Source organism: Chiroxiphia lanceolata, chromosome 7 (assembly GCF_009829145.1).
Source record: "Chiroxiphia lanceolata isolate bChiLan1 chromosome 7, bChiLan1.pri, whole genome shotgun sequence".
Lineage (NCBI taxonomy): Eukaryota > Metazoa > Chordata > Aves > Passeriformes > Pipridae > Chiroxiphia > Chiroxiphia lanceolata.
Window position 1 is genome coordinate 39368661 of NC_045643.1, and position 121896 is coordinate 39490556.

Here is a 121896-nt window from a genome sequence, read left to right on the forward strand (position 1 = left end):
GGACAGGGACACCTTCCACTAGACCATGTGCCATGGGAACACAACCATTCCCGGTGGCACCAGGCAGGCAGCTGAACCCACACTCACACCTGTGGGTGAATCCCCACCTTTGCCCCATCCGTGACACTCCACCAGCTCTCTCAGTGCCACTCCATGGGCCAGCCTGGTTCACCCACCCCCACGTCTCCCCCACACCGTTGGGTGCCCGGGGGGCTCAGTGGGGGTTGGCTGGGGTTTGGTACCAGCTGGGCACTCCGAGAGGACACAGGGGTGTTCCCTGAGGCTGACCAAGGGCACTGTGGCACTTTTAGAGACCTTGGGCTTGGTAGGCTGTTTGTCAGCCAGGGTTTGGTCTCTTTTCTGTCCAAGCTGCTGCTGAAGTGTTTAACAGGAATTCCCTTCTCCTCCTCCAGCGTGCCCACAGCTGCCAGAGTTGCTCCTCATTGCCAGGGTGGCCCAGGGGTGCCAGGAGTGGCACTGCATGACCTCGTGGGCCCCTTCCAACCCAGGATATCCCATGATTCCAGGATTTACGGGCTGCACAGTCGGGCCAGGTGTCCTGAACACTCACCCAGTGTGTGCTGGGCAGAGCCCAGCCCTGGGAGGGCAGTGGGGAGGGGGGTGGGACCCCGGAATTGCTCCAGCCCAGGACTGGGGTGTCCCCTCAGCCCGGCTCAGGCTGCCCAGGGGCACCCAACCTGCTGCTTCTCTGTACTGGGCCACCAGAGCTGGGATGTTCTGCTCAAGGTTGTCCATCTGTGCAAACTGGAACTGCCTACTGGAAAGTGTCTCTGCCCATGGCAGGGGGTGGAATGAGATGATCTTCAAAGTCCCTTCCAACTCCACCCATTCTGGGATTGTATGATTGCTGTAAATTTGGGAAAAAGAGGGAGAGTATGGTGCGTGACAAGCAGGTCACCAGTCACTTTTTTTTTTTGTGATCTTAATAAATACATTTTTAAAAAAAATTTATGAGCTTTAACAAATATTTTCCTCCTTGTATACATAAAAAAATAAGAAAATATACAGAGGAAAAACTGTAGTGAGGTAGCTTGCATTGTATGGAACACATAATGGTTCCTGCTATTGATGACATTTATCCTTACTCATTAGGGAAGACACAATAACAGGAATTAACAGATCCCTCCTCACTCATGAAGAATAACACCATAAAGTACCCACAAATGGAGGGGTTGAGGATTAACCCCCTCACTGTTGGAGCCAGCAATCCCTTACCTTTCCATGTTTTTGGTGATCCAAGGCAAGGAGCCAGCCCGGAGTGGCAGGACCACAATTCCATGGGAGCTTCAAGCTGATCCAAGTGCTGGAGTTTTCACACATGATTCTCTTTGATCTTCAAATGCACATTACATTCTTGAAAATTACTGACGTAGGTAAACAAGCATTTCCCCAACAACAGCATTCCTGGAGGATGAGTCTAAATACCCTTTCCTCAACTTTGTGTTTGCACAGAGTTATACAGGGGAAATGAGCCTTCGGAGAATTATTAGAGGGCAAACGAGAAGCAGCCAAGTTTATGAAAAACTAGCACACGAATGACTGAGAGGATAGAGATCTATATCCTAAGTCAACTCCAGCTCCAGCTCATTTTTTTCTGAAGGAGCAGCAGTGGCAGGTGTGATTTACTCCGTATTTTCTAGCAGGATGTCATTGAGGAGGGGACCTGCTCCCCCATTCCCCTGAAGTAACTCACCAGGGGCTCTCACTGCTCCCAGTAACAACCAAACTGGAGAGGAGAGGTGACCCCTGGCTGTGGCACGTTAAGGGGCCCAGGGTGGGCAGCACCCCAGCCCTCATTCCCCTGTGTTGAACCTCCCTGCTCTCTCAGCATCCTTTTTCCCCTTTCTACAGGGGATAGGCTCATGGATAATATTTGGTACAAAATTTGCCTGGTGCTTGCACACCTGTATGTGCCACAGCAGCAGCTGCTGTGGGAACCCCATCACCCTCCTCCTCCTCCACTCCCCCAGCTCAGCATCCTGGCACCTCGGCACCCCAGCTCAGCCCCAGCAATAAATGCAGTCCCATCCCACACTCCTCATCTAAGGGTCTTGAGGAGACTCCACAAGAGCTGCATTTGGAATTGCAGTCAAGATTTCCCTGGCAGAGCCATTTTCCTGAAGTCAAGCTCAGGTACTCTGCAATACCAGTGTATAACTATCAAACACCCACCAGTTTTCCACTGAAAGGATGGGAATTCAGGGAAATGGAGGCTAAATGTATGTAGGATTTAATTCAGAACCAATTCTTGGTCAGTCGCGTTCAAATGGATCCTGAAACACCTCCCTTGAAGATGCAGCGAGGAGCAGCAGCACTTTGTTCAGCAAGATCCCTGGAGCTGCAGCAGGGCTGCTCAGGCCTTTTATTCCAAATATTCCCATCATGGGCTCAGGCTGTGCAAATGAGGGCAGGTGGGTTTGTTCAGTGGGAGAAACTAATTCAAATCCAGCAAAATCAATAGGAAAATTCATGAGCAACTCTCCCTCCAGTCATTTGCTTCTGCTTTTTCCACGGTTGCTCCCGAAGTTAACACAGGCACCGTGGCCACCTGGTGCTCAGCAGCTTGGGCACAGGGCCATGCAGTGGGGGCAATGCCCCGGGACTGTGCCCAGCACTGCTGCCCACCAGGGATGTGCCAGGACACAATCCCAGCACTGCTGCCCACCGGGGATGTGCCAGGACACAACCCCAGCACCACTGCCCACCAGGGATGTACCCAGAGAGCACTGCCTGCAAGGTAAGCCCCAAACCCCCAAATTCTGGTGAAAACACCGGTGGAGTTTCCTGTTGTCAGCCCCGAATGCACGTGATCCTGCTGGAGCATCCTCCCGGCTTGCTCCGTGCCTCGAGGAGACACCTCTGCTCCCGACAGAATCCCAGCCGGACATCGCTAAGGAAGAATGATTTATCAACAGATATAAATCAAACTGACTGTTAGCAGCACTGATTAGCTGGAAATGAGAGCTTCTGGAAGCAGGGCCGCCTCCAAACCTGCCAGCCCTGCCTCTGCAGCACGGCACATCTCATTTAGTCCCTGCGCCCGTCCGCGTGTGCCCTTTCGTCCCTCCGAAGAGTCAGAAATTGGGAAGGAAAGATTTTTATTTCATAATAAGGATAATCCTATTTTGTATGCAACAAATCTACGGTCCTGCCAGTGCAATTTGGGATCGCACCACTGGACACAGGCAATCCATCACCGTGGTGCCCACGGCGCAGCCAGCGTGTGCCACGGCGGGTGCCAGCCTTTGCAGGGTTACCTGGCATCCCTCCCCATCCTTCCCTAAAGGTAATAAACAACTGGACTGGGTGTGCAGTGGCAGAGAGAAAGAGGAGAGCACGGATCCCAAAGGCACAGAGCAGTGTTTGAGTGAGCAGCACGGAGCTGGCACTGGTCTCCGTTTGGGTGCCTGGTCAGAGTGACCCATCCCTTGGTGCTGTGCAGCACCCGGAGCAGCAGCTGCTGGATCCCTGCTTCCCCCGGGAGTCATGGGAGCCGCAGGCAGGAGGACACTGTCCCTGGAGCATGGGATCACCCTGCACCCAGTAGGGTGCCACTCAATTGCCACAGGTGGGGACAGCTGAGCAATTTGCTGCTGCACACTCAGCTCGAGTACCGGGGAATGGGCAAAGCTCTGTCAGGAGCAGCGTTATTATTATTATTATTATTATTATTATGACTATTTAAAGAGCATCCTGGATGTGCAGGGCACTTTACAGACAAAAATAATGGATGGGCCTTGCCCCCTGAAGCTGAAATAGCACAAGCCCAGCCCCAGCCAACAAAGAGAGCGGCTGCGGAGAGAAGCAGAGCGGTGGCTCACAAAGAGCAGGGGCTGCACCTGCTCTCACCTCTGCTCCTGCACTGACCTGCTCCCACTGCCACATGGAGAGAGCTTCTCCCTGACTTTCACTGAACAGCCACTGGCAAGGATGGGAGAGTGGGTTGAATTATTTTCTCTCTCTCTGAAGCTGAAGATGGAGGGGATGGAGGAGACAGATCCATCAGCAGTGACAGAGAGGGGAAATCGCTTCCCGCTGGAGAGGACAGGGTTAGATGGGATACTGGGGAGAACATCTTCCCTGTGAGGGTGGGGAGGCCCTGGCACAGGTTGCCCAGAGAAACTGTGACTGCTCCATCCCTGGAAGTGTTCAGGGACAGGTTGGATGGGGCTTGGAGCAACCTGGGCTAGTGGAAGGTGTCCCTGCCCACGGCAGGGGTGGCACTGGGCTTTGAGGTCCCTTCCCCCCCAAACCAGTCTGGGGTTCTGTGCAATTGCTCTATGAAGAGGTGTCTGATGGGGATGGGGGTCAGCAGAGGCAAGAGCTCAAGGAGCCCCCCCAGGATAACCACATCCTACCACCCTTTCAGGCTGCACACTGGCTGTGCCCTGCCTGAGGCCACACATCAGGGCACGGGCACCTCTCCACACCAGGACCTCACACACCCTGGTGGTGTCAGACCAGTTGGGGTGGCAGAACCTGCTCTGTGCAGCACCAGGATTGGGACCCAAAAACCCAATGCAAGCCTGGAGCACATGTGAGGAAAAAGCTTCCTACAGCTTTTAACAAGTTCTGGATCAGATGCCAGGTCATTCCAGTGCTGTTTTGTGAAATTACTTAGATTTATATCCGGCTATTTAATATCAGCCTGGGAAAAAAAAAAACCAACCTGCATCTCCTGGGCTCGGTGTAACAGTGTCACTGCTGCTGAGTCCAACCAAAGATTCTAATTTTTTATCTTGTTCATTTTTTCCCCCTTCGCACTGATTATTTTTTTTCTAATTTGGTGATCACAGCGAGATGTTTGGGATGCACTTGACAGAGCACAATATATCACCTGTCGAGACATCCCGGCCTTAAAAAAGTGGGAAAATTACTGGTATAATTGCAGAGTAAACACTTGTCTGGGGAAGGGGAACTCCTTGGAGCTGGGGTGCTCCAGGAGATGTTCCCTCCACCGGTGCAGGTCCAGCCAGTGCCGGGTGCTGACAGGAGCCCAGCAGGGACACACTAAACCTGGGCTGCCCCACGGCTCTGAGACACTCCATAACTGGCTGTTTTAATACCAAAGTGACACCAAAGGGGGTCAAGTAAATAAATATGCATGCCTCACCAGTGCAAAATAATAAAATTCCAATGTGTGCAAGCCTGCTTGTTGAACATATGTTTGCAGCACGGCTAAGCCATCTGGCTCAATGTCAAGCATTTACACCAACTGCAGTCTTACACTACCTGACAGCAGAAAAGCTTTATTCCCCTGGTGTTTGGGCACAAATGGAGAAATATTATTGAAATGATTATCTGCATCAAGACTCAGATTTGGTTTGACATTTAGCTGGCTCTGTTTAATCCAAAGGGTTGTCTGAATGAATAAAGAGAAGGGTTCCTCCAGAAGATGCTGTGAGCAGCCAGGGAAAGCCAAATGATTAATGAGACTGAAAGGCTGGGTGGACCCTGCCCACCTCCACCCAGACCTCGGTGCCAAGAACTGCATGGGAAATCAGGCTGAGGCTTCTGGAGCTTGTCAGGAGGATGCTCACGGCTGAGGGTTCTATTTTTGGACCTTAAGAAAACAAAAGAAATAAGTGCCTTGCTCCCAGGCGGGAAGGAAAGGTCCGTGTCCTAATTAAAACCACCCCTAGGAGTCGCGGGTCACCATCGCTCCCGGCGAGTGAGATGCGCTCGGACCCCGACACGGTGGGGACGGAGATGCCTGGGCTGGGGCAGCCCCTCCTCCCACAGCCACCACCCCAGCACGGAGGGCTGAGGCACATTCGTCCCAAAGACGAGCCCTTTCTTCAGAGAAGTGTCCTATAACACAGCATTGAAGGGAAAAACAACCCTCAGAGCTTGGGGTGAGCTGACAGGAGCCGAGTGGGAGCAGGAGCTGTTTGAACTCACGGGGTTGCTGAAGGCCCTGTCTGACAGAGACAAATTCATCCCAGAAATCAGACATACTGTATTTTAAAATAAAATGGGATGGAGCTGCCAGGCAGGGGCTCTGAGCAGCATCAAGGTCCAGAAAATCACTCCTTGGGAGCACCAAAGGGCAGCCTCTTCCTGTACCACAGCAGAACAGCCTGCCCGGGGTTTTCCCCCTTTTTCTTTATATCTCCACTTCTGATTGTTGATTTGGATTTAAAATTAATTTGGTGATTTGAGTTTAATAAGAATGTTAGACATTATTTCCTTCTCACTCTTACTTTTAATTAACTTTTTAATTGAGATTTAAATGAATTCTAATGAACAGAATTGGTAGCCTAATTGATTTGTTGCAGCAGCATGGTGAGGGATCAGCATGCTGGCAGCATTTTGATATATTGCTCTGGGACGTCAAACAGTTTACAGGTTAATTTTTTGGCAGAGGTTACTTAATGGCAGCAGAAAACAATAATTTACTTTGGATTGATTAGTAAACAGCTCCTGGTAGGAGCTGGTTAAACACACTCCTGGTCATGCCTTTGCCACCTTGGTATCTCCTTGGGAACTTGTTCGGGCTTTGCCCAAGAACAGTTTTTTGCCCAGATGTGTCCAGATGCAAACTAGGAGTGGCTTTGGAGCAGCTGTTTTCCTAAATAAATCCATAATATCTTTATTTTTGTAAATAAATGAGAAAATACACTCTTATCACCCAGAAAACAATGAGCAATGAGGAGCTGGAGAGGAGAGAGCAGGATATGGGCTCTGACCTCAGGCCACACAAGTCTCAGTTTGCCCCTATTATGATCCAGACATCCCAGTGCCAGGGAAGAGGAAGGGGAAGAGGAAGGGGAAAGGGAAGGGGAAAGGGAAGGGAAAAGGGAAGGGGAAGGGGAAGGGGAGAGGGAAGGGGAAGGACCAGCACATGATTAATTGCCAGCTCCCAGATTTTGCAGCTTCGAGAGCGAATCAGCTGCTCAGAAGTGCTATCTTGCTAAAATATAAACAAATTTTAGTCTCTAAATATTAAAATATGATCCATCTCCACCCTTCATTAGGAAAGCTCACTAAAGGCTGTGGCTGGTACGAGGGGACAGAGCCAGGATCGGGCCCCTGCACACCCCCAGGCTGGGGGGATGGGCTCAAAGGGCTCAAAGGGCTCAGTTCTCTCCCCGTCTGGGGTATAAATCAGAGCAATTCTGGGCCATCCTGGGTGTAAATGCAAAGCTTTGGAGACATTACTGCAGTCAGAGGGCAAAGCAGGATGGATGGAAAAGGAGAGCGGGGACAGTTCGGGAAAATGGGATGAGAGAGAGAAATATTACCAGCAACGTCCAAAATGCCTTGAAATATAGACTGCTCCCAGATTCAAAGGATTCGGGTTTAAAAGCTTCATTTTATGATTTGTAAGGAATTTATGTGAAAATAATATTCAAAGACTGGCACTTTTTTTCCATAATACCAAGCTGTTAGGCAGGAAGAGAGATCCACGGAGAACAGTAAAATCCCTCCATGCTCCTAAACAGAGGTGGGCAGAGCTGCTGCCTGCTGGGCCCCCCCAGGACCATGGCCCTGGTGGCCCTGGTTCACTCTGGGGGTCCTGCTGAGTCCCCCACACCAGGACACGTGCAGGGGCTGCTGCTCACGATGGCAGCTCTTGGGTTGGAAGGGACCTTTAAACTCATCCTGTTCCACCCCCTGCTCTGGGCAGGGACATCTTCCACCAGCCCAGGTTGCTCCAAGCCCCATCCAACCTGGCCTTGGACACTTCCAGGGATTCAGGGGCAGCCACAGCTTCTCTGGGCAGCCTGTGCTCTGTCCCCACAGGGTCATGGTGGCATCGCTGAGGGCTCTGCCGACCCCCAGGGTGGGGGGGTGAGTGAACCAGTGTGTCCCCACTCTGTGGAGGCTGCAACCTGTGTCTCGTGTTGTCAGGAAAGAACAAAGTGCCAAGTGGAAGTGGGAAAAAAAATTGTTAGTATCCCTTCTCATCCCTCTCCCAGATATCGTGGCTCTTCAAACATGAAAAAACCAGAATTCATCATTTGCTTCATTCTGCTCCACTCAGGGTATTTGGTACATCACAAGCTCAAGATTAAAGGCAGAGCCTTTCTCAAATGCAGATTAATTTTGTTTTTCAACTTCATAAGCTTCTGTTAACACCTTTTCTGCAATCAGTACAGTATCTTTTAAGTTAATTAGTTCTGGAAAGAATTACCAGTGTAATTTGTGCTGAGCCCTCCCTCCCTTTCACTCACCAGACAGAGCAGCCTCTGATGGAGATAAAAGGGACACTGGAGGCTCCTCCAGTGACAAGAGGTGTTATAGAGGAACTCTGATAGCATCTTCAAACCATTTATCCCCTTTCAGCTCCATAAATGGGGAGAGGGAAGGTCTGACTGGAGTGAAGTGTATACTTCCATAATGTTTGGAGTTTTCTCCTGAATTATTTAGACCCCTAAAGGACCCCACATCCTGAGCAGGGAGCACTCACAGCTCGCTGGAGCCCACTGTGGGTCCCCCACAACTGGTCACTCCTGGCCCGACCGTTCCTTCTTCTTGTGCCCGTGGAAATCCCTTGTCTGACCAACGATGCTGCACAAAGCTCTGTGAGGCCTCCTGCGAAGCTGAGCTGAATTCTGGGCTCCACACGGACCTTGGACATCTAAAATTAGTGATGTGCATCATTGTTTTGCTGAGCAGGGCTGACTGGCAGCAAAGCCAAAGCTCCCACACCACATCTCACCTTGTCTCAAAGGCTGGGGAATGGGCCTGGAGGGGCTGAAGCCACAGCTCTCATCCCGTCTCATCCCACTCCAGGTGTTTCTGTGTCCATGTATTGTCACAAACCACAACTACCCACCTGAGCTTTCACAACCCCTCTTTGACTCTCTGTCAAGATCAGTAACATCAGAGATCAACTGGCAGTGCATAAATTTACCTTCAGAGCAGCCCAAAAGCTGACACAGACAGGTGCTGGTGTCCTCCTCTGGAGTGGGGCTGTGTCTCCTCATGGAGAGCAGCAGTGACAGCTGAGATTTCCTGTGCTCCCAGCCTGGGGAAAGCCAGGGACAAACCTGGTCATGGGAGCAACTCACACGGTGCAGCCACTGCAGGTGAAGGTGGGGCAGGGCAGGGAGGAGGGAGGAGCAGAGCTGTGTCCTGGGGGCTCCCACAGCATCCAGGGGCTTCCCTGACTCTCATGGATAATATATATATTTCAGGGAAGCTAATCCTCTTAGGAACATACACAACAGTAACGACGATATTGGCTTCCACTATTAATACTTCACATTAAAATCAATTAATTAAATCCAAATGGAAAATATTTATATAAAAAACTGTTCATTGAAGCCTGGTTTTTTCCCTATAAACCCCAAGCACAGCAGTGCCCAATCTGTGCCTTTCTGGAGTTTGCATTCAGAAGTGGGATCACTATCAACTTCCCTGCTTTCAATGGGAGGAGGTTTATTCATAATTTGCAACAGGAAAAGACACATTATTCAGCTGATTCTGACTTAGTTAAGCTAAATTAGCCAATAAGCTGGGAGAAACTTCACCACAGCTGAAAAAAACGCAGTGTTGAGTGGGAACTGGCTACTGGCTGCTTTAATGAAAACAAAAGCTCTGTTAACCCATAATTGAACAAACAATCTAATATTGCCTTACACTGTCATCCAACTTTTCAGCCCCCCCATGTCTCTGTAAATGCTGCTGACAGTGAAGGATGGGCTGCATTGATCCCTGTGTGCAGGCAGTTGAGGATTTGACCCCAGTCCCTGGGAGTCCCTTAACCTGCCAGGGTCAGGGCTCTGTCGACGTTACAGTGCAAGGTTGAAGCCAGGAGAGCAATGAGACAAGGGGGGAAACCCTGTGGATTCCTGCTGCCATTGGGACAATTGTACTGGTTGGAAAGAAGGGACCAGTGTGGGGCTGCCCGGTCAAGGCAACTCCTCCTCTCTACATCCAATTCTTTCTCTTTTAATGGAACTACCTACCCTGTTTTAGTTGCCAATTCCTCTATTTTTTTTTCAAGCTGTCTTTAGGCCTGAATCGCTTTTCAGGACTGGTTGGAGCTTTTTTGCATATTTGATTGTGTTTAATTTTGAAGTCGGCAGGACTGAACGTCTGGGGGCTGCTGCAGCTCACAGCTTCACTAATGAAAACAGCTCTTGTATGAGGAGACCCCGGTGCCACCACCACCTACAGTTTGTGCAACGAGGCCCTTGAAATGTATCCACCAAGCTGTGTGTGGCCCAATTCCTCCTGTAAACGCTTCAGCAGAACGTTCAGAGGTGAAGGTGAGCCATGGTATCACCTGGTTCCCAGCTGAGGGCCTGGCCCAGCTGGCACTGGGAGCATTGGCAGCAGCAAGGGGCTCTCCCCACTTCCCTCCCACCTCCCCAGCCCCCAGACTGACTGGTTGGGTGGGCCAGCACCCCAGCTCTCCCCAAAATAGCAGTGAGGGTGTCCTCATCCTGTTCCCTGCTGTCCCTCGGCTGGACTGCCGGACCCCCGCCACCACTGGGCCACCCAGCGCTCCCGGTGCTGTGTGAACCCCCCAGCTCAGCATGGTGTGTGATCATTAGAGAGGAGTTATTTAATTTATTTTTTACATAGTGCAGTTAATTACACCGTCTCTGATTGTGCTGATCATTTCTGCTCCTCCTCAGCCTGGCAATCAACAGCCACTCGCAGGTCTCGTGGCAGTGCCGGCACGCGGGGCACGGTGCCTTGATTTGTGCTTGGTGTGAAACCAACCCAGGCAGCTTCTTTGGGGCTTGTCACCTGGATTCCCTGCCCCAGCAAGAGGTTGTGGTGTTCCCATTTGTCCCATGACCACAGAGATACCTGGTGCCAGATTCCAGAGGTGGCCAAGCCCCTGCCAGGCTGGCACAGCACGGAGGTGATGCTGCTCCTGCTCCATCACACCCTCCAAGGCTGGAGCCACTGGCACCCAGGGCTGCCATATGCAGTCTGGGACATTGTTTTTACATGCTTTTGCCAAGGCATGAGCACTAGAAACTGAGAAATGCCAGGGAGAAGTGAGGCTGGAAAGGAAGCAGAGTCAGACAGCCTCTCTAAGTGCCTGTTCTTAACTTCAGGGACACAGAACCAAGGATGTGCCTCCCAGATTCCTGCAGCTCCTGTGGGGGTGGGAGTTACCTACCAGGAGGGTTTCCTCCTGCACTCATGGCTGCTTTTTTCCTCTTCTAAATGATGCTTTGAGTAACTGCCTCTATGATATCATCTGCCCAGGCCTTTCAAATTCCTGCTTTGCATTAAAGACAAAGAATTCTCCACAATTAATGTGCTTTGAGGGTTTCCTGTCACAAGGAACGTAATTAACTCTTTGCTGGCCTGACTAATTTCTGCATTTTAAAAAGTAGCCTGATAATGACAAAAGTGGAGCACTCAATCCACAGGATAGCCATTAGCTGAGCTCTGGCATTGTGCTGGCTCCATTCAGCCCACAATTACTGTCAGGGAATGGCACTGGAAGCTGCTCCTTGTACGCAAACAAGAACCCTGTTCATTAAAGGCCACTTCCAATAAAGCACAATCTATATTTGTAATGAATATTTGAGAAAGAAAATACAATCCTGGACTCCCAAACCTGTGATAGAGTTATTATTCTTTTAATAACAGACTTTCTTGAGCACAGGGACTGACATGTCAGCACAGGGGCAGATATGGCTGGTGTAGGAGCTTTGAATCACGGGATGAACAGCCAGGCTCAGAGTACCAGTGGATGAAAAGCTGGACTGAGGGAAAGCTTAGCTCATGTTAAATGGGAGAGAGCTGGGAGTGTTCACCTGGAGAAGAGAAGGCTCCAGGGAGACCTTACAACACCTTCCAGTGCCTAAACAGGCTCCAGGAGAGCTGGAGAGGGACCTGGGACAAGGGATGGAGGGACAGGACAAGGGGAAAGGGCTTTCCACTGCCAGAGGGCAGGGTTAGATGGGATAGTGGGAAGGAATTCTTCTCTATGAGGGTGGGGAGGCCCTGGCACAGGTTGCCCAGAGAAGCTGTGGGATCCACTGGATCCCTGGAAGTGTCCAAGGCCAGGTTGGACGGGGCTTGGAGCAACCTGGGCTGGTGGAAGATGTCCCTGCCCATGGCAGGGGGTGGGACTGGATGAGCTTTAAGGTCCCTTCCCAGCCCAAATCATTCCAGGATTCTGTTCTGTGATAAATTCGGCCCTGCCATGAGCACCCACAGCCGGGTCGGCTCCCCCACGGCCGCTGTCCTTGTCCCGGGCTGGGACGGGGGCCTGGACCCTTCCCTGCCCGGCGAGCAGGGACAGGCGATGACAGGGCCCTGGGACAGGGAGCGATGGAACCCCGGGACAGGGAGCGATGCAGCCCCAGGACAGGGAACGATGGAGCCCCGGGACAGGGAGTGAAGGAGTCCCGGGTGCCCCATCCCTGGTCCGGCTCGGCGCTTCCGCACGGCAACAGTGCCCTCTGTCGGGACACCGGGACACCTTGGAATACCGGGACACCTCGGAATACCGGGACACCCCCCGCACGGGGACACTCCGAAATATCGGGACACCTCCGGCACGGAGACACCCCCGGAATAACGGGGACACGCGGAATACGGGGACACCCGGAATACGGGGACACTCCTGGAATAACGGTGACACCCCGACACGGGGACACGGGGACACCCAGGGACACGAGGACACCCTGGAATAACGGGAACACCCCCGGAATAGGGGGACAGTCCCCGTCATCACGGGCACAGCACGGGGAACCCCTCTTGGAATACAGGGAACCCCTTGGAATACCAGGACCCACCCCCAAGCACAGAGACCACTCCAGTATAGGGACCCCTCGGGAATATATAGACACCACCCGCCAGCACGGGCACAGAACAGGGATTTCCCCCCCACCTCAGCACGGCGACAGCCCCCCGGCAGCACAGAGCCTCCCCGGGATATGGGAACACCCTCCAGGACATGGGGACATCCCCCGGAATATGGGGACACCCTCTGGAATATGGGGACCCCCATGGGCAGCACGGACACTGCAGCACTATGGGGACCTCCCCAGTATATGGAGACCCCCGGCAGCACTGGGACCCCCCCTGAAACACAGGGACCCCCTGGCAGCACGGGGATCCCCTCCCCGGGGAGCACACACACACACCCCAGGATACTGGTTTCTTTAAAAGCTGGATTTGGGAAAGGTTTCAGAAAAACACCTGATTCATCATGACATTTGCTGGGGTCAAACTTGGCTCTGTTGATCCTGAGGTTTTCATGCACAAGAAAATTCCAAAGAACTCCATATTTTAAGGAAAACATTGAATTTTAAGGGAAGAAGAAATCCCCTAACTGAGAAGCCAGAGTATTTTGCACAAGTATGCCCTGGCAATGTGTAGTGGTGTGATCACCAACCTTGCAGGGATTACTGTATTATTTTTGAAATATATAACTATATAAATAGATAAAATCACTAAAATATAAATATACAAATAGATACTGACTACAACTCCCTGACAGGAGGGGGGAGCTGGGGGGGTTGGGCTCTGCTCCCAGGGAACAAGGGACAGGAGGAGAAGAAATGGCCTTAAATTGCACCAAGGGAGGTTTAGGTTGGATCTTAGGGAAAATTTCTCCTCTGAAAGGGTTGCCCAGCCCTGGCACAGCTGCCCAGGGCAGTGCTGGAGTCCCCATCCCTGGAGGGATGAGGATCCCTGTGGATGTGGCACTTGGGGACATGGGTTAGTGCTGGGGAATGGTTGGACTTGATGGTCTCAGAGGGCTTTTCTAACCCAAATGATTCTGTGATTCTATGATAATGTTTCCTCTTTGCACTTTACCCTGTGTTTTCTAGGAGTTGAACACAGCCACTAATCAGCAGCCCTGCAGCATTATCCATTCTTTTTTTTCTGCTAAAGTGTGTGGGAACAGATAAAACAACGTAAAATCACTACATAATCACATATTTACTGACTTTATAATCTGACTGCAGTTGAATATGATACCTGCTCTTTTAAAATAATATATTTATTTTTATTTATTTTATGTTTTTAAGCACCAGAAGTATTTTGTGCAATGCCTTCACTGCCCAACGGCTGTTTTGAATTCAGTGACAGTCACTGTTGGCTCTTTCAGGTTTGCCAAAATCTCATCTCTTCTTCCCTCTCAGCAGTTCAGGGCTGCCAGGCCCCTCTCCAGCTGGGACTGAAGTGAGATCCTGGCTCCAGCCTTCGAGAAGAGCAGTGAGGGGGCCCTGGCATTGCTTGGCAATTCTGTGGATACAGAGCTGGTTTTTTAAATTCCCCTTGTGCACATCCAACTTGTAACCAGAAGACTTTCAAAAAAGGTAAAGCAAGCAAAGTAAAACAGGAGCGGGTGAGGGATGTGGGTGAGGGATATGAGTGAGGGATGTGGGTGAGGGATGTGGGTGAGGGATGTGGGTGAGGGATGTGGGTGAGGGATGTGAGTGAGGGATGTGGGTGAGGGATGGGGCACAGCAGCACAAACTCAGCACAGACTCTGCACAACACCTGGACCCTGAGTTTTACAGCCCTGGGTGGGTTCCCTGTCCTGAGCTGCTGTGCTGGGTGGACTTGGCAGTGCTGGTTTAATGGTTGGAGTTGATGATCTGAAAGGACTTTGTCAGCCTGGAGGATGGTGTGGTTCTGTGACCCAGGGCGGGGCAGTGCCAGGGAGGGCCCGGGCACACGGCAGGTGTCAGTGCTGAGGTATATGGACTGACCTGTTTAATGGGATTTATTTTAGAAACTGCTGCTGTTGTGGGTATGCCCAGCCATCAGCAGCACCAAATGGTTCTCCTCTTCACATCCTGGGGTCCACTCTTCTACACGTGCAGCATTCCCAGCCCCGTGCCAGCCTCTGCCAGGCACTGCTGACTCCAGTGTGACGCCCAGAGACCCACCCTGGATATTCCAAGGGGCTTCCGAGGCCATCACACCGTGCCTTAGACCTGCATGAACTCAGCTGTTATGTGACTTCCTGAGGTCACAGAGAAATTCCAGCCCGGGGAGGGAATTGGTACCATGGCAGGAGGAGGGCCTGCAGGATGGAGGAGCTTTCCCTGCTACAGGAGGAATTCCCAAAATAACTTCTGTTTGTCCAATATCAAAACTATATTTAGTTGAGATTTTACAAACTGAAATCTTCATAATCATGAAAAAGAGAAATAAAAATGTTGTTGACAGTGTTAAATCCTAACATGTCTATTTAACTTAATGGCACCACACATGCTGATAAATCCCAAGGGATCTCTCCCCCTTTCTCCCTAGTGGGATAAACATGGTGTGTCACACTGAGAGAACACTCTGTAGTGCAGGAATAATCAGACCATATTGTTGGGTCCAATTTTCTATCATTTACTTTTTGCTGTCAAACAAAAGTAGAGCCCAGTACACAATTTAGTCATGGGTAGAAGGAGAATTAGTCCTATAATCCGAACAACTTTCGGAGGTAAAAGTTGAGGGGCTGGAGGCTGCATTAATTCCCATTGTTCGCTGCCCTCACGGACACCATGAAAGGATTTTGATTTTCATTATTATGTACTTTGCGTGTTGCTTGTATTAAATCAATGGGCTGCTTCCCTCCTTGTTTTTCCTGCAGCTGATCTAAAGGGCCTTTTGAAAGGAAACTGGCCCGGCGCAGACAAAGACTGATTCTTCATCCCCTGACATGTCACGCCACCAAACGGGGTTTTGTGCACTCTGTCAGTGTCTTAATCAGAGCCAGCCCCCAGCCCCTGCCCGGCTCCCGGGGCCCCCACAGCACTGCATCCTTCAGCCCGGGTGCCTTGGACAGACCTCCCGATGGGGGCCGGGAACAGCCGAGATCCACGTGCTCCTGTCACCGCCCGGGTTTGTCACACCCATCACAGGGGACAGCAGCCGGCTGTGCTCTGGCCCTCCAAGCCTCTCTGCTGGGGGGTTTCCCGTGCTGGCCAGGGCTGGCACTCAGGGATGGAGGGAGCTCTGCCTGCTAACTGGGGAAGGAGGGACCTGTGAGCAATCCTGGGCCCCCTCAGCCCCCTGCCCACACGGGATGGGCACCCGCAGCTGGGAGGGGAGGCAGGGGCCAGCACTGGGCTCAGGGAGGGAAGGCTGTGCCAGTGCTGAGCCCCCACAGCCCAGGGTGTCCCTGCTCCCCCCGCCCTGGGCTGTGCTCTCTGTCACTCCATCTGGGCAGCAGCACCACCGTGTGCCCCCAAACACAGGGAGGGTTGGTAACGAGTGAGATGGATCCACAGGGAGGGTTGGTAACGTGTGAGATGGATCCACAGGGAAGGTTGGTAACATGTGAGACAGATCCACAGTGGGAGAAAATGCTCCTTTGGGACACCCTCGGGCCACCTCTCAGGCACCTCCTGGGCAGCACTTGGTGGCCCCACTTCTTAGTCCCTGAAACACTCTGCTCCCGGGCACAAGGCCCCTGCTCCCTGCACAGGTTGGGGCACATCAGGAGGCCCCCGGGTCCCCCAGGAGGGTTCCTTTCCTTGGAGCCTCAGTGGGGACAAGCCTTGGCTGAGGTTCTGCTGGAGCTCCGTGAGAGGAGCTCCCCTTCCCTCCTTCAGGAACAAACACTTCCAGCCACAGGAGTGAGGGCTGGAGCTGTGCAGGGCAGCCCTTCACCTGCCCCAGAGCCCAGAGAGAACAAAAGGAGAAGAGGAAGAGGAAGAGGAAAAGGAAAAGGAAAAGGAAAAGGAAAAGGAAAAGGAAAAGGAAAAGGAAAAGGAAAAGGAAAAGGAAAAGGAAAAGGAAAAGGAAAAGGAAAAGGAAAAGGAAAAGGAGGAAAGGAGGAAAGGAGGAAAGGAGGAAAGGAGAAAAGGAGGAAAGGAGGAAAGGAGAAAAGGAGGAAAGGAGGAAAGGAGGAGAGGAGGAAAGGAGGAAAGGAGGAAAGGAGGAAAGAGAATGGCAATGGGAATGAGAAAAAGAATGGGAAAGGGAAAAATAAAGGAAAAGGAAAAGGTTAAAAAAGGAACAAGATAAGAGTAAGGGCAAGGATAAATACAGAATAGAATCACAGAAACATTAAGGCTGAAAAAGACCTCCAAGATCATCGAGTCCAATCTGTGACTGATCACCACCTTGTCACCCAGACCAGAGCACTGGGTGCCATGTCCAGTCATTAAACGATACAGACAAAGATAAGGAAGGAAAGGAAGAGCAGAAAAAAGAAAGGGGAAAAAAAGGAAAAGGAAAAGGAGGAAAGGAAAAGGAGGAAATGCACTGGGGACAAGCTCTACCCTATTGATCTCCACCTCTGCCACTGTGTTCTTGCAGCCACACATGGTGCCCCTCACTGGGGTTTGCTGGCACCACCCAGGGCACTGTTTTGGGTCCAATACAAATAGAAATTGTGACACAAGGGGGTTTTGGCAAAACAGAGGCAAAGCTGGTTCTCTCCCTGTCCCTAAATGCCACTTGGACCAACCCAAAACATTTTGTTCAGCCAAAAAGCTCCCACCTGACAGTCCTGGCCATTGTGCACGGCCATGGGGACATGTGGCCACTGACCATGGGGGTTTGCTTGGGGTATCGGGGCCTCTCACCCCCATTAGTGTGGGCCTGCCTGCTTCTGGCAGCAATTCCAGTCCTCCCGGGAAAAAATCCCAACATATTCATAAACCTTAAATCAAGCACCTGGAGTTCAAGGAGTGTCCAGGAAAATGTCACCTTCAGGTGGCCCAGCCCTGGCATGTGGTGTCCACACCACACCTGAGTGTGGATTGCCAGGTCAGATGGACACAGACATCCACTGGGACTGGGAAAACAAACCAAACAAAACACTAGGGGAGACAATCCTCACGTCTGAGCTCATGGGATGTGTTTTGCAGCATCTTCAGGGTGCTGGGTAGAGCAAACAGCCACTAACTCAGCTTTTATTCCTTTATGAGAATTCCACCAAACTCCCGTTGGGGTATTGCCTGTCCTGTGTCCCAGCAGCCCCTCAGCACCTCCTGGATCATTGTCTCCCGAAATGCGGAGGCACAGCCGGCTCTGTGCCCACACAGTGCCGGAGCCGCTGCTCCTTGTCCGGGATCCAGTTTGTCTGGCATCCAGTTTGTCTGGCATCTGACATTCACAGTGCCCAGGGCTCCCCGCTCTGTGCCACCACATCACTCATCCTGACCAGCAGCCAAAAACCTGAGCAGGGAATGCCAAGGGGGGCCAGCAGCTTCGGAGCCAACAGGGCTGCTGCCCGGAGAAATGGGATATGCTAATCCAAAGGCTTTAGAAATGGGAATGCTGAGGAAAAAGTGTTCTGGACAGGCTAAGATATAAAGGAGAAGGTTTCAGGCTTGTCCCAGCCCGACTCCCAAATGCCAGAGTGCCGGCAGTGCAGGCTCTGTGCTGAACCACACTTGGAAATGATGTAAAATGACACCTGGAAAAGGTATAAAATGACACCTGAAAAAGGTGTAATTCGGGGCAGAACAAAGCACAGCATCAGTTCTGCAGAACTGCAACGCTTACATGTGATCACCCCAACACGTATTTTAAAGTACATTATGCAATACATAAAAAATAATGATTTTGAGACAAATTAAGCTGTAACAGCCTCAAATCAGTTTGTCTACACAGTTAATATGTTGATTAATGTCCTGTTAGGACTGAGACACTCATTTTTATCTCATTATTCAACTCAGTGTTTTCCCATAGCTATTGAATAAAAATGCAATTATTGCTCTAAATTATCATAGAACACAGGATGGTTTGAGTTGGAGGAACCTTAAAGATCATCCAGTGCCACCCCCTGCCATGGGCAGGGACACCTTCCACCAGCCCAGGTTGCTCCAAACCCCATCCAACCTGGCCTTGGACACTTCCAGGGGTCCAGGGCAACCACAGCTTCTCTGCCCAACCTGTGCCAGGGCCTCCCCACCCTCCCAGCCAGGAATTCCTTCCCGATATCCCATCTCTCCCTGCCCTCTGGCAGTGGGAAGCCATTCCCTGTGTCCTGTCCCTCCATGCCTTGTCCCCAGTCCCTCTCCAGCTCTCCTGGAGCCCCTTTAGGCCCTGGAAGGGGCTCTCAGCTCTCCCTGGAGCCTTCTCTTCTTCAGAGGAACCCCCGCAGCTCTCCCAGCCTGCCCAGGTCCCTCTGGAAGCCGCCCCTTCCCTCTGGATGCCATCCCTTCTCTCCAGCATGGTGACCACACAGCACACTTGGTGTACCAGCAAACCTGTGAGGGTGCCCTGGCACACACAGCTCAGCTCCCAGGGGGATCTGCTCCAGGATCTTGCCTGGCACACAGGTGAGACTGATCAGCCTGCAGCTCCCAGGATCTTCCTTACTTCCTTGTTCGAAACCAGGGGTTACATATCCCTGTTCCAGTCAGTGGGAACCTCCCCAGACTGCCACGACTCCTCCAGTGTGATGGATAGTGGCTGAACCACCTCCTCCAGCAGCTCCCTCAGGACCATAATTACGTTGTTATTAACTTTCACGTGGGGTTTCACGACAAACAGCGACACAAACAGGGGCTGCTGGTGGGGAGGAGGAATAAAAAATACTTAAATAAATAGCACTGTTCATTAGCACGACTTTTCCTGCTGAAATTCTATGATTCTACGAACTGCATGAAGAGCACAGACTGAATCTCACCTCCAGGAGCACCTTTGTCTGGGTGCTCATTTGAAGGACCGTGGAAAAGGGAAAAACATTATATTCCCGAGAGAAGTGTATCCAGGGGGAGCATAAAAACTCCAAGAACTTCTCAGACACTCACTACATTTTCCTACCAAGTGTCTGCCAGGGACTCTCCAAATCACAGGACACCTCCAGCACCCAGAACAGGTGAGGGGAGAATGGAGGGTACCCAGGACACTCCCAGCACTGCTCAGAGCTGGACCCTGGGGTTGGGCTAGGACCATCACCAGCATCAGCATCACCACCAGCACCGTGAAGAATCCGCCCTGGAACTGCCTCCTGCCCCTCATCCTAGTGCAGGCAGAGCAGTGGGTGCACAGCCACTGTGGAGGAGGTATCAGGGCTGCTTAGCTTGATTGAGAAAGGTTAATTACATGTGAAATGAGACTGGGATTCAGACTGTGTTTGCTCTAGATTTTGTGTAATGTTATATCAACACTGGGATTCTCTGTTATTCTATTAACAAAATAAATTCATTTTGTTTGGTTTCATTTTACTGTTGTTTTAATCCCACTGAACATTTATACTGTTATTTAATTTTACTAAACATGTGTGGATAGTAAAATACCTACAGAATTAAACTACCCAAGGATATTAAAGTGATCCAGTTCTCATGGAGATTTGATCTGCTAATTAGCCACACCAATTTTATGGATCATTGCAGCGCACTTAAAATGTATTGTTATATGTTCATAATCTTTCCTTAATGAGCTTTTATTGAGAGCACAGGCCAGCGCGGCGGCTGCTCGGCACAGGGGCTGCTCCAGCCCTGAGTGCCTGTGCCTGGCTCAGCCCAGCCCAGCTCCTGCCCACAGGGTGGCTGGAATGTGAGCTGGCATGATTTGGGGTCAGCAGAGCGGGGACAGGGGTCTGCTGTCCCTCGGGGTGAAGGGACAGCTCAGCCGGGGCAGAGGGACAGCACCCAGCACTGTGCAAGTCCCAGCAGCCCCCCCGGGCTTGTGGGAGGGAGAAAAACACTTTTAAATCCAGTAAATCAGGAGCACCTGGGAAGAAGCAGCGCTCTGGCCCCTTCCCACCATCCCAGCCCCAGGGTCAGTTGCAGCAAGCACAGGGTACAGCCCTGCTGGGCTCTGAGCATCCTCTGGAGCCTCTGTCGGTGCTCCACGGCACAACGAAGGGGAACATCTCCAAAAGTGGAGCAAATCCTTCTGCAAACCTGCTTCTGCTCATACAGTGCTGCAGCTCCAGAGCTGTGGGACAGGATGGGATGACTGGGGCTCCAGGAGAGCCAGGGATGCTTTTGTCCCAGGGTGCTCTGGGAATCATGGATCTGCACACCAGGATGTGGGCCTGTCTCCATGGCCGGGTCCCTCAGCTGGCATCAGTGGAGTAGGAATCCAGGCCCAGCCCCTCAGCAGGAAGAACTGGAACCAGATGTAACCTTTGTTACCCCCACGGGTTGTGTTTGGCCTGAACATGCACAGATTAGAGTTGGGAAGATGCTGAAGGTTTGTCATCCCTCACTAAGGAGGGAGTGGAGTGAATGGGGCTCATTTTTGGCTGGCACAACTCACAGTTCCCCTGTCCTGGAGCCCTGTGGGTGGTGAGCCATGGTCCATGGGCTGTCTGACCCCACTTTGGGTGCCCAACAGCTTCATGCAGATTATATCCTAAAGCCAGACCTAACAGGGTCTCTTTTTCACGCAATGAGGTTCTGAGCAAATGTGGGGGTCCCTGAGAGAGCTGAGGGCAACATCCCCCATCCAATGAATTGTTGATGTGTCCTCTGCATACATTCTGTGTGTGTCTGCCTAGTTTGGGTGGTCTTCAGCTTTTCTGCAGCATGGAAGAGACCAGGGACAATGGTGCCTTGGCAGGAGACCATAGAATCATGGAATGGTTTGGATTAGAAAAGCCCTCTAAGACCACTGAGTCCAACGATTCCTCAGCACTGCCAAGGCCACCTCTAACCCATGTCCCCAAGTGTCACATCCACATGGTTTTTAAATCCCTCCAGGGTTGGGGACTCCACCTCTTCCCTGGGCAGCTGTGCCAGGGCTGGACAGCCTTTTCCTTGAAGAATTTTTCCCCAATATCCAACCTAAACCTCCCGCAGCTCCGCAGTGATGCCCTGAGCTCAGCTTTGTGCCAGGGCAAGACAGGACACCAAAGTGTCAGGGAGGGGTGACATCTGGGCCAACACGACCCACAGCCACTCCCGGGGGTCCCGGCATCCCACCCTGCCCCAGCCCGGGGGCTTCCACAGTCCTCGTCCCCGCTGCCGCTGCGGAGTTGCTACTTAATTAATCAGAGAGGAAGGCCCGGCGGGCGGAGAGTGAATCGCGGATCAGGAGTGTGCTGTTTGGCGCTGGCACGGGCTCGTTTAACAATTCAAGGGTCACTACCTGCAAAAGTGAGGACAGCGCTTACAAGCGCGCCGATCCCGCCAGCTACAATGTGCGCGTCGGGATAATGGACTTAAAACAATCGTAATTAGCGGGCCGAGACAAAGGATTAAAATTAAACCTGAATGGCGCGGTGCGCGCGGGCCGCTTGTAGAACAGCGCTAAGCCAACTTAATCCATTTTAATTCCGCGCGGGCCGGGCTGCGGCGGCGCCGGGCCGGGGTCGGCGGCTGGGGAGCCGCGATACACGGGCTGGGGAGCCGCGATCCATCGGCTGGGGAGCCGCGATACACGGGCCGGCCGCGCTCCCCGGCGCGATAACGCCCGGAGCGTCCCCGGGGAGCGGGTGTCAGCGAGCCCGCGGGCCGGGGGCGAGCGGGGCGCCCCGGCATTGTGCCGCCGTTGTCATTGACTGATCAGGCCCTTTGAGCGCGCTTTCAGAGTCAATGGGCCCACCTGAATAGATGAAAGGCAGACGGCTCCTGACAAACAAGGGGCTGCGGAATATTCATTGTGCATCTGCGAGGGAAAGATTAATGTATTAGAAATTAAAATGGGCCCGGGCCGTATGATCTTGCTCTAACACTTGGCCAGACCTGTGTCACCCACCGCGAGCGCCTGAAGTCGGCAGACAATCCTGCCAAGGTAGTGGGAATCATTAAGCAACCGGCTATTGTGCGCGGTGAATAATAAAACTTTCCCCCTATTCTTTGCCCGGAGCTGACAATGAATAATTCCGGAGCTATTTGCCATGTTAACAGCACCTATCTTGCCCATCCATTCCTTCACGATAAGGATGGAAATATGCATTTCAACAGTCTGCACAGATAGCGATTCACAGGCGCTTCAAAGGACACCTGCCACTCAAGCGAAGGGCTGTCAGTCTCCCGCCGCCGCCGCTGCCAGCAAAATGGCGAAAAAGATTATCTGCACTTTATTCCTTTTCTCCTCCGATTATAACACCGGTACGTTTGCCATCGACTGACAAGTGATTTACACTCGCTACTGTAATGTGGTTAAGCTAGGAAAAGCTATTCTCTTAGGCAGCCCTTATTCCTTCAAGGTTTACAACTGTATCCAATACCCTATCGCGGGTGTGATCGCGGCCGTACAGAATGCCATTAGGGGAGATATTAGGAGCGTTTCATCTGCTTGCTGACATAAAGGTGACAGTGATAAAGTCCTGTCTCTGACGTCAGGACCCCCCCAGGTCAGCTGACTTTTACAGACCAGGAGAGGGGCAGCAGTTCTGGGGGGGCTGACTGGAGGGGCTCTGGAGTTCACCAGGACAGGTCATGGGCACAGTCATGGGGACTCTTTCGGTCTGGAAGAGGGGTAAACTGTGAATGTCCCATCCCTGGAAGTGCTCAGGGTTGGATGGGGCTTGGAACTGTGCAGCTCCTGGGAAGCCACAGGCCCTTCCAGCGGTGCAGCAGCTGCTCCTGCTCCATTCTGGATGCTCCCACGGCAAAAACAAACAAAGCCCCACTGCGCTGTTTCCATTTATCTGAAATATTTTCCAGATTATTTGCTCGGAATTCTTCCCCACAATCTTCCCATTGTGCTGGTCAGGGGGACTCCCCGAGCAGCCGGGCTCTGCCCCATCAATGTCCACTTTCTTTCGGCACCAGCAGCCAGAACAGCAGGAGTGACTCAGAGCGGCAGCAGTTGTGCTCCAGCTCTTTGCAGTGGAAAACAGCTTTAGTTGGAGAAGAAGTGCCACAGTTCTGTGTGCCCCGGTGGCACCATTCCCACTGAGCGCTGGGCGAGGGCTTGGAGACACAAGACTCCCCCAAATCTGCCCTGATCCCTCCGTTGGCAGCACGTCTGTGTCAGCAGAGCCTTGGGTGCATCGGGCAGTGCCCCGCGGGCTGGGCAGCATTCTGGGTCCCACCACTGCCAACCGGACGTCCCATAGAACTCAGCTATGCTGTCTGGGAGCTGGGAGCCCAGGGATAATGGATTAGGGGTTAATTAACAGGCTACTGTGATCCCAGTAAATGGGACAACTTGGAAACAAGGTCCTGCAGATCCCAGTAAATGGGACAACTTGGAAACAAGGTCCTGCAGATCCCAGTAAATGGGACAACTTGGAAACAAGGTCCCACAGATCCCAGTAAATGGGACAACTTGGAAACAAGGTCCTGCAGATCCCAGTAAATGGGACAACTTGGAAACAAGGTCCCACAGATCCCAGTAAATGGGACAACTTGGAAACAAGGTCCCGCAGATCCCGGCAGCTTGCAAGAGCTTAATGGGAGCAGGAGCTGTGCCTGTGCCCCAGGAACTCTGCCTGGCAGGGCAGGGACCAGGAACCAGGAATGCTGGAGGCAGGGCAGGGACGAGGGCCCCCAGCACATCCCTGCAGACCCCTCCTCTCTGCACGGGCACTGTCCCCTTGCGAGCCCCGGCTGTCCCCATGCCAGAAAAAGTGGGCACTCTCTGCCCGGCTCCGCAGTGCGGCACTGCTGGCGATGCCACGCTGGAATTCCTGACTCCCAGGCTCAGTCTGTGGGGATGTTCGTGCCTCATCACCCCACTGGGCACTGGGGTCCCCCCGGCAGCCCCACCCTGCCCTATAGCCCCCTGTCCTCTCCAAACCCCGCTGAACATCCGGGCTCTGTCTGAAAACTGCACACACAGATTTTCCCAAGTTTCCTCCAGTGTGGGAGTGGGGCTGGGAGAGGATCTCCGGAGCTGGGGGCATAGCAAGGCCACGTGGAAATCAGCTAATACCAACCCAAGTCCCTTCCCTCCTGTTCCTTGGTTTTAGGATGCACTGGGAATACAATTAAATAGCATGTGTGAGGTTAGCATTAAATGTACATTTAATAATATGTAAATGTTCAGCCTGGAAAAGAGGCTGCAGGGAGACCTTAGAGCCCCTTCCAGTGCCTAAAGGGGGCTCCAAGAGAGCTGGAGAGGGACCTGGGACAAGGACCTGGAGAGACAGGAGAAGAGGGAATGGCTTCTCACTGTCAGAGGGCAAGGATAGATGGGATACTGGGAAGGAATTCTTCTCTGTGAGGATGGAGAGGCCCTGGTCAGAGAAGCTGTGGCTGCTCCTGGATCCCTGGAATTGTCCAAGGCCAGGTTGGACAGGGCTCTGAGCAGCCTGGTCTAGTGGAAGGTGTCCCTGCCCATGGCAGGAGTTTGGAATGAGACGGGCTTTGAGGTCCCTTCCAAGCCAAACCATTCTGTGATTCTGAACAGCCTCACACAGGCTGCAGCAGGCCCCTCTCTGCTGATGGCAGACATTCCCAGTGGGGACTGGAGGGAACTATTAAGATATGTGTGAAAACACAGTGTCAGTCTGACGTGTGGGCTTTCCCAGAGCTGGGTCACGCTCTTGATGCACAGGCAGCAGCATTCCCAGCTGTGTGGGTGACCAGAGCTGTGAAAATACTTGGTATTTTAATTTCTGTTATCACATGTGAGGGAAGCCCTGGCAGAAGGTGGGGCAGCCATGGAATCCCAGATTCACAGCAGAGCTTCCCCTGCTCCAGCAGTTCCCCAGCTCCATCCCTTCCAACTTACCCACTCTCATGCCAGGACCATGGGCTTGCCCTGGCTCCTCTGTTTTGGTGCCCTGTCATTGTCACTGCACTTTGACCAGCTCCATGAGGCCCCACCAGGACACTGTTGGTCTTTTGGGTCGTGGTTCCATGTCCCTCCCACAGAGCACCCTATAATCAGTGCTGATGTTAAGCAGAACCAAAAGGAAAAAACGATGGACCAGGAGCCAACGGGTGTGAACAGCATGGATTTGTTCCAAGGAAGTGATGGTTTTAAGACCATCTCTTTGACCTGCACACAGAGATTCTGGAACACAGAGAGGGGCTTTTGCAGACCCCCTGTGCTGGCCAGGTCCCTATGGAATGTGGAAGGTTCTAGTGTCCACTGGCACATTCCCTGTGATCCCCAGCACTGGTCCCTGTGGATGTGGGTCCCTGTGGATTCCGGTCCCTGTGGATGTGGCACCACACAAGTGTCTGCAGCCGACCCTCAGCAGCATCTTGTTTACACAAATACTTGCAGCAACACGTGCTGTAGGTTCTGGAAGCACACAGGATCCCCATTCCAGCTGAGGCATTCCCTGGAGTGAGGGAGGAAGTGATGTGGTTTATGCCAGTAGGTCTTAAGCTTAATAGAAGAGTGAATTCAGCCTCCATCCCACTAAATTATCCAGTGAGGGCTGAACCCTATTTTTCTTTTGAAGAAGAACAAGGGCCTTGAAATAATTTGTGGATCTGGGTTCCTGATCTTAAATAATTCTTACCATTTAAAACAGTTTTTGCAGGAAATATTTTATAGTTAGAGAAATAGTTTTTGACATTTTGGGGGGGAAAAGAACAATGGACCGTTTACAGGTCTACACAGTAGATTAATGAATCTAATTGAGTCTGTAGGGAAATGCTTCAGTTTAACTACTGGAACTAATTTATACATTCACTACATCGTAATAAGTCAATTTAAGTTTCTGGAAATAAAACTGGATATCCTGGGTATAGATTTGAACTATAAATTTCTGCAAGAAAGGAGTCTGTGTGTTCATTATACATTGTAAAATTACCATATGGACCTGTCAACACTTCTTAGCACAGCTTTGTAATAATGTCATTTAGTTTAACATTGTAATGTGCCAGCTGAATTAATGTGTGTGGCACAATGAACACCTCCCACCGCCGGTTCGGGGGGGGGGGGGGCAAATTTTAAAGGGGGTTTCTTGTGCAGAAGAGTTTTGCCTGTGTTTGCAGAGCCAATATCAGGCCTCTGATCGGGTGTTCTGAGCATTAATAAGTGCCCAGGACCATTCAACTCCCAGCAATTGCTGCTGGAGTCCCAGGAATGGGATCAGGAGCTGCAAACCAGCAGAATCCTGAGTGACGTGGAGGGACACGGTGCAGGGCCCTCAGCCAGGCTGCATCAGAAATCACCTGCTTTTCCTCTCACTGTCACTGCGAATTTCTCCTCCTCCCACTGTTATTTATGGCCCCACATCTGCTACCGCTGTGTGGGCCAAGGGACAGGCACCCCTTGTTCCAAATCCTTCCATTCTTGCTACACTTCCCACTCCCCACTTTCTACGATGTGGGGACGTGGGGACACCCTTTTCACTCATCCAGCCAAAAAACAAAAGCCCTCAGCAGTAAACGGAGTCAGAGACAGAAGTAGCAACATTCCCATTCTTTCCTTCTGGCGAGTTACTGGGGACACTGGTGCAGAGACACGTTTCAAATCAGCCTCTGGACTTGCTGCCTGGACCTGTGTCCAGCTCACAGCTCCCCTGAGAGCACCCAAGCCCCCCTGTGGCAGAGCTGCCAGTCGAGCCCCCTTTTTGCTGTCCCCCCTCGCCATCCCGGACCCTGGCTCTGCAGGTTGGGGGTTCACAGCTCCCTGACAGCAACACTGGGTGCAGGGAGGGGGTTCCCTGCACATCCAGACATATGTCCCAGTTTTTCTTCTGTAGGACACCCCAGTAGCATGCTTGAGTCCTGGAGGCCTGGTAAGAGCAGCACCAGCCCACAGGGTGTGTGCCAGCCAGGGCTTCTGCAGGACAAACCTGGCACAGTGGAAAGGCTGGAGCTCCCTGTGTGTCCTAGACCTGAGTCCAGCTCCAGCCCTGCCAAAGAGTTCCCGTGGCAGATTTTACAACGGGAACGCACACCCAAACCCCATAAATGGGCTGCAATGGTGCAAGGATCCGAGGGAAACACCTTTTGCAATCGGAGGACTGATCCCACAGCACCAACCATTCCTGCCGCCGGAGCCGTGGGGAGTTCCTCCTCTCCACATAAATCAAGTAGCATTTTGCCCTTTGCCCTTTATTTATCTACTTCTTTGCTTTCCTCTCCTCACCCTCCTCTCTCAGCAGCCTTGGGAAGTGCCACTGGAGGTTCCTCAAAACTACGGCATGTGGCCGGAGGAGGGAAGGGGAGGTGAGCTGCTCCTTAAAGGGGGGAATCCACTCGCTAATCTCCCTGTAATCGGGCTGTGGGCAGCCAGGTGTGAAGCTTTCCCTGTCTTTGCCTGTGCCGTGTGCCCGAGCAGCAGCAGCAGCAGCAGCAGCCCCGCGTACCTGCCGGCGGAGCGGTGCCGGCTGCCGGAGCGCACAAGCTGCAGAGATGCTGCCTGATTTCCCCCAGGGCGCAGCCGGAAAGACTAGTCGAATAGCTAAAAATCCTACCTCGGCGAATTAGCTGAAAGGCTAATCCCCGCAAAGAGACAGGATTTAGGATTAGATTGCCGGGTTTTTATCCATCTGCACCGCCGTGCGCGGCCCCGGCCGCGCCGGAGCCCCCGAGCCGCGGGGAGGGTGCAGGACGCCGGGTCAGCGCGGAGCCAGCGGCTCCGCCGGCGTCAGACGGACCGGAGGGCTCGGCCTGGGGATCAGTGTGGGGAAACAGACCCATTTTTGGTAATTAAATACTGTAACTGAGGTTTGGCAGCGCTAATTACGTATTAAAATCCAGCCGTTATTTACATATCTGCGCTCGGATTCCTACTGGAAGCTGACAGTTAATGCCAGCACTTCTGCGAACCTGATGGCATCTGCCTATAAAAGGATGATTATAAAAGCTTAGCGCCTTACCTATAAATTCATCTCGCTAATAAGCAACATGCTCATGACTGAAAGTCAAAGAGACTTTGGAAAGTAGTTGGGTGTTTTATTTCCTTTACGAAAGTGTATCTGGTGGCAATGAAGCGAGTGCTCGAGAACAGAGTGGGTGTCACGAGTGCCAGCGCCGTGATCCCGGGCAGGGTGATAAATAGCAGCTCCTCAATTACATCTTTGCTTTATTCCCCGAGTGACTTGTATTTGGGTTGATATACAGGCAGTGTGATTGCACTTGTTTCCCAAAGCAAGGAAAATGCCCTTCATGAAAACAGTATTAATTAGGCAGAGCTGTGGCTGTGGGGGATGCTGTGGGAGCAGTGGGCAGCTCTGCCGTGCCCAGGTAGCACATCCCCGCTGCTGGCAGAGCACTCCCACACCTTCATCCCAGTGGGACAGCTCGGCTGGAGCTCCAGGGGCACAGCACCGAAAGCACTTTGGCTCGTTCAGGAAACACCGTCTCCCTGTGTCCATAAACCATTTTTTCCATTTATCGTTCTGCCCTTGTTTCCCTTTAATAAACCTGTAATTGTACATGCTCACGGGTATTTGCTGTGCCTCACGCCTTGACATCTCCTGCCGGAACCTTATCCAGGTTAAGAGAGGTCACGAGTCAGTAATGATTTCCCAAGAGTCCCAACCCAGAATCTATTTTTTTATTTGGAATATCTTTTATTTAATTAACCACCAAACCAGGCAGGCAGTGTTCCCTGCACAACCTGCCGGTACAGGGAATATCTCAGTGAATTTCCAGCAAGAGGATTTTTCCTCTATGTCGTGGGCAGTGCCCATAGCACCAGGCTCTGGGCTCCTGCTTCCTTTTCCTCCTCTTTCCCTCTCTCTCCTTTTAATTATGAAAATCAAGGAACCCATAATTCCCATGACAGCTGTGACTACATACAGACTTAACCATAAACTGTGCAGCAAATGCTTGGTTTGTGGAAAATCATGTTCTCTGACATATGTTTCTCATTATGGGGTAAATTTGCAAAGGAATAGGGCTGGTTTCTCCTGCAGGTGCAAAGCAGAGCCCTGCATTTCCTGCACCCCGCTCCACACCTGCAGCACGGAGGGACAAGGACCGAGGCTTTGCCTTACCCTTGCAATGCAACCAGAGGAGCAGTCCCTGTGTGCCTGTCACGTGCACTGAGGGACACCTGGAATGCACTGGGATACGCGGCAGCACCGTGGCTGTGCTGGCAGTAACCCGGTCAGGCGGAAGGTGTCCCCGCCCATGGCAGGGGGAGGAACAAGGTGAGCTTTAAGGTCCCTTCCAACCCAAACCATTCTGGGACTCCGTGATTTGTTGGTGACAGAGAAGACACTGCATAGGAACGCTCCATGGAAACACTGGGGGCAGTGGGAGATGGGGGTTTCTGTGCTCACCCCCATCCTCCCAGGGCTCACCTGCACCCACTCAGCAGGTCCCTGCGAGGTGTTTCCCCCAAAGCTCTTTCTAAAGCTACCAGGTGAAATCCTGCCTTGGCTTCAGCAAGGGGGAGGTTTAGGTTGGATCTCAGGGAAAGGTTCTTCCCCCAGAGGGTGGTGGGCACTGCCCAGGCTCCCCAGGGCAGTGGGCACGGCCCCAAGGCTGCCAGAGCTCCAGGAGGGTTTGGACAACGCTCTCAGGGACAGGGTGGGATTGTTGGGGTGTCTGTGCAGGGCCAGGGGTTGGACTCGATCCTGCTGGGTCCCTTCCAATTCAGCATATTCTGTGATCCTATAATTCTAAGGCTGCCCAGGTCTCTCAGGATCTCTCTCGAGTTCCAGGTCTGTCCTGCAGGATCTGGGTTGTTGCAGCAGGACCTGTCTCTTGGCAAGTCCCTGAAGAACCAGGGCTGCAGCAGGGACAGCCCTGCAGTGGCCAAGCAGGACCCAGAAGGCAGGAGTGGGGCCAGGAGAGGTTCATCTTCATTTGAGCAGTCGGAGGTGCTGACGGCCCTAGGAAGCTGTTGGAATACAATCCCGATTCCTCAGCACGGAGCAGCTCATCCCTCCACCCCACACCCCAGAGATCCTGCTGCTCCTGCTGTGCTGGGCTCAGCCACAGAGTCCTCCTCCCAAGTAAAGAACACTTCCTCCCCCTCCTGGCTGTTCTGATTCCATCCTTCCATGGCATTGACTGTGCATTCTTGCTCTCCCATCATCAAACATTTTCGTTTCAGCTCCTTTCCCGCATCCTGTGTCCACCCGTCTCCATCCAAAATTCCTCGCATCACAAAAAGTTCAAAAACTTCAGCAGCAGCACGTTGCAAACAGAACAGAGAATTTCATGTTAATCCAAGCAGGGGTTCGGGGGTTGGCAAATCCACCAGCCCAGAACAAGGAAAGTTTCTATTTCCTTTGGAGCCATCAATCCCACCGAAGGAAACACTGCTTGGAGAGGGATTTCACAGCTCAGCCCCAGTGTGGGAGGGGCAGGCCTACCTTCATCCCCAGCCATCATCTTCCTCACACCCTTCTCCCCTGCTGACACCACAGCCAGGCTCCTCCTGTGCTCCCAGGGAGGGCAGGCAGGCAGGGGCACAGGCTCTGCCAGGCATTGCCCCGTTTCCCAAAGTTGAGCACCCCAAACACTAGAGCACCATGGCCATGGACCTTCCTCCTCACACCGGGTGCTCTCACTGGAGGGATGCTTTCACTCCGTGGCTTTTGGCCACGTGGAAACTTTGTCTCCCCTTTCAGCTTTGCTGCAGATAATTCTGTGGGTAAATTTGTTGAAAAAAAAAAAAGTTTGGTCATGGTCTTAGAGGTGGTGCCTCTAAGACCTTGCCCAATGTGACGGCCCTGTCTCCTCACCAGCAGAGCAAGACTCGAACTCCCTGGCAAGGACCTCTTGGCATAGCAGATTTGATCCTCATCACTCCATTTTTTCAGCTGAGATCTACGCAAACTGGGATTAGAAATAAAGAAAAAGAAAGGAAAGCCTGAGCTGTACAGAGGAATGTTCTCCTGTGTGTATTACACAGTTCTTCCTGGGCTGTGAGAGTGGAGTTGCCATTGCGTATTAACTAGACAGGTATTAGCAATAGCCCATGTCACTGTGTTAAAGGAAATCAATAGACAACACAAATGCAAAATCAAAAGGTTCTTCCCCTGACGGGATCATCTTGCCAGCACTGAGCAAATAAACCCAGGGCACCTTTCACTGCTCCCCAGCCCTCTGACCAGACCAGGCTGGCCTGGGGGTCCCAGGACATGTGGGTCAGAGATCAGCACAGAGAACGGGCAGTGAGGTGCAGCGCTCAGCCTGCAGGTGGATGGGCTCTGGCAGAGTCAGCCAGGACCCCCCTGGCACTGGCTGTGCCCACCAGCTGTGGGCTTTGGACACATGGAGCAGCACGAGCACCTCGGTCTGGTCCCCGTGACATGGCCCTGCACGGTCACAGGGAGGTTTTGCTAAGATCACCCCTAAGGATAAGTGGCTTTCCTGGTGTCACAGGACACATGGGAGCAGGGCATTTATTTATCTGCTTCTCAGAGGGTGGATGGAGCAACCCCAACAGCTGAAAGAGCCAAGCCCTGTGCCTGTTGTATGTTCTACAGCAGCTCTGTACAGGGGCATGGGGGGACTGAGATGCCCCCCGCTGCTCCTGCAGGAGCACATCCATGTGGAGCATCAGCCAGGACAGGTCTGAACAGGGAACAGTGGAGTACAAGGCCATGTGTTGGCCGTGCCCAGTGTCCAGCACCCAGTTGAGCTAGGGCAGATCCCCTGGGTGGCCGTGGGATCCGGCTGGAGTGACTGAGCCCAGGGGAGTGCTGCCTCCCCTGGGAGCAGCTCCATATGTTTAATTACGCTCACTGCAAGGAAATCACATTTTCTTTCAAGGCTGAATTTCTCTAACCTCAACTTCCAGGCGCAACTTCAAGTGAAGGATGAAGATTATATTTTTAGGAAGTGTGATCGTTTGCTGGGAGAAGGCATATAGAACACATAACATATCATGAGAAGTTGCCTCATTAGGTTAATTAACTTGTGCAGGCAAAGCCTCACATGCCAGCTCTGGAAGGAGCGAGAGCCTCAGCTGCCGTTGCTTCCCGGGGAGGGGAAGCGCCCGATGCCACAGGAATGTTCCGCTTCTCAGGGGCTTGCAAGGGCAAAATCCAAAATCCACGACCCTTGTCTGCAATATAAATGGATATATCACTTCACCCTCAGTCCACCTAGAACACACATAGAAAATACAGAGGGAAACACACAGAAAATAAAGAAGTCTGGGTGACAGGGCAAGGGGGGGGAGGATTCTGCCCCTCTGCTCTGCTCAGGTGAGACCCCACCCGCAGAGCTGCCTCCCCCTGGGCAGAACAAGTGCCTGGCAAGCAGGGGGTGCAGCATCCCTCGTGCCATGGGCTGCCAAGTCAGGGCCCACTTCCCCAGCTCTGTCCCACCTTCCCGCTCCGCACAGCCCGCTCCCTCCCATCCACCAGCCCTATAATTCAATGTCAAGGGGGCTTATGTAATATTTAGGCATGTATTACACTAAATTAATCTTAACATGAAAAATCTTTTGATTACATAGTGTGTTTTTGTCATTGATTGATTAATTCATTTATTCATATAGTAATGCTATGTCCAACTTCTATTTATATTCAGTTGTAAGAGAAAGTTCCTATTCATGTCAGAGGAGATGAATTAAAATAGTTATCACTGGTATTTGCCAGCCGACTGTTTCAGAAGGTCCCTTTACAATATGTACTTTCATTCTTGTACAAGCTGCCTACCAGGAATCCCTACAATTCTCATTTTCCCCATGGCAGCCAAAGGGTCTGGAGCTGCTGATCTCTTCCAGAACAGAGGACTGGGAAGCCAGGGGAGCCCTCGATGCCCAGGAGGGGGTTTCCCCTGCCACTGAGGGGAAACCCCATCACCAGGGAGCAGGGGCTGGCACACCTCCAGGGAGAGGAGAAGGCCAAAGGCAGGGTGGCACCGTGTGACCAATGAGACCGTGCCACCAGCACCCTGGCATAGCCATGCCCTGGCATTGCCGTGCCACCCACCACTGGAACTGCAAAGTCATTCCTGGGAAGCAGCATTGCAGGACTGAACCACGGGAAAGGCTTGGTTGCCATGGCATGAGGCTGCCCTGATGCAGGAAAGATTCCTCTGGGTTTAAAAATAGTGCTTAATTAGCTGTGATTCTTTTATGGGCTCCACGATGCCACTCAGGCAGAGCACCCATGGGCCCCACAAGGCTGTCGTGACTGTGACATGTGTGTCCCCTCAGCCCCCAGCCCCGGCCCCACAACCCCTCACCCTCCTTGCCGGACACAGAGAGCGTGGAGGGAGTGACCAGCACTGGGAGGCACCTCCCACCCTCCATCCACAGCAGAACTTGGGGGCCTGGCCCCAGGCATTGCCCTCTGTCCCCAGCCAGTGCCCCTCATCCCTGTGTCTGCACAGAGATGAGGCTCAGGAGACACAGCAGCTCTGGCCTTGTTCCCCAACGATCCAACAGGATGAAATCACCACCAATACGTTCTGTTCCTCTCACACACAACAAGGAAGCCACGGGGAAGTGGTTGTGTACACACGGGAGGTACCTTCTGCTATTTATATGTGTTTTTCTAAATTAAAGGGAATATAAAACCGGTGAGAAATCAACTTGGAAACATTCCTCTTTTGAGGAGAACAACATTTCAAGCCAAGCAATATTAGCAAGGAGAGTAGAACCACCACGGAGCAGCTCCATGTCCCTGGCCACCACTGCAGTGGCAGCAGGACAGCAAGGTCTGGCAGCCAGAGCCCTGGATGCCCCATCAGGGCAACAGCATGACAGCAGCACCAGACCCCAGGCTCCGGGCACATGGGGTCCACTGCTGCCCTCTGGGCACTGGAGTATCCTGGAAAACAGCACCTGGATTGGCTGGATGCCTGGAAAAGAGGGGAGGTGTTGCAGGGCTGGAATCTCTGAGGGCTGGGGTGTTATGGAATCCAGAATATTCTGGCAGTGTCAGGGAATTCCAAAGGTACTTTAGCACCTCTGGGAGTGAAACTTTTCTTTCTTCCATCAGACTAAAAGCTTTGGACCAGCAGCAAATGCCAGACTGGTGGCACATACACGAGTTTATTATGTAGAGATAATTAATGATAATTAACACCTGGAACAACATCCCTGGGGGTGTGAACGAGCTCCATCAGGAAGGGCAGGGGCTTCTTCCAAGGCAATCCCGTCTCTGCAGCAGACCTACAGCCTGCTGCAAGACAAAAGCTCTGCTGCAGTGGATCCCCACCAGGAGGAGGGGGTCCCTCTGTGGGGCCCTGGGGCAGAAGGACATGCATCCAGGGGCCCGGTGAGGATGTGGATGGAGCTGTCCCACACCTGGCTGGTGGCAGTGTGCTCAGTGCAGGGCTCGGGGGACACCAGGGTCTCAACTGGCACCTGCTGATTAGCACCTGCTGATTAATTAGCCCCCACAATTAGAGCCTCCCAGGGCAGCCCCTCCCACTACAGGGCTGGTCTTTGTGCTGTCTCACCCTGATCTCTGCCAGCTCCTCGGGCTGGGGGGTTCAGGCTTCACTTCTCCTCCCCGAGCCCAGCCTGGGAGCTGGTGCCCAGCCCGGCACTGGGACAGCAGCTGGAGGCACTGGGGACTGCAGGAGGGGCACGGTGCGAGTGGAGACTGATTGGAACAGCGTTACACTGACCCCTCGTCCCGGCCCTCTCTGCCTGAGTCTGTGCCTCTTGCACAGACACAAATCAGGGATGTGCGTGGGGCCATCGCTGCACGACCTGCAGTGCCCACCTGGCACCTCAGCGTGCCGGGCCTGGGCACAGCAATCGAGGAGCTGCAGTCGAGGCGGTGCAGTGCTCCTGGGACAGGATGTTGAGATTCCTGGGATGAGGCATCCAGGCAGTGCAGGGCTCCTGGGAATTACCTTCGGCACAGTGCAGCACTCCCAGGACACGATGTCGCTCCTGGATTTCCCTCACTGCCTTCCCCTGCTCCGGGCATCCTGCAGCCCTCGGGATGTGGCACAGAAGACAGGCAGCAATTAGTGCACTTACCAGCCCAATCCCGAGCTGACTGGCAGGCGAGAGCTGTTGCAACTTCCCGGTGAATTTCTGTGCCAGGAAAAGGAACCGGCTGACGAGGGCCTGGCTGCCAGCGTCTTCTCCTGCTCTCTTCCCATGGAGGGGACACCCAGGTTCAGAGCAGCTCTGCCATGGTCCCTCAGGAAGCCAGTGCCATGGGCTTTGCACTCATACCCTCGATTCTCTTCATCAATATTTCGCATACACAGGTGTAGGGGATCTTCGTTTTCATGCAAATCCCCCTGCAGCCAGGCAGGTGCATTTCCTGATCTCTATTCATCATCCAGAAATCCAATAACTTGGCTGTGTGCTTGCAGCTGGTTAGGGGCTGACCCGATGTGCACTTGAGCATGGATTTGGGGTCTGAGCAGCAGGGAAATCGCTTATTTTCCCCCTGGCCTTCATAAAATCAAATGCAAACCCCTCCGTGTCTGTGTTGCAAGACTGAGCATTTAAAAGTCAGGAAATTCCATAACCTGAGGTTGCTCCAGCAATGCTAAGTTGAGGCATCACCCATCCTATGTATACTTTTTGTGTACTTAATGATAATTAATAATCAATAACAGAGCAAATAAATAAGCAATATTAAAATATGACAGTACTTCAGAATACCGAAACAAAGGGAATTGTGGCAGGAAAACCTCTGTGCATGCTCAGAGCCCTTGGAGATGTCCTTGCTTAGTGTTACAGACAGGCTGTGAACAGGTCCCTGGAGCTGTGACAGAGCAGCGTGTTTGGGGTCAGGTATTTCCTCACCGGGGTCATTTGGCATCTTTATTGCAGGAGAACAGCTCAAACCCAGAGACTTTGGGAAGTGGGTGGAGGCTGCTGCCCCCTGATGTGGCTGAGGCAGCCCGGGAACTTCTCCATCCCCCAGAGTGAGTGTCCCTGCTGCCCCCAGGGGACACCAGCTGCAGGGGATTCCCAAACAGAGGGATTCTCTTTCCTCCTACTAACGGGCAAAAAAAATAAAACCTGACGTTTTCCATGAGGGAAAAGCCCTGGGCTGTTTTCCTGTTGCCAGAGCTGCTGTGGCTCAGTGCTGTTGGTGGCAGGAAGGGCTCCCAATCTCTGCCCTGTGATGGGTTTGTGAACCAAACCTGCTCCAGGAAGGGAAAGGCTCTGTCCCCCCCTCTGCCAGTCCTCAAACACTGGGATGATCCCGCTGCCGCTGCTCCTTCAGAGACTATGGATTGGGTTTGCTTGTTTCAAGAAGGAAAAATATTTGTTTCTTTTTTTATCTTGGAAATAGAAAAAAAAATAGTGGGGTTTGTTTTGGTTTGGTTTGTTTTTGTGGGGTTTGTTTGTTTGTTTGTTTTGTTTTTTTCTGGAAAACAGATAATCGAAAGGGCATGTAACCTTTGGGAACAGGCCAGAAATTAATTCCTTTGACCTAAGAGAGACTTGGAGCAATCTGGAGTAATGGAAGATGTCCCTGCACGTGGCAGGGGGTTGGACTAGACAATTTTTAAGGTCCTTTACAACCCAAACTATTCCTTGAATTCTGTGATTTTGGCCATTCACTGAGGGAAAATCCCATTATAAGGGGATAAGACAAAATCCTACTGGGGTGAATTCCCCTTCCCAAACGAGGGGCCACTGCCCTCTGCCTCCCATGGCCATGGAACCAGCTGCCCTGGCTGGGGAGCTGCCAAGGATGCAGCCTCTGTGTTTAAACCCCAGAGCAGAGGTACCAGCGTGTCCCTCACGTTATTCCTGCCCGGCTGCTGCAGCTGCTGCGCTTCCATTCCGAAATAATATTTTCTCAAATGAAGTAGCAGAAAACAGCTTTACATTTTTGTTATCCCTTGCAGCACAAAATGAAAAATGCCTGTGCTGCCAGTACCTGATTCAATCAAGTGGAGCACGTTGGATACCCACGGGCTACGCGTGCTGGAAAGAGCTGACTTGTATTTTAATTAATAATGCGATCCAGCGGCTCCAGACCCGGCCTCTGGCAACGCGCTCGTCTGGCTTCATTATTTGCTGTAAACAATTTCCAAGCAATGTGTAGACAACCCTATTCTTTAATTTCTGCTAATTCATAACACCAGCAAAAGGCAGGATTTTTCTTGTGCAATAAAGCAAGTGATTCAACCTCCTTCCCAGCTCATGGAGGATTTCAGGCTGGTTCTGACTTCAGACTAAAAAACTCCGCAGCTGCTCAGCAAGGCTCCCATGGGGTCTGGCAGGTCTCTGGGTGATGCTGGCAGGAGGTTGGTTTGGGGGAATGAGAAACAGCACCAGCGTAGGATGTGGGAGTCACTCCCCTCTCCGAGAGACGGGTTCAGACTCCGAGGTGGAGAGGGAATGGGATGTAAATGGCCACACTGTGCTTGCAGGTTGTCCAAAGGTCTGTGCCATTGGCCACACCATCAGTTAGGGATTGCTCAGAGCAAGCTGGGGACTCTGGATGGCAGCACACGTCGGCAGCATCTGGCTGGTGCTGTTCTGCTGCTGCCTGTTGGTGTGTTTGATGGGTCCTGGCAGTCCCCAGCCTGTGGTTTGGTCCCAACAGTGCTCCCAGGTGTGTGGAGCCCCAAACCTCAGCCAGTGGCTCCTGGTGCCTCCTCCATTGTTCCCACAGGCACCTCCACTCTGCCCCTCTCTCCATGGGGACTGTGCGCAGACAGGGTGAGCAGAGGGCTTGGGGAAAGAGCTGTGCAGCCACAGTGACGTTTTTCTCACGGAGAATAACTTGGATACGGGATGCTCTGGGATGTGGCTGTGCACTGCCTCAGTGGTGTTCGCTGCTCTTCAGCAGGCAAGGGCGGCCCCTCCAGTCCTCACTGCTCTACAAACCCTCCTCAGGAGCACAAATGGCAGCAGAGCCCTGTGTTAATTAGTGCCATCCCTGGGCCATCTGGTCAGCCGAGACCAGGCTCATCCTCCCACCAGCCACACGTGTCCCTTGGGCAGAGACAGAGGGGACATGCAGGCAAGAGGGGTGGCTGGGACTGGGTCACCACCTCAGCCACTGCTGCTGCCCATCCAGTGTGCTCCCTGTGCATGGCAGGGCTGTGAGGGAAGCATGAGCCTTCACCCACGTCCCTGCTGAGCCCCGTGGGTGCCCAGTGCCATCCCCTCGGGAGCAGGACACGATCCACCCCCACACACCCTCCCCAGCGGGAATCGCCTCCTCTCCAGGCTTCCTCCTCTCCACTTGGCAGCAGCTCACTGCTCCACACAACCAGGTGAGAGGCAATTGGTCAGAGCACGAAGTAAAATGTCACCCAAATGTCACAGCAATTTCCTAAGTGTCCACAAAATGGCAGATGCTCCTTTTCAACGGCACGTCAGCCTCTCCTCGGAGCAGCAGCACCTCGCTGCTGTCCCCTGTCCCTCGTGCTGGCATGTGCTGCTGGGGGACACGGCTGCCACTGGGCTGTGAGGAGAGACACCACAGCAGGAGAGGAGACCTTTCCTGGCCATTGGAGCAGGGATTCCGTCCATCCTCACCGTTCCCAGGCTGGCTGGGGCAGAGCTGGTGTCCTGTCAGCAGCCGAGGCAGGCGCTGCCCAGGGGCACACGTGGCTGTGAGCCCCTCATATCCCACAGTGGTCACTGCTGGGCTCAACAGTGTGACCACAGCAGTATCCTGGGCCATGCTAAGCACATGGCAGCCACTCCCTCCTGGCAGCACACCTTTGTGGACAGGACCTCATGTGGCTGAGCAGATGTGGCAGCAGGAACACCTCTCCCTCTCCCCAGCTTGTCACCAGTGGGTGCGTGGTGCAGCACAACAGTGACACACTCACCACGAGGGCCAGGGACAGCGAGCTCTGACTGCCCTGGTGAACAGGTAAAAATATCACCAAGAGCCACGGAGGAAAATGGACCAGAAATAAGAATGGATACTCCAAAATGGCTCACCATCTGCTGCGGGAACAAACCTTCCACAACCACGGCCAGCCCACGGGTGTGTGGGGATGGAGCCAAGGCTCGTTCTCCAGCTGAGCTGAAAGGTGGCATGTACAGGCTGAGTCAGAGGGTGGGATGTACAGTTTGCACATTGACAGGTGCAGGGACCATTGTTTTGCCTGTGATCACGCTGCTATTTTCACAGAATCACAGAATCATCAAGGTTGGAAGAGACCTTCAAGATCATCTAATCCAACTGTCAACAATTAATTCACCTGATCCCTTCATGTTGCACATTTAGTTCCAGCAACTCCAGGACCAGTTTTGCAAATATGCATATAAATGCACGCAGAAATAGCTGTACTTTCTATTCCCCTGCTTAGTGCATTAAGGACTCAACACCCCTTCAAATGCCTTGCCAGACACCTCCAAAATGTGTCCCAGCCTCCCGGCTCGTTTGATGAGCTGCAGTTTGATCCTGGCTCCTGATGAAAGCCCCCAACACCACAAATACAGGAAATTAGGGTGTTAGAGAATGCGCAGCCCCACGTGGCTGTGCTGTAATTACACAACTTCTAACAATTAAGTGCTCACTGATTATGTGTTGAAAGGAAGCCGAACACCATCAGATCGCATCATGGCTGATTTATTGAGTTATTATTGGCCACATCCTGAAGCTCTAACTGTCTTTTCTTGATCAAAACTCCTCATTTACCTGGATAAAGATGAAGAATTTTGCCCTGCAGTGTTTCAGGCCAGAGTGTGTAATCTCCAAACCTTTTCAAATGCTATTTATAATCCCAAAGCATATTGTTTTATGCTTGTTGAGTTTTATAAACAGCTATTCTTCCTGCAAGGATAAAAATAAAGTCAGCCAATGGCTTCTGCATGGAAGTCAGGTCACCACAAAGTGCAATAGGCAGGATTTTGAAAGGTCTGGTTTTACAATTTATTGAAGGCAAAAGAAAAGACTCCTGAAAGCTTCCCAATTCTGTGTGCACTGCAGTACATTAGGTATAAAATAAGGTCATGGATGCATTATCTCCATGCTAGACATCAGGCACGGGATGAAACAAAGCTGACAAGCCATTTACTGCGTGTTTTCTTTATTAATATCGCAAACTTAATTCAGCCGCGAGAAGACTTTTTGCACAGAGCATGTCATTGACAAAAAGGTACTAGACAGCCGAAAAGAGAACAAGGTAAGCGATCTTCATCATGATTATTATTATTTATTCCGTCTCTTCCCTTTTCCCCCATTAAGCATTTCATTTGGAAATTCACTGGGGAAAAAGAACGGGAGGAAACGCGTTCTGCCTTCCCATCTGAATATCCTTAAGTCACATATGTTATAATATATTTGCATTTTTAAATAAATACCCCTCGCAAAAAAACAAATTAGAAATGGTTATTTATGTCTTCTGAATCTCGGTTACCCCGCAGTGCTGTCAAAAGGTCAACCATTGCCTCTAACTTCGCTGCTCACACGGTGACCTGGAAGTACCGTCGATAACGACCCCATGGCTGCGAGTCTTGAAGACTTAATCATCTGACACGCAGGAGCCCCGCGGCGCCCGTGCCTGGCATTTGCCTTATTGAAATGTACACAGACAATATGCATTTTAAACAATTCCGAGCTGCCTGCCGAAAATAGTCATCGGGGCCACCGATCCCTGGCTGGAAGGGGCTCCTCACTCTCTCGGCTCTCTCGCCCTGATGAGCAAGGCAGCAAACGAAACGAGCCGGTGCAGCTGGAGCTCGGAACTGGCTGCATTTATTATTGGCATTTGCTCCATATTGCGAGGGAAAGTTATCATCTGCGTCATCTGGAGCTTAATTAGGATCTGCCACCAGCCAAATTTGATTTTAAGCCTCTCTTAGAGAGAGTTCCTAAAACGCAACAACAAAAAGGGGGGAAATTCTGCGTTCAGAAAGAAACCCACGCAAATCCAAGTGCCCCTGCAGAAGCAGCTGCCCCTGGGAGCCCTATCTGGCTGTGGTGCTCGGTCAGCAGGGGCTGTCTGCTGAGCCAGTGCTCTGCCATCAGTCTAAAATGGTCCAAAAAAGCCAATTCAGAGGAAGCAAGTCTTCCTCTGGTCTGACGGAGCAAACCCAAACCATGGAGGGAGATGAGAACTGCCCCGAGCAGGAAAGCCGAAGTCAGCTTTAAGGGTGGACAGGATTCAATGATCCTCGGCTCAGGAACATTCCTGCAAGATCACCATTTGTTCCCAGGTGGGACATTCCTGGCAGGAGCTGTGGGCAGGCTCTGGGAGCGGGTGTGCTCTCTGGGAGCACCCAGGACACACAGCCCTGAGAGGCTCCTGGGACACACAGCCCTGAGAGGTTCCTGGGACACACAGCCCTGAGAGGCTCCTGGGACACACAGCCCTAAGAGGCTCCTGGGACACACAGTCCTGAGAGGTTCCTGGGACACACAGCCCTGAGAGGCTCCTGGGACACACAGCCCTGAGAGGCTCCTGGGACACACAGCCCTGAGAGGCACCTGCTCCGTGCCCCCCACGAGCTAACAGCCACCCTCCTTCCCCCTAATTCCAATCTCCTCTTGCAGAAGCCAAACCCACAGAGACTTGTGGCCATCTCTGGGCAACAGTGACCCTCAGGGTCTGTGGGAAGCTGACAGTTATCCAGTGACACCTGTATGATCCTCCTGGAATGGTGTCCTGTGCCCCCCATCCCTGGAAAGGAGGGACAGGGTGGTGGGTAGGGATGGATGTCCCCAACAAGATCTGGTTGAGGGGCTGGGAATAACTGTGCACTGGCTCTGCCCACTCTGCCATAGAGCAGGTCTGCTCCAAGGGGGAATTTTTGAGGATTTTGGAGCTCCTGGAGCAGTGCCAATGGGGCAGAAGAGACAAATGGTTTTGAGATGGTACCCAGCTGGTGATGGGTGGGTTGGACAAGGTGGGATGTCCCCACATATCCCAGAGTGACCCTGTTGGTGGGAGAAGCCCATGCAAGGGCTGTGGGTCCCTGTGAGCCCCCCAGGCTGCTCTCCCCGGTGAGCAGGACTAGGCTGGGTGTTCCTGGCTGGCAGTGCACACCCACAGCTTCACACGGGCAGGAAGGGCTGTAACTGTGCCAAGGGGACAGTTGTGTCAGGACACTGTGGTGCCCACAGCCAAGCCCACCCTGGCAGCCCCTGGGCCAGACCCTTGGTCCCTGATGTGCCACAGGAGAGCGTGGAGATGCAGTGGCTGCTTGGGAGAGGAGGCAACATATGTTAGTGGAGCTGTGGCTGTTTCCTCAGCGAGTTTACCCTCCCACATATCTTCCCAGAGGCTCAAAGGAATTATGCTGGATACAGAAAAGGGAAAAAAGCTCAGGAAAAAAATCTTCCCTTTTCTCCCTGCCCTTGGCAAAGATGCCCAGGTGATGTCTCTTCCTGGTGTTTCACAGGGCTGGGGGTCAGGAGAACCAGCCCCTGCACTTGCCATGTGTTCTGTGTTAATGAAGTGCCCATCAGTGCTGAGTGCCAGCGCCAGCCCCTGGCAATCCATGGCACCAGGTTCCCTTTGAACACACATCGAGTGGCAGTGCCAGCCCCTGGCAATCCATGGCACCAGGTTCCCTTTGAACACACATCGAGTGGCAGTGCCAGCCCCTGGCAATCCATGGCACCAGGTTCCCTTTGAACACACGTCACCAGCAGGAGCAGCAGGGCAGCAGCTGTGCCTCTGCTGAGGAACAGCCACGATGGCTTCACATCTGCACTTTCATTGAAAACATTTATTCAATCAAAGGGAAAAATAAATGTGGTCCCTCCGCTCTGTCAAGTATAAACTGTTATTGATCCCCTAAATGAAATTTGTCCATGCTGGTCGATCAAACACATTATCCTTTTTCCCCAGTCCATTACCAGCAATTGGAAACTCTCAAGCATCAATAGCAGCTTGACCACACACAGCTGCACATCCAGCCTGTGTGCTCCCCAAATCTGAGTCATTCCTGTCCCCCTTCTTTCCCTGCAAACACTGGGATCTCTCCATTTTAACTACATTTTTCCCAAGCTGAAGGGTAGAAAAAGTTAAATTTCATAAAATGCTGGGAATCAGTTGTGTCATGTTAAACTCCAAAGGCTGTGTGATAGTGTAGGAACAGCACCAGCACCCACCTGGGCTCTCCAGTGGAGTCTTTGGGATGTGTCCTCACATCAGTCCATGGCATCCTGGCTGGCCATGTCCACTGCAGCAAACCAATGGATTTTAGTATTTCCTAGTACTGCATCTTTGACAAACCCAGAGCAAGAGAAGAGGGAAGGCCGGGTTGGACAGGGCTTGGAGCCACCTGGGATAGTGGAAGATGTCCCTGCCCAGGGCAGAGGGGAGAAATTGGTCGATCTAAAGGTCCCTTCCAACACAAAGCACTACATTATTCCAAGTTGTGGCGTGAGCATCCAGGGCTTGGCAGAGCCCAATCCTCAAAAAGAACTTAATTTCAGGTTGGCTGAGGAAAAAAAGGTAATGCTTGTCTGTTAATAGCCATCCTGAGGGGCTCGCTCCGTTGCTGTCAATAGCTCATATGTTTGTTTTCTGTCTTGCTGATGGATAATAATTTTCCGAGCAAGCTTAGGGAGCAGTGACTCTTTATTAAAACTAATAAGGAAGGGAGTCACGGGCTTTTAAAAATCACTCAGGAAATTATTACTGACAAGTCTTTCTTGCCTCACCCCGCAGAAGGAAAGCAGTGAGGAGCTGGGATGCTCTGTGTGATGACAGCTCAGGGTTTGCTGCCATGTGCACTCAGGACCCCCAGGCTTTACAGTGTGGGGGCTTACAGTGGCTTACCCTGCAAATCATCCTGCAGCCTCACCAGGGGAAATAGGAGCTCCAAGTGTGAGTTGTTTCAAATGTCCAATTCAGTGACACAAATCATTGAAATAATCGATTATTATTGTGAGGCCAAAATTTGTGTTTTAAACTGTGGAAACACAAATCCTGAGAAGAAGTTATGAAAGGCAGCTGTGCCCCTGTGAAGAGGGAAGAGCCAAGAACTGGCCCTGCCCATGGACACCTCATGCAGAGGTGGGTGCCTGGGGTCCCCCTTCTTCTGTGTGTGTGACAAGGACAGAGCAGAGTGAGGTAAAGCCAGAGACCCTCTGCCCTGGGACAAACCCCCTGCCCAGCCATCCCTCTGCCCCAGGCAGCTGCATCCTGCAGGAGAGAAGCTGGTGTCTGCAGCCTGTGCTCTCTGCTCCCTCCCGGGCTGTGGGGAACCAGGATCTAACAGAGCCAGAGGTTTCCTGCAACCACACCAAAACCCTCACTCATCTGTATCACGATTGTATCTCCTGACTCACATATCTTTCTATAAACACCCCTTATCTCAGCACAGCACCCTGTCCCTGGGTGGTTTGTCCTGATGGTTCACCGCCTGCACAAATCTGGACCATATTCCAGGCTGAATTCACCCGGTGTCCACTCCCCACTGCTGCTCTTCCAGCCCCGTTCCCTTCCAGGCTGGAGGGACAGCATCCTGCCCCTCCCAAGCCCCACTGTGCCCCTGCCCCATCCCCCTGGACTGGCCGGGTCCTTGCCCCTCACTGAGCCCCAGATCCCCAGCCAGGAGCCGCCTCGCTGGGAGCTCATTTTGGGCATATTTGGCTCCCTCCTCCTGTTCCAGACCTGAGGAACAGCCCGTGTGCCCGGAGCCTCCATCTGCAGCCACTCAAGTGGGTCTAATCACGGGCTGACCTCTGCCCACACGGCACAGATGAGCCCAGGGAAGTTGCTTGTATCCATCATGCTTTTAACCTAATAAAGGAGATGACGGGGAAATGACAGACAGACCCGTTTCTGGCCAATATTGTTGCATTTCGCACTGTTATAACAATCTTCTGAGAAAAAAAGAACACGGCCGTGTGTGGCCACATCCATTTCCACCCCGAGACGTGTCGGCAGCAGCGCTGCCCTGCTCCCCCCGGGCTCTGCCGGCCGCGGGGAGCCATCCCTCTCCTCACTGCCAGGGCTCGCCCCGTCCTCTGCCGAGCTCCTCCTGCTTTGCCCCATCCCGGGACTTCCCCCCTGTGCTGCTCCACAGACGGATTGTCACAAAGGCAGCCGTGTGATTTCCACTTCATCACCCGGGAAAAGGGAAAGATACAGCCGTTTTCCCAGAAAATTTAGAAACATTGGTGGTGTGGTGGGAGAGGAGCTCAGAAACGGGCTGTGGCAAGGGCACAGTGTGGGCATCACCCAGGAGCGGTGCCACCACACCCTGCACTGCATCCTGCCGGGGGGGACCCTCCAGGCAGGGCAAGGGGACAGCTGGGGTCCCACGGGAGAGGACATAGCAGCAGGAAGGCTCCTGCCATGGGCACCAGCTGCTCAGAGCCAGGAAATTCCTCTGCACCCACTCCAAACCAAAAATAGTTACTTGTTTGGCAAAGCAACCGGAATTTGGGGATTCCAAATTAATAGTGATTAATAAAAGAGGAAAAGGAAGGGAAGGGAAGGGAAGGGAAGGGAAGGGAAGGGAAGGGAAGGGAAGGGAAGGGAAGGGAAGGGAAGGGAAGGGAAGGGAAGGGAAGGGAAGGGAAGGGAAGGGAAATGGGATAAAATAGAAAAGAATAAAAACTAAGAAATAAATAAAAATCAAGAAATAGAATAAAAAATAAGATAATAAAAACTAAGAGAGAAAGTAAAAACTAAGAAATAGAATAAAAGCTAAGAAATAGATTAAAATCTTGAACTTCAAGCCAAAAAGTTAACTTCTAATATGCCTCTTTTTTCTCCCAGCTTGTCCATCTAGCTAAACCCAGCTGATTTCATTATGCTCCAGTGCCTCTTCTGCCATGACCCCTTTGGCTCTTAACAGAAGGTGTCAAAATGTGGATGTTTTTCCCCAAAACACTCATTTTCTCCTTTACCTGAATTTTCACGGCCTATGCCATTCTGTGTGTGAGTTATAAATCCTCCTGCTCTAAAGACCCAGGCAGAAGACACCCTCTTCACACAAGGCCATGCAGCTGCAGTGCCACAGATGCTCCTGAACCCTCAGGCACTGCCAGGCATAGTTCATAGAGAAAATAAGTTTGAACATGTTTTTTTGTTAATCCCAAGCACGGTGAGATAGGGAGCAGCCCCTGAGCACCCCCCAGGCTGCCGGGATTATCCCCTGTGTGTGCTCAGGATCATCCCCTGGCACACTCCAACAGTGGGAGAACTGACAGAACTCAGCCAGAGCCTCAGAGCCCTGGAAAACCAGCCTGACCACCAAGAAACGGGGCTGCAGGAGGCTCCTGCACCTCCTCGTCCAATAAGTGTAATTACACTGGCCAATTTTTCTCTTTAATCACGGGATGAGCTTTTCAAAGGAAAACAACCAAGTCCGGCAGGTTCTCGCTGTGATATTTGGTGGGAGATAATTCAATTATTGTAGAAAATTATTTTAAACATTAAGATGCACAAAGTTCAGTTTTCCCCCTTTCTGTGACTATCGCCCAAGCTATTGATAAGATGTCTAAATTTATTGCAGAATAATTCTGCAGGAAAAGAGATAAAAGGTTCCTGAATAAAATATGAGGCGAGAGCTGTAAATTGTAGCAATGCATATCATTTCATTCAAATGTAGGAAGCAATTACCATCTGCTATACTCATCAGTTCCCTCCTTTATGACTTAATTATATGTTTAATGCTATCAGATCAAGGAAAGGGCACAATAGATGAATGAGTGAAAGAAATAGAAAAGATTCAGCAACAAGACAAAAGGCAGATGAAAAGTAACCCAAGAACAGAATTGATTTCATTTGTTGGGAGAGGAGTTAATTTAAATAGTATATTCTATCATCTCCTGTGCTGTGCTGAGATAATATAAATCATGTGTTTGTGAATTTGCTTCATACAATTTTAACAAAAGCATTCAAGTTTCTGAAAACCCAGGGTCTGCAGGTTTTGATTTATTTATGAAATGAGTAACATTTACAAAGAAAGAGCAGTGACTGACACCAAAGCATTTGAAAGATTATTAACAGCACTTTGCTGTACAAGTACAAGATGACAGAGGGGAAGCTGGCGAGCTCTGCTCGGGCCCCTCCTGTCCGGGTTCCAGTGCCTGTGGGATCAGCTCCCGTGGCTGGGAGGGGTGAAGGGGCCTGGCTACCACAGCTAGGGCTGCCACAGCCACAGCCACCACAGCCACAGCCACCACAGCCACGGCCACCACAGCACCTGAGCCAGAGGGCCAGGGAGGACGAGGGGGGCTGGCAGCCCCAGGATCCCTCAGGTCCCCCCATGGAATGTGAGGAGCTACCTTCCCACCAGCTGTTCTGATTTGTCAGCTCTGGATGTGCCCTGGCAGAGCTGCTGATAATCTGCACCTATAGCTGTATCCTGCACCCCTGCGTCCTGAACCCTGCACCTCTGCACCCTGCATCCCTGCATCCTGCACCCCTGCATCCTGAACCCTGCACCTCTGCACCCTGCATCCCTGCATCCTGCACCCCTGTATCCTGAATCCTGCACCTCTGCACCCTGCATCCCTGCATCCTGCACCCCTGCATCCTGAACCCTGCACCTCTGCACCCTGCATCCCTACATCCTGCACCTGGCATCCTGCATCCTGCACCCTTCTGACCACATGTGTCCATGGAGGAGAATAATCACAGAATAATGCAATTTGCTTAAGTATCACATGGTGGGGTTAGAGCACAAAAAAGTATGTGATCTCCTGACAGATCTTTGGGTGCCTTTAACTCCCCCCTGGTTTCAGCAGTGTGCACAAGCCATGAATGGTGGGGCTGGAGGAAATACAGCAGCCTTCCCAGGGATCCAGGCACAGCTGGAATTAGAGCCCAGCCGGGCAGGTACAGCTGAGTGACATTCCCACTGTCTGGAACTGCACATGGAGGGTTAAACACGATGGGCACCAAGTGCTCCTCTGAAAGAGTAAAACAAATCAAGCCTTAGCACTTCTCACTTGGGGTCTGAATCCAGGTTACACTCAGGTGGCAACAGCCCAGCGTGTTCTGGAGCTCAGACAGGGCTGAGCCTGTTTCACCCACAGGCACGAAACACAACCTCTTCTAGTGTCTGATGGCACCAAGAAGGCTCCAGGCAGCCACTGGACCCCTTCCTAAATTAAAATAAAGATGTGCTTTGAGTCCCCAGCAGCCCTGAAGGGGCTGAGGAGCAGCCGAGGCAGGTCAGCCGAGCCCGAGCCAGCCCTGCTCCGTGTGAGTGCTGGGCTTGGGCAGCCAGCAGGGCAGGGCACACACAGCAGGCAGGTGAGGGCAGCCAGCAGGGCAGGGCACACACAGCAGGCAGGTGAGGGCAGCCAGCAGGGCAGGGCACACACAGCAGGCAGGTGAGGGCAGCCAGCAGGGCAGGGCACACACAGCAGGCAGGTGAGGGCAGCCAGCAGGGCAGGGCACACACAGCAGGCAGGTGAGGGCAGCCAGCAGGGCAGGGCACACACAGCCGGTAGGGAGGAGAAACCAAACGGGTCGTTACCTGGGGGCCATGAAATTCCAGCAGGGATGATCTGGCTCCAGAGCTGGGTCAGAACATGCAGAGCCAGAGGTGGGAGGTGAGATGTAGTGATGGGATCTCAATTTGGGACCATCCCAGCAGCTTTACATGCCTGCATTCCTGTATAAAAGAGAGGGAGAACAACTTACACCCGCAGAGAGGGAGAGGGAAAAGGAGAAAGGTTTTAAACTAAAAGAGGAGAGATTTAGATTAGATATTAGCAGGAAATTCCTGTCTGTGAGAGTAGGGAGGCCCTGGCACAGGTTGCCCAGAGAAGCTGTGGCTGCCCCATCCCTGGAAGTGTCCAAGGCCAGGCTGGATGGAGCTTGGAACAACCTGGGCTAGTGGAGGCTGCCCCTGCCCATGGCAGGGGAAATGAGCTTTTGGGCTCTTCCAACCCAAACCATCCTGTGAGTCTGATCCCCGAGGCACAGCAGGGACTCACTGAGGGTGCACACTAAGGCTGTGCCTCATCCCCTTCCAGCAGTGAAGCTGCTGGAGGGCTGGATCTGCGTCCCTTTGTGGGCACAGTGACACTGGTGCCTGTGAGCACCCTCACTGACTGTGCATGTGTGCAGAGATGTGCTGGGAAGCTTCAGAGAAAGAAAGCAGTTTTATACTAATTCCCTTAATTTATTCACGTCAAATGTCAGTGCAGTGTCATATAAAAGTCTTTAATGATTTTAAAACAAATGGTCCCCGAGGCAGGAAAATAGTTATAGTGCCATTTCTAAAATTAATTTAATTCCTGCAGAATAGAAATAAAAAGAAGTGCCTGCTCGGTTGCATATGTATCACAAATAGCACTAGAAAATACCTGGAGAGGCTTTTCAGCTGAACTCACCCAGGGTTTCCCAGCTTTTTCTGCCACCCCACAGAGCTGGAAACCCTGTGCTGGGCAGTGTGAGGGCAGTCCTGCCCCCTTCTCATCACCTCCCCACCAGAGAGAGCCCCCACGGTAATTAGAACCTGCTGCTTTCTTTACACAGCAGCAGAACCTATTTTTATCACATTTCTCAGTGACTCATTATGGCCTGTCTTCCCTGCCATATGCACACAGGAAGGCACTGCACTGATATTCCAGGCCTGGAATCCTCCCTCACCAGCTCTGGTTTGATCATACACCAGTCCCACCTCACTGCCTGAGCTCTTGTACCTACTCACCATGTGGCACACTGGTCTCACACTGGGATGGGCTGGCAGTGACTCCCATGGACAGACAGTGCCAGCTCTGTGCCAGGGCCTCCCCACCCTCACAGGGAAGGATTTCTCCCTAAATCTACCTAAATCTCCCCTTGTTCAGTTTAAAGCCATTCCCCCTTGTGCTATCAAAAGCCCTGCTAAAGGTTTGTCTCCATCTTTCTTTGCCTCCCACAGACACCAGTACCTGTGCTGGTGCCCAAGGGTAGAGCTGGGGGAGCACAAAGGTGGGAGATTTCCTAAAAACTGCCGGTACGGATAATTAAAATAAATCCCAACCACATGGGCCTCTGTTCAGTGACTCAGTCCACACACTCCCCCACTGCTCCCACACACCTGCTGATGCTTGGACAAAAATCAAGCACTTATGGATTTTCATGTTTCGTACTTTGGGCTCCGCATTTTCTCTCTCCTTCTGCTCATCCAAGGCTACCCCCAGCATGACAGGGGGCTTGGGAAGCTACTGGAGATGCCTCCAGCTGCCATGGCCAACCCAAAACCCTTTTAGGGAGAGAACTCAGGGCACCACAGACACATTTTGATGACAATTATTTAACATTCCTTATAGTATTAAAGTATCCAATGGGCACAGGCTTCTTTAGACAACTGAGAGGTCATTTAATTACTGGGTTCAGGGTTCAGAGCAGAGCAGGAATTTATTGGGAACTATGCTCATTATTATTTTGGTGGACTTCTGCAGGATAACTGTGTATCCATTTTTCAGCCCTTCTCCCACCTGTGCAGCGGGAGCAGCTCACAGATTCCCCAGGTTTGTGTGGTCTGGGTCTGAACTGTTGGTTGGTGGGGCTGTTCCCCAGGAGTCTTCTCCTGGTTCCCTCGGAATCGCCAGGAGATCACCGGCAGTGCAGTCTAGGTCCTCCCCCGGCACACGGACCAGCCTTTGGTGACTCCTCCAGGAGTGTGGGTGGGCTAAAAGTCAGGAAGCCGGAGGCAGGGCGAAAGAGGGAAATGCTCTTAAACCCCTCTGTGTGATTCCAGCTCCACTCAATCCATGGCTGTACAGGCGGTCCCTGCCATGGAGTTTGCTGTGCTGAGTGAAAACATTTCCAAAGGCACGAGGAGGAGCTCGGTGCCTAAACCCGGTTCGCTCTAATTAAGGCAGAGGTAAACAAATCTGTTAAAATGTGTCTAAAAGCTCTGCTGTCAGCGATTCCCTGCCCTGCTCCCAGCCTGCCGGGAAGCGCGTGGAACACGGGCTCTGAGGCGGTGCCTGTGCCGAGCTGAGGTGCCAGGCTCTAATGAGGAACAGACCCCAGAGCACCCACATGGCAGCAGGTGACATTTCAGACGAAGGGTTGACTCACTGATTTCAGCGGTGCCTTTACATTTCTCCAGGTGGGAACCAGGGGGAGTGACCCCCTCCCCAGAGCCCATCCAGCCCCGTGTTCAGCCTGGCACTCCTCTCCTGGTCTACAAACCGAGCCAAAGGCACACGCACTCCCGAAAATCCCCCTTCCCAGGCAGCTGGAGTGCTTTATGTCACCCAAATCACTTTCAGGTCTCTGGGAAATCTGTAGAATGGGGCTTGCCAAGGGCCCCGTGGCTGAGAGCCACAAACTCTCCTGGCTCTGAACCCCAACATCACTCCCACATGAACTGGCTGCAAGGCCATGGAATCGCATTAGTTGCTGTTTGAACAGACGCCTTCCTGGGGCCATTTGCACAGGGAGCAGTTCCCTCTCCCCTCTGCACCCCATCCTTTCCAAGGAGCAGGTCTGGGGGCAGTGGGGCCCCCCCTCTCCACTGAGGCCAAAGGCTGGGTGCCAGGGGGTGATGTGGCAGACAAAGGCACCACCCTGCCGTGGGGAACGTGGCCCTTCTCCCCACCACGCACGGAACAAGAGGGGTGTCCCAGCTGCACAGGGACCCCTGCACCCCTCAGACCCTGAGATCCTCCCCCAGACTCCTCCATGTCCTGCGAGGGAAGCCAGGCTGGTGCATCCTGTCACTGTGGGGGGAGCGGTGTGTGCAGCCCAGCCCTTGTCTAGGGCTCGGGAGGCTCTGCCTAAGCAGAGTAACCAGCTGCCAGACTTTTCTATCCTGGCTCCTGGACCATAGGAAGGAAATCCCAGGGTTGTGTCAAGAGAAGGAACAAACCCAGCAGTGTGCCATGGGCTGGAGGAAGCAGCTGCAAACCCATTTGCTTCGGTATCACCAGGTGCTGTACAGCTGAGCTGGGTGTTCCCACACCCACCACAGCTTTTCACCACCCCTGACCTGGGGAGACCAAACCCACAAGAGCTGCCAACCCCAGAGCTGTCCCTGAGCAGCCCTGGGGACACTGCCAGGGCATGGCAAGGCTGTGTGGAAACGATGCCCTTCAAGGCCATGAGGAAGAGGAGGAGGATGTGGAGACTGACGTGGGATGCAGGTGAGTGAGGCAAGGTCGAGGGCTGCAGGAGGGCCTGGCACTGGAGCCAGGGGAGGACATCCAGAGCTGGGCCCTGCTCCAAACATCCCAGTGCTCGGCCGACAACTTGATAAATTTAGTTTAACTGTTTTGATGTAATAATGTAATTAGGTAAAAGGGTTCAGCAACCAATTGCATTTCACTAATTTCAACCATCTGCTTCGACACTTGTTCTATGTGCGCCAGACTTCAGTGTCTTTCTCTAATAGTAATTAATGAAACTGTTAATAAGCTACATATATCATATTATGCTGCAATAATTTATCAGAGGATAATGTTATGAGGCAAATTCTATGTAACAATTACAGAAAATGGCTTGCGTTACTAAATGCTGAACACTGCTCACGAGTTTCTTTACTCTTCCCTTCTTAATGAATTCCCTAATTAATTTAAGGCATACTTTATGCATAATTTGAAATTTAAAAACATCTCTGGGTCAGGTTTTAACCATCCTCTTTTGCATGCTGTCTGCTTCTACAAGACACATATTAGCAAAACATGACCTCTATGCAAATCAGGGTGCCCACTGCTATTCCCATTCCCGGCCCTGGTGACAGCACTCCGGAGCACTCCGGAGCACTCCCTCTGTGCCGGAGCACATGGAATGCTGGCGGATTCACCGGAGCCACAGTCAGTCAGGGTCACTCTTTGTAACAAAACCCACTCGTGAACAGCTATTCTAGTCTTCGATGACGTAACCAGCCCCATTTTGGGGAGGGTTGCTCTCACTCCCGGAGGGCAGCTCTGTGCACACCGACACCGAGCACGGGGCAGCGCTGCCCTCACCCGCCCCGGGTAATGAGGGCGGCTTAAAAATCCAGAAACCTTTCAAAAGAGAAATGCGAACTTTAGTTTCTTCGTCCTCAGATTTTTTTAAGCACACCATTGCCCAGTATTCCCCAGTTTTCTGCCTCTACAGCTTTGTGGTTTTCCTGCAGAACGCAACCACAAACTTTTCTTCCAAAGGCAAAGTTTCCATTTTCATTCCCGTCTGATTGGGTGGAGGCTTCCAAAACACCCCCAAATACCCAATTGGAGAGCAAACTTCCAGGGTACTCCAAGTCCAGTGTTTCCTAGTGTTTTATTGGCTGAATTTCCATAGTAAGAGAAATCAGATATCCCCCCTGGAAGTTACAGTCAGTAATGTACGAGGTGGGCTGGCAGTGGAGGTGAAACTCCTCTGCCTGAGAGTTACACAGGAACCAGGTCTTGATTCAAATTTTGGGGCTTATCTGTGATTTGTCAACACATTGTAGGACACATCTGTGTTTACACAGTGCACAGACCTACTCCTTACAGAGAGCACACACCTACTCCTTCATCCCACTAGCAGCGTGCACCTGGGAAGTGATTTAAGGGAAATGGGGAGCCGTGTGGAGGAACAGGCTCCTGGCCACGCAGAGCCAGGCCTTGTTTCTGCAGCACAGACACTTGCTGCCACACCAGTCATGGACTCTGCCCACACTGCAGGGAAAGCAGAACACTGGGGAACTCCAGAGGTTTGGGTTCCTGGCACCTGCAGTGCTGCCTGGGAGGCAAATCTGTGCCCCGTCATCCAGGATGTGGGGATGGCTTTGTGCTGGCCAAGGATTGCAAGGCCTGAGACCTTCTGTGCTGCTGCCCATAAACACAACCTCATCTCCAGCATCAAATGGACAAAGAAAATTCTTCCCAGTGATAATAAATACCTGGTATGAAGAATTAAGAAAATACACTACAATGTGCAGGTAATTAAGTAACCAAGCAATTAAGATACAGCAGAAGCTGCCCTGTGGCAAGAGGAAGAGTGGGATGATTTTCACTGTTTTCTGCTATTTTCAGCCAAAAGAGCCCTTGTATTCTGTGTGGTGGGATCAGCCACATGTGTCTGATCCTGCCCTTTGTGAACCACAGCATTGTCTTCAACTCTATGCAGCCTCTCATTCTGGGAACAGGTCGCCCAGAGAAGCTGTGGCTGCTCCATCCCTGGTAGTGTCCAAGGACAGGTTAGACAGGGCTTGAAGCAACCTGGGATAGTGGAAGGTTTCCCTGCCAATGGCAGGATGGTGGACTGGATGATCTTTAAGGTCTCTTTCAACCCAAACCACTCTGATTTTATGATTCTTATGCTCCAGAGAAGAAATACAATTTACCAAGTCAGCCAGGCTTTACAAAGAGGTAATTCCTTCACAAATTATCTTTGGACAAGATATTATTTACATTACTAAAATATTACATGGAGACCTAGAGTGAAGTATTATACCGTTGCCTCATCTTCTGGGACACTTCTGGCTGGAAAAAGTGTTAGTTTTCATCTTTAAGCAAGCTTGCTTCTGTGCTTTTCCATCTGACATGTCAGATTATTTTAATGATGGAGTACTTGATTAAATTAATTCCTCCCTACAAAAGCAGCTGTCTTGTGTCACAGAATCTGTTCAGCTATCTGGAACATTTGTACTTGCCAGGGAGGAGAGCCAAGGCTCAGAGTGAGCAGAGGGAATGCCTGACCAGACCAAAACGGGGATGACTTTGTCACAGCGCGTGAGAGCGAAGCTGAAGCTCAGGGGGACGTCTCAGGTCTGTCCCCGCCCCGGCACAGCTGAACCTTGCACCCAGAGATTAGGGAAGATGCTGCTGCCTTGGCCATCAGCAGAGGACACATTTCCAGCAGCTCCTGGGGAGCCAGGTCGGGAGGGCTCAGTGCCAGGTACTGCAGGGTCCCCTGGGCTGGCTCTGGGGGTCACACGGAGCCAACCCCAGAGCATAGCCCTCGGGTGTGATGGCAGAGGGGACCCCAGCCAGGCCTAAGCACTCCTGCTACCACAGGGATGGTTGCATTGGCATGGGGAAAAAAAAGGAAGAGCGGTGCCAGTGTGGTGAATGAACCACAGGCATTACATGTCTAAAATTTTTATTTCTAAACTAAAGGATATGTTCCATTTAAGTGCAGCCCTGACTCTGAGCTTTCTCTCAAGCTGCTGCTCACTTTTCCCCCTTCAGACAGTTTTTGCAATCATATTATCTTTCCCTCTCTCTTACTTAGAGTCTTCAAGCACCATCCACACACACAAATCCTGTTGAAATCAGAACTGCCTCCCAAGTCTGAGGGAGTTTGCTTGGCAAAGAAAGGCCTTGGAAGAACAACAGAATGGCCATTTCCTTTATTTTCCATCACTCAATGTAACCATAGGCTGGGCTTTGATATCACTATGTTTTTACAGTATGAATATGAATGTAATTTTTTCCACTTATTTCTTTTCAGTGTTCCTATGTGCTGCAGTGGGTTGGAGCCCTTTATTTAACAAAATCTCCTGCTTTGGGGTTTAGGATACAGCACATTGCTATTACATTTATTATTACCAGAGAGCTTTAAGGGAGTTTAAGTTTAATAAAGCTGCAAAACACCATCTCAGGCTTTTTTCTCTTTCACTTCAGTGCCCGTACCCTGAGTTTTCAGAACTTTTCCCCACACATTACAACTGATCCTAAAGCTCCTTCACCTGGCCGTGTCAGCAGGTGCTTTGGCTGATAGCATGGCTGTGTAAGGTGTCCCCAGTGGCTGCCACCACAGCTGTGCGAGGTGTCCCCACTGTCGGACTGCACAGCCCTCGCGTGCCAGCACAGCCAGAACATATAACCCAGTCTGGACAGCTGGCACAGCCAGGACAGCGGGTACAGCCAGCACTGCCAGCAAAGCCTGCCACGTTCCAGCCTGCGGTCCGGGGCCGGAGCAGGAGGGTGGTTCCTCGGTGGTTCTTTTCTCGGCGTTCTCCGGCTCAGCCCACCGGAGGCTGCCGGGCTTCGCCAGCGTGGCTCCCGTGCCCTGTAATTGAGCGGGATGTGAAACACACCCACGTCCTCGGCAGCGGCTCAACCCACCGACCGCCGCGCCAGCTGCCACGTGGAGCACGGACACGCACAGCCCCCCGAGCCACAGCCCCCCGAGCCACAGCCCCCCGAGCCACAGCCCCGCTCCCCCGGCAGGGACCCCCGAGCCACAGCCCCGTTCCCCGGGCAGGGATCCCCGAGCCACATCACCGGTCCCCGGGCAGGGATCCCCGAGCCACATCACCGGTCCCCGGCGTGTCCCCCCCCGGGCCACAGCCCCGCTGCCCCCCCCGTCGGCCGCGATGCCCCGCCCGGCCCGGGGGTGCGGGCTGGGGCCGGGCGGTCCCCGGGCTCGGGTTACAGCGCGGGCGGGTCCCGGCGCGGGTGGGGCGGGGGCAGCCCCGTCCCGGCCCCATCTCGGCCCCATCCCCATCCCGCCTCCCGCTCCGCTGGCCCGGCGGCTCCCGCGCCCGCCCGGGATGAGCGGGCTGCGGCGGCTGTTCCGCGGCAGCGGGCGGGCCCTGGCCTTCGTATTCGCCGCCTCGGTCGCCTGGGTGCTGCTCGACATGGCCGCGCTCCGCCTCTCCCTCGGCGAGGCGGGCGGGCGGCTGCTGCGGGAGGCGGCGGGGCGCGGGCAGGGGCCGGGGCGCGGGCAGGGGCCGGGGCGCGGGCAGGGGCAGGGGCAGGGGTTAGGGCAGGGGCCGGGGCAGGGGTTAGGGCAGGGGCAGGGGCCGGGGCAGGGGTTAGGGCAGGGGCAGGGGCCGGGGCAGAAGCAGGGGCAGGAGCCGGGACAGGGTCTAGGGCAGGGGCAGAAGCAGGGGCAGGAGCGGGCGCGGCCCCGGCGCGGCCCCGAGGCGCCGCCGGGCACGGTCCAGCTGCCCCCGAGCCCCCCACTCGCCGCCCCCGCGGGCAGGGGCGCCGGGGGGGCACCGGCAGCGCCCGGGGCGCCGGCGAAGGCAGCGAGGGAGCCGGGACCGGGACCAGCCCCCGCCGGGCACGGGGCCGAGGTGCGGGGGGCATCGCCGCCTCCCCGCCGGCCCCCGGCCCCCGCGCACAGCGAGCCCCCGCGGCCGGCCGGGCTCGGGGGGACGGGCACGGGGACACTCGGACACGCCGCCGACGGCAGCGAGCGGCGTCCCCCCGGTACGGCGGCACAGCCCGGCCTGGCAGCCCGGGCACCGGGAGCGGGCGCCCAGCCTGGACCAGAGGAAACAGACACGGGACAGAAGGAAACTTCCTCCAGAACTCGCTCCATCCTCATTAGCAAAGAGGGGAAGAACTCCGCCAGCCCCGCAGTCCCGCCTCGCCGACCCCACTCTCCGGGGAACGCCACAGCGAGACGGGAAAAGCACAAACAACTTTTTAACGAGAACAGTGATGGTGCCCACGCTGCGACTGCCACTGCCGGGGCCACCGCGCGGGGTGACCGGAACCGGGAGCTGGGTGCGGCACCAGGAGCAGCTCCCGGGGCGGCTGGCACTGAACAGAATGGGCAGGAGCAGGCGGGAGCAGCTCTCAGAACGGCTGGCACGGGCCAGGACGGACAGGAGCAGGCGGGAGCAGCTCTCGGGGCGGTTGGCACTGGCCAGGACGGGCAGGAGCAGGCGGGTGGCAACCCGGGGATGCACAGGGTCCTGTCTGTGGATGCAACGCTTGCCCCGAGAGACCCCCGAGCTCCCGGCCAGTTTGGACATGCTGTTGCAGTCCCCAACGATAAACAAGAAGAAGCAAAAAGTAGATGGAAAGAAGGAAACTTTAATGTCTACCTCAGCGATCTGATCCCCGTGGACAGAGCCATCGCGGACACCAGGCCTGCCGGGTAAGATCCACTCCCCTTGCACAGATCCCTGCCTCACCCCCTGGGAATGGGCCAGGTGGTTCTGGGAAGGGCTGCTGGGGGCACCAAGCCCTCTGCTTCGGCCGTGCTACCTGTCAGACACCTCTTGCCTGTCCAAGTCAGAGCACTTTGTTGTTAAAATGTAAAACTGGTAACATTTGCAGGTTGTAACCCACTGAACCCCAAAGAATCAGGGCACACAGGGCAGGTGATGGGGCTCAGGCCTCTCTGTGCCTTAGAACACTGTACCCACTGTGTCAGGTGCAGCTCAGAGCTGGGTTTGGAAAACTCCCACACGGTTACAGCTGTCCCTATGAAATGTATGGTTGATTCTGCAGATGTCAGGATTGCACTTCAAAAAAGTCACTCCCTCCCATAGTGCCAATAGAGAAGAGCAAGACAAGGCATGGGCAGCACCTCCCTGATGGAAGGGCAAGGGGCCAGGGGGCTCCATCCTGAGCTGCCATGCCAGGTGGGCTTGGCAGTGTGGGGTTGATGCCAGGACTTGATGATCTTAAAGGTCTTTTCCAACCTAAGCCATTCTGTGGCTCTGTGGCAGCTGCAGGGAGGGCTGGGGAAGGTGCCAGCTCAGGTGAGTGACCGGTTCATCTCTCACATTCTGCCTGTCCTGCCACAGATGTCTCTCAGCCCCTGTGCACGTGGGAGACCTGCCTTGTGCAGAGCCCCTCCCGTGTCCCTCCTCCTGTGCTCACAGACCGTGGGTACGGTGGGGTGGGAATTGTGCCGTGATTGTCCCCATCCCGCAGGACAGTGCAGACATTCCCACCGTGTCGTTGGTGCCTGCTGAGCTGAGACCCTGCACAGGAAGAATTGGAGCAGGGAAGGAGGGAGATAGCTGGGGCTGCTTCCTCATACCACCTGTGCACAGGACCAGAGCCGTGGTGGCTCAAAGGCAGCCCTGGGGTTGGCCTGGACAGCAGAGCCTTGGAGCTGTGGGGCAGGAAGCAGCTCCGGGGAGTGACGCACCTGCCCAGGAGCAGAGGCGTTGCCGTCACGGGCACACCTTGGCCAAACAGAGCACGTTCCTGGGGGGGGGGGGTGCTGCTGCATCAGGGACCTGTGCAGGCTCTGCTCCCAGCTCAGTGGCTTGGGCAGGTACTGCGTTGTGAGGGCCAGCTCGTGGCAGTGGCGGTTGGCAGCTCTCGGGAATCAAACAACACGTTACTTTTTTACTGGTGTATTCCAGTCTCTCCCAGTTTAGACTCCAGTTCCTCTTGTGATTCTTGCTGGAGTACTGGACTAGACCACTGAAATCTGGCCACCAGGAAACCATGGCCGTTCCTTTGTTGGTGACACTGGTGCTCGCCAGGCACCGTGTCCCTGCAGCAGGGCTGTGGGGGGAGAACCTGAGGAGGAGAGAGATGGGCAGGAGGCTTGTGGGGAGTGCTCCCTGCAGAGCCTGGGTCAGTAGTCCTGGGGCTGAGAGAGTTAGGGAAGAGAAGGCTCCAGGGAGACCTTAGAGCCCTTTCCAGTGCCTAACAGGGCTACAAGAGAGCAGGACAAGGATTGTGACAGAGTAATTCTGGGGTGATTTTCATTTACCCAGAGCACTTCTGTGAAGTCCTGAAATACCTCTGAACTTTCTTCAGAATCGGTCCCAGTCAGAAATGAGTGAGCACATCCCGTCCTGCTGGGCTGCCCACGAGAGGGGCACTGGGGCTGTGGAAGGGTTTCCCCCCTCACCCCTCTGTTCCCTCTCCCAACATTGCAGAGCTTTGCCTCTGTATTCCACGTTTGGCTTCCCCCCCTCCCTGTGCATTTTCCCAGAAGCCCCCGAGCCTGGATATTTTCAGGAGTGTGGCCCGTGAGCCCGTGTTGCCGTTGCAGGTGCTCCGAGCAGCGTGTCCACGACGACCTCCCGACCACCACCATCATCATGTGCTTCGTGGATGAAGTGTGGTCCACCCTGCTCCGCTCCGTGCACAGCGTCCTCAGCAGGTCCCCTCCACACCTGATTGAGGAAGTCATTTTGGTGGATGACTTCAGCACTAAGGGTAGGTGAAGCTTCTTCTGCCTTTATGAAACTAATATAACTTCAGGGCAAAATGCAATTTGTTCTCTGTAATTCAATTCTGAATAGGAGAGAGAAATCTCATTTTCTCCTCGGGCTGTATTGAAGTGCAGCCTGTGCTGGGGGCTGAGGGGGATCAGAGGCCGGGCGGCCACTGGGGATGGCTGTGGGGAATCAAGGCAGAGGCTGCTGGAGGCACCAGGCTCCGGGAGCACCAGGGAGCTGAGTCCTGCCCAGCCCACCCATCTTCAGGGTGTCCCTGGCTCAAGGGCTTGTGCACCCCTCTCTGTGCAGCTCCCAGACGAGCCCCCATGTTCCCAGTGCAGGGGACACACTGCCCAGTGCCTCAGAGGACAGGGAGCTGTGGTGGGAGTGGTGGTGAGCCGGGATCTGCCGTACCAGTGCCTTTCACTGGCATTTCAGGTGATACCAAACCTCTGAGTTGTGATGCCTCAGCTCTCTGCTGACTTCAGCCCTTAAAAATTTAGGAATGATGTAATTTCCCCACTGCTGATTCTTCAGGGGAAGTGCTGTCTCAGATGGACTTCAGAGCTCATGCCATGCACACAGCAAGCCATCAATGCAACAAAAGGCAACACAGAGGAAAAAGATTCAGTTTGCTGATTTTTAATATAACCATTATAACACATTCCTACCATTTCCCCTCAAAAGCATCTTTTCAAGTTCTCTTTACCTTCTCCCGAAGGTTTTGCCTTGTATGTGCTTGTTAGCCAGGGAACATCTGAAATGTGGGGTTTGCACCCAAAACCTGGGGAGTGCAGGTGACCCAGCTCAGCACTGCTGGAACCCCCGGAGCAGCAGCAGTGGCCCACAGCAAACCTGTCACTAATGCTTCAACCTTGGAGCCTTTCAAAGCTTTTCAACTAGCTTTTGGAATGCAAACAAGCCTATTCTCCTGGAAGAAAACCAGGGAACACCAAGAAAGCCCATGGGTGAGGGAGGTCTGTGTCCAGACCGAGTGCTTGGAGCAGCTGCAGCCCTGTGGCAGAGCATTCGGATCTTGTGCACCTGACCAGGGCTGCCTGGCACTCCCACCTTCCTCACACCCTCTTTTTCCTGAGAGTTGGCCATGAGCTGCCTCCACAGCCATGGGAAACCATGACAAAAGCACCTGAAAAGTAGAGATGAGGCACAGCAAACCCTTGTGCAGTTTAAACCCTGGATGTGGTGCTTAATATCGAGAAGTTTGTAGGGCACAAAAAGTTAGGTTTTAATTGCAATTGTAGTGCATGAAGAAAAAAACCCCTAATTTTGGAGTCTTTGAACAGCCGGGTTTGGATCATGAACTACCCAAGTGAGGCCACAAAGCAGCACACCCATCACTGAGCACTGGCACACAGGAGATCTCCCACAGAGATTTTCAGGCTCATCACTTCAGCCTAAAGCAGCTGGCACTGAAGCAACTGGCTGTTTCCCTGGAGAGCAGGCTGGCACCACAACACTGTGCACCAGAAGCCCTGCAGCTGTGCCCAGATGTTCACACCCCAGTGCTGAGGATCCCGGTGTGTCTGGAGATGCTTCCAGGGAAAACCTGCCTGCTGCTTTTCACCCTGGAAGTGGGTGGAAATGGGTAAGTCAGCCTTGTGCTCTCCTCCTCCTGTGCAGAGTACCTGAAGGAGCAGCTGGACACGTACATGGCGCGGTTCCCAAAAGTGAAGATCCTGCGGCTCAGGGAGAGGCACGGGCTGATCCGGGCCAGGCTGGCGGGAGCAGAGATCGCCAAAGGTAGGACAAGAGCTGTGTTCCAGCTGGTTGGGACCCCCCAGAGGTGCAGGGGAGGTGTCTCCAGCACTGGGTATTAGTCCTTCCCGAGGCACCACGGGTGTCCTTTCATCAGGATTTCCAGCCAAGCCACCCCGGATTCACCACCTGCCCTGGCCAGGCCATGTCAGCACCAAAGTGGCCGTTTCTGTTGGAACCTGCCATGTGAAAACATGCTCTGGGCTGTGGCTGGGAGGGTCTGGGGAGCCAAGGGGGCTTGTGGCACCACTGGCAGCACCCTGAGCCTGCGGGGTGCCCGGGGAGGTTGGTCAGCACGGGTTGGGGTCGGGGTGCCCGAGGCCTGATGCTGCCCCGGCCTCTGCACAGGCACCGTCCTGACGTTCCTGGACTCACACGTGGAGTGCAACGTGGGCTGGCTGGAGCCACTGCTGGAGCGGGTCCGACTGCGCCGCACCAAGGTCGCCTGCCCCGTCATCGAGGTCATCAGCGACAAGGACATGAGGTGGGGCATCCCTGGGAATCCCCAAATCCATGCTGGAAGCTCGAGTGAAATCCCTTACTGGGACCACCAGTGTGCTCATCACAGGCAGACACAACTTCAGACCTCCTAACTGGCCTCCAGCAGCGTTCCACAGGGGACATGGAACATTGCTGTACACCAGAAATTAGCATTAGCTGTGAACATGGCCCCTGTGATTATCACACACACCTTTTCCCTTTCTCATGACTTTTAGTACATGAAGAGGATTCCTGATGAAATTTGTTAAAATCCTGGTTTAATTACATACAGATATTCATCTTCACTCATTAAGGGTGACATTTCAATCAGGAATGTGACTCAGAATTAGTCATCCCGATCTTTTCTCCATTTAGTTACATGACCGTGGACAACTTCCAGCGTGGGATTTTTACTTGGCCAATGAATTTTGGATGGAGGCAGATTCCACAAGAGGTCATCGAGGCAAATAAAATCAAGGAGACTGATATAATAAGGTAAAAAACACAAATGTGAAAGCTTTGCAAACCAGCCTGTTCCTTTGGTAATAATTTAACAGCAAAGGCTCCTTTGAGGCCAAGTGTTGTTCCTTTGCTTGCCAGGGCAGCAGAGGCACAGATACACTGTGGGCAATCCCACCAGGCACGGGCAAAGCCCAGGAAGCCTTTCCCCCCACTCACAGCACTGCTGGCGTGTCAGTGATGCTCCCAGGGCTGGGAGAACATTCCACTGCCTTTCTCATGCCCTGTTGCAGTTTCAGGCTGGGTAAAGCCACCCAAATACCCCCTCTGTCACAGCCACTGGCACACCACGTGCCTCTCTGTTCCCAGGTGCCCCGTCATGGCAGGTGGCCTGTTCTCCATCGATAAGAAGTATTTTTTTGAGCTGGGAATGTACGACCCAGGACTGGATGTTTGGGGAGGGGAAAATATGGAGATTTCATTCAAGGTAGGTCACTGTCAGTGTCCCTGCACCCCTTCCCACCTGGGTGGGTGATGAGGCTTAGGCAGGGGCTCCCCAGGGGCAGCTCCGTGCTGGAGACCCCATCTCCCCTGGCACCTGACTTAGCTTTCTGCTTCTCTCCTGGCCTGTACAAAGCCAGCACCCGTCATCTGCCCGTGTTTCTACCAGTGACTTCTGTTTCTCAGGTCTGGATGTGCGGAGGAGAGATCGAGATTGTTCCCTGCTCCAGAGTTGGGCACATTTTCAGGAATGACAATCCTTATTCCTTCCCGAAAGACCGGGTGAGAACAGTGGAGCGGAACCTGGCCCGTGTGGCAGAGGTCTGGCTGGACGAGTACAAGGAGCTCTTCTACGGCCACGCTTACCACTTGGTCTTGAAAAACGTGGATGTTGGAGACCTGACTCAACAAATCCAGCTGCGAAAGAAGCTCCAGTGCAAAAGTTTCCGGTGGTACCTGGAGAACGTCTACCCAGACCTGGAAGCTCCCCTGGTTAAAGCCAGCGGGCTGGTACGTACCCAAGGACCCGCTGTCCTTCCTTCACACGGGCTCTCAGGGGCTGGCTGGGCCCTGGGCAGCACCCCAGCACGCTGCTGCTGCACGGCTTCGCTGGCCTGGGGCAGCGTTTGGGATATCTGATGCAGCACAGAGGCTGGATTCCACCATGGCTTTGTAAAGAAACAGGTCACGGATACAAGGGGGAATTTCCCGCTGGAGAACCGGTTTGGTGTTTGACCAAACAGTGAGTGGAGCAGCAGTGGAGCTGCTCTCGAGGCAGTGCTGGGACAGGATGTGCCTCTGGGCAAGATGAGCCTCCGGGGGCAGAACGTGCCGCAGGGCGGGATGTGCTCCCGGGGCGGGATGTGCCTGCGGCGCAGGATATACCCGCGGGGCAGGATGTGTCCCCGGGGCAGGATCTTCCCGGGGGCGGGATGTGCCTGTGGTGCGGGACGTGCCCCCGGGCGGGATGTGCCCCGGGGGCGAGAAGTCTCTCCTTGGCGGGAGGTCCCGCACCGCCCGGTGGTCCCGGGGGATCCCTCCCTGCCTCCCTCTGTGCCCGCCCCCTCGGGCGCGGGTGTGCCCGGCGGGTGTGCCCCGCAGGTCTGCCCCGCAGGTCTGCAGCGCAGCCCGCAGCCGGCAGAGCGCAGCAGCCGCCCGCCTTACCGGGGCCGCGCGGGGCGCCGGGCCAGTCGGCACCGCTCTGGGCTCGGAACCTGCACCTCGGGGAGGGGGGGGAAGGGGCGGAAAACACCTTAAAGGCCGTTCTGGATTCAGTCCTGCCTCCACAAGCCCCTTGCTGGGCAGCTGGTAGGCAGAACAAGGTCAGGTTCCCTTTCTACACCACAGAATCCCGGAATGGTTTGGGTGGGAAGGGGCATTAAAGCTCATCTCATTCCCTCCCCCTGCCATGGGCAGGGGCACCTTCCACTGGCCCAAGTTGCTCCAAGCCCCGTCCAGCCTGGCCTTGGACACTCTTCTCTGCCTGGCATAGTGACATGGGCAGTTATTAATGAGAGTCCTGTGAATGCAGCAGGTTAAGTGCAGTGTAACAGCCTGTCCCCTTCCTTGGGAATTTATGTCTACATCTGCATTTTGTTGCTGTTTTCCAGCTCGTTAACATGGCCCTGGCAGGATGTGTCACTGTGGAAGGCCCCGCTCTGGCTTTTGAGGAGTGTGATGTGAACAACACGGTAAGGACCCCCTGCACAGGACTGTGTCACACTGCTTGTAGCACACGGCATAGAGTCCCTTTGCCTCCTGTGGTGACCTGCTCCCTCCCCGGGAGCTGACACAGCCCTTCCCACCTGGGAACATGACCAGGCAATACCTGGGAGCAGCAAGGGGCAGGAATTGCCTGTTGGCACAGCCTGTAGCCACCAACAACCCCCAAGCCAGCAAATTCAGCTGGAACAGGAAAGTCTGATAAATCCATGAGCCTGCACATGAAACATTTAAATATCAGCTTGTGCTTTGTGTGCTGCTGCAAAACATCCAGCTGCACTCTGGGCTAGATGGGAAGCACCCACTGTGGCCAGTCTTTCCAATCCTTAGAGCCCCTTCCACTGTGTAAAGGGGCTCCAAGAGAGCTGGACAAGGGCCTAGGGGGACAGGACACAGGGAATGGCTTCCCACTGCCAGAGGGCAGGGATGGATGGGATATTGGGAAGGAATTCCTAGTTGTGAGGGTGGTGAGACCCTGGCCCAGGTTACCCAGAGAAGCTGTGGCTGCCCCTGGATCCCTGGAAGTGTCCAAGGCCAGGTTGGACGGGGCTTGGAGCAACCTGGGCTGGTGGAAGGTGTCCCTGCCCATGGCAGGGGGGTGGAATGAAATGAGCTTTGGGGTCCCTTTCAGTCTCATCTGGGATTCTGTCATTCCTTCCTAGACAGTGTTTTTAGGCAATTTCTGGCTGATTGCTCCCTGCTCTGGCACAGGCCAGCATGGGGGGGGGGGGGAGCATCTCATCTGGGGATGTATCCCTTTGTGCCCCAGTGCTGGGAGCAGCCAGGGGAGGTGGCAGGGCAGAGGGGCAGGCAGCAATGGGGATGGGGGGTCTGTGTGGCTGCAGCAGGAGTCACTCCCAGAGCTGATGCTGGGGCTGTCCTGATCTCTTTAGCCCTGCCCATCCACAGGACAGGTGTTCCCATGGCTCATGGCTTTCCTCAGCCCTGGTCCTGGGCGAGGGCAGGGCAGGCGAGCAGCGGCTCTCCCGGCTCTGGCTGTGCCCTTGGGGGGCCTGGCGGGGTCTCAGCTCTGCCCGCTCTCTCCCCACAGAACCAGCACTTCAACTACACCTGGCTGAGGCTGATCCAGCACGGGGAGCTCTGCCTCGCCCCCTCGGGCGTCCTGGGGGCCCTGGGCCTGCGCCGCTGCCAGGGCAGGAGCCGCAGCCTGGCCTGGCTCCACAGGTCCCTGGCCACCGTCCGGCCGGGGCTGGTGAGTGACACGCTGTCCTGGGGCGGGTCACTGAGCCGGGCATGGTGATGGGCACTGACAGCCCAGCATGGGGGGCACCCTGGCCCTCTGGTCCCTGCTTTGCCAAAGCCGCCTCTCCCCCTGAGCTGGTCCCTGGCACCCCTGCCATTCCTCGGGCCCCTGTGCCAGTCCAAGGGATGAGCACCCCCACACTGTGTGCTGGGCTGGGGGCACGCTGGCACTGCCTCCACAGCAGTAACAAAATGTCCTGGTTTTACATGGAAACTGTCGATAGCACTTACAGGGAGATGACTCAGTATTGATTGGCTCTCAGCTCACGGTGGGTTTTAAAGAAAGCATCTATGGAACGGAAAAGAATGGATCTTGTGTTAATTGCCTGCACTGCACAAAGAGTCACGGCTGTGTCTCTGTCAGGAGTTGTCCGAAATGCTCTGAAATGACATAGTTTATAGTTAAGAAAGAAACACTCTTCATTTAAGAAAGAAAAACTGTAGCTGAGTTACACAAGGTATCGACAAGTTCCTGTGTTCAAAGCCAGAATGTCACAGGCTCACCTTAGGTGTTTGGGGAAAAATACAGGAAAATTGTCATCCACTTACTGAAAATTGTGAAATTGTCATTTCGCTTTGTGAAAAATATGCGAACATGTCCAGGCAGCTGCATGGGGCACAGACAGGACTTGTCTCCTGTTCCAGCCTGGGTTCACCTCGAGCCATGGGTGAGATGGATTTGGTGGTCCCATTTTAGTCGTGCCAGCGATAGGAGCCTCAGGGGAGCTCAGTGGCTGCTGGCTGAAGGAGTCTCAGTGCTTTACCCTCTCCTGACACCAGCCATTGTGTTGTTTAATGATGTGAAGTGCAGTTACTGTCTGCACAAAGATCCAGCTTCTGCTCAGATCCCACTCGTCATGTCAGGAGTGTTTCATTTAGGTGTTAATGAGCTGATCCTGAGTGTCACTGCAGTGCCAGGCAGTGACAGTGTCCCTTGCCTGTGGCAGCACCTACAGCATCATTTGGCTGGCCATGGGGGTAAGTAGGTAAATCCAAGTAGATGTGAAGAACTAAAGGATGGAGATCACTCAGACTCTTAATTCTTTCACAATCCAATGTACTGCCCCAGCATTTGAATTACCTGACAACTTTTTCAGCACAGTAACTGTGCTCTGAGTTCATCAGCTAACAAACTGCACAATACAAAAATCCACCTCCTGCTGTACATTCCCCGTGTAACAAATGCCATCAGAGTAATTCCCTTTGGCACGCTGACAGTGAGAGAGCTCATCTCTCCACTCCCAGTGAAGGAAAAGCCAGAAAGCACAGCAGGTGTGCTGTGATCCTGGCTCAGCAACAGGTGCAGGAGTGGGTCCCGCCCCAAAGTCTCTGTAAGTCAGCAGAGGTCTCACATATTAGTAACATGCCAAAAAAGGGCACACCATAAGGAATAGGTTGGACTCGATGATCTCAGAGGTCTTTTCCAACTTAATTGATTCTGTGATTCTGTAAACCAAGCTTTCTTGGTAAGAAAATTGAGCTGCTGCTGCGGGGCACTGGAGCCTGAGCCCCCCTAAGCCTTGTCTCTCTCCCCTGCAGAGCGACCACATCATCTCCGAGCACCAGCACCTCCCGCAGCCCTCTTGCTTGGAAGTGGATCCCTCTTACAAAGCCCTGAGGGTGAAGGCCTGTGACTCCACAAACCCTTATCAGAAGTGGCAGTTTGGCAATTACCATGTGGACTGAAGGGAGCCCAGTTGCACCAGGACTGCTGTGGTTCCAGCTGTGAGCTCAGCGAGGGCACACAGCTACCAAAGGGTGACAGTGGAAATCCGTGATTTAATGCCAGCATTTGGAGGGAGCAGAACACCAAGAGCAGCACCTCGAGTTTGACAGTGCCTGAACAGATCGACCCAGTGCTCCCTCACTGTGGGAGACTTTGGCAAAAACTCACTTTCTGTATTATTAAATGGAAATGTTTTTTTGAAGTCCCCATCCTACCGTGAGCAAACATCCCTCAGTTCCCCCTGACAGCAGCATAAGCTGCAGAAATACTTCCAGGTAAGTCCGTAAGCAGCAAAGTGGGCTGCTTATTCCTCCCCAGAAAATGGAAGTTCATTGACCAGCACATCAAAGGAATCCATCGTGGTGCCTGCGCTGGGTCCGGCCATGGGCTCCCGTCCTGAGGACCTGCTGGCTGACAGATGAGGACCAGAGCTCTGTGAGGAATGGATGGTGTATCCATAAAGCCACTTTTAATAGCGGGAGGTGAAGGTTGATGGGGTTACCCAGGGCTGTGGCAGAAGCTTGGAGCAGGCCCTGCCTGTGCCATGGGGACAGTGAGGGCACACGTGCCCGGCTCTGCTTGGCAGAGGGAGGAGCTGCTGGAGGGGGGATCCAAAGGTTTATCCTGCTTCTTGCCAGTGGCACACAGCAGTGGCCAGCCAGGGAGCTCCTCACTCCAGGGAAGCCAGGCTGTCCCACCCTGGGGCTGCCAGCACCACAGTCATGTCCCCAAGCCCCTGTGGCTTTTTGGGGGCTCCCCACGAGCACTGCCACTTCCCTCAGCCCGAGCTGCCTGGCATTGCCAGGATCTGCACACCAAACTGCCTCTGAACCCACTGTCACAGGCAGGTTTTGTCCTTACTGTGAGACTCTTGATCTCCAAAAACCATCACCAGTCATTGATGGGACAGATTTGAGGGGAGAATAAATTCTGTGTGCCAGGGCAGTGAGATCCAGGGTATGTAACACCCAGGCATCCCAGGCAGGGTTTCTCCCCCTGTTCCCATTGGGAATTCGTGCTGTGGGAGGCTGCTCCCTGTACTGCTGTGGGGTCATGGGGGGAGGCAGCACTCCTCCTCCTGCCCCCCTGCCCTGTGCTGAGGTGAGGGGCTGCTCCAGCACTAGCCTCAGGGTACCCAGGGCTGAGCATCACTCTGGCTGCTCACAGCACTGTGACCATGGCCTCTGCTGTCCCACCTCACACACCCCCGTACCTCTCCTTTGGTTTTTCAGAAGGCCATGGCATATTGTTGCCTCTGATGTGGTGGATCAGTGCTGACAGCATCTGACAGGCTCAGTCTGCCAAAATATTGACTGGCCCAACAGATTTTCCCAGTTGACTCCTATTGCAACTGTCTCCCCGATTTTCTCTCCCTCCTTCAGCACAGCTAGCCCGCAGTCACTATCAGAAAAATGACACAGACGATGTTTGGGCAGTCAGCTCGTATCAGGAGCATGAATTTCATCAGATTCTGTTTGCTGACATTCAATCACTTGTCACCGAGCAGGCACCAGGCAGTCGTATGTCACGGTCACATCCCATCGCCAGCCCTGTCACTCGCGCGCCGGGGCCCCGCTCCTGGAAATGCTCACTTCCATGCTGGATCTGTGCTCCAGGACTGGAGGGTGCCTCGGGGCTGCTGGCAGTGAGCTGGGGCCGTGCTGTTGCTCAGCACTGGGAATGTTCCGATGGCACTGGTCAGCCCAGTCTTCCAGAAACAAGAGCATTTTTCCGGCAGGCTCGGCAGCCTGGCGAGGGGCGTCCGTCCTGCTGCTCCCCACAAGCTGCTCCCGCCGTCCCCACGGACACACCGGGGTGTGCATCGCTCCTCGGGGCACTCAGAGCCTGGGCTGTGTGAGCAGGGAGGTCAGGGAGGAAGGCACCACGGCTGGAGAACCACTGCTTGGGGTGAGGATGGAAGCCCCTGATGTCCCTTGTGTCAGCAATGGGAAACAGGCACAGCTTTTCCAGAGGAGAGCAAATGCCTCTGGAGCTGTGGTGGGGAGGGACACGGCACGTGGTGCTGTGCTTCCATCCCTGAGTGCCCTGAATCAAAGTGGTCACAGTGGGAGGCCCCATTTGGTATACTCAAAAAAAAAAAAGGTTTAAAAAGAGGGAATAATTGTAACAGGTGAAGCTGCTTCCTCTGAGTGCAGTGAGTTAACTGACCAACATGGACCATCTCTGGGGACTCCTGCCCGAGTTACTGCCAGGCTGAACCACAAAGCCTCACCCCAGAAAGAACCCTCAAAGTGCCAATTCCCCTGATTTTTGGCCCTGGTGGATCCCAGGGCAGGGCAGGGCAGTAGTCTGGCTGGCTGCTGCACCCACAGCTGCTGCAGCTTGTGGCACCTGGCATCAACACCCTCCGTAAGGCTCCAGCTCTCACCTGCCGTCAGCCCACACTTGAAACAGTGGAAACACAGAGAAAGGATTTTCAGGCCAAGCTGGGGCTGTGACTGCCATGCCCCAATCAGCCTGAAAGTGCCTCTGCTCCAAGGGACAAGTTTCCAGATCTCCAGGTGTCCCTTCACCTCACGTGCCATACAGGCACCTCCCTGCCTGGCTGCTCCATGCACCCCATCCGACCCACTGACCACGGTGATGGCCAGAGGGCAAGCAGCCCACCTCTGCCTCTTCATTACCTGTGAACCCCTTGCTGTCCACCCCACACCCACCCACCTGGAGGGTCTGGCAAGGGGGCTGCTTGTGGGAAAGGCCCTCAGGCCCCTAGAGCATCCTAGCACTTTTAATTTTATTTCTCCAGTTACTCAGGAAAGCAGGAGAGGGCGTTGCAGCTCTCGGCTGAGCAAGTGCTGCTTTGCAAGGAAGGTAAAAAGTGAGTCCCAGGTCATTGAAAGTCTCAGGGAGCCTTTCCCACTGAAAGGTCTGGGAATGGTCATAAAGAATGATAGATTCACAGAATGGTTTGGGCTGAGAGCTCATCCTGTTTCATCCCCTGCCATGAGCAGGGACATCTTCCACTAGACCAGGTTGCTCACAGCCCTGTCCAACCTGGCCCTGGTTGGAATTACCATGAGCATGTCTTTAAGAGGGATGTGTCACCCCAGAGCAGCCCAGGGCAGCTGTCAGTGGGAACAGACCCACAGTATAAGTTGGTACAAGCAAAGCTCAGAACTTCCCCAGGCCAAGGAGCAAATAAACAAGTGTGAATGGCACAATGAGGGCTGTGTCTGCTGGCACAATGCAGAATTGCCGTGTATTATTTTCACGTTGCCAATAAATAATTGCCTTTATGTAGAACAAGAAGAATCAAAACGATATTCAGTGCTGCTGGAGATGTAAAACTAATCCTTAAAAAGGCACTTATGGCTGCAGGAGGCCTCTGTATAACTCTGTCCTTACCTCCTCTCCCTTGCCAGCTGTTCTCAGTTTTCCCAGAAGCTTTCTGGGATGACAATTGCAAAGCTAAGTCCCAACTCCAGACAAATCTGACTGTAAAACAGTAAAAAAAGAAGATTGCAACAACTGTATGGTGGTTACACAAAGGTCTTTCAAAATGGAGGAGGGTTGTGTTCAGATGAGGCAAAAATTATGGTTAAAACTTGCCTGGCTTTCACAAAACAATCTTTAATTTTGCATCTAAACTTAGTCGAGAAGAGACATAAGTGGGTCTGACCTGATGGCACTGGGAAAGTAGAGGTTCCTGGTAGTGGCCAGGTTTGCCAGAGGCACACTGAGGCACACACAGGGACGTGCTGGGTGAGCTGCTGCCCTCGGGGCTGGTCCAGACCCCAGCTCTGTGCTGGAGATGGCACTGGTCACCAGTACAACCTCCCCGCCCCAGGCTGCCCCTGGGAGGGTGAGGGTCCTCAGCCAGGGCTGGGGGTGCCACAGTGAGGAGGGCTGGGTGGGGAGAGGAGCCCAGTGTGTCTGACTGCACTGCAGAGTCACTGTCCCCCCAGGACAGGCTGGACAGCAGCTGGTGAGCCTGGCAGTGCCCACGGTGTGGACAGGTAGGGAACACTACATCATACTGACACCCCTGACCCCAGGTGTGCCAGACCTACCTGGTGCTGACAGTCACACCATGGGGCAGCAGGGAGGGCTCAGGGTCCTCAGTGCCTTCTCATCTTCATTCCCACACCGGCACCTGCCCAGGATGCCAGTCCATCCCTGCAGCACGAGATGGGCACGGACAGTGGCTGTCGGGGCACTGTCAGGCACCAGCACAGATGCACAGCAGAATGGGGGGATTGCCAGGAGTTGTCTCTTACTGTTCCCCAGCCCTGGCCAGTGCCACCCACTGCCCAGTGCCACCCACTGCCAGCTCATTAGGGTGAGCTGACGGCGCAGCACACGTGCGTGTCAGCAGCCAGAGGAGCCCCAGCCAGTTCATGCTGTCCTGGGGCTGAACACGGTTATAAAGTTGAAGAGAAAATAAGAGGATAACCTTAAAATCAAATGGGTTTGTATTTAGCAAACTGATTATTTATTTTCCTGCACTATGGACACCTCTGCCCCTGTCAAAGCCAAGATGTTAAATTTTCACAGTGTATTATAAATCACGTACAAAAAGGAGAAAAGCAGTGACCTCATGTTGTGTGAAGAGACATGTCTTGGGGGAACAAAATAAACCCAAACCTGGAGAGAAGGCTTGGTGCATTGGGCAATTCCCCCTCAGTTCATAAGTGCATCATGGATTCAAACTCATCGATCCGCTGTTTGGTGTTTCCTTTCCGGATCCTCCGGTAGGAGATTGTGTTGTATCTGGAATAGCTGTGTCTGGAGATGTCATTCTTTTTGCCCAGGCTGGGCTGCTCCCCGGGTTTCTCCAGCGGGGAGTTGCAGCCGGGGCTGGCCGGGGCAGACGGCTCCTTGCAGCCGTCCCGCTGCTGCAGGCGGGGCGCCTCGCTGTCCTCCTTCTTGATTTCGATCACTTGAACCTCGTCCTCCTCGGTGTCCTCCTCCTCCGCATCCTCCGCATCCTCCTCGGCCACGTCCCCTCTGGGATCAGCCCTGGCTGCCAGGCTCTCCTCTGCCTCCCCGCTGGGACTGGCTGTTGGCACCGGTGGCTCCCCCGTGTCCACCGGCAGCCCCTCTGTGCCGCCCGGCCCTGCGTGACACGGAGGGGGCGGGTGAGGAGGGGGCGGCACCCCACGGGGAACCCCTGCGGGTTCCGGGGGTGACCCCAAAGCCCCCACCCCCCAGAGGGTGAGGGGAGCCCTGCACCGCCAGGCTGGACCCCTTTCTTAATGCCTCTCTCTGTTCTACCCCCATTCCCACCGAGGGGAGGGAAAGGGAAAGGAAAAGGAAAGGGAAAGGGAAAGGAAAGGAGAAGGGAAAGGGAAGGGAAAGGGAAAGGAAAGGAGAAGGGAAGGGGAAAGGGAAAGGGGAAGGGAACGGGGAAGGGAAAGGGAAAGGGAAAGGGGAAGGGAAAGGGAAAGGGGAAGGGAAAGGGAAGGGAAAGGAAAGGAGAAGGGAAAGGGAAAGGGAAAGGGAAGGGAAGGGAAAGGAAAGAAGAAAGGAAAGGGGAAGGGAAAGGAAAGGAGAAGGGGAAGGGAAGGGAAAGGAAAGGAGAAGGGGAAGGGAAGGGAAAGGAAAGGAGAAGGGGAAGGGAAAGGAAAGGAGAAGGGGAAGGGAAAGGAAAGGAGAAGGGGAAGGGAAAGGAAAGGAGAAGGGGAAGGGAAAGGAAAGGAAAGGAGAAGGGGAAAGGGAAGGGAAAGGAAAGGAGAAGGGGAAGGGAAAGGAAAGGAGAAGGGGAAGGGGAAGGGAAAGGAAAGGAGAGGGGGAAGGGGAAGGGGAAGGGGAAGGGGAAGGGGAAGGGGAAGGGGAAGGGGAAGGGGAAGGGGAAGGGGAAGGGGAAGGGGAAGGGGAAGGGGAAGGGGAAGGGAAGGGAAGGGAAGGGAAGGGAAGGGAAGGGAAGGGAAGGGAAGGGAAGGGAAGGGAAGGGAAGGGAAGGGAAGGGAAGGGAAGGGAAGGGAAGGGAAGGGAAGGGAAGGGAAGGGAAAGGGAAGGGAAGGGAAGGGAAGGGAAGGGAAGGGAAGGGAAGGGAAGGGAAGGGAAGGGAAGGGAAGGGAAGGGAAGGGAAGGGAAGGAAGGGAAGGGGAAGGGAGGTTTGGGAAGGGAAGGGAAGGGAAGGGAAGGGAAGGGAAGGGAAGGGAAGGGAAGGGAAGGGAAGGGAAGGAAGGGAAGGTTTGGGAAGGGAAGGGAAGGGAAGGGAAGGGAAGGGAAGGGAAGGGAAGGGAAGGGAAGGGAAGGGAAGGGAAGGGAAGGGAAGGGAAGGGAAGGGAAGGGAAGGGAAGGGAAGGGAAGGAAGGGAAGGTTTGGGAAGGGAAGGGAAGGGAAGGGAAGGGAAGGGAAGGGAAGGGAAGGAAGGGAAGGGAAGGGAAGGGAAGGGAAGGGAAGGGAAGGGAAGGGAAGGGAAGGGAAGGGAAGGGAAGGGAAGGGAAGGGAAGGGAAGGGAAGGGAAGGGAAGGGAAGGGAAGGGGAAGGGGAAGGGGAAGGGGAAGGGAAAGGAGAAGGGAAAGGGAAGGGGAAGGCAGGGGTAAGGGAGCCATTCTGCACGCAGTGCCCAGCTGTGCCCCCTGGGACGTGTCCCTCCCTCAGCGGTGGCCACCCCGGCTGCCACGGCCGTCTCCCATTTGTCCTGTTTGGCACGTCTCTGCCGGTAATGATGCTTTAGTGTCGCAACAAATGGTCTATTCAACGTTTTGCCTGTGGGGTCCAGAGTATTAATTAGACTAAATTGGTTGGGTACTAAAAAGCTGCCTGCAATTTCAAGATAAAGTGCTTGTGGTTGAGGGGCGGGGCTGGGGGGAGCCTTGCAAGATCCTTTAATAGGTTTTATTGTGCGCTCCTAAAGCAGCACAGCTGGAATATGGATGTCAGCTCTAAGTGGGAAAGCCTCCACCATGATTCACCTCCTCACAGCCTAGGCGGTTGCTACGAAATATTGATTTGCCCATGACAAATATTCAGATATTTTTCCTTTTCTTAATGAAAGCAGTTTCCGTTTGCAGGGCACAGCCTGTTCCTCTTTTAGAGCCACCTTCAAAGCTTGGGGGAGAGCATCTCTAGCAGCCCCTGGCCCTGTGCCCTTGTCCCACCACTGCCAAAGCCAAAGAGACGGGCAGGAGCCCATTGGTGGGAGACACAGAAAGGAATAATGCCTGGAGCCCCCCTTGGAGAAATGTGGCTTTCCTCCTTTAGTAAGACTCCATAAAATGCTCCTCCTCTAGTAACACTCCATAGAATACTGGTCCTTTTGGAGAAGTGGCTGCAGTTTGCATAGTGTAATTAAATATGTTAATCTATGTATACAGTCAGTACATTTTAACTCGGGACCGGGGCGGGCAGTGACCCCCCCCAGCCCCGCTCACCCAGGACACGGCTGAGGCTCCGGCCTTGGCTCCCACGGATTTCTACCATTTTCACCCAGAAATGAGCAGAGTGAAACTGAGGAGCAAGTGTTTAGCAGAGCAATTTTCTGCAGATAACCCCATGGTTCTCTGAAATGGGATTCAACACTCGGTAAATCAGGCAGGAAAAGAGTTTGGGTTTTGAGGCCTCCAGCAGCCTCCCGAGGTTCTCCTCTGGGCATGAAGCAGAAGATGGAGCACCTCCCAACCTTACGAAGCTTTTGGGGATCTCCTGGTCAAAGACCCCACATTACTTTGATACCCCATGGTCATGGAGATAGGCAAAACGTCAGGAAGGAAGATACCAGCTGTGGTTTCTAAGGTGCAGCAACTCCGCACGTGAGAAATGAGTCACTGCTCTCTGGAATAGAAGGGTCTGACCCAATTAAAAAAATTTAATAACCACCTGCATCCACTGACTTTGAAGGCCACTCAGTGCTACGTGTCAGGGAAACCCCACATCAGACAGTGTTTTGCATTACCTTCCCCTGATCCCTGGCTGTCGGTCCCTGTGTCCTGGATATCCGCTGGTCCCTGCTGTAGCGTCCCATCCTTCTCCTCTGGCTTTTCTTTGGGAAACACAAAGCAGAAGACATGGGCTCATGGAGTAATCAGGTTTTAATGGCTGCAGATTGTCAGATTTTCAGAGCAGATTTAGAAATTGTTCGTTCCTTTAGTTACAAACTCGTCCCTCAAATGTGTCCCCAGAAATACTCCGAGTCGCTGTTACAGCTACCGTAGGTTAGGAATTTTGACTCACATGCACAGCATGTCCCATTATTCATCAGGCTATAGAAAAAACAGAGCTTTTCTCTCCCAACTCTCAAGAGCCAAGCAGCCCCATACGGTACCTTGGCATGGCTTCTCTCCAGCAGAATCCCCCGGAGAGATGTCCTCTGCCAATGAATTTCTGTTTTCCTCCAGAGCTTCCTTTGCAGGTGGAGCATCAGAGCTGGTTTCCACGTTTGCACACGGGACCGTCCCAGCAGATTTTGGTGTTTGGTCGATCCCGCCGATGCCCTGGAGCGGTCCGTCCCCCGGGGGAACGCTCCCGTTGCACGCCGGCATGGTGGCTGCTGCGGCCACTTCTTCTGTCATGCTGAGGGCCGTGTCCTGCCCTGCCGTGCCGTGCCCACCGACTGGGGCTCAGCACTCCGGGGCCCCACTGCTGCGCCCCGGGGTGGGGAGTGCTCTCCTCACCCCTGCGCCCCGGGGGTCTGCTCCCCTGCTCCGATGGTCCAGGCGCGTCTCCTGTGCCGCACCATCCGCTGTGCCCGGGGCTTGCCAGCCCAATCAGCACCTCCCTTGTCGCTGAGGCTCTGCCCGTTGCATAATTAAACACACCATTATAATTTACATAAACAAACAATCTGAAGCAAGGAAGCTTTTGTGCTGGCCCGGAGAGCGGGGCTGTGGGCATGTCAGCCCCGCGGGAATGAACAGGAATTTGTGCTCCGGGCACAATGGCCCTTTGTGTCCCTGCTGGTCACAGGGACTGCCATTGTTCCGACCCCTAATCCCCGGAGGGTGACCACCTTCCCCAGCGCCCTGCCACCTAACCCGCTTAACATTCCCCGTGGGGTTTGTGCCGCTGAACCTCGCCCTGCTGCGGGCACACAATGGCAGCATTTTGCCCTGGGGGGACCAGCCCGGCGGGGCGGGCACATGCCCCGCACACGGCGCGATGCCACGCTCAGCCCACACCCACCCACGTGCCGTGGACAGGCAGCACTGCCCAGAGAGGCTTTGGCTGCCCCTGGGTCCCTGGAAGTGTCCAAGGACAGGTTGGACGGGGCCTGGAGAAACCTGGGATAGCAGAAGGTGTCCCTGCCCATGGCAGGGGGTGGGACTGCATGGGCTTTAATTCCCCTCCCAGGCCAAACCATTCCATGGCTCTATCAGTGACCATCACTTGGACCTAAGTCTAGTGGGAGTGAGGAGAGCATTTTGCAGAGGGAAGCAGGAGGATCACCCGAGCAGCACAAGGGCATTTCTGGCCACATTTGAACTCGTCTCAACCCTCGTGCCCAAAGCCAGGTTTATGTAAGAGTGTAATCTCCTGCTGTGAATGACATTCTGTGTTTGTACAATGCAACATTTCTGATATATTTGGGCTTTAGGGCTTGGAAATCCTCTTGTCGAGTTCAGCCCTTGATTAGAAATGGACCCAAAGTCTTTCCACTGGTTTTGTTTATCTGCGAGTTTGTGTCCTTAAATCAACAACTTTTCATTATTGTTTTTAAATGAGTTTGGTGTAATTGATTTATAAAATCCATCCTTTGCTGGCAAAATTTGTCCAAGAAAAATGGATGATGAGGTTTGAAAGTGAGTTGACAACATGGGGCAGTTGGTGCCCTCAGGAGGAGAGGCTGGGTACCCAGCAAGGTCTGGTGGCTGGAGAGGAGAAGGTTCCTTTCTGTCATCATTGAATCACAGAATCATTTGAGTTGGAAAAGCCCTCTGAGATCATTGAGTCCAACCACTCCCCAGCACTGCCCACGCCACCACTGACCCATGTCCCCAAGTGCCACATCCACAGGGCTTTTAAATCCCTCCAGGGACGGGGACTCCACCACTGCCCTGGGCAGCTGTGCCAGGGCTGGACAACTTTTACCATTAAGGAATTTTCCCTGATATCCAACCTGAACCTCCCCTGGTGCAACCTGAGACTGTGTCTTCTCATCCTGTGACTTGTTCCCTGGGACCAGAGCCTGACCTCCACCTGGCTCCACTCTTCTGTCAGGGAGTTATAAAGATCTTTTATATATATATATATATATATATATATATATATATATATAATATATAGGGATATCAATTTTTTTTTTACCAAGCTATTTCCATATCCCTGACTTCTTGATTGCAGAAAGATACCGAAAGAATTTTGGGGTATTTCCTGGTGCCATCTGTTGGTTACACACCAGCCCTGGAGGAGTCACCTTTCCCAGACGAGCGCCCCATGCTCAAGGCACCATTTGCATCAGTCACATAAACCATCTTCCCTGTGACCTGCACCACAAGAAGTTTCTGTTCCAGCTGTCCTTTGCTAAAATCTCAGACACGGCACCTGAGCATCCAGAGGCATCTGGGCACAGCAGGGATCTGATTGTCAGTGAGGAAAACCATGAGAGCCCATTCCAGAAAGAGGAAGGGGCTGCCATGGCACAGTGTTGGCAGAGGGCCCATGGCAGAGGGGGTTCATCAAGAGATCTTAAAGACTCCTTCCAACCCATTCTAGGATTCTGTGTTTGTTGGCAGGGTGTTGGTAGAGCTCTGTAGGCTCCTCTGTGGTCAAGTCTCTGCTCCCCAGTTCTTGCTCCAGCCACAGGTTTCCAGGAGCAGCTGATGCACACACTGGGCAGCCCAGGGGAGCACACGGACCTGCACAGGCTCTGGAGCAGCTCTAGAGCAGAAGCCACATACCCAGGGTCACCATGGGAGATGCCACCTGACAGCCAGGGCAGGATGACAGGCATGGTGGTACTGGAGCCAAACATTCCTGCTCCTGTACATAGCCAGGAGGGATTAAGGGATTACATTTCGCTTAAACGCTCAGAGAAACACTCCCGTGGATCATGTCAACAAGCCACATCCAAGCATTCAGACTACATGATCTCAGAGATCCTTTCCAACCTAAATGATACTGTAACTGTGCTTTTCATTCTGTCGTACCTTCTATATATGAAAAAATGTACCTTGGGCTTCCTCTTCAACAGAAAATTTCAGGATTTTAACTTTTCCCCCAGGAAACAGCAGCTGGTTCTTCCCACCACAGGCAGCTGTTTTGTAAACAGCTGGGCAAAGCCACCTCTCAGGAGCAGGGAAACACTCCTTTTACACAAACTCAGTGGGGTGGATTTCTGCCTCTTGAAGCCTTTAAAGAAGAACAAGCTTTTATTCTTGCCTGTCTGGTGTGGTACAGCAGAGCGTGAGAGCCATTCTGAGCCAGGAGCACAGCGACACATTCCTGGATCTGTCTGTGGATAAGGTGTGACTCCCCTTTGCCTTCCAGCACTGGGACAAACTCAGCTGCCTGCGATGACCTCGTGTGTGACCTGCTCAGAGCTGCGAGAGCTGGGCACAACCAGCTGCTGCCACACGGAAGCACAGCCCAGCAGCCAACGGGGAAAGGAAGAGCCAGGGGCGGCTGCAGCAACCAGAGGAGCAGAATGGCACGTGGGAGGTGGGATCTGCTGGCCCTGACCACAGAGCAGGATGGCACACAGGGGGTAGGGACCCAGTGGGAGGGTCTAGGCACTAGGCAAGACCCAGATGAGCAGGTAAGCACCCTTACAAGGTCAATCTCTGTAGCATTCAGCAATCAATTCAAATTTAAAAAGCAATAGCACTGTTCAGAGCAGACACAGTTCTCACTGAAGTAAACTCTACCCACTTTACCCATGGGGGATAAGAGAAGAAAAGGCAGTCCCTTCACTGTTGGGAGTAAGAAGAGAAAAGATTTCTCTTGGCTGTTGAGTCTCCAACACTCCCATGATCAGTGAGAACCCCTCCACTGCTGGAGGTCCAGAGCACCTGGAGCCCCATACTCAAACCCTGGCATCACCACGTCACGCTGCCTGTACACCCCCCCTCCTCCTGCCCCACTCCCAGCAGGCAGAGCAGGATCCTCCTGGAGTCCTCTCTGCAAGGAGAAATGCTTTTTACAGAGTTGTTGCAGTTGCTTTGCTCTCTGAGCAGTCGGGTTGGTCTGTGAGCTCCTTCCTGCCCTGCGGGCTGGGGCCTTGCAGAGCTCAGTGCCCACACAGGGGCCTGTCACCCACATCCTGTTTGTGACCGTGGCTGTGTCACGCTGTCATCTTGCAGCACCCAAAGCGTGCTCTCACCACTGCTGGGAGGGCATCACTTGTTTGGTCTTTCTTGAGAGACTTTCCACACTCACAGCAAGCCCGAGTCTCCCAAGGTGTGGCAAATTAACCTTCCAAATCAAAGGAATCACAACTTCAGACTGTAAAGCTTCAACAATTTAAGGTCCCTTTCTCAGTGCTGCTGCTGTTCATTCTCTTTGGGCAGTGTACCTACCCTCACCAGATGTTCTGGTTTTTCTCTCCCAGTTACTTTCAGACACCCCTACATCTGCCTTTAAGTCAATATTTTGGCCAAATAGAGCCAATCTCTCCTTTTTTTTTCTCCTTTTAGCTGGTGCCACTGGCAACAAAAAGTAAAATTTTCTTGAGACAGCAAATCACAGGCGAAAAACTTGATGCCCAGTGATGAGCTCCAGAGCCCACCTGAAATGCCCCAACCTGGGCTGGGGACGGGCATCAGCTCCATGTGGGTGTTGGAGCAGAACCCCACTCTGGGCCCAGGGGCTGGGGTGGATTCACACCAGGGGAGCTCCCAGACTGAACTGCAGGCACTCAGTCTAACAACAGGGACAGGACATCATCCCATATGTGCAGACTGCATGAGCTGCCCTCCTGATTGTCCTCTGTCTCCCCTGAGTGCCCTCCAGGTCTCCTGGCTGCCCTCCAGGTCCTCTGACTCACCTCCAAGTCCTCTGAGTGCCCTCCAGGTCCTCTGACTGACCTCCAAGTCCCCTGGGTGCCCTCCAGCTCTCCCAGAGACCCGCTGTATTTCCAGCTACTTACTCATTTCCAGAAGCCAGTACTGGCTCTACTGGCTTAGCAGCGTTCATGCCTTAGAGGAGTGTTGGGAACAGGTTGTTTCTGTTTGGAGCCCAACTCAGAGGGAAGCTATTGGATTTATCCTGCTGTTCCTGACAAGCCCAGGAAGCCCTGGCAGAGCAGTACCCAGGGTACAGCCACACGGGCTGCCCGGGCAACAGGCGAGTGGGTCACACGAGGTCTTTGAATCATATCAAAATGCTTCCAGTTGTATTTGAAAAACATCATTAGGCTGCTTGGGCTGAACAAACAGCCTGTTTCTGTACACTGAGAGGGAGGGAAAATTTCCCTTTTCCCCCACATCTGTGCCCATAGTTATTGAATCGCTTCCCACACACTCTCACACCATCCTTACTGCCTGAGGCCTCTGAGCCTGGAGAAAGGCAGGTAGGCAATGATCCTACTGCTGTGAGCAGTGGGAACACAGGCCCAAGGGGCAGCTCCTGCAGCCCCTGGGGTGCTGAGGGAGCAGATTGCCAGCACAGCATTCCAGGAAGGTCGCTGAGACCCACTGACCTGCCACTGCAGCCAGCACAGAGCAATCCTGCTCATCCCTGCAGGACAAGGCTCTGTCTTTACTTCTCTTGCCTTAAAGAGTTCCATATCTGCTGGACACACGGAGCTGCTCGGGGCAGCAGCACACAGACACCACTGTCTTCCCCTGCACTAGCTCTGCAGAAGAACCTGGGGCCATGTACATGCTCAGGGGGGTCCTTTCCACCCAAATCCCTTGGAATAAGACAGCTTGGCATGACATGGAATATCAACACCTGGCAGAGACTGCAGCTGGTCAGATGAAACCGATACACCAGGTTATTGCAGGGTTTGTACAAAGGCTGCCAGGAGATGCCAGAGCATCACTGCCTGGGCTCTCTTTGCCTGCTCAGGGCTCCCTCCTCTTCCCAACGTGACTCTGTCACTGGTTTTAGTAGAAGCACTTGCTTTATTAAAGATCTTTGGAAGCCACTGACTCCAGTAACAGGAAATAAATAGCTATCAATTTCGCATTCAATTAAAAACTCTTATTAACACTAAGTTCGCTGAGGAAGTTCTGCAAAGGTTCTTCACATTTCTCACGTTAACGAAGAGGTCCACAGCGTGCCCTGACTAAAAATGAAAATAATTAAACGCCCAGAGCTGTGTAAATCTCATCAGTGCCGTTGTCTGCAGGAGTGCCCTGCCGTGCCACCGCCCTTCACCCTCGGAGTGCCCGGGGCGAGGGGCTGCCCCGGTCCCACGGGCAGAGCCCAGACATCGAGGGTGACACGTGTGACGTCAGACACGACTTTCTTCCTCTTCCACCGCCCGGTGAAACCCTGGAATGAATTTCAAAAGATGCTTCCGGACACTGGCTCTCCTGCTTTTCCGCGGGAGGGTCCCAAAACTACTGGAGTAGCTGCTGCTCTCCCAGAGCGGGGACATGGAGCCGCTGCTGGCCAGGCTGATGCTGCGGTTCCTGCGCAGGGAGCACCTCCCGGCGGCACCGTCCCCGTCCCTGGGGAACACACAGTCATCGTCCACGCTGGACTGGCGGCTCAGGCTCTCTGCAGCCGAGTCCTCGAAGGCGCTGCCCTGGAAGAAGCTGTCCTCGCTGCCCACCGTCATCGAGCTCAGCCGGCTGCGGGAGCTGCTCTCGCTGGAGAAGCGGGGCTTGCTCGGGAAGAGGGGTCCTGGCGAGCTGCAGCCGCCACACGAGCTGGGCTCTTCCAGGTCCAGCGCGCCCAGCAGAGCGTTGTCGTTCGCCTTCCCTGGAAGCGGGAGCCAGAGGGGAGCGTCAGGCACCGGCGGCCGCTCACGGCCGGGGGCAGGACGCCTGTGCCATGGCAGCACGGGGAAGGGTCACGCCCAGCCCCTGGCACACGGAGCAGCCCCTTTCCACATGGGAAACTGTTTCTGGCTGTGAGTGCTTCCCACAGAATGGGGATTGCAGAATCAAATCAGCTCCCTGGGCAGCCCATAAAAAACCCAACCAAACCTCCGCCCTGATAAACCCAAATTAAGAATGGAAAAAACTTCGCCACCCACATAAACTCATTTCCTAGGACTGACACGAAGACACCTCGGTCTGCATCAGTCAAAGCAGCATCGAAGTTCATTACTGTCGGGACAAAAGCGCTCCCGGGGCCAGCCCCACGCGTTCATTAGGAGGGGGGAAGGAAGCAAGCGGCGGATGGCAGAAGTGCCGTTTCGGCGGCAGGGCCGGGCAGCGCCGCGGTCCCGCAGCCGGGACGTACCGTGCAGCAAGTGCCGCTCCCGGGCCAGCAGCGCCCGCAGCTCCCCCCACCGCTGGTGCAGCGCTTGCTGGGGAGGAGAAGGAAGAGGCTCCGTCACTTCTCAGAAGCACAAAGCACTTGTCAAGAAAACAGTCTCTAAACAGTGCAGGTCACGTCCAGGAAACGCTTGTGTGTCTAGCTTTTACTGTGACGGTTTTACCGGACTTTAGCAAATTTCTTCCATAAAATATGAGTCTGCTCGTGCTCAGAGTGCTCTGGATGAGGTACTGGCCACATCTAATTTAGAAAGAAGAAGCCTGAAACCTGGAGAGCATGCAGCCCACCTGCAGACAATGCCAGCACTCCTCCACAGCCCCAGAGACCCTGCCGGGAACAGGTACCCTGCTCCTCTTCCCTGAGTTCCACAGCCCTCCCCAGCTCCAGACCCCCACTGGGAAGGGACACCCCACTCCTCCTCCCTGGGTCCTGCAGGGTAGCGAGGGGGAGCACAGCCAAGCATTCCTGCCCCGTGTTGGGAACACACCTGGAGCATCCTTACAGCCTCCCAGGGCCACGAGCCACCCAACACCCCGCAATGGTTCCCTTCTCTCTGCGGCAGGTCAGCTCTTGGTGTGCAATAAATCACAGCAGAGTTGATTAAAAACACCCACCAAACAGGGGAGGCTGTGCCTGGGGACAGTCACAGGAGGCCCCTCCCCACAGATCTGATGAACCCCATGCAGCTGGACATTCCTACAGCCAAACTGACCAGCATAAGCTGTCCTGGGCAGTCCTGGGATTGCAGCCACATTTCTTCTCTATCCCCGACTTTGGAAAAATAATACCACAAGGACTAGGGCTAGGGGTGCTGGGGGTCATGGCTGCAGGGGACCCATTGGGTGTAAGCCCTGCCAGGATCCCCAGTCTCATGGACACACACCCGACCCCATTGGCAGTGACAGCCCTCTGCATCGACAGTGGAATAACTAATTAATAACATTACCTTGAGTACCTGCAGCTTGGCCTCCAGCTCCATTTTCCGCAGGAACAAGGCCCCATTGACTGTCTCTAACCTGTGGAGAACAGGTGATGGTGGCCCCAACGTGCAGAGGCTCTGCCCAGCCCAGCCCTCAGGGATTTCTGTCTCTGAGACAGCACAGGGTTGGGGGTACCACGAGGAGCTCTGCTGGCTTCAGCAGGAGAGGATATGAAGCCAAACCCCATCTGAAGGAGGGACACCCACCTCAAGTAGTTCCCTGAAGACTTTATCAAGTCCACTATCTGCTTGTGACCAAAGCCCTCGGTGTTGACGCCGTTGATGCTGACGAGGATGTCTCCTGTTGGAGATACACGGAGGCCAAAATGAGCATCCACAGCCTGTGCACATCTTCCAGCTGCTCCACAATAACAGTGACAGGGAGAAAGGAGGGTAAGGCCTCCCGTGGCAGCAAAACCCATGGATAGTTACCAGTCTGTAGGCCAGAGAGATGGGCAGGACTTTCCTCTTGAATTTTGCAGATGCAAGTGCACACCTCCAAGGAGAAATCATTTTGGTTTGGAAACCTAACGGTCTGTTAATGCCAAAGGGACAGAGTTACCAATACTGGAGCCATTAAAACCATTTAAAATGCAATAGTCTTTTACATTTTTTCAGTGAGAGGGCTGTGATGAGCCCCAAAATGTTATAACCCAACAATTAGAAATGTATTTGTACAGCAGAGAATAGCAGACATCTGACAGGTTCCTGCATGCTGTGTTTGCAAAAAAATAGACTAATTTTAAAGCAAGTTTGTTATTCAGTATTAAAAACTCAGTAACTTTAACCAAGAATATCTGTCAGCTTGGGTGGGGATGGCTTTCTGGAAGGATGTCTCGTTCCCAGGCATGGGAAGGTGGCAGGATGGGACAGAGGCTTTGCAAGAAGAGGTTGACTCCTCCTCCCTGGGAATGCCGTGTGGAGTCAGCTTCTGCTGCCAGACAGCTCAGTTTGCAATGGGAACCAAAAAGAAAGAAGAGTTGAACCTACTCTTGCTATTTTGGCCTCTGAAACTCATCATCCACACACATCCCTGCACCCCTCAAAAGTGCTTTTTGTTCTTGACTTACGTATTTAAATATACATCAAGTAACTCTAAGCATAAATCCCTCCTGTGGTTTTGGGTGCTGACATGAATTTAGAGAAATGCAAAAGCTGTCACCACAGCCCCCCCGGATCTTGCAAGGGAAGAAAACATCCTCTGGTAACAGGCAAATACCTCAGCACATCTGCCTCCTGCACTGAGCACTGAGGCTGAGCTCCCTGAAAACCCGCGGCTGCTCCACCAAACCCAGAATGAACAACTCACACTGCATTCCCAATTTTCTCAGTCAGTGTGAAACAAAGGGATGGAGACCGGGTGAGTTCAGAGCTCATCTGGCCAAATCTCCCAGGATTCCAGCCCCTGGACCAGCAGTAAGACTTCTGGTTAAACTATGGGCAGCAAGTGAAGCCTGAGCTCCCTGCAGATGTAGACCTAAAGTTTCACATCACCTTATTCTGTTTTGCCTAAATTTAACTCACAGTAATGAAAGTACAGCTTCTAAATAATGGTTATCCTCAGTGTCAGAGGCTGCCTTTCCACGGCCCAGGCTTTCTATGAAGTGCTCACGCTAAATGTGCGTTCGGGAAGAAAATGTGCCAGGAACAATTATTTTTAATCAGAATGTCACACACAATGAAAATCTGCCCTGACAGTTTACACAAAAGCCCAATAATCGACTCAATTATCCTCCCTTCTGAAAGCTCTGCTCTGTTCACCAGCCGAGCGCTGCCCCGCTCATTAGTCACAGACCCAAACTGGGCAAAGTTAAGCTTTTCCTAATGCACTGATTTCACTGAAAATACTGTTTCTCCCTGGGAGAGTGCTTTGGAGGTGTCCTGCTGCTGGCAGGCAGATCCCACTGCTCCCAAACTACATCCCTTTATTCCTGGGATAATTTTTAGCTACAGCCAGGATTTTAGTAGACCTGGTGATCTAGGAAGTTACCTTTCTCACAAAAACCTATGGAAAAAATCTCCTACTAGCTGTACTCCTGATAAAATTCTGGTTTTCCTATCTGATGATTTACTGACTTCTAGACTGAACAAAATATCTTCCTATATGATTTAGCCCCCCCAAAAAAATTATGCTTAGCAGTCATTTATTGAAAAATACACCAATATTTTGCATCTTCAAAAGTACATACCCCTCTATGTATGTTAAAGGAGGTAGCAAAAAGTCAGTATAAGGTATTTTTTTGAACAGAGTTTTTTTTTATTTCTCTCCTTTTATATGACAACATTTTCATATACAATTCTCAAAAAAATGTTCACTTATGGAGGCAAGAAGGCACTGCCATTGCCTCTTATGCGGATTTGGATGGGATTTCTCCTACATTCAACACTCTGATTTGTGAGAATGCCAGAAATTCTCATCTGTGACCTTTGCTACGAAAAAATCCTTGGAAAAACATCCCAGTTCTATATCAGTGCTGTAAGCTCTTCAAATTTCACAGAATGTGACAGTCACTTTCCTCTGCTCTGGGCTGCCTTAACCTGATTTTAAGGAAGTGACACTTTAGACTATGCACCACATTTTTTTTTTTAATGAATCATCTTATCATTTAAGTCTTACCTGGATTTCAAACCCAAACGTCTCTTTATCTTCTTTCAATATAGCAACGAGGTGTCTGTAGGAGGAACACACACAGCTCCCTGTGAACATGGGGTGACATGTTTTGTGCACCTGCATGTCCAACCAAAACCATCGTGTTCCCACCATCACCTCTCCCTGGGCCTGTGGGGTGTCCCCACGCCGTCCCTCCGATGGAGCAGTGGTGGTGCTGCCTCTTTCCTTGCTCAAAATAACTCAAACTAAAGGTCACCTGCATTACCCAGGTACTGGCTACCCATCTCTGCCTTGCAGCCTGATCCCACTTGAGCTGGGAAGATTCCCAGGACACGTTTCATGCAGAATAAGACAATAACAGTGACTCTAGAATAATAGAATCATACCTTTGTGGCTTGGAGGACTCACCCGAGGAGCTGGATCTGGCTAAGGCAAGCTGTGACCAGAAGTGGGAGAGGACAGGGATCAGTAGGTCTGTGGCTCTTGGAGGTACACAGCTAAAATCAGCAGCTTAGAGAAAAGCTAAAAGCAGCTGGTGGCATCCCACAGCACCTTGCACCAACACAGCCTCTGCCTCAGTCAAACGGGAACTTGAACTTTCTGACCAGGAGGAAAAGCACCCAGAGGTCAAAGCCACCTGTCAGATGCTGGCACTGAGCTCAGAGCCCAAATCACATCTCTGTTGTACCAAGAGCTCACCTCATTTTTGTACCTTTCCTCTAAAAGTCTGTGGGCATTTATGAACCGAGCGCCTGCCAAGAGAGGCATAAAGCACCCACAAATGTGGGTGAGTGCAGACAGTGAGCTCTGCAGTGTCTCGTGGCAGCTGCACAGCATTCCCCAGCCGGACACAGACACCCAGGATCCTGCTTCAGGCAGTGCCTGGAGAGGTCTCTGGGAAAAGCCAGGACCATTGATTCTTCCCATAAAATTGAACCAGGAATAAGGAATGACAATATCAGTGAAAAGTCTGTAGCTGAAACAGCCAATGCCTCAGGCTCAGCAGGATCAAATGGTGCCACAGTGTCATCTCCTACAGAAACAGCGACTTCATGGGCGTGCATTTACTTGTCGAGGGAAAAGGAGAGGAGGGAGAGGCCACGTGTGTGAGAATCCACTGCAGAGAAGGTGGGAGGGCTGGAAGAGGCACACAGGGTGACGGACCCTGCGCGGGGGACGGGCCCTGCAGTGCGTCCTTGGTTCTGATGTGGGTTGTAACTCAGCTTTGCCAGCCACAGCCACAACAGAGCCGCCACCACCACCCTGCCCTGCCAGCAGCCACCACCACACTGAGGGGGACAAGTCACACTGAGGGAGACAAGTCACAGTGAGGGTGGGTCCATCACACCAAGGGCTGCTCTGCCACACTGAGGGCAGCTCCACCACAGCCATGGGAACTGGTGCCACCCAGCACCAGCATTCCCAGGACCAGCCCGGCTCTGGCTTTCCCTTATGTCCCTACATTTGTACCAAGAAAAGGATGAAGTGTGTTTCTGTGGCTGAACAAAGTGAAACCTTAAGTGCACAGATATTACACACTACTTTTCTGACCCTAATTTCAGACTATAATGTGTGTCAAACATTTTCTGTTCAGGCTTCTTCATGTCAGACAAAAGGTCCAGAGCCGGAACTGCTCAGTTGATGGTTCTCAGCCTCAGCAGGACAGTTCTGTGGGAATCCCACAACAAGCTACAGCAATGTCGTGCTCTGTGCTGTACTGGGGGGAAAGCCCAGCAAAAGAGACAGCCCCAACAGCCCCGATAGTTGTACAGAAACACTCCCAAATCCAGATGGAAACAGCTCCTGGTGGGTGCTCTCTGTCAGCACTGCAGAGCAGAGGGCAGTGGTGAGGCTGCTAGACTGAGGGAAATGCACATTTAAGGGAGCACCCAGGCAGCACGAGCCCCTCTGGCTCTCAGCACGGCTGGAAATGGAGAAGGAGCTGAGCCAGGGCTGGATCTCGGCTGCTGCCGCCCTTCACAGCCTGAGCCCACAGCAGGGCAGGACACCCCATCACTCACTGCTCGTGGAGCTTCCCACACTGCCAGCACTGCCAAGATCCCATCGCCATCCCCAAAACGGGCCCAGCCAACGGCACCCGGCAGTCATCCTTCCAGCACCCCGAAACCGGGGGCCACAGAGAGCCTGCCCAGTCACTGCTGGGTCACGCCCGGGTGGCAGGAGGAGCCCCAGCCCCCCAGCCAGCCCGTACCTGCTTGCGCCCGCGGGGCAGCGTCCCCACCGCGCTGGCCAAGTGCTGCATCCTCCGGCCGGCCGTGGGCAGCGCCTGCTCCCCGTCGGGGCTGCAGCCCACGGCGCTGGCGTTGTGGTTCTGCTGCAGGAGCCGCCTGAGGGCCATGGCGAGGGGCTCAGAGCGGCCCTGCCAAGCCCTGCGCCATGGCCACGGAACTGCGCCCGCTGCCACCCAGAAGGGTGAGAGCGGAAAGGCCTCCACGTGACCTGTGGTTTAGGTGCACGTTACACAAATCCCTCCTAGCAGAGCCCCAGGCTCTCGGTGTGCCTTGTGCTCACAGGGGAGTTAAGAATTAGGCTTGGCAGTTAGAGAAATCTGCTTAATTTTTCCATTCCTGCACACAGCGATTCTCACCAACAGCTGCTGCTCTGCCAGGATTTGTCCTCATGGCCCTGCCTGCCTCAGGCACTCATCTGAACTCAACCTGCACATTCTCTGACTTGCTCGGCATTCCTGGCATGCCTAGAATCACCTTTTGGCAAAGATGGGGAAAATAACACTGCTTTTGGCTAATGGTGTCAGTGCAGGACTTCCAGTTCCAGAGAGGGAAATGAGAACTGAAGGCCAAGAGCAGGAGCTGAAACCGTGGCAGAGCGAGGGCAGAGCAATGCCCTCGGCACAGCACTTGGCTCACAGCAGGGAGCAAGGACTTATCTGGCACAGCAGGTCTGGGGACACACAGCAAAGTCAACTGAGGGGCTTCAGGAAGGGACAGAAGGGGCTGCCACAGCAGAGCCCAGGCAGGCACAGTGCCAGGGACAGCCTGGCCAGATGTCATCCCTGCACCTGTCCCGGATGGCCAGGCCCGAGGAAGATGCAGGGGTGACAGGGGGATGAAGAGCAGGGCAGGAATGCTGTGCCCAAACAGGGCCACACATTGAGTCCACCAGTGCAGGTGGGGTGGTCACACCCCCAGGCACCCTGCAGACCCTCCCTAGGTGTTGGCATGACATGCCAGCAGCCAGGGAACCACCAGGGCCACTAAGCCATTGGTCCATCCGAGAGCAGAGTGATCCCAACCAGAGTCTTGCTCTGGTCTGCACCAGCCAGAGCGTGGACTGACTGCCCAGCAGTCGCCTTAAGTTTTGCGGGGGGTTCCTGTCTTGCAAAGGATTTTGTCCCAGCAGCAAATATGTTGAGGAGGATTTACAAGTCTGAGAACTTCTGGCAGGGTGTTTTTTTCTCTGCAGTCATTTTTTTGTCGTCAATTCATTGCAGCTTTGAATAAGCTTTGGATTCCCTGATCCTGGGTGTGATGGAGAAGCACTGGAAGAAGCCCCAGGCCTGGGTGGAACACGGGTGGTTGCCTGCCCCCACTGCCCCTCAGTCACAGGTCAGCAATGCAGAAGGAGGACAGGTGGGCAGCAGCACAGCTTGCCAACCCTGGTAGTCACCCCAGCCAAGTCCTAAACCCCCACGGAGCAGGGGCCACCCCTGGCACACAGCCCTGCAGCCATGGCCGGAGCCCTGTGTCCCAGCCGCTGGCACCGCTGGCTGTCAGTGACCTGGAGCAGCTGCTGGCACAGGCTGGACAACCAAACAGACTCATCTGAAACACACTGGGCCATTTTTTGTTGAGGCAGATGGACAAATACCAGGGACTGCAACAGCACAAAGCAGCCAGAGTTGGCCCTGGCTCAGATGTGAACCTGCACGGGGAAAAGCAGGACCACTGCCATCAAAACAGAGAAGTAATACAAATGTACAAGTTACAGTCATTTTCTGAGTAAAGCCTTTTCTGCACCTTTACAGGGTAGTGCTGCACACACCTGGGACACCCAGTCCTGGAAGGAAAGGCTGGCAGGGGCACAGGGAGAGGAGGGGGCAGCCAGGACCTCGGGGTGAGGGGGTTCTGTCTCTGCCAGACAGGAGGAAGTTCAGTGCAGGCTGGCAGGCACTGTCACGACAGCTCAACACAGAGCTGCCCCACATGCCTTTTGTAAGGGTTCTGCCTCCTTGAGCCACAGCTCTGCCTCTGTGAGCCACAGCTCAGGAGGTGCAGGGATGGGTGTCCATGGAGGAGGTGCCTGACATTTGCTGGTGCAGAGGAGCTCTTAGTGCCAGGAAAAGGTTGGCATGGTGATCCAGGGGATCCACTCATTGCCCTGGGTGGCTGAAGTGTCAGTACATCCCCATCCTAAACATTCATCCCTCAAAAACCCAGCATCTTGCAGCAGAGAAAAATCCTGTCAGGAAACATCTGCTCCACACACCTGGAGGAGAATTGGTGGCTGATGTGTAGAGGAGTCCCTGCAGTCCCTGTGCCCCGATGGGGACAGGGAAGTGTTGCACACCACAGCAGCTCTGCAGCAACGAGTTTAGAGGTCTGTCCTTCATCTCGAGTTCCTTGGAGGAACCCCTCTGGGTTAAGGTGCAGAAAATAGATGTTTAAAAGGCACTGCAGGAGAGGGGGAAAGCTCTCTCCTTTTTCCTGAGAGAAGCAGCTGTAACCCAGAGGGGCATCTCCTCACTTGCACGCTGAGCAATGCGGCGAGCGGGTGACTCAAAGCCACTTCCCCTTTTCCTGCTCACGGTCCCCCCGGTGAGTGCTTTGGTAACAAACAAAGCACATTTCGGTTCCTCCGGCAGCCCTCTCTGACGTTCCTGAAACCCAGTGACTCATCTGTAAACAAGCTGAGGGCAGAAACAAATGAAACCTCCCATCAGAGCACAAAGCAGGACCTTGGTGTGAGCTGCCCCAGCAGCCCCGCGCCCGCTCTGCTGACCCGCGCGCCACACCAGCCACGCACCCCGCACCCGAGCAGGCATCCCACACCCCACAATGAACCCCACACCCCTGCCAGGGACCCCACAGCCCCGGCACACACCCCACACCCCGACACACACCCCACACCCCCACAACGAACCCCACACCCCGTCACAGACCCCACACCCCCACAACGAACCCCACACCCCGGCACGCCCCCCTCCCTCCCCGCCCGCCTGCCCCTCGCCGGCCCGGCTCAGAGCCGCCCGGGGCCGAGCCGGAGGCAGAGCGGAGCACGACTCAGACCCCGCGGGGATCACAAGGATGCCCTGCCCCGGCCTCCTCCCCAGCACGGCGCTCGCTCTGTGTCAGGGCCCGAGTGGTGGCACATCTCCCGCTAGACCAGCTCGATCCAAGCCCCGTCCAACCTGACCTTGAATGCTTCCAGGGGTGGAACACCCATTCCTCCAAGCCTTCAGTGCCTGCGGGGTTTTTGCCCACACTCACCTTACCAGAGTAGAAGGAAGGAGAGAGGAGCCATCCTCTGCAGGACACAAACCCTCAGGGACCCGGGAGCTGGCTCCTCTCCTGTGCTACCAGCTGTGCACCAATGGCTCCTGGGGAGTCGGTTTACCTACCAAGATAATGAGGAATTATCCCAAACCCTCCACCGAGCGATTTCTAGTGAACACCTCTCCCCAGGTGACAGCCCGTGGTGTTCTGCTGCCACCGAGCCGGGATGCAGCGGCCAGGGCACAGCACCCACCTGGCTCACAGCGGCAGCTCCTCCTCCACCCAGGTGTGCTGGAGAAGGGTATTTCTGGGAAACAGGAATTTCCCAGGCTGCTGGAAACGCAGCACTGCTCTCCCGTGCGACAGATGCCCACCCGGCGCGGCGGTGGCCAGGGGATGGCAGCCGATGTTCACCGATGACCCACCGGCTGCTGCCGTTCCATCGGGATCCGCTCCAGAGCCCCGACTGCCCGGCCACAACCAAACCCGCACAGCCGGCACCGTGGTAATGCCGCCTTCCCGGAGATGTGCAGGGACCAAAGAGCAAGAATTCACAAGTAATTGCTGTAATACAATGGTCTTTTTAAGGAAAAAAATAAAAGCCCACAGTTTCTTTCAAAAGCCACAAAAGTTTCTTGGGTCACAGCGTGGCAGATTTCATTTTGACATGCCTGAAATTCAAATAAAACCTGATTTAAACCCCCAGATTGTGGCTATGTCAGGGGGATTTTCAAGCACACAGACTAGCACTGAGGTGCTCAGGGTGAGCAGGTCCCACTCAGGTTTACACCAACAGCTGGAAGAAAGAAATGCAGGGAGTGTTGTATCACAGGGAGCTCAGTCAGAGCTCACACGGCCGTGGGTGCAGAGCCCTGAGGGAAGGTCCCTACAGGTACAAGCCACCAGCCCTTCTCTGGGAAGGCTGCTCAGTGTGGGAGAGCATGGGCCATGTCCCAGGCAGGGAGGCAGGAGGGCACAGGGAGTGCTCCAGCTCAGCACCAGGGCCTGCAGCTGTTCTCACCTCAGCCAGAACAAGCACAGCTGGCAGCAGGAGCTGGGTGTTCGTGTGTCACCGTGTCCAACAAACACCAGGACAAGCAGGTGCCAGCAGGAGCAGAGCTCTTGCCCCAGGACTGCCCACCAACACTGCAGCCTGAGAGGGGTGTTGGATGCCCCTCCAGGCAGGACTTATTGCTCATTTTGCCACACGTCGGCCAGGAACAGTGATGGGAAGTCGAGGAAGCAGTGGCTGGCAGGAACATGCCCATTCCCAGTCCCTGCAGAACCTTGGGAGCCCTGGGAAGCATCCTCCAGCCCAGCACAGCCAGGAAAGGGGCTGGGGGCACATGCTGGCAGAGGAGCTTTGGTTCAGTTTGAAACCTCCAACATCTACAAGTTACCTGGAACAGGCTCAACCCTTCTGCCCTCACAGAAACAATTTTACACTTCACAGGAACGCCAGGGCAGAGTACACTGAATTTATTAAAATAGCCACGTCTTCCCCGAAGTATGTGGGGTGAAAAATCCGCGTACAAAATACAACAGCTAAACCATTATTTACATCCAGGCAGCTGCAATATCAAGCAATAACTTTAGCAATAGTTTTAAAAATAACTCTGTAGTGTACACAGATCATGTATTTCACAAGACGAGGGTTGAGCACTGCACCACTCTACTTATTTCAGAAATATTACAATGTTCCAGGTAAAATATTAATGCTTCTTTTTAAAACAGACAACTCAGGAAGTGGTTTGCAGATTGACAAAATATGACACATTTCTCTTTAGGAACTGAGAACAGCAGCAGGTTTAGACACAAACGTCACAGCTACATTCAAAATACATCTAGTCCATTCATCCAAAAATACATTCAGTGTAAGCTACAACTTATTGCACATTTCTTATATTCTGCAGAAATATATTGTACCTCAGTCTTACTCCCTGTACATTCATAAACTGTTCTGCCTGTTAGAGCAGAACTTGGATGTCTGTCCCTAAAAGCTTTTGGGGGATTGGGGTACCACAGCCCATGGGGATGCTCCCTGGAACCACAGACACACAGCTCAGGGCAGGGCAGGACTGGCTCCTGGTGCTGCTGGGAGGGGCTCCCCAAGGACACCTCAAGAACAGCCCCAGGACAGCCTCACAGGAGGGTGGGTTGGGCCATCACCTTCAGGAACACAAAAATGAGCTTGTTCCTCTGTGCCTGTGAACCCTCTGGCCCCCAGGACCCCCCTGCTGGGGACAGCCCCCAGGACCCCCCTGCTGGGGACAGTCCCCAGCCCACCAGTGGCACAGGAGCTCTGGGCAGACAGGGATTGAGAGAAGAACGTGGCCTGCTCAGAGTTCAGACCTGTTGTAGGGACTGGACATATTTCTAAATAAATTTATCTATAACTCCTGAATTTATTACCAAGAAAAGAAGTGACATAGCAATGACTAAAATATTGTAGGGTTCATTATAGGGTTACACGAGGGAATGACCTTGGTTAAGTGCAAATAATAAAAGTACCAAAGTGCAGAGGAGATTACAGCCTGAATTTCTCGAGGGGTGTCTGGGGGCAGCAGCTCAGGAAACACAAAAAAATTCGGTGCTCGAGGAAACATTAATTAACTTTCCCTTTCAGTCCATAATCCCTGCATTAAGCTTTAGGTTGTTATTAGAAGCAAACTATAAAATATTAGTAACTCCTTTCAACTAGAAGCATCAATTAGGAGAGGCTGAATGTGGTGATGGGGTTTGAGCATCCTTGACCTTGAAAATTTTTATGAGTTTAAGAACTTGTGCTTTAAGTGAAGATTAGCAGGAACATTGTAACCTCTGAGGAAACCTAAGCCTCCCTAAACCGCACAGAACTGTCTTGGCATAACCTCTGTACTTAAACTGGAACTGGACAGATCCACATGGAGGGGAAAGGCCACTAAAACAATGGTTCTTTGGGGTTTTTTTTAAAGAGTGTAGAGTTTGCAAACATTTCAGAGCTCAATACAACATCATCAGCCCTTGGTTCGGTTATGTTTTAACTCTGGATCACCAAAATACACACTCACCTCTCAACAACAAAAGAAAAAAGAAAAGCAGTGCAAAAATACTGAGTTAGGTGAAACGCCAGGACAAACAGACCATAATGTCTGATACCACGAGGTATGTGCAGGGAAAGGGTTAAAGTATTCCTGGGGCTGGAGCTGTGACCTGTGCAAGGGAGTTGAGCCTGAGAATCCTCCACCCACACCTCCCAGCCAGGCCCAAAAGGGTCTTGTTCAAATTATAGGGCTGAACAACAACCTTCAGAGACTCCAGAACAGCAACTGAAAACTGAAACCCTTCTCCCACTCAAAAAAAAAGTATCTTCAATTGTTCCTTTTTAAGATAAGGATTTTTTTTTCAACTTATGTACTACAAGAACAAACGCTGGATCTTAGGTTTGCAAATATTTTGATACCCAAGTCAGCATCATGCTTTGGATCGTGCTAAAATTACTCCTCAAACAGCCTAGAAAGTCACATCCACTGAGCTCTACGGGGTAGTTCATGTAGTTGAAGCACATAAGAATTAAATCACAGAGTGGCTTGGGTCAGAAGGGACCTTAAAGCCCATCTCATTCCCTTCCCTGCCATGGGCAGGAACACCTTCCACCAGACCAGGTTGCTCCGAGCCCCGTCCAATCTGGCCCAAATCTCTAAAACACCTTTGATTATATCTCAGAAACCACACTGGAGAAAAATCTACCAGCAATTTAAGGGAAATATTCTCCACTGCTCAGCTCCAGACCACAGAAAGACCTGCATTATTTAACACAAGGACCTGTGCAAACAGGTAAATTGCATCAGAGCCTATTTACGGGCAATTAACAGCCATAAAGGATCCACAGTGCCCTGGAGATGTGTGTCAGGAAGAAACCCAGAGTGCTGATACTACAGACCACCCCACTCAGTAAAACAGTTTAACCTGTTTTTCCCTGCAACAGTTTCAATTAAAGAGATTTTACCCCAAAGATTGATCTGACACACTGTGATCAGCCAACAACTGACATCCACGGAGCTGTGTGGGCCACACAAGATTTTTGCAGAGCTCTGCTAGTCTGGAAACATCTTTGGGCTTAATTTCCATGGACCAGCTGAATTTAAGGATTTAAAGAACCATATGATTATGAAATGTATAATTTTGGCTATTAAAAATATTAGAATACTGTATTCAAATACATGGGCCATGGAGTGGGGCAGAAGCATCAGTTCACAAAATGCCAGAACATCAGTTAATTCTGATACAACACCTCACTTTGATGGCTGTGGTATGATCAGAGATGATAATACTCGTCACCAGCCTGGTGCTGTTACAGAATTCCATAAGAAACCTCTGAAAAGGCTGTGTTGGCTTTTGTTAAAGCTTCCTCCAACACATCAAAAGGCACTAAAAAAATGTTACCAGTGATTAGCAAGATATTGTTAAAAATAAATATTTTCTCAGTCTAGGTAGAATTTCTCCCACTTTATCCCTATGTAACTAACGGAAAAGTATTGCCTTTATTATTTTTTCTACAAACTGTTAGAAAGAAAAGTTATCCCTTGGTCGATCTGTTCAATGAACAAATAGAGTAAAACAACTCAAATCCTAACCATAATATTGTATGTGAAACCGAGACAATAAATATAAATGTTAATAGAGAACTGACTCGATGGTTTTGTTCATAAGGTACATGCTTAGTGGAATTTCCATCTTTTTTAATTGCTTTTACTGATAGCCCCTTTTCAGATTCTTGCATAAAAATAGGTAAAAAGCCGGGTTAAATTTGGTCTTTTACTTGGTTTGGGGACGGAACATGAGGGTTTTTTCGCTAACAGCTTTAACCAACACCAGACATTTCCAGGGCATTTGGGGTCTGACGAGGATGAAAAGTGCAACAGCAAAAGGTATTTTTACACTGTTGTGATGCTTTAACCTCCTTCCTGTGACTCGCCTGGTGTCCAGTTTACCCACAAAACCAGAGTGAGTCATGGACTTGCTGCATCAAACCCGAACTCGAGTCCCAAGCTGCCTCTTCCCGCGGCCGAACACGACGCTCGAGGCCAGCGCTCTGCTCCGGGCACTGCAATACTGAACCACGTTATCTGAGGTAGACCAGAAATAAAAATACTATCACACGTGGAAAGGTGAACGGCAGAATTCCTTCCCGTCTCCTGGCGCGGGGAGGTCGGTCAGGCTTTGGAGTCCTCCTGCAGGCAGAGCTGCGAGACGGTCTTCTTGACGCGCAGTGCGGTGAGACGGGCGGCGCCGCTGCCGTGCCAGCACTCCCGCATCACCCGGCCCATCACCCGCAGCGCCTGCACACAGACACACAGTCCACTCCAGCTCCTCGCCCTGCACAGGCCCAGCCCCAGAGTCCCACCCTGTGCCCCAGAGGATCAGCCAAACCCTCCTGGAGCTCTGGCAGCCTTGGGGCTGTGCCCGCTGCCCTGGGGAGCCTGGGCAGTGCCCAACCAGCCTCTGGGGGAAGAACCTTTCCCTGGGATCCAACCTGAGCCTGCCCTGACACAGCTCCAGCCATTCCCTGGGGGCTGTCCCTGGTCCCCCCAGAGCAGAGCTCAGTCCCTGCCCCTCCTCTGCCCCTCCTGATGAAGTTGTAGACATGGGAGCAAACAACAGGTCAGGAGTACAACCAGCACCTCCCGCTCTTTGTTTCGCAAGTGCAATACAGGAAAATAAGGTGCAGCTCTCTGACACAGTGACACAACAGCAGCAGCGTTAGTGAAGATCCATGTTTAAGAGAGCTGAGCACTTGGTGCAAAGAGCTGACCTGAGAGCTGAAGGAGAGCTACACATCTGAAACATCTAAATTCAGGAGAGGCTGGGCACCCTGTCTCTCACTCAAAAATTCTGCTTTAATTTAAATTCGAAAATATAAATAATAAAATAAAACTAGAAAAAATAAACTAGAAACTAAATTAAACTAATAATAATAAATAAACTAAATTAAACTAAATAAACTAAAATAAACCACAGAACTGGTTTTACCTCACAGCTTTGCCACTGGTTTGGAATATTCGGTCTGAGTTTCTGCTCACAGACAACCCTTCTCATGTCTTCTATTGAAGGATCAGAAGGCACAACGTCGTAGTAAGGCAACTGGTATTCCTCAGTGATTCCTAGGGAACATTTATTGCAGAGGTAACACAAAATACAAAGTACCTGCTCCACAACAAACTCTAATTGTTTCTACAAGCAATGAGAGAGAACAGAGGAACTTTCAGGGCCACCTTGCACAGCGGCTCCATGACATCTTCTGTCCCCACTTAGTGCCACAGTAACTGGGAGTGCTTTGGTTTTACTGAAGATAAAAGTGGTGCAGATCACAAAATGAGCTACAGCCAGCACTGGGGTCCCCAGAACAGGAAGGACATGGAGCTGCTGGAGAGAGTCCAGAGGAGGCCACGGAGCTGCTCCAGGGCTGGAGCCCCTCTGCTCTGGAGCCAGGCTGGGAGAGCTGGGGGGGTTCCCCTGGAGAAGAGAAGGCTCCAGGGAGAGCTGAGAGCCCCTTGCAGGGCCTAAAGGGGCTCCAGGAGAGCTGGAGAGGGACTGGGGACAAGGGATGGAGGGACAGGACAAGGAGGAATGTGTTCAAACTGGTTTAGATGGGATATTGGGAAGGAATTCCTGGCTGGGAGAGTGGGGAGGCCCTGGCCCAGGTTGTCCAGAGAAGCTGTGGCTGCCCCTGGACCCCTGGAAGTGTCCAAGGCCAGGTTGGACGGGGCTTGGAGCAACCTGGGCTGGTGGAAGGTGTCCCTGCCCATGGCAGGAGGTGGAATGAGATGAGCTTTAAGGTCCCTTCCAACCCAAACCAATCCAGGATTCTGTGATGGTATGAAAAGGCATCTCACCTCCAACGCAGCACCTCCGAGCTATCTCCCAGTACACCAGCCCCAGGGAGTAAATGTCTGCACGTTTGAAGGACTCGAAGATGTTCGTGTTCATTGTGTCGTCCAGGATCTCAGGAGCCATGTACCTTTGGAGCACACAGGAGCAGTTTAGTACCTACAGAAGGCCACGGTTGCCCTGCCATGTGCCAGGGCCAGGTGACCCTTCATGGCACTGGAGCCATGCCCTGACCAGGCCCAGAGCAGGTGGAGTGACCAACACACGATGTCCGTGCCAGAGCCACATCCCACGTGGGACAGGGAGCTCCATTCCATGGGAATGGCAACCACCTTCCCGTCCCACCCAGCTGGGGTGGAGGGACAGGGTCTGCAGGACCCCCGGCCGATGGCAAGAGTGGAGGGGACATCAGTGATGGAGGGGAGGGCTGGGAGGAGCCATCCCCATGGAGTGAGCCCGTCTGGTGGCCGGCAGTGCCTGACCCACCTCCTGGTGCCCACGCGAGGGTTCTGGGGGATGTCGATGGTGTTGAGCACCGAGTCGTGCTTCACCGCCAGGCCCAGGTCGGCGATGGCACAGGTCTCGTTCCTCTTCACCAGGATGTTCTTGGACTTCAGATCTCGGTGTGCGATCGCTGGCTTCCCTGTTCACAGTGAGAGAAACCACCTCCAATTTTGATAAGAACAGTGTGGATTTTAATATGATGAGCAAGGATGTAAAACCAGTTTTATTCAGTTTTGTTACTACCCCCTACAGAAACACTGAAGCCTATTTTGAGCAAGCAAAGCTCTGCTAAATGCTGTCGACTTCAAAAGAAAACTTTGATGGCATTTTTGTTTCAATATCTGTATTTCAAGAATAAAACACAAGAAAATAAATTGGAAGTTCACCCTTCAAATTAATTTAGAAAATTACAGAATCATGGAATGGCTCGGCTTGGAAAAACCCTCCAAGATGATTGAGGCCAACTGTTCCCATGGCACTACCAAAGCCACCACTAACCCATGTCCCCAAGTGACACATCTACACAGCTTTTAAATCCCTCCAGGGATGGTGACCCCACCACTGCCCTGGGCAGCTGTGCCAGAGCTGGACAGCCCTTTTAGGGAAGAGGTTTTTCCTAATTTTTCCTTCATTAGCACTCATTTGTCTTTAGCACAGCTGTTCCCACAGCTATCCACTTAAAGCCACGGATGAAGTGCAGACAGTAGAAGTGGGAAGGTCACATCCCTGTTCCCCTGCAGCTCTCACACACTGTTTGGTGTTAACAGTTTGGAAAACGCTTCATGATTCCACGTCACCCATAAATGTTTTTGCAAACAACACTGAAGCACCTTGCAATACTCGAAGGACAAGCGGGAGGGAAGCACTTGCCTTGCGTGCCGACGATCTCCATGTGGAGGTGGGCCAGGCCACTGGCCACGGACAGCGCCAGCCTGACCATGCCCTCCACCGTCACCGTGCCTCTGTTCAGGTAGTCGAACAGGGAGCCCTGCTCGTGGTACTCGGAGACAAGCCAGAGCTGAGTCCACGTCCCGTTATCTACCCGGAGGAAGCAAGGTTATTAAAAACACTGTCTGGGGAAAGCCTTCCCGTTTTGAGGAATGTAAACAAGCAGGTGTGCCAGCCACCCCACCGGGAGGGAGCTCAGGACAGCGCACGGTTCGAGGCGGTGCTGCAGATGGGGGGCAGCGAAAGCTATTCTGAGACAGACACTCGGGATTTAGCATCAGTTGGGCTGGAAAGGTCTTTAGGGTCGTTGAGTCCAACCACTAACCCAGCACTGCCAAGGCCACCACAGGGAACCCCAGAATTATGAGGGTTGGAAAAGCCCTGCAAGAGGACGGAGCCCCCGCCGCCGCGCCCGCCCCGTACCCTTGTTGTCGGCAGCGATGAAGCCCAGGATGTTCTCGTGCCTCAGCATGACTGTCTGGTAAATCTCTGCCTCCCGAAACCAGGACCGCTCATCTCTGGAGGAGAAGATTTTCACAGCCACATCCTCCCCGCACCACTTCCCACGCCAGACTTCGCCAAACCGGCCTTTTCCTACGATCTCCTGCAGGACAATCGTCCTGGCGATGGTTCTCTGGACGAGCAGGGGCAAACCTAGTTAAAAGGAGAGACAGGTACTTGGGAACCAGCTCAACTGGGATCTTCAAATCCCAACACTGCCCTTTCCCAGTGAGCTGCACTCATGGCTTTGTTTTCCAAGACTGCCAGGGGAAAATCCTCTCCCCACTAATATCTCCCCAAATCAGCCTTTTAGATGTTACTTTTCAGTGTCCATATATTTAAAAAACATTAAAAAGCCCCAATAAAAATTAAAAAATAGGCCTGAACTATTCCACTTGGTTTGATAGGAATTGTAGCTGTCCTACAGTCAATTAGCTGCTTCCCTCTGACTGATATTTTCAAAAATAAAGATAAATTATCATAGCAGCTCCACTGTCCTTTGCCAGCCATAACCTCTACCTTGTTTGGTTTGATCCTGTGTTTTCTGGGGACTTAAAATAATTATTAATTTTTATATTTTTTTAAAATCAAGACAGCCTTGATTTTGGCTGAAATCAGATCAAATTGCACCACTGCTCAGGGCTCTGGATCAGCACAAGTCCAGCCCTGTTCCTGGCTCGGGGATGGCTGGGAAGAGTTAAAACTTTAGGGTAAATAAAGCCAAAGTCTACTCATTATAGCTGTGAAAAAGTGTTAGGGAAAAACAACAACTTAATCCTCAGAGGTAGCAGCTCATGGAAATAAAGTCAACTGAATTAGGCACCATTCTTACATTTTTTACTTATAAATAAAAGCAAGCACAATCTACATACTTTTCAATAAAAGCTGTAGTTAGGGAAAGCTGGGCTGTGCACCCCAGATGTGCCACTGGCCAGATGAGCTGGAATATATTAATTCCACCTCATTTTTGTGTTTCTTTGGTTTAAAAACTTCTCCATTGCAATGGAGGCATCACAGTAGACTGGATATCAGAAACAGGAAAAATGTTAGAAAGGTGGACATTCTGCTCAGAAAAAGAATTTTGGGTAAAGTTATTTCGCAATAAAACACTAACAATTTCAGAAGCAGATCCTGACTCAGGTGAGTTTAGTACCTTTCCTTATCAGCCAGCAGCACTGGGTTTCACACTTGAATCTGATTTCCGAGCTCGCTCTTTTAGCTCTTCCATTCCAACAAAGAGCAGAACTTTTGCAGTTCGACAGAAGAGGAGCACACGAAGCCCTGTCACTGCTGTCAGGGGTGGCCACGTGCATCGGCCCAAAGCCCCTCGGCGTGCAGGGCACCCCACGTACCAGAGCCAGAGCCGGAGGTGGTCATGTCATAGATGAGATCCCTCAGCGTCTTCCCGGAGCTCACCAGGTTGCCCTCGGACAGGGGCTCCTCCACGTTGGGCGGTTTGTGGCCGCGGCGGGCGCGGCGCCGGCGGCCCCGGGAGGTGCACACGGCCAGCACTGCCACCAGCACCAGCACACACACCGGCACTGCCACCGTCACCGCCAGCACCACGGGCCTGGGGCCGGCCCTGCCCGCGGACTCCGACGCTGTGGGGAACACAAGAGCGGGGTTGGAGCAACACGTCAGGGAGGGGCTGCGGGGGGATGGCGTGGCAGGGTCAGAGATGGCCCACAGTCGTCCTGGCCATGAGACAGATCCCATTCCTGTAAGACATGGAGTCCTTCCCCACACAGGGGAAGCTTGGCCTCTTGATCACCACCCAACACCACCGCCTCAGATCATCCCATCCCATCCCATCCCATCCCATCCCATCCCATCCCATCCCATCCCATCCCATCCCATCCCATCCCATCCCATCCCATCCCATCCCATCCCACTCCTCAGGGAAGAGCAGAGGACACTCTCAGCAGTGCACAGCCGGGCAAGGGGCTCAGTGTCCCAGACTGGAGCAGTGATGGTCCCTGCTGCCAGCACAGTGACCAGCATTCCCACTGGAAAGCACCTGCCTTGCCAGCCTGGCCATCAGCTCCAGTGGGAATGGTGGGTGCCAGATGCCAAACACCAGCAGTGTTGGGGGAACATCCTACAGCTGCAGCTCCTGGTCCTCCTCCTGCTCCTGCTGGGAGCCTCGGCCACAGCCCATGTCACCTTCGGCTGGAGAGTCCTCCCACCTCCTCAGCATGGGCTCTGCAGCAGCCCCTTCTCACAGCGTGTGGTCACCGCTCTCCTGTACCCCTCCCAGTCCTTCCAGCTCCTTCCTTCCCTTCCCTCCTTTCTGCAGCTCCCTCCACTCCAGAGCAGCACTCTTTCTAGAAGAAATACCTCAAAAACCAGCACTGTGATTTCTGTATTATAGTCAGGGCCATCTTCAACCCTGACCCCGTGCACCAAACGGCCCGTGGCCAGGACCAGCACTGCACACACCCCTCAGGGGTCGAGGGGCTCCCCACAGCTCAAACCACACACAGGGGAGTGACAAACACCACAAACACAACACATACCCCACGCCCGGGGTGCCCTTAAAGGCCACACCAGAGTGGTGACATCCACAGCAGTTGGGCAAGGTCATACTCTTGGGGAAATCAGACAATCCCTCAGGACCACCCAAAGCCAGCAAAACAACACCATTAATCCCATTTTGCAATCCTATTCTGAATGTACTGTTCATTGACTGACTAACCAAGAATAGAAGCTGACACACGTTGCCATGTGTGAACCAAAGGCAGCACATCTGGCAGTGCTCAGCACTTTCACAACATGGAGTAGTTATGGTCCAAGTTGTGTAAATAAAATAGTACTTATAGGCAGCAAAAAAAAAAAAAGGAAGGATTTTTTTTTCCTCTCCAATGGAAAAGACATTCTCACACACAGCCACTTACTTTTGATTCATAATGAGCACTTTAAGGTTTCCAAAAGCCCTGAACTCTGTATGTGCAAGTTTCTAGGCTACTCAGGGGGGCAAATTACATGTTCTTTCCAAGGCAGTAAGAAAATCTATTGCGTTAATAGGGGTCTCTAGTCAGCTCTACAGAATACTTTTAAACCATTTCAAAAACACACAATTTGGGCTAGAGCCCAAAATTAAGTTTCTCCAGCTTCCACCATGACTACAGACCCCACTCACAGGGGAGTGGGGGCAGAGATCACAAACTCTGTCTCACAGATCTTAAATATGGCCCGAAAACCCTGTGAGACACAAGTCTACAACTCAAAGAGCCTTCTGGATCTGACCCACAGCTGCTCAAAGCAGCCTGTTCCACGCTGAGGGCACGAGGCGAGCTCTGCAGAGAAAACGAGAGTGAGGGATGTGCAGGGCATGGTTTATCAAAGGGAGGTCCCTCAAGGCAGCAGCACACAGAGCGTTTTCTCAGCCCTGTTGTGGCATCCCACTGACAGGGGAAGCTCACCTTGAGCTGGAGCAGAAAGTATCCCAGTTAAACCAGTAGAAGCCCAAAAAGGAATCTGGGTTAACACATTAAAAAAAACAATTACAGCAAACTCATCCTGCACTTTGAGACTTTCTCCTGCTAATGCAAAATACTGCAATGAAATCCCTGCCCACAAGAAGGAGGATATAAAAAGCAGAGATCCAGGTTGAATCTGTCCTTAAAGATGTGTACTTTCAGACATTGTAAAAACAAACAGACAAAAACCAACCAAACAAAGAACAAACAAAAAAACCCAACTCAAATGAACAGCCAGTTCCTGTCCTCCAGGGCACCAACCAGACCCTGCTCTGACCAGGCATTGCCACCTGCAGCTCTGCCACGGGAATTCAGGCACCAAAGCACACACACTGCCCTTTGCCCCCCGAGATCCTCACCCTGTGGATCATCTCCCTGTTTCCCAGGCACTCCTGGTACCTTCACAACAAAACCCCTTGGTAATTACCCACAGTCACAAAGAGTTACAGAAAAAGAGAGAGAGGCACACAAACCACATTGGCACTGTTACATTTCTGACTGGCATGAGTTCTCCCAAATGTTTAGAGCAAAGGGCTCAGGGTAAGAATTCAGTCATTTTGGGGGGGGGGGTACTGAAATACAAAACTAGAGGGTTTGCAACTGCCAGTTGAAGCACTGGGATGACAGATGTGCCTCCACTGGTCCTCCAGAAATAGCAGCTTTAACCTAAGACACCAGCATTCCAGCTTGGAAAAAAACCAGCATGGTGCTTTATTTCTAGAGCATAATCACAATTAGGGTGTCCCTTCTGCAGTCAACAGAAAGAAAAACACTTAAATAATCCTTATTCCTACCCCATAGGACGGGTAAGGTTGGGTACCAGGGTTCAGCAAGAGGTGACAATGGCCAAGCTTGCCCTCCTGTGTTTATATGACATAGCAACAGCCTTTCAAATTCCATTCAGAACTATACAATAGCAGCTTAAATTGAAATTATAACTGTAAATTATGTATTACTTTGTACATTTTTACCTGTAACATCTCTCAGTAATGCAAGTAGAAAAATGTATCCACTGATAAAGTAGTATATTTTACAGGTTTTTCAAAAAAGCCTGGATTAAACACAAATCTTGGGAAGAAGAGTCAAAAACATGAAACCTAAAAATAGTATAAATATTTATTTTTAAAAAGCACTGAATCAACTTCATTACACAACTTTGGACCCGGCAGACTCACACACTGCACATTTTCCATCGTGTGTGGAGATGTTGGAGGCTGGAAGGCCTCAGGCAGGGCAGAGGCTTTGTTATTCCCTTTGAGACCCCAGATAACAGCTCCTGGCTCCTCAGGATTGCTAATTCACTGGTGGTCAGATACCATTTTACCAACATCCAGCCTAGTGCCAGTTCAAATCACAAGCTCCCTGAAGATAGTCCAGCCCACAAAACCTGTGAGGTTACAAGTTCTCTTCAGACACTTCATAGAAACACAGAATCATGGAATCACAGAACATCCTGAGTTGGAAGGGACACATGAGGATCACTGAGCCCAACTCCTGGCCCTGCACAGGACAGACCAAGCACCCCACCATGTGCCTGAGAGCACACCTTGGCATCCTCCTTTCATCTTCATGTTTAGCGCCCATGGGACCCAAGGGCAGTGTGTGGGAGACCTTTACAAGATGCAAGAAATTCCCTCTCCCCCAGAGCTGCAGTTTAGATTTTCCTATCTGAAACAAGCTGGGAGAAAACCAGCTGCTGTTTTACTGACAGATCAAAGCCCCCATGAGCTGGCTGCCCTGGCCATGGCCCCTGCCCAGTGTGTCCCCACCCTTGGGTGTCACAGCAGCGCTCACACGGCACTCACCGAGGGGCAGGCGGAGGGTGATGTTGTTGCAGAAGTCGGTGTAGCAGCACTCGGTCTTGGTGATGTTCTTGGAGCTGTGGCAGAAGACCTGGGCGTTGAGCTCCGGGAGGGACACGCAGGACTTGACCACCTCCTCGCGCCCGTTGGTCAGCATGACCGAGGCCCAGCACGCGCCCTCCGTCTGGCAGGTGAAGTTGGTGTGTTCACACAGCTGGCACACGCACTGCAGGCCTGCAAAACAGGGGCCAGCGGTCAGGAGAGGCCCCGGGACAGCAGAGCCCCGGGACAGCAGAGCCCCGGGACAGCAGCCCCCCATGGCCCGGCCCCACCAGCTGGCCGAGCACGAGTGCCCCGGGGGAGCTCCACACGGGGCCATGCTGGCACTGATGTCTGCAAACGGGCTCCTGGGCTACAGGAGGAGGGCAGTCCCAGGAGATCCCCAGCAGCACAAGTCCCCAACACTCACGTGTGACAAGTTTTTTAATCTTGGCCCCAGGGAATTTTACAGATATCATCTGTCTTGCTTGGTAGAGAAGACTGACCACCACAAGAAGCAGTTCCTGTGAAAGCTGCCTCTTGCTGAGCTGGAGAGACAGAGGTTTGGGTTTATGTTCTCAGCTCTCACCACTCCAGACAACACCTCGGACAATGCTGAGGACAAAGACAGGGGCACAGGCTCCGTTTGACCTGTGCATTTAGACACAGCCACATTCATTGTGTACCAAGTGTTAAACACTACCAGGTTCCTGGTGAGGAAGTTGTTGCTGACTCCCAGTGACACAGCCCCATCCCAGCCACCTGCCCACACCAGCACCACCCCACCCTGCCAGAGCTGACAGAGTGAGAGCACCGAGCTGGGGGATCACCAAGACGCAGCCCCCGGCACCCCACGATGCACACGGGCAGAACGACAGACCCTTCCTCCCCATCCTCCTGAGATGGGGCACCCTGTCCAGGCACCCTTCCTGGGTCAGCTGTAACTGCCAGGCTGAGCCCTGCTCTACCTAGGAGAGTAGTTTTATCCATAAACCCATTGCTTCTTTGGGACAGGGGGAGGGGGGATGAAACGAGGGTTTCTTTCATTTCAGCATAACATAGACTTGAAAAGTAAAACATGGGTTAGTGGTGGGCTTGGCAGTGCTGAGGGAATGGTTTGGCTCAATTATCTTCGAGGGCTTTTCCAGCCCAACCCATTCCGTGATTGTGTGATCTCAGAGTCCCTGGAGGAGCACAGAAGTCCTGACAGACCTCAGCATGACCCTGATTTCTGTTTCTGTGACACTGTTTTCTTTACAACCATCTCCATCCTGTGCCAGCCTTCTCAAATCACAGCTTGTGGCATTTATCTTCAGCTTGGGCCCACAACAAACTCCCTTGGCACCATATGTCCATGTTTATCCTGGTGAGGGTGTGGCAGGAGCTGCTGCCTCAGCTCTCCCTTGGCACCAGAATGAGCACCATCTATCACCCCCAGCACAGCAGCTGAATCTCCCTTAAAGACATTACCCTGCTCCTAGAAGAGCTGCCAGGAGCAAGACTCATCAGATTCAAATAAATTAGAGATCTAGCAGGAAGAAAACAGACACATCATCACCAAAACTGCAAAATAAATGCATTATTGAGGAAAGGAGTCTGATATTGTTGCAAGTGTCTTCGAGGATTCAGACACGTCATTACGCTGTTTTTCTCTCCTTCTCACAGCCTAAAAATAAAATAGGAAATTATGATGTCATCCACAGTGGATAACTGACAGATTTATCCATATTCCGTATTTTGCAGATTGCTTCAGAGCAGACCTGATCAAAAAACTGTCCCTGCATGTCCTGAGCACCTCCAGGGTGGCTCCTCTGAGCCCTATGAACATGAGAGAGATGAGGATGGCTGAAGGGCTCTGTATCCTCACCCTGACCAAGCCAAGACAGTCACTGCTGGAATGATAAGGCTCTGCATCACTAAATGCTGCCCTCACAGAGGGGAAAAAAATCCAGGAAAACTGTAGCTAAATTTATTCAGAGACAAGACCAGAGTTGGAGTTTTGGGAAAGATGAGATGCTTTCTTCCCAGAAGATTTACACAGATCACTTTGAATATAATTCTACAAAAGTAGAAGCCCCGGGTTCCCCAGATACCTGCCTGTGCTGCTTACTGACTTCTCGTGTAGAAAAATGGATAGAAATACCAAACCACATACCCTGACAGTGTTTCCAAGAGCATTTGTGTCCTTCCAGAACCCTTTGCTAATAGAGCAGAAAGATTATCTTATATATAACTATGAAAGGATGGGTTTCTTGCACCTGTGCTACTTCAGCTGACTCCCCACTGTGGAATCAGAAGAGGAGCCTGGGTCCTTGTGAACATGCCCTTGGGAAGATCCATGCTTTTCCCTTGGGAAGATCCATGCTTTTCCCACTCCCCATCCTGCTGAACAGGGGAGGTGACAAACCCCATCAGCTCTCACCCAGTGTCACACCCCTGCTGTGCCCCACCCGTGGCTCCTCAGACACCCGTGCAACAACTCCAGCTCTGCCAAGCCTGTATCCCCATCCCTGTGATATGCCCAGGGACACAGCACCCCCCAGAATTTGTGCCTTATCTGTGCTGCTCCACCAGGAAAGCCTCAGTACTGCTCCTGGTTATTCATGACAACTTTCTCCATTGGAAAAACTTGCCCATGTATAACCCACCCCTTCCCAAGGACAGTCCTGGCAGTTCCATCAGTGATGCACCACCACAGGAGGAAAGCTGGGACTCCCACCATCCCAGAAACCAGGAATGGAAACCAGGAATGACTGTGAAGGAGCTAAAGGAAAAGGGTCAAAGGGGCAGGATGAAAATGTGCTCCTGAAGTTTCAAAATAAGTCACTCAATCTGGTAATGAGCACAACTCCTTTATTTACTCAAGCACAACAATTTCCTTAAAACATTCCATTCTCTGTTAAGAAATTAGGAGAAAGTGAACGACTGAAATTCTCCACGGCTGCAGAGACCTATGCCAGGCACCCAAACCTGGCCACCAATGGTCCCAGTTCTCCGAGCATGGAACTCTCCAGCAGTCATAATAAATTTGTCCTGGCCTTCCCCAAAACCCAGCAACCCCAGTGGGACCATGGGCGGGTTGTCCCACCGGGACTGGCTGCGGAGCCGAGGCAGAGCCAGGGCAGAGCAGGACAGGACACACCGTGGGCTCCCTTCCACAGGGACAGGAGCTGGGACAGGCTGAAGGACAGAGGTGTGCAGGGCCACATCCCTTCCCGTGGGCAGCTGGCACTCCACAGGACCCCACAAACAGCAGGAGAAACCAAGAGCCAGCCGAGGTGGCAGGGAAGGATTCCCACATCAGCAGACACACAAGGAAAGCAATTTTTGGATACAGGGACCCCAGGAACAGGTGTTCCCTGGGTCTGGCATTTTTGAGACATAAGTGGTTTTCAAGGATGGTTTTTCTGCTGTTATTGCCATAGAAGCTGAGACTACACACCAGATTTTTGGATGAGCCCCACTATGAATCAAGGACAGCATGACTTGCTCTTCAGAGCAGAAAATAACCTGCCTGACTTACCTAAAAAGCAACATTTTCTGCCTTTTAATTTTTGGTGCAACTGTCAGAAAACACCCAGGACAGGCAGACACATTGTGCAATGACCTTGTAGAGCAGGAAGAATGGAACCAGCCCCCAATTCCCAACAAACCAGCACAAAGGTGCCAACAGAAGATAGTTTTGGGTGCTTCCATCCCTTTTCTATCATGTCAGCTTCAGCTACGTGAACCACTAGATAGCTAAGGAACAAGAATGATCCTACATGTGAACAGCAGATGGAAGAACAGGATCTTAAACACCAGCTTCATGAAAGTAGCAAGCAATTAAAACATGTGGGCAGTCACAGTGCAACCTTAAAGGTTAAATGGAAAGAATTGAGTGTACAGCTGGCACAAGGTGACTGATCCACAGGGCTGATGGAAAGAACCAAAAGCTCTGGGGGAGCAAAGCCAGACCCACTCAAGGTTCTACCAGAAACCTTGTGTGCCAGAACCACACAAGATTCTACCTTCCAACAGACTTTTTTGCTACACAGATTACCAGGGCATTAATCTTCCATTAAATCATAATCCAGCACTACCAACCATAACTGAAGTAGAGCATTTAAAAATTAAATCAGAAAGCAAATATCTAAATGGCCCTGCAGCAACTAATTGTCTTTCTGGATGGAGCTTGGAGCAACCTGATCCAGTGAAAGGTGTCCCTGCCCATGGCAGGGGGTTGGAATGAGATGGACTTTGAGCTCTCTTCAAACCCAAACCAGTCTGTGATTCTGTAATGGGAGGAAGGGCTGAATATCCAGAACATTTCCATCCTTGATCATTCTTTACTGTGATTCTATATTGTGCCTTCTAGATACACTTTCATTTTATTCCCAAATAAGAGATCTGGGAATTAACGTGCGTGTGGGCTTTCCACACTGCCTGGTCCCCTTCCTCAGGTGCAGACCCGGTGCCAGGACACAGCTGCCCCCAGGCCACCTTTGCTGGGCAGGGACCTTCCCACACCTCAGGACACACACCTGGACCTGACTGACCGGACACTTCACTCTTGGGAGGGTTCCAGGTGACAAAAGTTTCACTGTTGAACAAAGGGGCTCAAAGGAGACCCTAAAAACTACAGATTGGATGCTCCCCATTGTCCAGCCCGTTGCTGGTGATGGAGCCAGGAAAAAAACTGGAGCAGGTGCTGGTGAAGGTGCCACAGGGTGGGTGTGGGTCTGGTACAGGCCCCTGCTCTCCAACTGCTGGGAACTGACCACGGGAAACTCTGCTGCCACCAGGCAGAGCCACTCTGATCTCTACCAATGTGTCCCGTTTGTCTGGCAGCAGCTGAGGGACGAGGCAGAGGGAACCAGCAGCCACATGGTACCAGGCTGTGGTACAGGAACAGGGGCTCAGTGCTGCTGAGGGAGGGGAAGCAATAAGAAAGCAAAAGGGGTTGCTGAGGATAGAAAAAGTAGGACTGACTTCAGAGCATTGCAAAGCAATCTTACCATGGAATCACAGAATTGTTTGGGTTGGAAAAGCCCTCTAAGACCATCCCCCAGCACTGCCAAGGCCACCACTAACACACATGCCCAAGTGCCACATCTACACAGCTGTTACATCCCTCCAGGAATAGGGACCCCACCACTGCCCCATCCTGAGGGATCAAAAGCTAGAGGAAAGTCAAATCATACAGGAGAACAAAGAGCTTCAACTGTACATGAGCAGTGACCAGTCCACTATCATCCCTTCCCCCCTGGGAACAGAGGGCTGTGCCTCCCTGGGGAGCACTGGAGAACTCCTCAGCTCACAGAGGAGACACCAGGAAGAGATCCAGACCTGTTCTGCCTTTGGGATCAGTTCCCCTCACCTGCCTGAAAAAGGCACAGGAGAAGTAGGAGTTGCAGGACAGATAGCAAGAGGGACCAGGCATAGATTGAGAAACTGGGCTCACATGCCAAAGGCAATTCTGGAGGTGTGAAGATTCTATAAAAAACCATAGATAATATTCAGAAGATGAATGGAGGCATCTCATTTCCCACTCACTCGAAAGCTCCTGGGCAGCACAGACATCACTGGCAGCACATTTGCAAGGGGCAGGAGGAAGCTCTCCTCACCACCCTCTCCTCACCACCCTCTCCAACACTGCACGTGCAACCCCCTGGGATAAAGCACGAGAGTATCCAACAAGTCCTGAACAATCCCACATGTGCACAGAGGTTTCCAGAACCTGCCACGGCTGATGACAGAAGCAACAGCTTCCACCTGAGAGCCCTGAGCCCCACAGCTGCCCATTGCATCCCACCCTCCCTCCTCTGGCATCTGCCGGGGTGGTAGTGGTGGCTGGGGGTGACAAAGCCACCTCTATGCCACCCACACCCCACTCCCATGGGCACAGAGGGATCCGTCTCCAACAGCCAGCCCCAGACACGGAAGCAACAGTGTGTCCCTGACAAACTTATTCTTTTGTAACACATCTCTTCAGAAGAGGAAAACAGAAAATTGGGCAATGACAGATCTTAAAAAAGACCAAAAGTAATAATTCCAGAAGTTAAGAAAATGTCTTAGAATGAGGGACATCACAGAGTTCCAGAAATTTCATTACTTACAAAAACATCTGGGGAGTGATTTTATTAACATGTGCAAGTATCTTCATTTCAGACAACAGATACTTGGGTGCTCAAACTCCCCATCGTGGAAGAGCTCAGCAGCCCTGGCAAACCCCAGCAGGCAGGAGCTGAGGCCAGGCACTGAAATTAATATTAGCAGGGCAGGGAAAGGGCAACGACACCCAGAGAAATTACTTTTGTTGGAATAAGCTGCCAAAGGACATTTTAAGCCTTGAACAGGTGAGGTACCCTTGGAAAGATTTTGCTCAATGAGACATGAGCAACACAGCAAAGCACTGGGAGTGCAGGGATTTTGTGCAATACAGCACATGCACAGAGCTGAGGAAGAACCTGCTGGTCCCAGTCTGTGAGGGGCTGAGGGTGCAAACTCCATGGGGAAGCAGCTGAGATAACACAGGGCTGACAGCTCTTACTGATTCCAGGTCTGGAATAGTTTGCATAAGAGAGTTCCCAGCACTGAAAGCTCTTAAAGTCACACCTGAGCAGAGTTTGACAAGGAATTTTTCACCCAGACAGTCACCCCGACTCTCCCCCCTATTGCCACACATCTGCCTGTCTGGGCTGTACACACCCCCCACGCCTGAGCCGGGCTGTGGAACAGGGTAAGAAGACCCTGCACTGCACCCCCAGAGAGCAAAGCAATGCAAGATTTTATATAAATACCAGTCAAAGGCAATGTGATTCATTACTGCTCTGGACACTCTGTAGAGGGGAGAGGTGATGGCCACGGCACTGGCAACGCTCCGGCTCAATTCAAGCACACCGGGGGAAAACAAGGGCTGCACGGGGCTGCCTCTTTCTGGGATTCACTCCCAAACCTGGATACTGAAAATCCACAGAAGCAAGAAGAGCTCGATGGAGCAGGTTTTACATCCTGGGAAGGTACCAGAGATTTACCAGATGTGCAATACTACACAGAAGTACTTCACACCCCACCAGCTGAGCTTTGTTCCTTCTCCCTGTCCAAAAGCAGGGATTCTAAAAGCAACTGGATGGGGCAGCGGGCACAGCCCCTCCCCGCAGCTCGAGGCTGGGACCTCCTCTCTCTGCAAGTGTGTAATGAGCATCACACCAGCGAACTGCTCTGGTGAAATCACAGAGAGAAAAGTAAATTGGAGCAAACCCAAGAGAAAAACTGTAAAATGTTCTGTTGGTACACTGCCTCTGGAACCGCTGTTTGCAGGCGCTGAGACCGCGCGTTTGGGTTTTAAAGGGACGATGGAGGGGAGGGAGAGTCCCACAGCACCTGCCGCGTGAGGAAGGAACCTGCATCGGAAGGACCCGGACGCCGCATGTTCCTCACCCTGCCCGGAGCCCCCCGAGGGGCCGGGAGCCCCGTCCCGCCCGGGCTGCGGTGGGACGGGATGGGGCACGGGCACCGCACGGCACCGCACAGGGGCCTCTCACGGGCACCGACGCCGCTCGGTCTGAGAATCTGCCCCCGAGCAGCGGCGCCGCCGGAGCCCCCCGGGGCGGATCCCCCGGGATGGCGTGGGAAGCCGCAGGGATCAGGGACTCGGCGCGGGGCCGCTCCGATAAGTCCCCGCTGACCCAGTTCTCGGTCGGCGCGGCCGCGTCGAACGCACCGAGAGCCCGAACCCCCCCGGCCGGCGGTGGGCACGGGGGGAGGCACACGCGGGGTCCCGGCGAACGCGCGTCCCGGTGTCCCGGATCCGCTCCCGGAGGCGCTCGGGCCGTACCTGTGCAGAGGGACACGGCGGCGCCGAGCAGCGGCAGCGCCGCCCGCAGCGCGGGGCCGGGCGGGTCCCGCATGGCCGCGGGAGCCGCGTCCTCCTCCCGCGCCGGAGCCGCTCCGGGCCCGCCGGGCCCCGCCGCCCGCGGCTTTAGCGGCTGCAGCGGGGAGGGGCCCGGCCCGGCCCCGCCCGGACCCCCCGCCCCGCTCCGGCCCCCACGCCCGCCGGCTCTGCCGCCCCCGGCACCGGCACAGCGGGCCGGGCGGGGGTCCCGGCCGGGCGGGGGTCCCGGGGCAGCCCCGGGCCGTGCCGAGCCCCCGCCCCGCTCCGCCGCCCCCCGGGAGCCCCGAGCGAGCCCCCGGCCGGCTCAGCGCTCGGACTGAGCTCCGCAGCCTCGGGGGTTCTGCCCGCGGGACACGGAAAACCGGCCCACAGCAACGACGATTTTTAATCGTGGGGGTTTTGCCAAAACCCCCTCGGTGGCTTTTGGCGTCCGCCCCGGGGCTGCGCCGAAACCCCCGCGAACAGCAACGTGCTGAACTGTTCGCAGCGTTTCTGCAACACCTTGAATGGTTCTAAACTGAGAGAGATTTAGATTAATTGTTAGGAAGAAAGGCCCTGGCACAGGTTGCCCAGAGAAGCTGTGGCTGCCCCATCCCTGGAAGTGTCCAAAGCCAGGTTGGATGGGGCTTGGAGCAACCTGGGCTGGTGGAAGGTGTCCCAGCCCAGGGCAGGGGGTCGAGCTGGATGGAATTTCAGGTCCTTTCCAGCCCAAACCGTTCTGGGATTCTGTGCTTACTCCTTCACAAGCAAAAATCCTCTGACTAAATGCTTTTTGAAAGACGACAGATTACCCCACCATGGGACGGACACAGCAGAGGTGAAACCCAAGTAGTCTGGGATTCAGTGGCTGTTAAACAGCATCAAAAAAAGCTGCTCTTGTACAGCCTTTTTTCCTTTTTTTAGTCCAAACACATCAAGAGAAGGCATTCAGGACTTCCATGTCACTCCATCCTCAGTTAAATGTGGTGGGAATTAATACAACTTAGTGCAGTGAAGTCCAACGTGACTATTTCACAGCAGTCTCTATGGGTGTATGTTCTATTGGACTGAAACACAACACAGCAGCCTATTGCACACCTCACTGTTAGGAAATACCTGCCAAGATCTAGTAAAAAATACAAAAATTTGGGTGTCAGAGCAATATAACAACAGAGGAAAAATTTGCAACTCCTTCCGTTCTGAAAGCCCGGGCTGGTAACTGCTCCCTGCCCACGTAGCTGTACCTGCTCAGCCATCCATTACTTGCCAAGTACCTGTTAAGCTGCATATTACTTGTCTGGAGATCCCAGCTGGCTCTGGGAATGCCAGGAGAGAACATTGGATCCTCAGCAGCACCCAGGCACTGCTCATGCTGCTGGCAGATCAGACAAACACAGCTCTGCTCCTGCAGATCCGTGTTTTCTTCCTCTCCTTCTGAAGACTTTCTAACAATTCACTTCATTTTCTCAGTGCTACTAGAAAATGTAAACATAACTCATTCAGACTCTGGTTGACAGCATGGAATTATCCTGCTTTTCTGGGTGAAGGAAGACATAGAAGTAGGAAGTATTTAATTGAAGTAGTTAAGGTTGTTCTTTAGTGTAAGAAAAAATGTATAGAACACATTAGCTCATCCTCTGCAGAAGTGATGAAAGCAGTATCTCCTGCACTTGTCAAGAAGGAGAATCAAAGTTTATAGAAAGGAAAAAATACATCTATTAATCAAAGCTTCTAGAAAGAAGTGGCTCTGGGATTTGGGGCTGCAAGGTGGCTTAGTCATTGTGTAGTGCCAGTTTTTAAATCCAGCCCACTTATACCCTTGTTTGCAATATTCCCTTTTTATTTAGGCTGTCAGGAATCTCCTCTGGGCTGGAGCACAACACAATCCTGCCCCCCTCCTCTGGACACCTGTCCTGCTGTGGCAACAAACAGTCCAGCACTAAGAGACAGGTTTAAACACCAACTAAGCACCAGCTTGGAGATACAAGCCTATTACACTATTTTATATATTCCTGGTAGAGTAATGGACGGATGGACTGGGTAATTCTGGTGACTGGAGACTTGTTGTGAACAGCAATGTTGCAGACACTGGCAGGGCACAGCTGGAGCATTTTATTTGGGACCTCACTACACCTCTGCTGGAAGCTGTGAGACTCATTGCCACAGATCAGTCCATATCAGTGAGAACACAGACATTGGCATGTGTTCAAATTAAATACATGACAGTTTTCTCCATTTCCCCTCTCATTCCCACATGTACTATAGGGGAAAAGCATTGCAGCAGAGCACGGATCACACTGCTCTGTCCCACCTCTGGGGTCAGGTGCTTTCTCACACAGGCTGTGCTGCCAGTGTTACCCAGCTCAAACGAGGCCTCTTTGCATGATTTAATACTGATAATGCTGCACCTCCTCAAAACACATTACAGAGCTTTTGTTTCTCTCTGGGCCTTGAAAAACTAATTGTCTGGGCTCTTCATATGCTGTTACATTCTGGGTTATGTGATATCTGTGAAATCTGGAACAAAGCACTTCAAATTGCTGGGGTTTAACTTCTTTCAACAGGTTTGGTGTAAATAAATGGCATTTTTATGAGTACCATTGACGCAGAACCACCAGCTGCCAACATTTTAAATTGTTTGAAACTGAGTTTAAAACAAATTGAAAACCCCACAGAACCCATTCAGCTACTCCCAGCTCACTGTGCCTGTAGAGCACTCAGGGACCAGCAGGTCTGGGTCCCAGTTAACCATCATCACTGAGCCTTCACCCTGTGCCTGATCTTCCTCAGGCCTTTGACACACCAAACACCAGCAAAAAACAGAATAACAAAACAAGGGATGGAGGGGAAAAAGAAAACCACCACACTGTTGAGAGGCCAGTGTGCTCCCCAGTTAGCTGCTTGCATGGTGTGGTTCATGGTAGGACATAAATAGCCTGTCCTGGGGATTTAAGAGTCTTTGGAAATGGGTGACACCAGGGAAACTTTTGCCAACTGGAAGCACTTCTAGGGCTGGCCAAAAGCCAAGAATTTTGTTTTGTAACTTATTTTGCTCCACTTCAGGGCAAAACCAAGACCTACTGAAATTTTGTGCAAGCAAAACAAAAGGGAATCCATAGATACATCCCAGAACAGGCAGCAGGTCAGCAGTTACCCCTCCCCTCAGTCCTCCTCATCTCCTTGGTCCTCTGCATCAGTGTCTTGTCCTGCTGCCTTCCACGCCCTCTGTCCCACTCTGCTCATCCAGAAATGCTATGAAACCTTCCAAAACTTGCCTTCAGATTGATACAATCCTGCAAAACCATTATATCGTTGACCATGGTGATTAGAAAAAGAGTTGAAAAATTCCCAAACTGTTCCAAGAACCATTTTATAAATCTTTAGTCACACCCCCCCGCAAAATGCTGCTTTCTACGGCTCTGAAATCTATTACACAGTAGCCCATTAATCTGCTGAAAAGGCCACATTAATCTGAGTGGGGGCCTTTTTGATGAGGAGGGTAATAATGGACCTTCTTGGAATATTTTAGCATTATTCAGGCATAAGAAGTGTTGAAAGAGTGAGCATTAGTATAACTAAAAATTAATTCATTATGGAATGGTTTGGGTTGGAAGGGACCTTGAAGCTCACCTCTCCATGGGCAGGGACACATTCCATATCCCAGGTTGCTGCAAGCCCTGTCCAATCTGCCCTTGGACACTTCCAGGGGTGGGCTGTCACTTCCACCTAAGCCCAGCCCAACATATTTCCAATGGGGAGTTCCTGGTGGCCCAGTTTGGAACCATCTCCTGGGAGAGTGAGAGAAGGTTTGCCAGGAACAGCAACAGGGAAAGTGAACCATCCGCTGGCAACAGCTGGAATGGGCAAAGGAACAAAGCCAGAGTAAGGGAGAGGGCCAGAGCCCCTTCCCTGAAGGCTTAAATTGACTTCAAGATCCTCATAAAACAGAGAAGAGACGCTGAGAACATGGAATTCTGTGAAGTTTCTCAGGCAAATTTTTTAAAAAGTGCTTGCAGAGAAGACACGATTTCTGATTCTCTCGGTGAGCAACTAGAAACAAATCCCTTTCTCTTTGTTTACTGGTATCAGTGTCCTTCCTCCCAGTGAAGAGGGATGGCCACGTGTTTTAAATTCACACAGAATCTCATTACAGGAGACTTGACAGAGTAAATCTGTCTCAGGTTCCAGGTGTTTCCAGGGTAAGCTGAAGCAGAACCCTGTGACCTCTGGCCCTGGCCTCGATCCGCAGCCGTGCCCACGGTCAGTGCCCGGCAGGGAACGGCACTGCCCTGTCCCTCGGGGCTCCCACACCTCACGGGCACAGCCAATACTCAGCTATTTTAGCTCCCTGCTTTAAGGACTGCAAGTTCCACACACAGGGAGTAACCAGACTCGGACAACTGAGGGGACAAGAGGCGTTGGTTTTCCCTCCTGGTTCTGCAGTTACTGGACCTTCCCTGTGCCAGCAGCTCCACTGCCCTTAAAAACTGCTCTGCAGCCCTTCCTGCTTCCTCCCATCAGCACTTCCCTCAGGGAGACATTCTCTCTAGTGCAGGCAGGCAGTATAACACCACAGCCATTTCTGCAAGGTTTTAGGATAAAATTCCAGCCTAACATCCAACAGGTCCTCCACCACCACCACCTTTGGTAGGAATCATGTCTTAAAGCTCCAGGTTTTCCAGAACATTCCAAGAATGAAAAGAGATCTATGCTGTGAATCTGAAAGAATTTGGGAAAGGGGTTTTTGGGTGGTGAAAATTGGAGGATACTGCTGCAGAGACATATGGGGAAGAGACTGGGGTGATGAAAAGTCCTTGACTCCAGTTAGCAGCAGCCAGCAAGGGTGTTGTCGTCTGCTAAGATCCAAAGGACAAGCTGACTGCAGGTGTTAAAGTCTTTAACAAAAGAATCCCTGGTCTCACTAGGTCTGATTTCCTTCTGGCACAGCTTTTCATAGTTGACACACAGCTTCTCTGAGCCTGAGCAGCAAATGGACTATTCACAGGGATGAGAGGAAGGTGGGCACAGCCTTTTCCATGCTCTGAAGGCCACAAAAACACAAAACAAAAAAAGCTCTCCCTGATGTCCACGGGAAGAAGAAAAATCCAAGTGTGGAAGCTGAACTGTGAGATTTTCAGTTTTTGAGAGGACCAGTTTTTAGCACAGTGACCAACACCTGGACTTGCTGCCACTGATGCTGGTATCTCAATGTTGGTGATTTTAGGGGTCCAGGACTTTTGTGACAGTGAAGCCCTCAGTCACTACCCTGGAGAAGGTGGTCAGTGGAGACAAATTATTAATTACTGATCTTAGGTCATTTTGAAAATCTGCCTCTGCAGCTCAGCTGCTTCACCACTTGTGCAGCTCCCACAGGTAAAACCCCAGACAAATCCCTGGGCACACGCTGGAGCCCCCAGCAGGCACTGCCCGTGGGGAGGGGGATGGAGCAGCATTCCCAGGATGCTTCCCCGCTCCATCCAGGGGCACAGCTGGTCTTTCACCCCATGGTACCCTCAGCCATGTCCCCTCCAGCACAGCACTGGCCTCCCTGCCCATGCCCCCTGCCTTGTGCTGGGGGGACAGCCCGGGGGACACCACAGCACTGCTCACCCCCCACGGCCACAGGGCAGGAGCACCCTGCCCCAGGACAGGTATTTATTGACCAGACCTGAGAGTTCAGAGCCCCACGGGTGGGACGGGGGCACCAGCTCAGCCAGGGCTGCACCCCAGGCTTGGACACAGCCCTGGGACAGACACACTGCACAGGGTGACACAGGGCAGTGACTGCGGTGCCCAAGGGAACACCGGGTGCTGTTTTTTAAAAAACCCAACAATTAAAGTCTCCTGGGTCTGAGAGCTGGTAGGAACTCTGGTGTGTGGCCTCACAGGCCATGGCCCCAGTGCCCAGGGCAGTCAGGCTGGTACAGAAGAGGGTGATGCAGTGGGCAGGTGTCCCACACCCCCAGAAGATCCTTCTGGTTTCACACACCTCCACCGGGCAGGATCCAGAGGCTGCGAGACAAGGTTGTAACCAGGGAGAAGCTGCATCCATGGAGCAGGTCCCAGGTTCTCCTCCCTGAGGAGCCGAGGTGCCCCTTGCAGCCTCTCCCAGGGGAACCATGTCCAGCTGCACTCGGCTCCGCGGGCAGGCTCCGGCTTCTGTCCCGGCACAGCTCCGGGGGTCGGGCACTGAACTGGGGGGGGGTTCCCTTCCCACTGGGAATGGAAAGCCAATGTGCTATTCCCACGTGAGAGGACCTGTCACAGCACATCATTTACTTTTTCCACACAAATCTTAACTTTAAAATGTAAAAATGTATTCTGAGATTGTCTCTCTATACATGGAACAGCACCTGCAATGTCTTTGCTTCCCTTCTGCAATGCCAACCACTGAGCCAAGGCTGAGCTTCTTGCACAGCAGACATTTCACCTCACAGGGAAGAGAATTGTCCTGCCTATCAAAACAGTTTAATCCAGCTAAATAAAATTCTGGAAGGTTTGATATAGATTTTTGGTGGATAATTCCCGCCCAGAAGGCCCACAAGGGAAGTTCCAACTGAGAGGAGGGAAGCTTTCAGTGATTTCCCTACAGCAACACTGACTGGAGGGCTTGGCCTCAGGCTGCTCCTGACACTTGACCCCAGGACACCTCCAAGTGCCACATATTACTGAGCAGTAACAAACAAGCCTTCTGCATATAGAATCATGGAAGCATAGGATGGTTTGAGATGGAAGAAACCTTAAAGCCCATCCAGTCCTACCCCCTGCCATGGGCAGGGACACCTTCCACTAGCCCAGGTTGCTCCAAGCCCCATCCAACCTGGCCTTGGACATTTTCCAGGGATGGAGCAGCCACGGCTGCTCTGGGCAACACAGAAACCCATCAAAAAGCAACAACACTTCCCCCATCCCCAAACCTGACCCCAGGTCTGGTTCCATCCAGTCTGCCCCCTGTGACTGCTGGGGATTGTCCACACCGACAGGACAGCTGAATCCACAGGTAGTGCTACTCATGTTGAGCCATTTTTCCATGCAGGGCCCCCTCTCAGCAGGCTCTGATCCCTGGCACCGCTGAGCAGCCCCAGCTCCCCTGGCTGGTGCAGCACAAACCCGCCAGACACATGAATAATTCAACTCCAGCGAGGGAACTGCCTGTGCCATCGCCATAGTAATGGATGCAGCGACGCCCTCACTGCAGCAGATTATATATAAGCATTCCAAATCTCTTTAGAAGATTAGATTTTGTGGAGGTACTAGGGGAACATTGATTAATAAACACGGTGGAAAAACAGTGAGGGAGGTGGGGGTGTTCCCTTCAGGTGGAACTCCCTGCACTGCCCAAGCCTTGACACCTTCAG

General features: G+C 52.9%; 4 protein-coding genes across 5 annotated transcripts; 1 reads left to right on the forward strand and 3 right to left on the reverse strand.

The window, feature by feature from the left end:
• Window positions 1-56877: 56877 nt before the first annotated feature.
• On the forward strand, window positions 56878-68377 carry GALNT5 (polypeptide N-acetylgalactosaminyltransferase 5). Its single transcript, XM_032694030.1, has 11 exons — window positions 56878-57021; window positions 57205-58217; window positions 60084-60250; window positions 61894-62013; window positions 62377-62512; window positions 62884-63003; window positions 63337-63454; window positions 63655-63978; window positions 65079-65159; window positions 66242-66403; window positions 67993-68377. The coding sequence occupies exons 1-11, from the start codon at window positions 56878-56880 to the stop codon at window positions 68137-68139; spliced, it is 2532 nt and encodes an 843-aa protein (XP_032549921.1). The 3' UTR covers window positions 68140-68377.
• A 4228-nt stretch (window positions 68378-72605) lies between these two features.
• ERMN (ermin) lies at window positions 72606-76839 on the reverse strand. The gene is made up of 3 exons (XM_032693268.1): window positions 76413-76839; window positions 76044-76130; window positions 72606-73256 (listed from the first exon to the last, which is right to left on the reverse strand). Exons 1-3 carry the CDS (start codon window positions 76657-76659, stop codon window positions 72826-72828), a joined length of 765 nt encoding a protein of 254 aa, XP_032549159.1. The 5' UTR covers window positions 76660-76839; the 3' UTR covers window positions 72606-72825.
• Window positions 76840-82187: 5348 nt separating this feature from the next.
• Window positions 82188-89608, reverse strand: CYTIP (cytohesin 1 interacting protein). The gene is made up of 8 exons (XM_032693211.1): window positions 89279-89608; window positions 87453-87502; window positions 87073-87127; window positions 84888-84990; window positions 84663-84756; window positions 84423-84492; window positions 83441-83507; window positions 82188-82954 (listed from the first exon to the last, which is right to left on the reverse strand). The coding sequence occupies exons 1-8, from the start codon at window positions 89423-89425 to the stop codon at window positions 82482-82484; spliced, it is 1059 nt and encodes a 352-aa protein (XP_032549102.1). The 5' UTR covers window positions 89426-89608; the 3' UTR covers window positions 82188-82481.
• A 5081-nt stretch (window positions 89609-94689) lies between these two features.
• Window positions 94690-114575, reverse strand: ACVR1C (activin A receptor type 1C). 2 transcript variants are annotated; one of them, XM_032693830.1, is made up of 9 exons: window positions 114503-114575; window positions 106648-106878; window positions 102716-102964; window positions 101286-101516; window positions 100785-100952; window positions 99897-100053; window positions 99416-99540; window positions 98553-98683; window positions 94690-97648 (listed from the first exon to the last, which is right to left on the reverse strand). In XM_032693830.1, exons 1-9 carry the CDS (start codon window positions 114573-114575, stop codon window positions 97532-97534), a joined length of 1482 nt encoding a protein of 493 aa, XP_032549721.1. In that variant the 3' UTR covers window positions 94690-97531. The 2 variants fall into 2 exon arrangements, with proteins under 2 accessions (XP_032549721.1, XP_032549720.1); XM_032693829.1 differs by having other exon boundaries at window positions 97545-97861.
• Window positions 114576-121896: the final 7321 nt, after the last annotated feature.

Excerpts from the sequence above, each read along its gene's own strand:
- CYTIP (XM_032693211.1), bottom strand. The coding sequence starts at position 89,425 with ATGGCCCTCAGGCGGCTCCTGCAGCAGAACCACAACGCCAGCGCCGTG. Across the intron at positions 87,128-87,452 it reads GAGTCCTCCAAGCCACAAAG|ACACCTCGTTGCTATATTGA; the intron begins GTATGATTCTAT and ends TTCCTCCTACAG. Across the intron at positions 82,955-83,440 it reads GGAGCGGCACTTGCTGCACG|GGAAGGCGAACGACAACGCT; the intron begins GTACGTCCCGGC and ends TCCCGCTTCCAG.
- GALNT5 (XM_032694030.1), top strand. The coding sequence starts at position 56,878 with ATGAGCGGGCTGCGGCGGCTGTTCCGCGGCAGCGGGCGGGCCCTGGCC. Across the intron at positions 63,979-65,078 it reads TGGTTAAAGCCAGCGGGCTG|CTCGTTAACATGGCCCTGGC; the intron begins GTACGTACCCAA and ends GCTGTTTTCCAG. Across the intron at positions 65,160-66,241 it reads AGTGTGATGTGAACAACACG|AACCAGCACTTCAACTACAC; the intron begins GTAAGGACCCCC and ends CTCTCCCCACAG.
- ACVR1C (XM_032693829.1), bottom strand. The coding sequence starts at position 114,575 with ATGCGGGACCCGCCCGGCCCCGCGCTGCGGGCGGCGCTGCCGCTGCTC. Across the intron at positions 100,953-101,285 it reads CATCGCTGCCGACAACAAGG|ATAACGGGACGTGGACTCAG; the intron begins GTACGGGGCGGG and ends TCCTCCGGGTAG. Across the intron at positions 99,541-99,896 it reads CCTCGCGTGGGCACCAGGAG|GTACATGGCTCCTGAGATCC; the intron begins GTGGGTCAGGCA and ends TGTGCTCCAAAG.
- ERMN (XM_032693268.1), bottom strand. The coding sequence starts at position 76,659 with ATGACAGAAGAAGTGGCCGCAGCAGCCACCATGCCGGCGTGCAACGGG. Across the intron at positions 76,131-76,412 it reads TGGAGAGAAGCCATGCCAAG|AAAAGCCAGAGGAGAAGGAT; the intron begins GTACCGTATGGG and ends TGTTTCCCAAAG. Across the intron at positions 73,257-76,043 it reads CAGCCAGGGATCAGGGGAAG|GGCCGGGCGGCACAGAGGGG; the intron begins GTAATGCAAAAC and ends CGTGTCACGCAG.